General features: G+C 42.2%; 4 protein-coding genes across 8 annotated transcripts; 3 read left to right on the top strand and 1 right to left on the bottom strand.

The window, feature by feature from the left end:
- Window positions 1–5,880: 5,880 nt before the first annotated feature.
- mospd2 (motile sperm domain containing 2) lies at window positions 5,881–20,653 on the top strand. Its single transcript, XM_049026457.1, has 15 exons — window positions 5,881–6,013; window positions 6,094–6,151; window positions 6,817–6,972; window positions 9,087–9,173; window positions 9,555–9,709; window positions 11,448–11,508; window positions 11,730–11,768; window positions 12,616–12,740; window positions 13,053–13,220; window positions 15,547–15,665; window positions 17,474–17,567; window positions 18,100–18,196; window positions 18,646–18,775; window positions 19,952–20,057; window positions 20,177–20,653. Exons 1-15 carry the CDS (start codon window positions 5,975–5,977, stop codon window positions 20,327–20,329), a joined length of 1,587 nt encoding a protein of 528 aa, XP_048882414.1. The 5' UTR covers window positions 5,881–5,974; the 3' UTR covers window positions 20,330–20,653.
- A 6,249-nt stretch (window positions 20,654–26,902) lies between these two features.
- Window positions 26,903–34,635, top strand: gpr143 (G protein-coupled receptor 143). The gene is made up of 9 exons (XM_049027202.1): window positions 26,903–27,158; window positions 28,660–28,769; window positions 29,044–29,138; window positions 29,851–29,943; window positions 30,021–30,130; window positions 30,285–30,393; window positions 31,493–31,610; window positions 31,726–31,972; window positions 34,499–34,635. Exons 1-9 carry the CDS (start codon window positions 26,903–26,905, stop codon window positions 34,543–34,545), a joined length of 1,185 nt encoding a protein of 394 aa, XP_048883159.1. The 3' UTR covers window positions 34,546–34,635.
- A 2,853-nt stretch (window positions 34,636–37,488) lies between these two features.
- tbl1x (transducin beta like 1 X-linked) lies at window positions 37,489–66,101 on the bottom strand. Of its 4 annotated transcripts, none has more exons than XM_049026581.1 (16): window positions 65,787–66,101; window positions 65,036–65,183; window positions 45,140–45,244; window positions 43,727–43,872; window positions 43,130–43,370; window positions 42,682–42,814; window positions 42,462–42,603; window positions 42,309–42,372; window positions 42,072–42,169; window positions 41,505–41,565; window positions 39,493–39,614; window positions 39,228–39,302; window positions 38,835–38,962; window positions 38,281–38,446; window positions 37,776–37,877; window positions 37,489–37,651 (listed from the first exon to the last, which is right to left on the bottom strand). In XM_049026581.1, the coding sequence occupies exons 3-16, from the start codon at window positions 45,195–45,197 to the stop codon at window positions 37,625–37,627; spliced, it is 1,563 nt and encodes a 520-aa protein (XP_048882538.1). In that variant the 5' UTR covers window positions 45,198–45,244; window positions 65,036–65,183; window positions 65,787–66,101; the 3' UTR covers window positions 37,489–37,624. The 4 variants fall into 4 exon arrangements, with proteins under 4 accessions (XP_048882538.1, XP_048882689.1, XP_048882769.1 ...); XM_049026732.1 differs by having other exon boundaries at window positions 65,875–66,101; XM_049026812.1 differs by lacking the exon at window positions 65,787–66,101 and adding an exon at window positions 65,539–65,553.
- A 19,903-nt stretch (window positions 66,102–86,004) lies between these two features.
- LOC125748642 (anosmin-1) lies at window positions 86,005–119,423 on the top strand. 2 transcript variants are annotated; one of them, XM_049025184.1, is made up of 14 exons: window positions 86,005–86,282; window positions 92,946–92,993; window positions 106,925–106,987; window positions 107,166–107,388; window positions 109,921–110,105; window positions 110,452–110,581; window positions 112,570–112,775; window positions 113,576–113,720; window positions 114,234–114,374; window positions 116,327–116,415; window positions 116,766–116,937; window positions 117,059–117,279; window positions 117,766–117,907; window positions 118,299–119,423. In XM_049025184.1, the coding sequence occupies exons 1-14, from the start codon at window positions 86,088–86,090 to the stop codon at window positions 118,355–118,357; spliced, it is 2,019 nt and encodes a 672-aa protein (XP_048881141.1). In that variant the 5' UTR covers window positions 86,005–86,087; the 3' UTR covers window positions 118,358–119,423. The 2 variants fall into 2 exon arrangements, with proteins under 2 accessions (XP_048881141.1, XP_048881061.1); XM_049025104.1 differs by having other exon boundaries at window positions 114,231–114,374.
- Window positions 119,424–125,110: the final 5,687 nt, after the last annotated feature.

Below are 125,110 nucleotides of genomic sequence, written 5' to 3'. Positions count from 1 at the left end.
ATAGGTGTGAATGTGTGCGTGAATGGTGTGTGTGTGCCCTGAAATAGGCTGGCCCCCCATGCTGGGTTGTTCCCCACCATGTGCCTGTAGCTTCCAGGATAGGCTCCAGACCCCCTGTGACCCTGAAGGATAAATGGATGTGAAGGAGAGATCCATAAAAAGGACAAATGTATTACAGCTCTACATACAGATGTTGTGAGTATCTGAGGACATTTTTCCTATATGTGACACTATTCAAAATTTTTAGACAAGGTAAATGTAAAAAACAGACCGAGCTCCCTGAATTGATGCTGCCTTTACATTTCTGAGGATTTCTCTGGCTAAGAAATTCAGTGACTGATTTTTCAGCTACTTTACAGAAAGAAAGTTTCATACAAAAGACGATAAAATATATTTGATTTCTGCAAAAATGTAACAATTCCTAACCGTGGACTACCATTTTATTATTAAATTAACCAACTAGGGAGATTCACATGTGCAAAATTGCTGTATTTGTTTGTGGGCTAAATACAGTTCGGGCATGAAGTGTATACATTTGTATCTGCAGTCTAAATGCCTTATAGTACAGACAGTCAGAATGCTGGCAGTTTGATTTAACTTTCACTCTTGTACAGCCTTTTTAACTGCTATATTCAGTTGATACATACATGTATACTTGTTTCTGTTTCTTAGGAAATCTATTTCATATGCTCTTTGTATTCCTGAACGCAGTTCAGTCCTCTGACCATGTAGAAATACGTTACATTATGTCAGCTAAGCTTGTGACTCTTCCAGTGATCATCATCACCAGCTTCTCCCCCTGCAGATCTTCCTGCTCCGCACTCATTGTTTTGGTCTCTCGGCTGCTCATTGTGGAATTGCAAACATTCCTTTCAAGCGTCTGACAAACACTTGAGCGCACAAAGTGAGTGACTTTGGCTATGATAGCACGAGAACTGGAAACCATATTTAGACTTTGAATGTCATCCGATCTGCACCTTTAACTGAAAAAAGATATACCATACTGGAACTAGAAAGTTTTATTTAAAAAGTTTTCTGTATTAAAACTAAATCATTTTAGGGTTACTTGACATTTAAACATGGACAGTGGCTAAATTTAAATCAATACTAGTGCAGGCATTATTCTGGAGCTGTTTTAAAGGAACCCTTCACTGAATCTGAAATGTATGCTTTGCAGAACCCACAGGCCTGTCCATCCAGTGGGCACGATCTTGAGGCGCTCATTTCATTCTGCACCAGTAATGTGATCCATAGCTACAGAACACCTTCCTCCAGAGTCACCTGCTGGCCCTTGAAAATGATCAGCTCATTAAGAAGCAGTGTGATGAATGTGCACAGATAGCACTGGGCAGGCCTGCTACCCAACCCTGCATAATCTGGAAATTCACTGAATGTTACGGTGTGCCAATTAGTGATCACTGAATGTTACGGTGTGCCAATTGGTGATCACTGAATGTAATGGTGTGCCAATTAGTGATCACTGAATGACCATGGAAACTATGAATGACTAACTGTATAAATAACTGCATAACAGAGCAGCCAAAGGGAGTCGACATTACACCGAAGGGAAAGCAGGGTAAGGAAAAGGAACAGACAGGTGTATATACAGTATAGAAACACAAACAGGAAGTGGCGGTGAATTTCGATACCCGACAGAGCAGGATGCACTAAATCAGAGCTGGAAATCGCCAGCGGGTAGCCTCCTGAGTACAGGTGCCAGGGACTCAGGGGGGGAAAAGAGGCAAACCTGAAGACCTGCAACATGCAGCCATTAAGCCAGTCCAGACAAATCCCTACAGATCATCTGTACAGCTCACCCTCCTCCCCGGAGTTACCACTCACAAACAAATAAATAATAATGAAGAAAAAGGTTTCCAGAGATTATGTGGCCTGATACTGGCCAATGTCAATGACTCCGCTTTGGCACTGAAATAAAGAGGCACTTAACAAACTGTCCCTTTTGTTTACTTCTGCAATAGATCAGCGTGGCTGCTCCTATGGTCACTTACGAAGGTACAGCTGAGAATGGACACTGCGTCTCGGGTAATGCCTGGATGTGTTACTCTCTCTTCAACACTGTCACAATGGGTCAGCTTAGAGAAGAAGCATAAAATCGAGCCAGCTTGCTATGATGGCACTATAACCCAGAAAATCTTATCATACTTTAAAAAGGTGGGACTTATTCTGTAGATAACATTGAAGTTTGCAGAACAACCATTGCATCTGAAATATCAGTGCTGACACGACTGAAATGGTCTGGTGTGGGTGGAACAGATGGACAGTTGCTTCGGAAAGCATAACATGAGGCTTGATGTGTCCCTGTGTTGGACGTTGCAGGATAACAGGCCTGACATCTGCTCCATAAGGATGGCCATAGCACCACCGGTCTCACGCAAATATGGACATGAACACATCCCACAGTACATCTGAAGCAGTCATTAAGGCCATCGCTGGGGCGATATACACTCGATTTGTATCCAAAGCTACCCTGTTGACGCTGTCAGGACAATATTGTATCTCACAGCAAAACTAGAAATTTGCGGCACAAGAATGCAAGGCCTTTATAGCTTGGAGTTTTTTTTGCAAAATGTGGCTCTGTAATTCACGGCTCGCTTGCCAAAATAGACCATTTAGTGTGTTACTATGGACTAACACAGAATCTGTCTGCCACGGAGATAACCCTAACAGCAAAAAAGACCTGAAATTGCTCATTTCAAAAATAAGCTTTTTGGCAATTTAAAACACATGCTCTTCTAATGAACACCTTGAAAATCACATAAAAAATCTGTGTTTTTATGCAGACTCGCAAACCCTATTGTTCTTATTTTGAGAGAGGGTAATACTGGTTAAAATTATAAAGAGCTTAGAAACATTAATCTTGCGCTCTTTTATAAAATATTGCTTTATTGAACAGAAAAATTCAAGATTAACACAAATACGAACAGACAAAATGCAAAATATAGATTTTAAATTTCCATTATTGTGGAAAGAAATTATGCAATCAGGGATTAGTAGGATTATACTGTGTTTCTGAAAACACAATGCATGCGTTATCTTCTTAAGCCTTGGATGCTAATTAAGTCATTTGCTTTATCAGTAAATGGAAACAGATTTAATCAGCCTCAAAATGGCTGTAACTCCTGCTTCTGTGTAACTCATTTTCATTGATTCTTTGGTTTTAGAAAGATTGGGGTAAATCCTACAGCCCTTTTTACATGGCGCGTTAAAATTCAGGGCAAAATGCAGGAAGCCGCATCTGTTCGCAATTTCTGAGGTTCTGAAGACAAGATACGTAGCCACCATAAATCCCCAGTTCACAAAGAAAAGGCCTTAATCAAACTTGCCATTTCCTCTACCCAAAAGATTTTTAATGAAAAACCCAAAAGTTTACTCCTGAATTTCATTAGGATATGTATGTGCTATAAGCGCCTATCCATTTCAGGGTCTTGGTCAACCTGGAACTTATCTTAGGCAGCACAGGGCAGGGGACACAGAGGGTGGGATTCTGGTCAGTTGCAGGGGGCATATCTACACACATGGAACAACCTAGAGTGACTAAATCACCTAATCACATTATCTGAAGGTCTTTTACTCAGTTCAGACAATACTGTGATTATGCACATGACACATAGATAATGAGTTGGGCATGTTGATATCTGGGTGTTGCAACAGCTAGGAGGGATGGCCTAAGTGTGTTTAAAGTGGCTTTGGGGGACACTGAAAAATTACAAAAGGCAGCTGGTATTAAACAGCAGACCAGAGATTCTGGAAGATTGTTATTGACCCATATGTGAACAACAAAGAGAAGATTATGTTCCCTCAATCGTCATCAACATACAAATAACTCTTATCAAAATGATAAAGCGTCACATGATACTCAATCCCTGTCTGAGTTTGTTGTTTGTTTTCCATGGTACAGCAAAGGCAACCTCAGTGGGAAGGAACAGCAGGGGTGGGGGTAGGACGGGAAGGAGCTCACCTCCAATCAGATTGCATCTCATGGACAGATGTAAAATACTGCCTCTGCTGGAATCTGAAAGGCTTAAAGAAAGCAGTCATGTGGTCTGCTGTGGTTGGATAGATTTCACAAGCGGGGGTCCAAACAGAAAACACTATCCAAGACATCAGCTTTAACTGGACCTTGTACCTGACACAGCCCAACATTTACGACGGGAATGCTGGTGTAGGCAAATTAACACCCGATATTTGACATAAACATTTATTTTTGTTAGCTTGGTCTTAGAGGTAGTGACAATCTTCAAATTTGAAGTCAAACTTGTGGTTAATAAATCATTACACAAGTCGTATACTATGACTGCTTTGGGATAATACTGTAATAACACTTCATGACCACTAGGGGGCTAAGCACCCCACTCCCTCCTGCTACTTTAGCAGTGTTTTACCATGACAATTACCCGACTTTCTCTTTGAAGAGGACAACAACACCTAAATAATTTCCTCACTCCTGCTGTTCTGAATTGCTGGGCCTCTTGGGATGGACAGAAGAGGTCAAATGGAAGAAAAAAAAATCTGGCCATATGGCCATAAGAAAACATGCGTGTCAGCTGAACAAATTTAAGCAAAAGTTAAATCACAGTTTTCTGATTTATTCCAGAGAAGGTAAATTTTAGTGCTGAGGTAAAATATGCTTGCTTGTACTTTGTAATTTGTTGTACTGAAGATTTATTTCAGGCATTCTGAGGTAATATGAGGTAATGCAGCAACACAGATGCTAATGTTATGGGCATGAAAATGTAAGATATTCAGATTGTATAACTTCACTTTATAGCATTAAATGTAACAATATATCTAGTGAGACAATTGGTATGACCAATAATTTTAGAGTAATAGCAGAATGGACACACAATTATATCTACATTATATCTATACTTCCAATGACTATAAGCTTCAAAGGAATCCGGCTCATCCCTGTATTAGGTTAGATAAATTTGTGGATTTTGGCTGTAGATAATAAATGATTGGTTGTGTGTATTGAGGGTGTTTTGAGTGACCAGGTTCTGGCCCATAGATATCAGCTCTGAAAAAAATCACTGCGGATCAGGAAAATGCACAGTTTACCTATAGATACACAGCAGATGCTCTTATCCAGAAAAAAGGAGTTATTATAACAATTTTACTCAAAAAATACTTTGAAGTGAGGGCTTCTGGTGTCAGCAGCTTTATATAAATATTAGCTAACATGGGAGTCTTCGAGTCGTCCACTGCCTTTCACATAAGGTCCACCTGTCCTCCTGCTGTGGCTGGGGGGTGGCATGGTGCGTGGCTGGGAGCACCTAAGAGTACAGCTCAGCTCTGGCCCTGGACACTCACGAAGGAGCTTGCTGAGATAGTTGTCCGTTGCTATGGTAACCAGAGCTGTTTCTCCATAACAACAACAATTCAAATGAGACTGATGCTTCTCTACAAGTGAAGTAAAATGGCACCGACTATGGAAAGAAACTAAATTTAAGAGAATAAACCCACACAACATGAGGAGAACATGCAGATTCCACACATACAGAGCAGAGATAAGGTTCAATCCATGAACGTTTCAAGTATACAGTATAGTAATTATATTAACCATTATATTGAATAATATAAAAAGTAATAAGGTAATCATCCTGCAGTTACATTATCACTGATATTGTTCCTTTTTTTGTCATTTAAGCAAAATTAGCCTCTATCTGAAGTTGAAGAGTGAATATTTCCATTAAGTTCTTATATTGATGTTATAATGATGAGACGGGGGATCAGTGAAGAAATGAATGAGAACTTTCTCTTTGACCCCTGGAGCCGAGTCGTCATTTACTGTGCCTTTCGGTAACGCTCATGCTAACTGCGGTTTCTCCATATCGGTGATGTGTGAGGAATGCGAGTCACGGGATGAGGTTTCGCTTTCGCGGAGCCACAATGGCGCCCTGGGCGGCGCAGTTTCATATGGAAGCGGTTTCATTGCGCTTCAGCCCATTTCGGCATGAACATGGCGGATGGCGGACTGCCGGACTCAGAGCAGGTAGCTAACCAGAACATTAACGGCGAATCCGTCAGCCACCATGGCCGCCTTTTTATTTTATACCCGTTTTACTTCTTCAGCAGGAAACTGAGAAGATAGAAGAGACAAGACAACGATTCAAGAACGAATATGTCGAAGGTACTGGATTAATACAGTGACTGGGTGACTTTTTAAAATGCTGTTGATATTGTTAACCGGGCAGAATTGATATAACATTAATTCAACAATACAGCTGTGGCACCGACACTACAGGTGCTTGCGACATAGGCATTAAAGAACAGTATCAAAATATAAACGGTTCGAACTTCATGGCTCACATATAATACATTTCCGTATCTTTTATCTGCAATTTTAAATATAGAAATAGAGGCCAGCAACGGGAAGTCTGCTTTAATTTTCTTTAAATGTCAGCCTAAATAAAATAGATTCTTACAGGATTGCTGTATTGTGAGAGAACTGCAGCTGTGCCGTGACAGATGCCTTGCGCATGATCCAGAGCTGCGATGGGGGCCCTTTCTTTTTTCCTGCTGTTTAAAATGTGTCCATTGTTTTAACAAAGGGCTACTGTATAATTCTCCCCGCTTTGTGTTAAGACGAACTGCTTTAGACCGCTGTCTCTGGGTATACGTGTGTACACATGATTGAAGTACATCTTACTGAAGATCTTGGGAAGACGTTTGTTCCAAAAAATGCGATGTTTATTTGATGTCGAAGCCTCTGGTTTCCTTCATGCGAAGTAAACAGTCAACAGCCTAAATTGCAAAACATGGGCAAGCTTTTGTTTGCTGTTTTAATTTATACAGAGTCCGCAGAAAAATATGACCCCAGGGACGTGGAAAGGCTGGAGAAGGATGATTCCTATGCCAAAAGCTTCCTCACCTGGCGACATTTTATCGTGGAAGACACCTTGAAAATGATTGATGAAAGTTTTCAATGGAGGAAAGAGCTTGGAGTGAATGGTAGGATGATGGTCTTCAGCCAGAAAGCTCTGCATATATATATATATCTTCTGAGGTCTAGGATTTTCCCCCTTAGAGTAATAAAATTAATCTTATCTGAAACATATCATTATAAAGTATTGTAATGCCTTTTTTAAAAAACACATTTTCATGAGCATATATTCCATTTGTGGGTAAGTTTTTAAAATAGCATGTTTTGATGCCATTTAAGGAACATACTGCACATTTGGCATGATGAAAGATCTGTTAGCATTCTACTCCAAAGTAGACTGTCCACCTAATCCTTGTCAGGAGGGATGCCATGAGCTAGAATAAGATTTGTAAACTACCATTTCAATTAAAAGGACGTAAATTTCACTTATTCACTAAGTTATTGTTGTGTGCTGATTGGGCAGTCTCCTATAATCATGCATGTGTCACTAATGCTAATTAATGTTAGACAGCAAGATAAGTCTTTCAATCAAGGAAACAAGCCAGTAAAAGCACAAGAAGAATTGAACTAATTAATCAAGCACAGAAGCCTTTCAGTTTTAAAGTAGTTTGTAAAACCTGAAGTTCATGTTGCTCCTGACGTGCATTAGGTGGTCACCCTACTTAACAACACAACACAAAGTCAGTTAGTAGCTCTTAGCTCTTTCTTGCTTTAAAATAAAGATGGATTGTGGGCAGTTTATTGAATTTCCTCTCTTGTTCCTATGCTGTACAAAACAAAAATGTATTTTTCTCTGTAAGATACTTTGAGATAAGCATACTATTTGGCATATTTTCTGCATAAATGGTGTATTTATTCTCAAGAAAAATACCTTTTTATCACCTAAATACTTCATTACAGCCTTTGTAAACTGCATAATTGATTTTATGTTGTCATTTTTGCTAAGACAACGTGTAACGGTCTCTTCAGCTATGAATCTAAACTACCCATACCGGGGCTTTTACAGATTTGAGTGTTTTCGGTTTTCCCTATTTAGGGGACGTTTCCCGAACAACGACGGAAGTCAGCGTTAATAATAACGCTGATAATAAATATTAAAAACTCAAATATCAATAGCACCATGATAATATGATACTTGTGTGATGCTTCTTGTAGAAGAAAAACAAATTACGAACTATTAGGTATTAGGTTACAATGCATTTACTGACATCGGCTGTATCTGTGATTATGTTTATTTTCATTTGTTTAATCACACAATAAACACGTATAAATCCTGATCCGGTACTGTTCATACAGCTAGTTAGTGGCTCAATGGGATGGGTACACATAACATCCTTCCTTGTTTGTATCCAAGCACCAGTTTGTGTGTGTGTGTGTGTGTGTGTGTGTGTGTGATATGGAATATGCTGTCAGTGCTGATTGTGTCTGTTGTCACAATTCGTAACATCACCAATTTATTAGGCACACTCTATTGTTAGATAAGTTTCATTTGGCAGTCGTTTATTTCAACTAATTTAGTCTCCTTTTTGGTTTGATTAATATTGCAATATTACTCGATGTGTCATAATCATGCAGCTCTAAATATACATTTATCTATGTAATTCATATAGCACTAACAAGTTGGATAAACATCCTCTCCAATCATGCCATACTCACGAACAGAGAAGTTTATAAAAAGTACTCTTAGGACTACATTTTCAAAGCACTGGACATTATAAATGTTTGTACAGCAAGATTATTTAATATTTTCACCTTACTTAGATGGTGTCTACTATCCTTTGACTGCATTTTCCAAGCTGTACAGCCCGAGAGCTGTAGTTCGAACTACACAGTCTTTCCGAACGTTCGTTCGAACTGTGGTTTGGGGAAACACCTGTGTAGTTTAACGATGCATCATAATATGTAAATTCACAGCGTCGTCACCTCAATAGTTCGAACTATGGTTTGGGGAAACACCTGTATCGTGCTTGCATAGTTTGAACTACGTAAGTTCAACGTAGTTTGCTATTACGCTTTTTGGAAAAGCACCACAGTGACTGAACACTGCAAGTGGGCAGTTCTGTTTTTGTGGTGTGGTTTGCAGTTCATATGACAGTCACTTCTCTGTTCTTCTTGACTTTTATGGTGGCTGGGGTTTTGCTTCTCTGTGCTCAAGCCTGAGCTCCTTTGATTTATTTTACAGACCTCGATGAGAGCTGTGTGCCAAAATGGACATTCGAGACTGGGGCAGTTTACCTACATGGCTACGATAAAGAAGAAAATAAGCTGTGTACGTTTGTCATGTGGCTGCAGTGAAGTAACATTTCTTTCTAGTAAATTAAAGAGGGGGGGGGGGGTTCTCCTGTTTTGTGCAACTTTTACATGGGTGTATTGCAGTATAAATTCATCACCAGTAATAATTTTCCCATATTAATCTTGTCCCTATCCATGTCCTGATTTCTGTAAATTCAGCTTTGCAGTATTTCTCTATGAGGTTGACATTTGCCTAGACATTAAGGGCCACTAAAGTGCAACCCATTTGAATCATTGTGGGTTGTTTTCAGTAGTACATAGCAATAATCGCTATGTGTTATTTATTGAACAGCAGATGCCAGCTTCTTTCAGTCTTTAGCTCCCATTTTTCACGCTCATTCTCGCCTTTTGCTCCAAGTTTGGTTCAAGGTAAAGCTTCATGTGAAAGATGCCAAGACCTTCCTGGACAAGAAGAAGTATGTGGCTTTCTGGCTGGAGCGCTACGCCAGGCGGGAACCCGGCAAGCTCTTGACAGTAGTCTTCGACATGTCTGACTCCGGGATCAGCAACATTGTAAGCACACTGCCTCCCCTCCATCTTGGGCTCAGCTGTGCTAGTTGGGTTCAAATGGAAGTTACAGTAAAATATTAAAATTTTCCCTTATTTTTGGGCCTGGCATAAAACAAGTTATTTGCATTCATTATACTCAGACTTATACAGGTCAACACCTTTGTTGCCTGTATTTTAGCTTTATAGAAGTCATAATTTTAAAGATGGTTTTTAAAAATACATATGATGCAGCCTGTCATTAATATGAACTTCTTAACCAAAGTTGAGTGGATGTTCAGATGCAAAGTATGGTTTGTGCGGCTAGCGTAGGGGATTGACCTTGGATTCTTGGGTTTGTATTTGAGGATTAGTAAGTCCTGTAAGTCTTCTCGGTCGGTCCCACTGCATTATCCTGTCCCTAACTTCTGTTGTGCCTCCCTACTGTAGGTCACCCATTTCTTTACTGTTTTCCCATAGAAGAAAGTGCTCTAGTTACACTGAAAGGCCATCGGCCATCTGAAGTGTGGTGAAAAGATGGCTGTATTTTTATTTAGAAAAGGGGGCTGTTTGAGAATATCAGAGTCTTTCATCGCATTGCACAACTTTCCAGAAAGGCCATTCACTCCAGCCAATGGTGTCCTAACCAAAGGTTCTTTTGCACCTACCATTCAGGATATTGTACTGGCTTTGCATGGTTTTGCAAGGCATTTTTTAGGTGCATGTTTTCGGTTTGGGGATCATATGCATGTTCCAAGCCTGTGTCAGTAATTATTAGATCGCCTTCTGTGCTTCCAGATGTGTGGATCTTTAATCAGAATTACCTGATGAAAGATGGCTGAGCTACTTAGCTCTCCAGGGTTATGCACGTGAACGCCTTCACTCATCCTAGACAAGAGTTTGCCAGCACAGTAAAAATCAGGCTTCATCACTTCTTGCAGGAGAGAAACACATGTGGTGATGGTTTGGTCAAAGACCAGCTTTTGGTTAGTCATGTGTTCTAGAAGCAAAGACTAAAGCATTAGTTTGAAGGGTTAGTAAAGCTTTTAAACTCGCAGTATGGTTTAGCAGCCGCTCAGAATGCTTTTGTAACGGTATCACTTTTTGAGAGTGGTCTTCGGATGGTGGCAAGTTTAATATTTGATTTATTGATTTTGTTTAAACTTGCATCAGTGGCACATGTGAAGGTAAATATTTCATAATTGTATGTTCTCTTCTGCGTGCAGCACATTCCACATCTCGTCTATGCTCATACTCTTGGAAGTATGGAAAAAATATCATGCTTGTTGCTGTGAACTGTGTGCAGTGTGTGGTGGTGGTGGGGGGGGGGGTTCTCTCATTTTACCCTATGCAGGTGGTTTCTTCCAGATCTGTTGATCACCAGTGCTGATAATGGCTCTTTTGATTTGACTTTCTCGTCATGATAGAGATCAAGGCTCTGTGATGAACGAGAATTTATTCCAGGAAACACAGACCCTGAGCCTGATTTTAGCTGATGGATGGTGTTTGCAGAAAAAAAGTCTTCTCCTCTGTTTGCCCTTAATGAAAATATGTGCACGTATCTTCTATTAAAAGGTTGCTAGAATTAGAAAATAATTAACTAAAGCGGCATGAGAACTGCGTGACTTTGACACTCCTTATTGGGGTCGCTTCAGTTGTTTACTCTTAAAGGGTCTATGTAATACTTTTAACCAGATCTGATATTTGTTTCTTTAAGGGTCTTTTCCTTTTGTTCTAAAATGACTTTTTTCATTTTTTTATTCAGGACATGGAGTTTGTGAAGTACATTATTAATTGCTTCAAAATATATTATCCAAAGTTTTTATGTAAGTATGTGAGTTATGTTTCCTTGTTATGCACTTATTTCCCTTACAATACTTTGTGTTTGCATTTGACACACTGAAATGTATATAGGGATTTCCATCTTGGCGACTTGATTCTGACTGTAAAAAAGTAGAGTTTGACTGAGTGCCCCGGAATGTAAATCTGGAGTGTGGTTCCTTGATAGGTGAAGGTTTATGATGGATGGAATTCTCTTTTTCTTTAGCTAAGATGATCATGTACGAGATGCCGTGGATCATGAATGGTGAGTAATTCTGTGAATTCTGTGGAGGTGGGGAGCGCGGGTTTCTTATCCGTCCTTATCTAGAGCATTATGGCCACTCACGGACACTATCCGGTTATAATAAAATCGAAAGCTTATTTTAAAACTGTGGAAGCTAAATTAGGAGTGAAGACCCCTCAAAAAAAATTTAAAATATAACACAGCCAGTATTTCCAGTAAACCCTAACCTAGTTTTAATTATGCCCTCTAGCTGGTCATAAGCCACAGCTTAAGGACATGAACAGTTTGACACATAAACACACCACTGTTATGATTGTAACTGTGTGTCTTTCGCCTATGGCAAGAAGTACAGGGTACAGAGGAGCGCACACAGGTCACTATTATGATCCTTATCTGCTGATGTGCATGTTGGGTAAAACTACACTAGAACTACTCAGCTAGGCTTCTAGAGGGCTGGCTGTAGGAGGCTTTTTTCTAGGTGGATTCTGTACTGATTTCTTCCAGTATTCCTTCATGAACATAAACAATCTCTGCTCTAGATGAAATCTTTCCATCTGCACGTTGGACACAAAACTCTGTTTACAACAGAATATTATTCCTCTCCACCCCCACTAGTGTCTGTCTACTTAACTGCTCAGCTGATTCATTTTATGCCTTAGATTCATTGATTGAGCCAATCAGTGCTAGACAACATTTTGACATGGGAAAATCTGCATTACTCTCTAGATTTAAATTCTTCCAGTACAGCCCAGCCTCTCACTGGCTTGCGGTATGAAGTTGTATCAGGGGTAAGTGGTGATAACGGTGCTGGGTTTATGGTTTGACCGCCCTTTCCCTTGAGTAACTGTACAATCTCTTTTGGTCTCAGCGGCATGGAAGATCGTGAAGACGTGGCTGGGTCCAGATGCCATCAACAAGCTAAAGTTTGTGACCAAGAATGATGTCCAGACTTACATCGATGCCGAATACCTTCCTCCACATATGGGAGGAACTGTACGTCATTATTTTTTTTGATTATTATCTTCCTGAATTGATATGCTGTGTCATGTTGTTTTGAAATCTCCCATATCAATGTGCTCACTCAGACCTCTTGTATAGCTGACCCATATACTGGTAACTGGCCTTCAAGTTAAAATAGGTCCCTTTGTAGGTAACTAATCAGGTGACTCCTTTTTCACAAGGTGTACCTCTCGGTACAGACAGTACTTGTATTAATGCATGTCAGTAAATTCTTTGATGGATTTAACTGTCATGTTTCATTATAGACTTAGTCTCCATCCTCAGGATGTTCTTGATGTTTTCCAGGACCCCTTCAAATACAGTTATCCACCACTCCCTGATGATGATTTCCAAAGCCCTCTCTGTGAGAATGGCGGACCGATCATTGGCGACGATGAAAAAGAAAGCAGGGATGGAGACGTGGACCAGCTGGAGCTGAGCTTCAGCTCTGATCAGTCACACAAGCCCAGGAAGGTACCAGGACCCATCCTGTGTTTTTGTGTGACCTCATACCATCATTCGCTTGCAGGTTGAGTTAGTAAGGATGATCTTAAATCTGAATTTCACGTGCCAAGAGTCCACACGATTCTTTCGTTTTGCAAAGTTTAGACCACAATTTGCAGTGTAAAACTTGATTCTTTAGGTGAATTACTGCCTGCATGTATGTGACTCTCAACGGTTCTTTTTTTTTCTCTAGACCAGTGAAAATGTAGCCTCTCATCGCCGTGTTACTGTATTGCCCTAACTTGTATGCAGCACAGTGAGAACTCATGGAGCTTGAGCAACTTTAACGATATCTTGCTTCGGTTATATTTTTCTTTCATTTCAAAGCCTTAAGGGCAGCTAAGAATATGCTTGAATTGGAATGAAAGCTGTTAGCCCTCATTGGGTAGCATGTGTTTTGATAATGCTTTAAACTGTCCATGACATCCGTCTGCTGTTCACCATGTTGCAAATAGGTCTGTCTACTTCACCGAATCCTGGCTGAATTACTACAGCTAAGAATATCTGCTTTTGGGCTGGTCATTGGCCCCTTGACCTCCAGACATGGACCCTGAGATTATTTATATCTAATGAGATGTTCTACTGCATTTATGGAGCAGCTTTGTTATGCCTGGGAGCTTTCTGGAAGGATCGGTTCGTGTTTGCTGGGAGAAAGTGTTTTTAGGAGCTGGGAGGAGAGGTTAGGCTTCTGTAACGAAGGCATCAGAACTTACCTAGGGGTGCTGGTGCTGGTGCTGTCAGCATTGTAACCCTTCATTACATCATCTTTCTGAACTGACTTCACGTTTGATCCGGCTTGAATAAACTCATTGGTAGTTTCATCTTGGATTCTTAGTGCATGATTGCTGTCTGCTTCCCCCCCTGTGGAGATTGCCGGTCCTCCCATGGTGCCTGAGCATGTTGGATGCCAACCAACAGGGAATTTAATCAGTGCGTGTGTCCCAGCTTTGCCTGATGCTGTTTATCGTGGGTATTTTTATCCACTGGTGGATAATTCGCTCATCTTTAAATGGGGGGCAGAAGAGATTACAACAGAAGAATGTGTAGGATGGAAATATTTGTTATTTAATCTCAAACAACAAGAGATGGATTTTAGCCAGTGCTGAAGCACAGTGATTAGTGGTTAAATCTGGACAGCTGCCGTTTCCATGCAGGTTATATAAGCTGATTGTAATTGACGAATTCACATGTGTCCTGTGCTAAAAGACTTAATGTTCCTAGTCCTTGAGATAATGAGACCCAATTAATAAGGAGATGAGGAGGATGAAATTCGCAGTGTGATCTGTCACGTCTCCCCGGGATCCCACTGTCCGTAACCATTCTGTTTTCTGTTGCATATCCCACACGTTATCCTGTGTGCGCTGTACTTAAAAAAAAAAATTTGTTATGCTTGTAAACAATAGAGTTCATGTTTAATACAAAGTGCTCATTTTAAGTTCTAAAGTATGTTCAAGTGCTTGTCTTGGCTCTGCCTTTTTCTGGGAATAAATCACGTGCCATTTAGACTTCCCTTTGTGCTTTTGTATTAAGAGTTCAGTTGATATATTTTTACAGTAAATTAGTATCTGAAGCTGCTGATTTTAAGGGCAGTTGCTCTCAGTAACTGAGACTGTTACTCGTCGACCATTCTGTAGTATTCCGTGGATTAAGAGCCCTGGGTTTCCTAATTACTTCCTCACTGTATGGCAGGAGACGCTGTAGAGTACATTCTCTGTGCAGTGATACCAGTCTGACAGCAGTCACTGGGCTCACTGATTTGTCAGCTGCGTATGCCTAAGCTGGGACCTTCTTCAGCCATGTGCTCCTGATACAAGCTCCAAGTTCCTGTTTTATAGCAGTATGGCCTACAGGAGGTGTCGGCTACTTGCTGAGCCTGTTAACCTGGCAGTTTAGGTTTGTGAGCTGAGGGCTGACTCGCCCTGTGACACGCCCCTTAATATGCTTGGTAAAAGGTGGGAGATGGGAGATGACGCCTTGTCCCGGCCTATCACATGACATTGCTGGGTATTGAGGTCTGACCCCGGGTCAGTTTGGTCTTGTGGTGCAGGACAGCCGAGATGGGCCGTATGTCAGCAATTCTCAAAGTTTGCTTATGCTGATTTCTGCCTGTTTTTGGAACAAGTTCATTCCTCCTGTCTGTGCTGAGTAGGCTTTTCTGGTTAATCCAATTCCCTTCTCTTCAGTTACAAGGCAGTATTCCTGGCATCCGGCACAGTCACATGACACGTATGGAGATATTGCACATGGCCGCCCAGTGAGTAGTGTTGTGTCGTCACACACCATTTCATGTTTCCAGGTGAATTTTGCGGAAGATGGTCTCAAAGTGGAGGAGGCCGAAAGAGCGGACACGCCAGGTCGGACTAAGGGGCCTCGGAGGCCATCGACTACTTTCAAAGGACAGTTGCTTCACATCAGGTATTCAGGGTGATTATGTTTGTGTTTATATGGTATGAAAATGGTGTTTAATATGATGTGAATATGACCTATCATGCAAGAACTTCTTTGAATGTTTTATATGGCACCAACAGGTTGGTTTGGTGTAATTCCGTCTATGTGAAAACGGCACACGCTTTTTGGGAAATGAATCATCTCTTGCTTTATTTAGTGACCTTCAAGCAAACGCGTGTGATCTATTTGCTACCGAACACCAGGAACTGTAAAGCTATCTAAGGATGATCAGATATGAGGCGTGTGAGGAAACGCAAGGCACAGCGTGTACCTTTACATGACAGCATGGCTGGGGAATGAATGCTGTAGGCCGGGGGGGGGGGGGGGACAAACTCAGCCACAGAGGGTGTCAAAATTAACGACTGGGTTGAATTCAAGGGCCAAATCAGGTCAGTATCTTTTGGAAAATATTGACCAAGTTTAGTATGATGCACTATGACAAATTATTTAAACAGGAATTATTTACAGGGGGAGATATTGTGGATGAAGAAGATAAAAAATATATGCCGGTGATGTGGCAATACTTTTTGTAATTTAAATTGCCACACTTTTATTAAACATAAGGATATGCAGAATTTATATAAATTACTAATATTTTAGTACTGAAAACCCAGCATCCAGACAAATGTTTCACCCATCAATGATTATTTTGCATGTGCCATATAATTGCGGGTACATCGCGATATGATATCATGCAGCCCTACCTTGATTGATGTGCCTGTGCTCCAGCTATCGCTGTGCAGTCTGGGATTTGTAGTGCCAGTGATGTGCATGCTATATACCAAAGGAAGCCAGTTCTGGTAGACATAAGATGTTATCGCACGGACTGGATACAATTGTACTCTGGGTCATATGTGACCCATGAACCTTGAGTTTCACAACCCGGGTCTAGGTTGTCTACATACTGAATGTGATAATAAGCACATATCCGAGTGTGTTTTAGGACTGGCGGCAAAATGCGTATCATCCCATCCACTACACTATCTGTGGGTCGTATTATTTTCAAGAATAAATGGAAGTACTATATGTGTGTTTGTTTTAATGTATAATTAAGGAAGTACAGCTATGTTCTGCCCCGCCTTGTCTAATTTGAGCCTTTCCAGAAGATATGTGATTATAAGGCCTTGGTTTTATTTTCACTTTGAACTGATTTTGCTTTGAACTGAGCTGGTTGACTGAGCGTCAAACACATATGTTTTTTTTTTCTGATGCTTGAAAAATCAACAATAAATGGGCTCAGTGAGGTTTAGGAGTCTTGTTTCAGTACAGATCAGTGCTCCTCAACCAAGGCCTTGAGTTCCCATTTTTGCTTTTTGCCGGTTCCCAGCACCCATCTACCAGGTATTCAGTGTTCTTGATTGCTTGATTGTTTGGGTCATGTTGGTAGGGAGCAAAAATGCAGACTGTCTGGGGCATCCAGAGGGCTGGGTTGAGAACCACTGTTATAGATGAATGTGGGTGAAAGGTTTTCTTGAGGGGAATCTCTTAACAGCTTCTTTCTGAAGCCACTGCCCCTTGGTTATAAAGCCTATTGTGCTCTGGAAGGAATGAAAATCTTAATTTATCCTTCCTGGGCTGTTACAATAGTTGACTAATTTTTTAGCCATGTTTGTAACTACTGGTTGGCTAATCAAAGATGTTTATGACGAATGACCTCTGAAAGGAATAATGTGTTACTATTTTTAGGGACATTTTCATAGTTATTAAAGCATTCTGGAAGTTTAATTAATCATCCAGATCAAGGTTGTGTAATACTCTGATTTTTGAATCCTCAGTCCAGCAGAAGAGCTCTGCTTTGGATCGAAGGACAGTGAGAAGAAATGTCTGATCATCCTCAACAATGTGACCAGAAATCCAGTGGCTTTCAAGGTGTCTGTCTGTCTGTCCGCCTGTGTTCTGCCTGCAGAGTTCCATGTGTTTTTCTGTCATGTATACCAATGACAACTAGCTAAGCAAGTCATACCAATATCAAAATGTGAGGTATTGAATTATACTGTACTGCAAATATGCATCTGTGGTCTGTGTCTCACATACACACACACACACACACACACACACACACACACACACACACACACCCCGTGAAGAGCTCTATCAGTTAGAAACATTAGAGTGACCAATGAGACGCACCATTTGCACATGTATCTCACACCAGTGGTTTCAATACATATCGTCCATTTTGGCTGAAAGCTGGTTATTGACCCTCCTACCAAATATATTAGGCTTGCAGATATTCATGTACCTGTCAAGTTGCTTTTTGGAGCTAGAGTCCAAGCTGCTAACTCCTGATCCGAAAATATTATCCGTGTTTATTCTGAGAAATCTGCCCCCGAGTGTGACTCCTGTCATGTTTTCCAAAACAATTTCACAGACTCGTAAATTCTTATTTCCATTCCTGAAGGTGCGGACAACGGCGCCAGAAAAATACCGAGTGAAGCCCAGTAACTCCTCCTGTGAGCCAGGAGCCTCTGTGGACATCATAGTATCTCTACATGGAGGTAGGAGGCAGCAGTGAGCCTTGTGCTCTCATCTGTGAGCTATGCTGTTTCACAACAGAATTTACCGGCAGAAAGAGGAACCTTTGTGGAAAGTCCCACTTCCTCTTTTCTGACATGCATATTTTAAGGGTGACAATATAATCGTCCCTCATCCGCCACAGAGTTGTCTTTTGAAACATTAATAAATGGCCTAACCACAGTAAAGTTTTTTTCTGAAGGTTGAAGCTGCTTTTGACCATTTGAGATCAGCATCGTTTAGATGAGCATCAGCAGATGATCGTTTAGCATGTGGTTTTGAACATCATTTCACTTGTATCGCAGGTCCGTTTCCCTCCTTTCATTAGTTGTTTTATTGCGCCCTGATGTTTTCTGTGGGCCATTCCTCGCCGTGACGTCTGCTGGCTCTGTGAGTCTGCCACACTGTGATTGGCCTCACTGTCACCCTGCAGGCTACCAGGCATCTCCCCAGGACCGCTTCTTGGTCATGGCTGCAGAGATGGAGCTCAGCTCCGGAGTTACTTCTCCAGAACTTTCTCAGTTCTGGAAAGAAGTTCCAAGAAGCAAGATAATGGAACATAGGTAAACTAGGGATCTTACAGTCAACTTTATCTGTCTATCCTCTTATCTTGGTTGGGGTGTTGGGGCAGGGTTGCTTAGAGCTACTCCATGCAGGATATGTCACACATGCAGAACACACACTCACACACTACAGGTCATTTAGAGACATCAGTTAGCAGGACTGCATATCTTTGGCCAGTGGTGTTCCCACCTGCATGACCTGGGGAGGACATTCAAACACCACACACACAGCAGAAGTGGGATTCAAACCCCAGCCCCAGATGAGTGAGGCTGCAGTGCTACCAACTGATTGACCATCCCACCCCATATTAAAAACAGACTTTACTGAAGAACCTTTTCAGTATTTTTTTCAATTTTCATTAGGGCTCTACAATGAGTAACATTGTGAATATTTCTCAAACGAAAAAGGAGATGAAATTGCCTAAATTAAACTATATATAAATAGAACTTATCTACCAATAGTGTGTGAAGTTGGTGGCGTTGCTGCGCGTTGTCCACAGACACAAATGCAATGTGATTGTTGTGCATGCACACGATATATCGTGCAGCCACCATTTTCATAAATAATCTATCACGAGGTATCCCCTGCCTCATGCTTCTGGGCTAGACTGCAGGCTGACTGTGACTTTGTGCTGGATAAGGGAGAGATGGATGGATGAAGAGTTGGATGAATATAGCCTGTTTCCCAGTTATAGCGCCATTAAAGACTCTTGACGTTGAAACACTTGGGAAAGCTTTTTGGAGGGTTTCCCTTTAGAATGACCTCCTGACGATGGTCTGAAATCTGGAGTCACAGACTCAAAAGGTGCTGGTACTCCCTGGAGACGCCCAGAGTCTGCTGCAGGCAGCTTGCCTGGGGCGGACCTTAGACGTCAGTCATTCGTTGACGTTTGAGCGTGTCGTCCTTTGTCAGCGTGACGGCTCACACCGCAGCCTTGGTGACAATCCCATGTCCGGCTGTCATTTCTCAGGTCTCCATCGGTTCCAAGTGCTTTCCTCTAACGTCCTGCCTCCTTCCCCATTGGTGGTTTCTGTGTAGGGGCTTGATCAGAAACGCACTGCACTGTTTGTGAAACGCTTGTTCCACTGACAGCGAGGGCCTTTGCTTTCACTATAAATAGGCCTACTTCGCTTTTCAGGTTTCCCCCCTCTAATGAAAATACTATTTTGTCTTAGGTTACGATGCCACACTTTTGAGAAAAACAATCCTGTTCTGGGCATTTTAAGCGACAGCACTCCCCTTGGTTCTGGGACTAATGGGCAGCCGGACCTGCACAGCACGGTGAGTTATCGATTAAATCTGCTTTTGTTTCTGCATCAACCCAACGTTAAAGAAGAGTACTGACAGTGTGGCGAATTGACCTCAATGACTGAAGTGATTTAACTGTGATTTCTACCCAGCTCATGCGGGCCATTGCCAGTAATTCCAGGCTGGAGCAGAAGCTTGACCAGTGCCTGTGGCTCCAGAAGGTTCTGATGATTCTGGTGTCCTTCTTGACGGCCGTCTGCTTCTCTACCTTTTACATGTTGTACACTGGAGAAAGGACACCTTGACCAGCATCCCCTTCTAGAATTCTCTCCTCCAGGCTTTCTCCTAGCCAGAAAAGATCCTCTCGTGAGACATAGAGAGTAACTTGTAGCAGCCAACTGCTGTTTCCTGCGGTGAAGGCAAAGAAAAGACGTACGTTCATGTGGAGCCCCATCTCGGTCTCAGAGTCTGACACTCAGGACTTAAAAGAGAACAATGTATTTTTATTAATCACCATAAAATCATGCCATTATTTATTGCCATAAAACGTAATCATTTAGCCTGTCATTTACTCTGAAATGATGTACAGTATTTCCTCCAAATTCGAGAAATAAATACATTTTTATTTACGTGTGGCTTAGATGAAAAAGGGTTTGATTTTACATATGATTATTTTGCACTTAATTATGCCCATATGTTATCTAGTCAAAATCATACTAATGTGACTGGGGATTTTCAGCCATATGGGGCTTTAGATTCAGTGTTGGGAATGAAAAATGTTTCACAGGTTATTTTGAATTTGACTGCTGAACAAGGCCGGAAGAAATCGCAGGAGTGCGAATTCCTATTCTCCTATTCCTATTCTCCGTAAGCCGAGGGAACTTTTAAGGGTTGACTTTCTAGGTAGTGATGTGCATTTGTGGCAATTATCTTATGCACGTATCTAAAATTACCAAAGCAATTACCTATGCTGCTTTCTAGGGTAAAAGGGCCATTTTCCCATTCTGGGACCTTGAAGGTGCATGTCAGGATGGCCAGTATCTGACACATGCAGACCCTGCCGTGGTCACTCTGCTGCACTTAGGATTATGCTACACTATTTATTTGCTTGCCAACGCTTTCATCCAAAGCAGCTTACATGGTTTAGGGGTCTATGCAGTTCTATGGCTGTCAGAGGAAGTCAGGCTTCTAGCTATTGGGTTGGGCTTTTAAGGTAAGAATGACGTTGCACTTGCAGCCCTGAAATGGCGGAGTGTTCCGTCATGTCAAGCTGCTAGTTTTCATCTTATCTTAGATAGTCAAACTGAGACTGCGGATGCTTTTTATTTGTTTGTTGGGTTTCTGTTGGATCTTCCTCAGAGTTCTGTAGTGCTTAACTGACCCCTGCTTTTCAGAGAAAATATGTGATCTGTGCTTGACATTTGTTTAATGTCATTTTTTAATGCCTGACTTCTGCACAGGGTGCCATAGTCAGGTGCCTTAGGAGAGCTGCTTAGGAGAGCTGCTTTCCAGTAGCTTGTCCTGAGTGCACGTTGGAGGTGGGCTGAGTAAGATAAGAGGCTTCTTGACTTAAGAGATTAAATTCCTGACAACTCCCTGGACTAAGGTAACATTTTGGGATGGTGTGTCACTGATTTGCCTCTCGCTTGCTGGGACAACTTGCATAAGTCTTACTTAGAGCTTGTCTTCTCTGGCCACCTTCTCCCAACATCCAGCATGGAACCTTCAGAATCAGATGTATTGGCCAAATATGTTAAGTCACACAAGGAATTTGGTTCCAGTCGATGTCCTCTCTCAAGTTTGACAGACAATATGCAGAGAGTACACAAAATACAAGCCATAAACAGATTAAATACAAGACAAGTTTTATACATAAAGTGCCAACTGCAAAATGATCATTACATATGGGAGTTTGATTGTATAATACAGTATATGTAGATGTGAAACTGTAAAGAGCATGTCAATCTAGCACTAATATGTACCAGCAAACCGCAGAAGAGATAATATTAGCACTCTGATAATACTAGCACTCAACTGGAAACTCTTGGTTTTTATATCATGCACTTGAATTATGCCTTGTGAAGGACTGGGATTGGAGTGGTAATTTAAGGAAAGGTTTAGTGTTGGGTGTCACAAGGACTTCCGTACCTTCAAGATTGCTCATGAATGTCATAGTTTAATATTAAACTACATTCTTAAAACCTCCTCAGTTTCAATATGTTACGTTACTGGAGTCTCACTCTGCCTTGCGGCGATCAGAACCCGACGGCATCATGGCCAGGCAAACTACACGGCTGGTTGCCAAGGTGATGTTCCTGAGCACAGCAGCCTTTGTGATGGAGGTCTCTGCCCATCTTAATCCACCTTTTTCCATGTAACTTTATCACTCAGAGGGCTCAGTCCAAACCCACCCTATAGCACAGCCTACATTCTGATTTCCCTTGGCGTAGCATAAGTGGGAGTAATTGCAGGATTACCAGCTGTTCTGTATGCAAAAAGCCCAATGAAATTACAGGACTGCTATAGTCTTGCAAATGAGAAATTTTAATTGCTGTTTTTGAAGATATTTAGCATCTTCTCATCACATTGATTGGTTTTTACTTGCCTAAGCCAAAAATGCAAGCTTTACTACACTAATATCTCTGCTGTGAACACTTACTGAACATTCTGTGGCTTCAATACCTCTTTCACATTCGATCATGTTTAAATAAACATTTATAACATATTCATCTTCTAAAAATGAGCCCATTAGTAGTTTTCAAATTGATACAGAAGTGCCATTGTATTAGGCATATGTATCTGATTATTAAAATGGTGTGGTGTTTTGCAGTGTTGTTTTTATGCCCCCTTGTGGCTCCCAGATGAAATGCCACTCAGAATTAGTGGAATTCCTGAGGGAACCCATGCTTTGTAAACACTGCCTGGCTTATGATACATCTGAGCTGTAGCATAAGCTGGAAAATGAGCCCCAGCCAGCTCTTCCTTGCAGGTTTGTGTGCCATTTAGATTTGAATAGAGAATGGCCCTGAAATTCCAATTCAAATTGTGAAATTGAACTGAATTTGAATTACGGCTGAAAACAGGATGTAGAATTACTATTCCAATTTGAATGTAAGGAAGTAGAATTAAAATGGAATTAAATTCAAACAAATTGATGCACATAATATAGATGCAGTGTTCAACAATACAGCTGAATATTCCCATGTGAATTATGTGTTATTTTTTCTGATTGCTTAGAAACACCAAACTAGCTAAATGTTACGCATCTCTTGAAAAAAGCAATCGGTTCTTGCAAAACTCTTCAAACTCTTTTTAAAAACTGTGTTTTTGGGTCAAACCGTCACAAAAACCATCATTTAAATTTGTACACGAAACAGCATAAATGAAAAACACTTGTGGCTTCAGCTTTTGCGATGCACGAGGCATAGCGGTTAGCAGAAAGTGCTGTCATCCACGTAGGAAACATACAGTACATCATATATCATCGTGTGAAGTATAGATGCGTATTTTAAACGTCACATACTATCAATACAAGTAAGGGGATAAAGGTACTTATTTTTTTCAAAATGTTCCAATGCCAAAGAACAATAATTACAGTAGATGAAAACAAAAACATTTGTGTTATGGAAAAAAACAGAAATAAACTAGGGTAAGTCTTGCTTTCTTTTTGGGTCTGACCATAAGACTCCATCCACATCACATGCGATGTTGTCTTCAGCTAAGCAGTGAGGAGAGTATCGCCTGGAGTGCTGTAACCAGGTCTGGTGTGACCACGGCTGCCCCTGGCCAAATTGGGGCCCTAAGCAGAATTTTATTTTGAGCCCCCCCATTACAAAATGACAGTATCACTAAATGCCATTTAGGTTTACAACCTTCATTAGTAGAAACAAATCAAATGAACAGCCTCTTTCAACAATGGAACAAGCCTTTTACAGATGCACACGTCTGCCAGAGATGGCGACATCTTACCTCCATTAAAATAACCCGAAACTTCTATTGATAGCATAGATTGATAGGCTATAAACCTGAGACAACATACGACCACCAACTGGTCAATTAACCACTCCTTTTTCAACAGAGGTGAATGTATATGCAGTTAACAAGACATTCAATAAATGATAATCAGGGTCCCTGGAAAATTTAATCTCTAGTCCACATCTGGACAGAATTATCCTCTCTTCTGTCTCAAGATTAGCAGGGTAGCAGCTGGGGTGTTTACGCCAGAAAGTTTATCTTTTTTATTTCAACGACATACCCACCTTCAAGTGAAGCACGAACCTCCTCTTGCTTTGACTTTTTCTTTCTTTTGCTTGCTCCCGATTCATATTGCCGTTTGGAGGCCATCTCTCCACCTGCATGGATCCAACTGCCTGTCGACGCATTTGACCGCTGATTGGTCAGATGCTGCCTGCTATCAATCACTACGGCAACGCGTGTCGTGTTAGATTTCTCCTGTCTTTTTTTCCTCTGCTGCCTTGGGCTGACTTGGTGCTCTACGCGCGCCTCACAGCAGCGATGTACATCCTTTGCGCATTTGCAGAGAATGCGTCCCCTTGCGGAAAATGGCCCCCCCCCATGAATTGTGGGGCCCTATGCACAGCGCGTGTTCTGCGTGTAGGGAGGGGCGGCGCTGGGTGTGACCCTTGATCGATGCCTCCACAAGTCTCCTCTATTGCCTGTAGAAGGGATATGCATTGATGGGGCTGGTGATCATACACCCTCCTCAATGGGATTCAGGAACGGAGAATATGGGGGAGACTGAAAAGTAGGTGACCTGTGAACCAACTGTTGACCACAGCAGTCTAGTGGAAACTAGCATTGCCCCAGATTATAATGCATTATTTGGTCCTGCAGTTCTCTGAGTCTGCTGCAGGTATTTGCGATGACCACATTTATAATGTGGGTCTCCTGCTGTGGGGTAAACAGTGGACCTCTTCCACCAGATGCTGATTTTCTTCATTTCAACCACCACCACTGTGTAACACCTACCTAGGTGAGCCATTCTGTGCCAGCATGCTCACCACATAGTAGGTAAAGTGGTGAAGGGGCAAGAGAGAATTTGCCAATTACATATAGGGAATGATTAGGATGCCTGATTTGAAAGCATTACAATTAGCAATTTTAGCCAGGAGATCAGGGTATTACTCTTAATCTGTGAAAAGATGCTCAGGGATCCTGATTATGGCCTTGAAGAGTCAGGACACTCGGTTTTACATCTCAGCCAAATGATGGCACCCTTTTTTACAGTGCAGTGTCCCGTCACTGCGCTGGGGCATTAGCATCCACACAGGCCACAGGATGGGCTCCCCCGTTGGCCATAGTGCCCCCATCACAGCACTGGGGCATCGCGATGCACATCTCCCTGTTGATCCAATTCAAATTACTTGCCAATATAAAAGTGACTGCAGGCCAATGAGTGCATTATGCTTAAGAGAACTTCCTGACAGTGATAAGGTCCGGACATCGGCATGTTTTACTGACTGCATGCTGTGCACGTATGTGACTGATCGCATAAATCACATTTCTACACGTGCACATTTATCAGTAAAAAGGAATGACATTGTCTCCACTAAACTGAATGACTGCTTGTCAAAAGCAACACGATCAAGCGGGGTCTGATTTTTAAAACTACACGTAGACAGAATGTGTTACTGAAGCATTAAGCCCCAACAGTTCTGATCTGGCCCATCAGAGTGAGAAACAGCTTCTCTTCCATGGTGATTGTGCTCTTATTCTGTTTTCTTAATCTATCAGCAAGAACTTCAGTGCCTTGCTATTTAAGGGCCTGTTAGCGCCCTCTCTGACACGAAGTCGATGGTAACCCTGGTTACCACTAATTCCAGCTCTATGGAGGTGCCCTCAGTCGTTGCACTAGCACCAATCAAATCAAGGAAAGATTTAGAAGCAAATTTTCATAAAGTAACTCATCCCATGAATTTCCCCGAAGGATCAAAAATGCCGAATAATGGCTCAGAGTGTGAAACAGAATGAGTAAATATTTTGTTGTTAAATTGTTTGGTTTGGGAGTTGAGAAATTAGCTACAGGATAACACTGCTGAACTGTAAGGCAACATAACGAGGATGGTTCTGCACTAAATCAATTCGTCTGGCACTGTGTGGATTCACCTTGTGTCTGTTTACATGATGCGCTGTCAAAGTGTGTCTACCATACAGGCGACTGTCTGCCTGTTATAAACACAAAACTCACCTGAAACACCCAACGTACTGTGGAATCCAGGTAGCAAAGAGACAACAAGGCAAATATGTATATGTAATATTCATTTGTAGTAATTAATACGAGCAAAGCAAATAAAGACGAAATACTACATCTTGTTATATTTGAACATATGCCTGTTTACGTTGACAGACGAACGTAAGTCTCTGCAGTTTCTTCTGGGTAATTATTGTTTGTTTGTTTTTGTATATATGAATAAATTTGAACCAGTGCGTCATGGTAACAGTGTAAATATAATGATTTATAAACATTACCATTTTCATTTTTAAATGTCATGTAGTATTTTATCTGTACCACCAGATGGCAGAATACTAAAGGAAACTGTTAAAGAAGTTCATGCTTCTGATACCAAGTTACTGTTCCTCTGAACTGTCAAGGTGGACTGTCAAGATGTTTACCACTGCATTGAACGCTAATGTGGTTGTATTTACCGTATGTGTAGAATTAGACAGTTATGGGTAATATTTTATTTCCTGCAGTGTTGGGAGTTTTTCGCTGGGGTCCCTGCAAATGTAGGGCAGTTGAGCCTGGACGAAGGAGATTAAAAAGAATCACATGGTGATTTGTCCCGTGATTTCACTAGGAACCCCGGCTATAGGTTTAACGAATGGATCCCCATTCGGTTACTCAGACACTCTTGGTAATGGCATCTCCGCGGCTGGAGGACTTCTGCTGCCCTAACAGGGATTCCTCCACCGAATTTATAATCAATTTCCAGTCTATGCTTTTCAGCGGCATTTGCATTGGTAGCTCTGTCATCAGCCTTGTTTTGTCCATACTGCAGATTTTGCCCAAACGAAGAGGCTATAGGCGGTATAATCAATATTCTCTATCTAAGCCGGCCTCATCGTCGCGGATAATTTTCATGATCAGTGTGTGCGATATCTTGGGATGCGCAGGTAAGAGACCTTCCGTCATAGTGAGAATATGAGCCAGTACATAAAGAAATAATTATAGTTTTTCAATGCTTCTAACATTATCAGAATTAATTACATATCTCTGCCATTAACTGGTTTCAGCCTGGATTCTTGGACATTTAAATTTAACAACTCTGTTAAAGAGTTCATCAAATAAGTAGAATTATGGTCTTACAGAAAATATCTGAAGCATAATAACTTTCAGTGAAGTTCAGTTAGTTCAGTACTATTATCATTAATAATAATAAAACTGAATACTGTAGAAACTAAAATGTTATATTTCTCACTATTAAATTCTTGCCTGATAAGTATTCATGATCTTGGAGCTGTCATATTGCATTCTGTGTGACCTGCAGCCGGGAACATCATGGCTGTCTGGGGCTCTTCCAGATGTGCTTCAGACAAATGTCAGGGGGTTCTTCTCCGTCTGCTACGCGGTGAATCTGGGTGCATGGGCAGGTTTGCGGTCGGCTCTCAGAGAGGCCCAGCTGCAAAGTCCTTGGGCGTAGCACTAAGTCTGACCTCCTTCAAGTAAATATCAGGCTCTGCAAATGGATGCCTGCAACCCGTCCTGAAGATGTCTGTAAAGCAATGCATTCATGCCTGTCTACGTTACATGTTTATTTTTGTTAGGTTTTTTTTTTTTTTTTTATTATTTTTAAAAACTCGAAATGTGGACCGTTTAGCCACAACTGTGGAAGTATATTTTGAATGTCAAACCTCAGCTTTTAAAAAACAAGGCATTTGTGGCAAACTTTGGTATCTGTAAGAAGGTATCATGTTTAAAGCGGCAGGGGTGCTCTCATTCCTCAGGGTTTATCCCAATGAATCACGTGCCGAAAAAAATATGTCACCCATTCTTACTTGCAAAGGATTTTCATATTCTAGAATCATTCTAAAGTGGTGTCTATTTTGCCTCTTTTATATCTGTTTTGGCTTGAAGGTAAAGCATGTCGTTAAGTACTGTCCTTGGGGAACCGGAGACTTCAATAGTTTTCCAAGAACCCGGTAACTGCGGGCATAAAATTCATGCGGATCTGGAGCACATTAAAACAAAGGGGATTCCTGTAAAAAGTTAATAGCTGCCCATTTTATATTTCCATTGCATATCAAAAGCCAATAAAGAGGCTTCCTTGGCATAATTATGGCATTCCTGAAGTATCACAGAGGCTTAATTTAGTTTTTTTGTACATTCTTTAAGTTATTACAGCTGCAGTTTCCTGAATGGCTGCAGTTTTCAGTGTGGTGTTGAGAGACCTCAGATCAATTCAGTATTATGTTGCTGCAGCTAAGATCTGTTTTGTTTATTATTTTACTTGTTGCTAGATTAAGAATAACCGAGGGATGTCGTTTCAGACGTTGTGCTTTGGATTGCCAATAGAGATGTATTGATGCTAACCTGAAGATATGTGTTGCTTGATGATAGATGCGTCCAGGATGAACAGGTTTGCTGTGTGATTTCCTTGTTGTCTCCTCTCTGCAGGTATCATCTTCAGGTCGTCTGTTTGGATAGGCATGCCTACGCTCATAAGCAGGATCTCTGTGCCAGAAAACACTGACATTTGGCCGAAGGTGTTCTGTGTTGGGAGTGCGGTACGTCCTAGTCTTATTTCAATCCTCGACTTAGTTCTTGGCTATGTTTCAGTATTAGCCTTGTCATAACCTGTGCCTGAGTCTCAGTCCTTGTTAGTCTTAGTCCAAGTCCTACTGCCTTTAGCCTTGTCATTGTCCTATTCTTGTCTGAGTTCCTGTCTTAGCCCTAATCCTTAATCCAAGTCTTAGCCCTTGCCCTAGTCTGAATCTTAGTCTTCATTTCAATATATTCAATAATGGGGCAGTTAAAATGTATATTTTCTGTTATTGGAAGATTTGGATCCAGCTATTCTATAGTGCCTCCTTCTGGTGGACCTTCTGTTATGCTGTGGATGTCTACTTAGTTGTCAAACGGTCAGCTGGAATCAGGTACGTCTGTCTGTGGTTCAGCTTCAGTCAGTGTTAGTTTTCCTCAGTAGAATAACTTCCACACTTTTTTGGCGGGGCCAAATATCTCAGATCTATCTCTGTCAGTCAGCCAAACTTCTCTGTGTATTGACATCGCTGTCTAAGTAATTGATTTCTCAGTTAATGAGTTTGAATCAAGCTGATGCCTGCTGAAATACCATAATCATTATAGCATTATGTCTGCCATTGAATTTTTATGCCCCCACTTTGTGCTGTTCTCTCATATCATGAATGAATATTTTACCTATAACTTCAGCCAGCATCTAGGTTTGGGCAACATGACGGCATACCCTGGTATTTAGAAATCCCAAAGGTATTGTTTTTTATACCAGAAAAAATACACACGCTCCTTTTTCTATGAAACTGACACAGAGATGCTGTATTGCGACAGTATATTGCAGTTTTAGAAATGATTGAAGACAAATAAAAAGCCAAAGAATAACATGCTAATGCCTCAAAAACAAACTGCGCCATGTATGTGCTGTAAACTGTTGCATATGTGAAACCTAGTCCGCATGTGGAGGTCTTATGAATTTATGTACTGTGTAGGATGTATGGGCTGACTTGGTAGCCATACTACCTCATGCATACTGTGAACAGTAGTTTTTGCCTGTACTTGACTGTAAGCAGTGTACCTTTCCTGATGCCTGCTGTCCTATGCTCTCTGCGGCAGCACCATCGTGCTGTATCACATGATCACCTGGGGCTTGGCGGTATTGCTGTGCATCGAAGGAGTTGCCATGCTGTACTACCCGTCTGTCTCCAGGTAGGATGCCTATACATATCTATCCCTGCATGGATGTAGAGCTGCTCTGCATTGCTTTCACTTTTCTCTCACTGCAGTTGTGAGGATCGCCTGCTCCACGCCGTCCCCCATTACATCACAACCTACGCGCCGCTGCTGTTGGTGCTCCTCGTCAACCCTGTGCTGTTCAGCCGAACTGTGGCAGCGGGTATACGTTGCCCCAGCAAAACTTTCCCACACCCCCAACCCCAAACCAAAAAACTGTTTTTTTGTTTTGTTTTTTTCCTGCACTCTTTAGAGTGCAATATCATGGAGCTCACATTGTTAAAATGTATCTTCATGCATTTACTCTGTGAATGCAGTTACCTCATTACTGAAAGGTGGGCAAGGTATCTACACCGAGAATGAGAGGCGACTGGGAGGAGAGATCCAAACGCGCTTCTTTAAGATCATGCTGGTTTTCTGCATTTGGTAAGTTAGTCTTTCATTAAAAGAAAATTAAGATCACATTACACAAAGTCCCATTGGGCCCTGAATTCTTCAATTCTTAAAATAGTCATACCCCTATACTGGGCAAGAATGTTTTATGAATTTAATCATACTGCTTAATAATTTATTTAAATGTGACATTTTAAACTGATAGATTATCAAGAATGACGGAATGTTATAGAAGAGCTGGTCCCTACTGAAATAATGTAATAACTGCAATAAGAATATCTGGTCTGAATATATGACATTTCAAATTTTTTAAAGATATCACTCTCTAACAAATATTGAGATCAGCCACAAGAATGTAACATTTCAATAAATAAATGGACTCAGCTGTAGAATTGGCAGTGTAATTTCTACAGAAGCAACTATGAAAATTAGTTTCTGTCCTTTGGATATAATGTAAATGCATTACATAAATGTAAACGCAAGGTTTGAAAAGAGAGCAATTGGAAAAATGAGCTTTCAGTCATGTAATTATTGTTATGGGTCAGCATGGTCCTGCATCATCATCCCACATAACCTATTAGGTCGCCAAACCCTCGGAGCAGTTCAAGTACAGCACAGGTCTAGATGCATTACGCAGCTCGGCTCAAAACATCTCGTAGGACGTTGTAGTTCAGCATGTCACCGTGCAGGCGTTCGGTCTACTCAGCTTATTAATTAAAGCAATTTTGACACTAGTTTCGTATCAGTCAACTAGCAAGATGCAGATTATATAAAAAGCGTCACTAGTACGATTCAGAATAAAAATGGGTAACCATCTGCTTCTTTCAATTAAGCAATTATGCGTAGTCGGGATATTAATCAGTTTTTATGATGTACTGTGCAAGATTTCTAACAATTTTAGGACCCCCAAAAATGTGCTTACCAGAACAAGCAAAACTCAAAAACCTCTCAAAATAATTAGGATAAGACAAATCAGAAGTATCAGTGTCAGATAAATTGACAAGCCTAATTAAAAGTTCATCTGGAGCAACAGAAAGGCTCTGGATGAACTGGGTTTACAAGCCACCACCCTAGGTAGTTATGCCCTGGGTTGATTGATGACGTAATAACACAGATTCCTACTTCCCATCAGCTGGCTGCCCAACATTGTCAACGACAGCCTGCTCTTTTACCTGGAGATGCAGACAGACATGACAGCCAGCAGCCTGAAGAACATCAGGAATGCCACTCTGATCACATGGTTCATCATGGTGAGAATATGCAGTGTACTTCAGCACCTTTATGGACATAAATCGTGAAGTTTTTAAAAACTCTTCATCTTGATTCTGCATTACAAATGCTGATGCAACATTCCATGTTTTCTAGGGAATCCTTAACCCCATGCATGGCTTCCTAAACACTCTCGCCTTCCACGGCTGGACGGGCTTCAACGCGCATTTCAGGTTCTGGCCTTGCAGGGGGGCTCCTTGGGATTCAGCCTCAACATCAGGGCTTTGTGGGGACACCTACAACCCCGTCCCAGTGCTGTACCAGAGCCACGTGCAGGAGACCAAGAAGAGCATTGCCAGCAATGGCCGTCGGCTCTCTGAAAGCATCAACTTCCTTTCAGAAGGTAACTGGAGCCAGGGGATCGGCGCATTTTGCCCATTTTACCAGGGACTGTGAGACTTGCTATAGCTGGTCCTGGACAGCCTTGGTCAAATGATCTCTCATTGGCAGTCTGGTTTTTAATTATGAACATATGAGACTTATATAAGCATATCCATCATAATACCTGTTCATTTATCCATCAGTCATAATATTCAATAACAAGAATGAGATACACGATGAATACATCATATGCAATAAGACTAACTTTGTAGGGAAATACTGCACACGATTTATTTTTATCCCCCGTGTACCAATACTTACAAACATGAATTACAGAAAGTGTTGCTCCTGTGAATGTTGTGACGCCTGAAAAGGTCTGCCATTGTAACATTCATACTTAAAATTACGTAACCTGGAGCATGATTACCGCAAGAAATCTGAAATCTCTCCAGAGAGACAAGAGTCGTTAAAATGAGCAGCCAGATATTTATTATTGCAGCTGAAGCAAACATTAGCGTTGCCTATGCTATGCGTGAACAGGCGGTGGACCAATGAGGGCTGGTCTGGCGATACCTGCTCATTCTAACTGGACAAGGGAAGCAAGGACAACAACCTGTAGCTCAGCCAATTAGTGATCCAATCTGGTCTGGTCATCTACTGACCCAGGCCCCTGGTTCCAGTTCTCAGTCCCATAACGACTTGTGTGGGTCTCCAGTTCTTCACCTTTACCCATCAGAACACATTTATTCATGTGGTAGAGGATCTCTTATGCATCCCACTCCCCAGATTGGCCCGTAAGGAATTATGCTGCATACAGTATCATCTTCAGTACAAACACTGAGATACCTTTCCCAACCTATTTCGGTTATTCCATCTGCACAAGTTACATGCAAAATATGTACCGATCAGCCATAACATTAAAGCCACTGACAGGTTAAGCAAATAACATTGATTATCTTGTTACAATAGCACCTATAAAGGGTGCCTTTACATATTAAGTGAACAGTAGGTTCTTGAAGTTTATCTAAGTGACTCTGACAAGAGCTGAACTGTGATGGTTAGATAAATGGGTTAAGGCATCTCCAAGATGGCAGGTCTTGTGGGGTGCAGAGGTCAGTACCTACGACAAGTGGTCCAGGGAAGGTGAACTGATGACAGGATCATAGGTACCCAAGGGTCAATGACGCGTGTGGGGAGTGAAAGCTAAACCCATTTAGTTTGATCCCACAGGAGAGCTACTGTAACACAAATTATTCAAATGCTGGCTATGAGGGAAAGGTGTCAGAACACACGGTGCATTACACATTGATGCGGATGGGGCTGCATAGTCAAGATGCCCATGCTATCCACCGCCAAACGTACCTTCGATGGGCACCTGAGCATCAGAACTAGACCATGGAGCAATGAAAAGGAGGTGGCCTGGTCTGATGAGTCACGTTTTCTGTTACATCATGAGGACGGCTGGGTGTGTACGCATCGTTTACCTGGGGAAGAGATGGTTCCAGGATGCACTATGGGAAAAAGGCAAGCCAGCAGAAGCAGTGTGATGTTCTGGGCAATGTTTTGGTGGGAAACCTTGGGTTCTTGGCATTCATGCGGATGTCACTTTGATATGTACCACCTACCACCTTCATGGCAACTGTATTCCCTGATGGCAGTGCCCTCTTTCAGGAGGATTATACACCCTGCCAAACTGCAAAAAATTCAGGAATGGGTTGAGAACATGAAAAAAAACTTCAAGGTGTTGAGTTGGCCTCAAAGTTCTTCAGATTTTAATCCAGTGAGCATATGTGGGATGTGATGGACAAATGCAATCCATGGAGGCCCCACTTTGCAACATACGGAACTTAAAGGATCTGCTGCTAATGTCTTGGTGCCAGATACCACAGGACACCTTCAGAGGTCTTGTGGAGGCCATGCCTCAATTGCTCAAAGCTGTTTTGGTGGCATTAAGTGGATTAACACAGGCCAGCAAGTTTTAATGTTACGGCTGATCAGTGTAAAGTGCAGCATTGTCACTGACGTACCTTTAAAGGTTGACAGTGGGAAAAGGCAGAACACAGGAGCTTCTGGTACGTTTTCTGAGCCCCAGTTGCAGCAGAGATCATGGGAAGTACGGTATAAATGTACAGTACACCCTTCAGCCGCCGTGAGAAATCAGGACAAATATTACTGGGGCACACATGGCAGTCCACAGCACAAGAGCCTGGAATTTAATCATCAGTCTATTAGTTCATGTTCTCAAGTACAGTGCAGTTTTCAGAAGCGAGAATTTCCCCATTTTGGATGTCTGCAGTAAAGCCCTTGAAATAATGTAACAAGATCTCTCTCATTATTGACATTCAAAACATTCAGTGCAATAGAGGTCCACACTGGTCAGAAATAAAATTTCCTTGCAACGGCATTTAGAGTCCAACCAAAACAGCAGAATTAATAACATTTAAGAGTATAAAATCAAAGGATGAGTACTATAAATGCTACAAAAGAGTGATTGGAGGACTAACGCAATTCACCTTGTTAAATGGAGTTGCCCCCTTTATCTCATTAGGTTCAGAGTCTAGTACTATTGAGATCCACATTTCCAGTGAGCTGTGAGGCTGTACGGACTGCTGGGGAGCCCTACGAAATGCTAATGGGGGGAGAGAAGCGGCCCAGTCCTTCAGCAGCCTCCCCCTCCCTTCCTGGCCTGGTCATCAGCCACCCTTCCTTTCATCTCTATGTGGCCCTCATTGTTTCCACACAAATCAGACCCAGAGCCCTAAACTTGTGCCAGATTCCTTCAACGGAATCCTGTTGTACAGAAACTGTAGTATATTTACGTTGCTACCAGACTGCAATCAAGACCAGCACATACTTTCACATAAAGCAGTTGTACTGAAATGTCCCTTAGTGATCACCTTCCATACACTCTTTACAGGTTTTGTCCAATGGGTTCAGTTATGCCTGGTTTGACGTGAAATAAACCCTGTGTCTTTAGATTTAGAACTGAAAATTGTATAAAGTAATCAAGGGTGCAGAGATGCAGGAGATTCTACCAACCATTTTTTATGATGGCACCATTTTGTCTTTGTAGATAAAGGATGAAAATGTGACCAGAATATTCCCATGGTTGGAGTGTTTCCCCTTAATATGGGGACTGTGAAGTAATTTTTATTTAGATTTTATATAAACTATGTGGTTCTACCTGCTTTTCTCCAAGTTTGATAAGGAGGTTTGCAACCAACTTCTTTTAACAAAAGACAATTTACCGTATCACACTAGAGTTTACTTAAGAGGTGTGATGAAATAAAGCAAGATCTCTTCTCCAGTAATGAATTTAGCATTAATCCCAATGTGGAACAACTAACAATCATCAAGGTCAGCCATCCGTGGGCATACCATCTCTTAGGAGGGGCTTCCCAGGTTTGGAAGGTCAGGGGATTTCCCTAAAATCGGTCATGGTTACACCCCCCGAAAAAAAAAAAAAAAATTCAAAAAACGACTTCAGACTAAGATGAGGCGGGAAGACAAAAAGGACAAGATGCAATGTTTTCTAATATCAAAATAGAGCGATTTATTCAAGACATGGAGCATGACTTAAATGGTTTTGTCCCGGAAACCAATGACCTAACCCCGTATGTTAAGGCGAGACAGGAAGCCAGCACAGCGCGCCCAGTGGCCCTGGCCTCCCGGATCCAAACCCCCGCGGCTTCTTACAGCAGAAGCCAGACAGCTGTCAGTGAAGGATGAATTAGCCAGACAAGGCAAACCTTTGACCAGCCAGCATGATGGAGAAGAAAAAAAAAAGAAAGCGGACCTCATGACAGACCAAAGTGCACTTCACATCTCTCTAAAAAACAGGTTTGGTACAAAAAAAAAAAAAAAATGGGTCATAAGTCTGGTCGATAGAGGTCCTGCTTTAAGTGTTTAATTCTGCAGTTTCTGCTGTTTGCGTTACAGCTCAGTGAGTAGACGGCGTACAGAACAAAAAAAATCCACCCACAATATGAAGCGGCACAAAGCAAATGACACAACTAGGCGTCAAAGCAACACAAGCCAATCAACAGCTGAAAGAGGAAAGGGGAAGATGTCCAGTTAGCCAATCACAGCGCGTCAAGGCTAACCTGCGTCTTCCACATGACTGGCTGCAGTTGGCTTAAAATCAGTCAAGAGCATATAGCTAGTAGGTTTTCCCTAAGCCATCTGCTGCTAAGGGAGAACACTGCAGAAGTGGTTATGCCTTCAAGCATTTTCAAAATAAGAGAGAGACCATGTTGTGCCTCTTATGGGAACCATGGGTGCACAATATTTATAAGATATTCACTAGGTCATGGATCTTTGATTAGCTAGTTGGCAATGGCACACAGGCAGAGGCCAACACACACTGAACATCGCGTGTAAAACCACAGAGCACGACAGGACCCCTCTCAAAGATCACCGTCTCACTTTGTCTGGCAGCAGGGTCCTTCTTAAGCAGCATAACAGCACATATTCTCATATTAATCTCTGCCAGTAAATTTCAACCGTCACCCAGCTGAGGTGTCGGAGCTCTGCCTCCGTGCCACACAAAGCTGATGACCAATGACAATGAATTAAATCAGGGATCTCAAATTTTGGGGGAGGAAAGGCTGTTCCTTAGTCGTTTCTTGTGAGAGGACAAAAGAAAGAGAAAAAAAACCCCTAAAGTGTATAGTACCTTCAAAGGACAGCAATTACTCATACTGCATATAAACACATATACACAGTATATAAACAGGTATCCGATTTACAAACCTGTACATTCATCAATTTTACATCCCAGGAGAAAAATACAGAAATATTAACCAGGGTAAGTACTGATTTTGGTATGAAGTTTGTCATTCATATGAACGGGGTGGGGATTTTAAAATTAGAAATAAAAATCCTGGCAGTTTTTTTTTTTTTTTTTTTACATTGACTTTGACGTAAGACTCCACTGAAGGAACCTTGTAACTTCCGAAGTTCAGCTTAAAACTGCATTGAGATCTATGCTTGGGACTAGACCCCTTCTCCACAAAGAAGATGTTGAGCGGCGCCATCACAGTCACGGCAGAAGATGCCACAATTGTGTAAGAAACGTCACATGAGTCCATCTTCAGTCATTTGCTCTCAGAAGTTGCAAGTACAAAAAACTAGACATTTGTTAAAGCCGCCTCCCACATACACACACGCTGGCCTTCTGATCTTCTGCTTGGTGGCTTTTTGCTGTGCAAAGCTTCTTGTCCACCCGCTGATGTCAAACCACCCCTCAGAAAACTACAGGATCAGCTGCCAGGTCAGAGAGAGAAATCCTCCCTCTTCAGTTCCCTTCGGCCAGATTCTGACCACATCCAGCTTTACGGTGGCCATCCCGACGCTGAATGACCCAAGTAGTTTCAGGTGACAAGTGCCCACATCTTCAAAGGGCGGCTTCTTTAATGTTAATTTTGGTTTTCACAACTTTGATTTACATTGGCACTTCCTTGCTGTTCTGAAACTTCTGCCCTGTGGGGGAGGGCTGTATTCGGCTTCACTTTTTTTTTTTTTTGGGGGGGGGGGGGGGGGGGGTTGAGGGATGGGGTGGGTTGCCAGAGTCCCTGCACATTTGCAACAGCAAAGACTTCTGATGTCAAGATGCCATGACGGGATGTCAGTGTCTTGCCGCAAATTCCAAGTCGCACCTTCTGCAGCCAGAAGGCTATTTCCGAAGGTCGAGGACACACACCTGTGGAAGGAATCAAGCGACACAGTATAATTCGCAAATTGCTTACGCAGACTCTCAACCCACTGAAATCAAACCAAAAACCCCACAAGACGGGGGGTAAGCAGACACCCCAGCATTGACTTACAGATCCATCAGAGGCACTGGCTCCAACTTTGTCCCCTGTGCTGTTCCAGCAAACCTCGAAGATGCCACCAGTGCCCCGGTAGCTATGAACTAAAGCTCCACTCTGAAGATAGCAAAACAGCAGAGAGATGCTGGTTAGATAGCAGACATGGTCCTTTAACCTGACTAACACCTTTTTACAGGGTATCAAAAGAAATAGTTAAGTACATCATCGACCTTGAAAACTAACAGTATCAGAGATTCAAAGCATGTGGCTGCAACTCAATATATACAAAATCACAGACGGTGAAGAGATTCAGTCAGAGTTTGGCTAAACTAAAACAGAACTAAGACATGATCTAAGCCATTATGAATGTGTGGAGATCCGTCAGTGCCAGACATGGTGGTTCCTGCATTTCAGAAACAGCCACCCTCCTGGGATTTACACACATTACAGTTTCTAGACTTTACAGAATAGTGTGATGAACAGTGGTCTCAGTAAGCACAGGCGAGGACCGGCCACTTACCGCGGTGTTCCAAATGTGGACACACTTGTCGAAGGAGCCACTGGCCAGGAACTTGCCGTCAGGGCTGAACGCCACGCTGTAGACCGGCTCCTGGTGCTTGGTGAGCGTGTGGATGCAGACACCACGCTCCACATCCCACAGACGCACCGTGGAGTCAAAAGAGGCACTGGGGGTGTGAAAGACATGCACACAGTAGGTGAAAGCCCACCCCCCACCTCAACATTTAATATAATTTGACACACTAATATTTCTTCACTTGTTCCGTTGACACAACACACATACACACAAATATATATAATATTTTCAAGAATCCAGGGCAAGCTTTTTGAACATCTACCATTTCTAGGGAAGGTCATTTATTAATTAAAGTAACGATCGGCGCTAATGCACTGACATTTCAATTCAAATGGCCGTTATTGCCGTTTGGGGTATTTCTGACAAACCTTGGATTGCATCACAAACCTGGATAGTTACATTGGAATCTAACATGAACTTCTAGTCAAAGCTCATTTAGCAGCATGACAACCCCACCCCGGCATGATGTTTGTGTCTACCTGGCGAGCATGATGTTAGAGTTTGGATTGCTGGTCCCAGGGCCTGTGGGACTCCACTTAATGGTGTAGATTTCCTTACTGTGTGCTTGTAGGTCATGTACACACAAATCGTGCTTCATGTTCCAGATCTGGCAGGAGAGGCACACATTTAAAAAAACACTAATTGCTGGCACAGTTTGCTAAGTAGACCGAAGCGTGCCTGATAATACAATTCACTACCCGCCGTTTAGGATAAATGGAGAAGCCAGCCCTTCAGAGAGAGCTGCGATGGAGCCGATTTAATCGTTACTACTGGGAACCTGCTAAGACACGTCAAAACAGGAAGTCTAAAATAAGAAACAGTCCCCAGTGAGCTAAACCAAGAAACGAGGGCGTCCCTGACGGCCGCCTTACCTTCAGAGTCATGTCATCGGAGCAGGAGGCGAGCAGCATGCCAGATGGGTCCCACTTGATGGCATTGACTTCATTCTAAAAAGAGATCAATCAGCTGAGCAAGACCCCGCCTCCTGGCCCCACTGCGTCCCGCCCATGGTTACCGCCTGGCATCTCCGTCACCTGCAGCCACGTGTCAGGGCTAATAATAACAGACTTCCAGGGAAATACCGTGGCAACAGGGAAACGATATCTGCAGGGGTGTGTGATGGCGGGAGGGGCTCACTGTGTGTCCCTGGAAGGTCTTGAGCGGCCGGTCGCTGCCTAGCCGGCACACATGGATGCACATGTCAGTGCTGCAGGAGGCGAAGGTGCTGTTGTTCTGCCAGTCCACATCGAGGGCGGGGGCTGCAGAGGCACACACACCCGGCGGGTTGGAACGCGGCTGATTCCATACCTCGTAACTTCGCTCCAACAGAGATCATCTAGAAGGGCTGCACCTCAGCCTTAGTCCTGCATTTCTGTAGCGCCCTGGCACATTATTCAGAAACACTACACACGCTTAACAACTTCCGGGGGGGATCAGGACGACACCAAATGACTAACTTTGGCAGAGACAGGCGACTATTTCAACACGGCCAATAAGAGGGAAAGCCATGTGCTGGCATCACATGACCTCGCTTATCAGTGAGCCCTTGCAGTCATGTGATATGTATTTATACTGGTGCCATAATAGACACAGCACCCTAAGGCAGGAGCGGCCAATCATATCCACAAAGGGTACGTGTGTATGCAGGTTTTTGGGATAAGCTTTAAGTAAGCTGTTCAAACCCAGGTGTGAGGACTCTTTAACCAGTCCAATACTTAGTAACCTAATTAGGGAGTCACAGCGTAGACCCATATACCCAAGAGCCCTTTCCGGATAAGACTGCCCAGCCCTGCCGTAAGGGATCCGGCGTGTCGGAGAAGAATCCCTGCCGGCAGCGGTGTGGCACCAGCGGTGCCCCTGCTTCCATGTGCCACTGTGCCCAAAATACCAGTCAAGTCAAAAATTTATTTATAGAGCACATTTAAAAGCAACGCTTGCTGCACCAAAGTGCTGTTCAATGCATATAGACAAATACACGATGAAAATAAGAGATTGAAAACAAAAATATATATACAGTCAGACAGGTCTTCAGTGACATAGCATCAAGGTGCTGCAAAAGCCAGAGAGCAACAATGAGTCTTTAAAAGTGGGAATATGAGGACGGCCTAATGTAAAACGGCAGTGCATTCCAAAGCTCCTACGCAGCTACTGAAAAAGCCTGATCGCCGTTACATTCTAATGATGATCCTTCCAATGAGGAATTGTGGGGGCCGAACGTGTAGTGCCTTAAAAGCAAACCCTAACGATTGAGAACAATCGTATGGTTGCGTTTCGATTACCCTGTTGTCATCCCTTTTTTCTCTGGAAGCAACTGCCCCCCCCCCCCCCCCCCAGCCCTTCACATTGTTACGGCCCATTCACCTGAAAATCTGCCCCTACATAAAGCTCTTATGCTGCAGGAAAAGTTTCTTTCCCAAAAAATGCAGATATCTCCCGGGAGACAGGGCAGACACACTGGGCAGACACACTGGGCAGACACACTGGGCAGACACACTGGGCAGACACACTGGGGAGACACACTGGGGAGACACACTGGGGAGACACACTGGGGAGACACACTGGGGAGACACACTGGGGAGACACACTGGGGAGACACACTGGGGAGACACACTGGGGAGACACACTGGGGAGACACACTGGGGAGACACACTGGGGAGACACACTGGGGAGACACACTGGGGAGACACACTGGGGAGACACACTGGGGAGACACACTGGGGAGACACACTGGGGAGACACACTGGGGAGACAGGGCAGACACACTGGGGAGACAGGGCAGACACACTGGGGAGACAGGGCAGACACACTGGGGAGACAGGGCAGACACACTGGGGAGACAGGGCAGACACACTGGGGAGACAGGGCAGACACACTGGGGAGACAGCCACCACTCCCGAAGACTCCCTTCAGTCCCCACAACTTTCTATTATGTTCCCCATTGAAACTATACTGCTCAGAATTTACGCACATTTTTCAATTCCCTTGCTTTGATGAATCTTCCAGTAAGTCTATAAATTGACATACGACTATCGCCCCACTGCACAATATGCGGACAGCATAGCAAATTATGGCCTTTGGGATGCAACATGGCGGCAACACCCATCATGACGTCATGAAAGCATGGAGACACGGAGTGTCCCGCAACCCACCTGAGTGGAAGGGGAACTGCTGCTTGGCCTCACCGGTGTGGGCGTCCCAGATAATGGTGGTCTGGAGGGGTAGACGGGGGGGGGGGGGGGGGGGGGGGTGGGTTACTCGTTTATTACCCGCTGGAACCTCAGGACTTTGTTGTCCTACCTGTATGTTACAAGGTACATGGTATCTTCTTGTATATTGTGAACATATCGTATATGATTTGTATGTATTTATGCTGTATATATTGCTTGTATATCATGTCCTCACCATTTTGTTATCTGCTACTCAATATTCTTTATCATTGTATGTTGACGTCTGAAGGGATGTATGTAAGCAAATATTTCATTGTACTTGTACAAGTGACAAAGCTTTTGAATCCTTGAATCCTCAACTACACAGGCTCAAGAACTCTGTCCACACCAGCTTACTCTGCCAACAGCCTGTTCTAGGAAGTCAGCCATTGATTAAGAGACGTGGCAGAGGTGCTTCTCTGGTCAGACAGCTTCCCAAGGTCCAGAAGGCCTTAAAAGGAGCTTCCTCTGGCTCACAGAGGACGACGTGCCTGCAGAGGCCCAACACACCTTGTCCACACCGGCACTCAAAATGCTGTTTCCTTTCTTGTTCCACTTCAGTGCAAATATAGGGCCTTTGTGTTGTCCCAAAGTACTGGCCAGATTACCTGCAAGCAAGCAGAAATAATTAGTTTCCATGTCTGCCTTTCAATACATAGGGATGTCATTCACATAATGCGCTAGTTACTTAAAGGGATTCGGTAAAAGCAGCTGTAAATGCATTAAAGGCGTTTTTTTAAAAGGTACCATCTTTTGTCCATATCCTGGCAAAGCCGTCGTAAGACCCAGTAGCCAGTAGCGTTCCATCACTCTGTGGGGGACAGGACACAGATGACCGGTTATGAGCAGACTGCCATCGCCTCACCGTCACTGCGAGCGCATGGCCGTGGCGAGGCTCACGTTCCAGTCCAGGGAGGTGACGTCCTTGTTGCTGGGGACATCCTGGCCGCCTTCTCTGATGCAGTGTCTGAGCACCAGCTGGGTGGAGCCTCCACAGCTGCTCTCGCTCAGGTTCCATATCCGTGCTGTGGAGTCACCAGATCTGGGGGGGTTGGGGGCTGGGGTGAGTGATCACGCCCCACTCGGGGATGAGGCCGGCTGTCAGGTCAGGAGAGCTCACCCAGAGGCCAGGTGGTCGCTGACGGGGTTCCAGGCGCAGATGAAGACCTCGGACTCGTGCCCCCGCAGTACCGTGGCCTTGCTGGCGGGGATCTCCACCTCACCGTCGATCTCCATGGGCTCAGCGTGATTGTCTGCAACATGAAAGATCCCATCACCATGCACGGCGTAACGGAACTGTGTACCTGCCCCACGGTCTGCTTTCCGGTGCTGCTACCCAAAATGAGAGTGCGGTTTCTTCGCAGGAGGCGACAGCTTCTGAGGCTGATGGCCTTTTCACACCATCGTTACTCCACCATCTCACACAACTGACACACTCTACCTCATGAGTAACTGTATTACACTGATTGCATAGATATCTTTGAACAGAAAACACAGCACAACGCAGAGCCATGGGTCATGTTCCCATTCCCCCCCCCCCCCCCCAAACAGACTAAAGGGGCTCTTACTCAGAAAGTGTCCTCCGTTCTCGTCCCCATTAAGCGCGGCCTCGCCGTTATTCGGCGCGGTCGGCTGGCTAGCGGCCATGGCGGGCATGGAGGGCATGGCGGGCATGGTTACTGTGCTGGCAGCCTGCTGCTGGGCTAGCTTCTCCCGAAAGGCCTGCTGACGTGACTGCACCACGTCGGGCATGACAGCGTCGATGAGTGACAGCGACTCGATGGGGCGGCCGTCAAAGACAGTGCCATCCTGTGACAGACACACGATGTGCTACGTTTGTCAGCAGGGGGGATGGGGGGGGGATGTGTAAAGGCAAGGCAGTGTACAGGGGAATATGTAACAGCACCAGCAAATGTTGCATCCAAATATACTTGACAACATTTTACTCATCTGCTCAACTGAGTATCTTAAATGTCAGGAACAGTTTATTAGACATTTTCAAAACCTCCAAGACAATTTGCAGGTTGGATATCATCAACATGCAATCTGCTTTAGTAGCACAGTCATCTCACTGTTAGAAGTTCCGTCTAAGATCATAAATCTCTTTGCACATTTCTTGAAATTTTTCTATGAAATATCATGACCAAAAAAGCTGGGTCAGTCACCTCGTTGATGCTAATCTCTGCCTCCACGTACTGAAGGCCCTTCTGCAGGATGGATATAAGGGCAGCAGGGGGCACTAGCGTTCCGTTGATGTTGGACTGGCTAATGTGGCTTTCAATGCCAAAGGTGAACGCAGAGTGTGAGAAACCTGAAATACACGTGTGAGGGAGTTTGAACAGACAGAAGCCTATTAGTCTCTCTCTCTCTCTCTCTCTCCCCCCCCCACCTAAAATACAGGCACACGCATCATAGTTTCATTCATTCCTCCAAAATTAGCACATGTGACTTCCTCGTGGACACAGCATGATTGAAGCATCTTATTGGTTTAATGTTGGTTAAAATGTTCTGTTGGGTTTCTGAATGATCCTTATCACTGCGTTACTAATCTGCCGGGGAAATTTTCTGGAAAGAGGCCCAAAGCCAGTTTGTGATCATTATTGTTCCATATTCAAGGACTTAAAAACCAGAATAATAAAGAAGTGTCACAGGTATGCCACTGAGAAAGCTTTCACCAAAAGCTTGAGTCCACCAAAATTACAGGGTCAAGGAATCCCATCATCACTCACCGACTTTTTGGGTCAAGATGAACACAAAAGAGTAAAAAACAAGTGAATTGTAAAGGCAAAAATAAAATCTAGTTTTTAAGTACTCTCTTCTAGAGAGCTCTAAATTACGAAAACGCATATAAATAACCCACTGATAACCGTTTAATATTCTTTGTAAGACAAAGACTGGTGTTTATTTGTCACAGAGCAGAATACATGGACTCTTCGCATTCTATACATTTAAGTCGGCGTTTAACATTCTCTGCTGAACCGCCAAGCAGCTGCAGATGGTGGACAGCAATGTCCCCTCCATCCAGCAACTGATTTATAGCCAGCTGTGAATAGCAGAGGGGAAAATCGGCAGAAAGGGGGCGCTGCAGAGGATGGGGTCCATGAGGGGAAGGGTTCGCTCAAGCCACTAGCCCAGATAACCCAGTTAGGGTTATGATACCCTGGGGCTGATACCGGAAAGTAACCCAGCACTCATCACACCCCCATGCTGACAGTGACACAAACAGGGAACCAATCAGAGTCACTGACTCCACTGAATGAGGGCATCTCTGAAGCTTTACAGAGAACGGGGCAGTGGGAAGTAAACTCAGCTCCATGGCCAGGGGTCTCACTTTTAGAAGGACTTCCCTGGAAACTAGGGATCAGAAGTGACCTTATAAAAATGCCAGAACCCCCCCATACCAGTGATGTCCTCAGCCACCACATTCATCTGGGCAGGAAAACTTAATTAGGGGGTACGCAGGTATTGACAAGCCACAGAAATCTTTAAAAAAAAAAAATAATAATAATGAAAGAAAACTAACATGAAATAAGCTGACAAACATAACAGTGGAGAGGGAGGGGGGAAGCTGATCATACCTGATTCCTGGAGATACCGATAAACCAAGAAGTTGACTTCATCGCTGGTTATACTCATCTTAGCCCACCTCACTGTATGAGGTCAGGATGACAGGTGGGCCCACTCTGGCAAGACAGAAAAGGGGAAGCTGAACGGACGAGAGCGGCACTCTGGGGCTCGGAAGGGTCATCATTAGATCATTGTGCAAGATTTTTCAGTCCTAGATGCTTATGCTCCAGTGAAGTAAAACACTTCATTTATTGTGTAAAAAAAATGGACAAAGATGCATAACTTAAAAATCATTGTAGTGTCTAATTTAAAGAAACCCGCTGAAAAGGCACAGGTGGTCTCCCTTTCTATGCAGAAACCAGGAAGAAAAAAATTCAAATCTTCAACAACTACACAGCTACATGAAACCTTTTAGCACACAAGGCCTTCGCACTTCAGACATACAAAATTACACGACGAAATGGTAAACAATGGATTGCTCAGCCAATGAATCGTTGGCCCACTTTGGCACCGCTAGATAATGGCAAATTGAGGGCAGCATTGCATCTAAGCCCTTCTCATCAGACCAGCGTATCACGAAGTGATGCGATGGTGCCTGTTAGCGAACCCTAACTGAAATGGGGCCGTTTCTGTTGAGGAATTCGGGAAACTGCAAAGTTAGTTCATGTTTGACAGTATTTTACTAAATTATATTTTCTAAAAATAGTCAGTGAGACAAAGACGTATTTTTACTAGAAAAACTTTCATCGGGTTGATGGGTGATAACGGACAAGCTTGCAGGCCATTGGAACAGGGAGGAGTGGTTTTCCCCGAATTCAGCCATCAGATGTGTCCTGTTATACAATGTTATTTTGTGCTTTGAATGTTTACTTCGAAACCTGGGCTGCTGGAAACACATGTGATGCATTTTTAGTACCAGATGACGATGCTGGGTTTGATGCGGATTCAGTCTCTTAACCGGAGTCGAGCATTTAGTGGAGCTGGCTAGTAGCACTGGCTAGGAGTAGAGTCAAAGCAGAATTGTGGACTGGTCCAGACCAGGGTGAGAGACTTCTGCAAGAAACCAGCACACATAACAGGGCTGGAAAGGTCGTCTCACTCGTCTTGGTACAACAAGTTAACACATCCACAAATGATGGATAACAGGCACATCTCCCCTTACAGAGATGCAGTCTAATTCTCAGACCTTCCTTTAGACAGCCATTTTGTTTTGGGTTCATGTCATGATCTCTTTTAGGAAGCCATGCGAGAGCCTCAGGAAGAAGTCAAGCATGCCTTGATGAATAAGTACATGAAAAGAATACAAAAGTAACGCTTCACTCTAATAACTTTCCGCCGCTAGAAAGTGTAAATCGACCATCAAACCACTGGGGCAGAAGCTAATGTATTAAAATTCTGTAGAACATTCACAGCTATAGCTTTGGGCTGATGCTCCTCCCAGACCAGCCCCTGCTGCCAAGAAGCCAAATACGGCTTCCTGTACCTGTGAACAGAACAAACTCTGCATCCCGGCAGAGTCAATGATCCATTTTCTGAAATAAAGTCTTCTAGATCACAACAAGCCTACAATCCAAATATGAACAGGGTTGCACTCCATGCTTTGGGGCCCGGAAGTAAGATGGGATGTAGCTACCTACAGTGTATGTCTGGTTTCACGTCTTACATGTTAAGGGCTGCTTTAAGAATTTCATTGTTGGCACAACAAAGATCGCTTTGAGGTTTAGCGACTTCTGCAAGGCTTATAGTGAGCAACATGCTGCAGACTGGAAACTGTATGGGGGAGGGGGGGTGCAGAACCATTACATTTGTAATATGTATAAAAGTATATTGCATTTAATATGTATTTATGCACAACTAATCATCAGTTTTACCTTTGAGTCACACCTTTATACAACTGCTATAAAATACTACTGACTTCTGAATGAGCCAATATTTTAAAAAATGTTTCTGTATGAGCAGTGTTCCTTCAGATCCATCTGGTTATGCATAGAAGCAACTGCAACCTTATTTTCCCAGAAAACAGCAAAGAAAGGGCAATGTTTGTAAATCACTTGGATAAATATATAGTTTGATGTGGGGAAAAACACAGGATACATAAAGAGAGAGGACTGCCAGGCTCGCCTATCCCAAGCCAAGGAGAACAATGACTGGACCTTTGATGATAACAGAGCCCCATTTAAGACTTAAATTATTAGTTTCACAAGCTAAATGAAAAAAAAAATGCTTACAACTCTTTGTCCATCGAGCACCTCGAAGTAAGCAAAACCAAAGGCTCGGTTTGTTTAGAAGTGAAATACGTGTTTAACTGACCTGACGTTTAAGTTTGATTTACTCCACGATGGTCATTTTCCTGCTGACTGCCACAGAACACGTATATTATACGTCTTAGGGGTACAAGCCAAGAGACAGACAGAAAGGGCAAGTTGGGGTAATAGAGATATGTGCAGAAACAGCTGTCATATCATATCAGCACATGTAGGCTTAACACACTAGATGAACCGCGTGCGTAATAGTTCTGTGTGATGAATATTTGATGGGGCAGAGTTTCAGCACTCAGCTTCAAAAGAACAAGCCCCGAAGCATGAGCCGTTTTCGGTTTCAGTGGAAAAACCATCTGTAACGCTAACGAACACACCTCTATCACTTAGCTAACACGTATAGCTCTCTGAAAACAACAAACAATAGCTACACATGAACATTTCAGCAATAACATATCACAAGCACAGACTGCAGATTTTTGGCCCATTCTATACGGCTGCTATGGAAGAGCAGACCATTTGTCGTCTTATTCTTATCACTGTGGGGGAGCCCAAGCTGGGATCTCTCTGTACAAAACCACCACCTTCCCCCTGGGTAATTAGCTAATGAGGTGGTATTGGCTGGGCTCTGAACATCAAAAGCCGGGAGCAGTCACCGCTAAGCAACATCCAATTATTTGGGTGCTTGGAGGAAGGGGCACATGGGCGTATGCTCTACTAATCCACACATGTGACTGAACTAAGAGGTTCTTGTCCAGGGATCAACAAATGGCCCAAGGGGAACATTTAATCTTATCTGGTTGGGGAGTTAAGCTCTGAGGGACATGTGGGCGTTTTCAGAATATGACCCACCTCTGCAGAGAGCAAGGTGTAGGTTCCAGCATCTAACAATAAAACTCAAAGAGGTTAGTCTGAAGAGGGCAGAAGCCACAAGCATCCATTTCCTGGCATCTTCCAAGGCAGAGCCTTCCCTGGAAGTTCTCCAGGCTTAAAATACTCTGCCTTTGGGGTCCGTATGCAAACTGCTTTGGTGTAGCCACATCCATTACTCAGAGAGCCTACATTTAAAAACACGCAGTGACAAATCCTTCTCTTTTTGGTTTATGCATTAATGGAACTGAATGCATTAATAAATATGATTAAATAGTGTAACGCAGTTCTGAGAACAAATCAGTGTTTTACAAGAAATGTCGAATTTTAGCACCCGAAATTCGGAAGAGGAATCTACACAGTGCCATAGAACGTGTTCAATCATCTTCAAAGTTTCCATTTGAAAAAGATCTCCCAGGCAATGTAAATATTAATGCCTTGATGGGAAATAAAGCCGGGTCATATTTCAGTAACTTATCATTACTGCCAGGCATGAGGGGGCATATACCGTAAATGAGAATGGGCTTTACTCAAGCAGCCTCTCAGTGCAGCACATTTGACCCAATTCCATACAGCAAATCTAGCTTTTCTATGCGCATACCCAAGGTGCAAACAGGGGCTGAATCTAAACCATTCAGTGCTTTGCAAGCTACGCTCTCACCGGGTGTTTAGTCAATGGAAGCAGCAGGAAGAGTGACTAACAAGCTGTCAGCCAATTATTCGAGGAAAGTCTGCTAAAATAATCTCGGCTAGATGCTCACAGGCGCGGCGATGATTCGGGAGAGACGACTCAAAACTAGAAGACAAACAGGCCACTGATAAGGCAGCCGAGAAGTCACCGCGACAAGGGGGCCCCGGCCTTTAATATCACGGATCATACTTGCCGCCTTAAAGTATGTCGCATGAAGAAGTGCGGGGAATTCCCAGGGGGGGCTTGCAGTCTTCCAATTAAACACACTTAATTTATAGAAAATCTCGAACAAGAGTGTTTCCTGTGGGTATTGTGGAGCAAATCAATCCTCCCCCATCTCAGTAACTTAACACCCTCTGAACTCAGTGGTACATGGCCTACCATCTCCCCAGAAATCCCCCCCTGGAGGCCTAAAAGGTGAATAAAGACCATAACCCACAATTAGCTACAGATGCATGCACTCTCTTAGGCTTCCCATGCCACTGACAAAAATAGAAACAGAACCAAGTCTACCAAAACAGAGAGGTTTCACCATGTTGGTCGGGGTAATTTTAAGTATACAAGTCACTCGGATTAGAGATGACATGTTTTTCATGAACAGTGCAATTGTGTCAAAGCACAAATCCTGTATTCTGAAGAAAGTATAGAGTTGAGAAAGCAATCTTGCACAGATAATGACAAAATACATTTCAATGTTGACTCTTCTCTATGTTAGAAAGCACGTTTCATGACACTCAATGTTGTACTAGGATTGCTGCAATTAGCCGACGCAGTCGATGACATCGATGCTGAAAATGCATCGACATCAATATTTTTTAAATTTTAATTGTTTGTTTCAATTAAATTACCTTTATAATTTATGAAATGCTTCAAGTCACTTTCCGTTACCTCAGAATCTCCATTGAATAAGCATTTGAAAAATGTTTTAGGCTAGAAACTGGGTGTCTTCTGTATTAATTGATGGCACCAGTGTGCCTTTGTGCACGTTGGGTTGGATGCGACCCATGTTACCACCATAAAACAAAACTGAAACAAAAATAAATAAATAAATAAATAAAAAATAATTTTTTTAAAAATCCGCTAACTGAAAAATGAAAATGATATTTACCAAAAAAAATGGCGGATCTTAATCGGCAAACAGCACCACCACCCCACCAACGTATTTTTACTTAGTTTAAGCCGCAATATCTCCTCTTTTAAAATATGTTGTAGTTGTTTAGCTGTCCCTTTCTTCTCCACGGCATTAGTACTTGCTTCCATGATTTACCAAACCGTAGCATGTGGCGCTCCGCTAACCGAATTTAACAAGCATAAAGATACGCAGAATTTACACAGATTACTGATTTTGGGCATTACAGTACGCATGTTATTAATATTGCAGGCATACTACTAACCTACTTAAATCGTGGCCGAAAACGCCCATATAGTGCAAAAAAAAAAAAAAACAGGTGCTCATTGACTAAAGCCCTGCAATAACATACAGTTTACTGTCAAAATAAAAACAGACAACCTGATTTTCTAAAGGAAAATGAAACGGTTAAATCGACCAATCGATAAAACAGTCGATAGATTAATCCATATAAAACAGTCATTAGTGGCAACCCTACATTGTACTAAGGTGTCTAACCACTGAAAGACATATGTATTCATATATTTTGGCTTTTTATTATTCTTTATTCTGCACAACTAATTGATTCCCAACCCATAAAACTGATGTTTTATTTTGTTTGGTCTGTGTGATTTACACTTCACATCTTTATGCAGTGGGCGGCTTCAAAAATTGGCCAGAAGCTCCCCTTTTGGATAAATGGATCATAGCCTGGATTCCTTCCCAGGAAGCACATGGAAAGAGGCAAAGGACACCTTGGACAGGATGCCAGTTCATGGCAGTGGACACATTTACCCACCCACCCAGCCACCCACCCATCCACCTGCATGCACACACAAAACGCTAAAGCTGCATGATATCACACTGTGATTCTATGGCGTATGAGCAATAATCACCTGGGCTTTAGATGGACATACATATGTCTGGACATTGGCTTTTCAGTACTATATCCGGATGTTTACTTATGCGGACAATTTAGTAAGCAGATTCGTAGGCCTAAAATATTAATGACAGGTGCATTGATGATCAAAATTTAGTAATCTATAAATTTGGCTGATAAATGTGTCGGACATAAAACTGCAAAAAGTATCACCAAACCGGCAACATCTTTTACCTTATCCACAATATCTCCTCTTTCAAAAGATGTTGTGACTGCTGAGCTGTCCCTTTCTTCACTGCTATTTCAGTGCATATCACTTCCATGATACACAAAGACAGTTGTATATGGTGTGCTCTCCTAAACGATAAACATAAGGAGATGCCAAATTTATACAGATTACTAATGTCTGGGAATCAAAATACGCCTCTTTGATATTTTAGGAGTATTACTAATTTACTTACCCAATTATGGGCATAAGCAAAACATCCCTACAGTTCCAAAAAGCTGGCATCCAGACAAATGCCTTGCCCGTCATCAAAAGTCCGGGTGATTATTGTGCATGTACTACATAATCGTGATTCTCTCAATGTGATATGGCTCGGCCCTAACAAACACAAACACACACACACACACACACACACACACACACAAAAACACACACACACACACACACACACACAAAGCGTAGGGGAATCAAACACCATGGACAATTTAAAACACTATTTCAACTAAACTGCCTGTCTTGGGACTGTGGGAGGAAGACCGGAAAGAACAGTTATATAAAATGTCCTTCACTGTGTGCAATACTTCTCTTGAATGCAAGAGTTTCAAATTTATGGATTGATAAACACTTTACACCACGGAGTCCATGTACTCGCACCCTTTGCAGTACGTACAATGCCACTGCTGAATACATGCACTCTCAGCTCTGAGGACCACCTGCACTGACCCGTCATGTCCGCAATTATAGAGGATGAAGCCCTATACAGGCCTTCTCCCCGGGGTCTCTATACGAGGTGCCCAGTTGCTTCAGACAGGAGCATTATCCTGCTGCGTTAGCGCATGGATGCCAGCCTCGTTACACTCATAATCAGGATTGTTTTGTGCTGCGTATGTATTACACAGCCGACACGTTGGACTCCTGCTCCCTAACCGCACCACTCGCCTGCTCACTCTCGCCCACCCGCCTGCCACCAGCTTGTCATTCCAGCGAGTTCCTCACTGTGGGCCATTAATAAGACACAATACAACTTCATTAAAGCCACAATTAACACACAGGCACTGATCACAGGGAAAACCACACTTATTCAGGACCACAGCAACTGCCACTTTGGAAACCACATATAGGCTAATGCATGTGTCTGTGTACACGCACACACGCACGCACGCACACACACACACACACCCCAAATGCAATTTATTGATCAATAAGTCTGGAGTTAAATTTCCAGTCAGTACATTTACATGCACAGCTAAGTCGAGCTATGGTTAAAGCTCGACTATGCCATTTAAAATCGGATTACTGTCCTTGTCCCAGTATACATGCACAGGAGGGGAATCGATTTATTGACCGAAGTATGTGCGACTCCCCTACAGCAGGTGGCGATATGGCTCCGTTCAGCTTGTTAGTATTGGACTTTTTCTGGTTCAAATATTGCAATGTGATTGATATATAATAAATATTGGGGTATTTATGAAATAGATTTTTTTTTTAATCACAAACCCATCTAGGACTGATTTAAAAACCAAGGATGAAAATGATTATGATTGTCTAGGAGAATGTATGCAGCGCTCATGCATAAGCAGTGGAGATACTTTAATCAGATTTTTTAAACATATGCTATAGAATCTTGAAAAGGAATAATTATTAAAACTGCAAATCTTACTAAGTTTTTTTCCTGGCAGAGTAAAAATATTTTAGCAAGACAAACTACATGCACTGTAATATCCATACCAAACTGAAAGCAAGAAGAAGCCTGATCTTAATATAGCTAACCAGCAATGTAAGAATTGGATGTGCATAACATGTGATGTCGCTATTAATATCGAACGCCATCCAGACCTACAATATACTACAACCATTTTTCCAGTTCAGTACAAAATATCCAGGCTCCTGTTATGATGTCATTTGGTGCTGATACCAGTTTTTACACCAGAGGAAAACCAACACCTTGGAGTACCATATTTTTGGTACCTTCTTGAAGTACCAAAAGTACGGTACAGTAAAATCCCGTTATAGTGGACTCGCTTATAACAGAATGCCGTCTATAATGGATGAGGTCCGCTGGTCACGGTCGTGCACCTTTACAAACATGCAGAAAAATCATTGGATATAGCAGACTCCCATACAATGGAATTTTGCTTATAACAGACAAATAATTTGGTCTCCAGGGCCGCTTTTAGCTGTAGTTTTGTTCGGCTATAACAGACATGCAGCTCCGCCCTACAAGGCACGTGGCGTGCCGGTGATATCCTGCGCAGATATGTAGTCGGGACTATTAACCGTCATGCATCTGGTGAGGTAAAGTTGGATTACTACATGTATAATATAATAATCTGTACCACAAGTGTGTCTGCTAGGGTGTGGCATGAGTAAATAATATCCTATAGTTGTGTTGTGGGCATACAGCATCTATGGATATAACGGACTGTTTTGCCAGGTCCCTTGAAGTCCATTATAACGGGAATTTACTGTACCTGGTGCAGTGGAAAAACGCGCTTTAGTTGAGCAGTGAATTGGACAGCTTTACAGCACTGTACATTTCATATGTGCTGTACGTCCTCTGCTATGCTCCAAGCGTCGTCAGACTTCCAGGTCACAGCCCAGGGGGAGAAACTGTAGAGCATGCGCAGAGCACCTACATCGGTTTGAGTCCGATTGAATGTATACATGCAGGAATAATTTGATTCCCAATCCCATTATCTGGGTGTCTTAGCTGGACTTCAAGAAATTTGATTTAAGACGGTTTCAGTTGGACTAACATGTCTACATGTAATTTAAAAGTCTTGTCGAACTACCACAATAATCCAGTTCTCTTAGTGTGCATGTAAACGTACTGAATGTTTACACTGCTCTGGACCTCTGACCATACGCTATCTGTACATTCTTAGACTTTTTGCATATTTGTTGCTACTGTGTATGTGTATCTGTACAACACTATCTGGGAACCTGGTTTTAATAAGTACTTAAAACTTCTCCATTCTCAAATTCATTCTTAACTCATGTTCCATGTTTTCTTTGAATGTATGCACCTATACTAATAAAACACCACTTCCATGTGAATTTAATCAATTGGAATTTTTCTTGTTCTGTTAATGAAGATGAAGCCACACAGTTAAGCAGGTCTGTTATACTCAATGACTAACTGAATTTTGCAAGAAGATTAAAAGTAGTGTTTCCGTGGCGAGCATCACGATTGGGTAGCTGTGGACACGATGCTGCTACCTCCGCAGGGAGTGTTACCCTGCCATGACAGTTTATGCCCAACAATGACGGGGGTCAGACATGGGTAACATTGCATGTGTAGCTGGACATTCTTTAGGGTCACACTGCAATGCAGCAGAAACAAGGGAGAATGGTCAGACCAAGTACAAGATACAGCCCACCCGAAGATCTAAGCACTGGGGCTGTGCAGAATGTCAGCCTGACCCAGCAACCTGAAACTATTCTGCAGGGGACAGAATTCAAGCCAGTAGCCTTTCCAGTCAGAGAACCCCCCCGTTCTGCTGATTTTGTGATTTGTGACTTGAGTGCTGGCAATTTGTTGAGCGATTAAAGGCAGGGGGATGAAAAATGACAGTCCTGAAGCTGCGAGTTCAGCTTCTCATAAAGACAAACATGAAGCAGCCATCACACCAGGCCTCGGGTGTCACCCCATGAGGGCAGACGCGAATTCAAACATGCCAACATGTGCCCTACAGCGCGTTTCTTGCAATGCGTGTAGAGCACATACTAGCAAAAGGTGCTCACCCTCGATGATAATCAAAGGGCGGCAGGATCTTGACAGCGATGCTTAGCAGAGATCGCAAGCAGAATGTGGAGCATCTAGCAATGCTGGGCCCGGAGGCAGGTGAGTTTCCGTGGGCTGATTGAGAGGGGTTTCACCACACACCATGGTGCCATTACAAAAAGAGCACGCAAAGGACACATCAGTACTAGCACAGTATGGCGTGGTTCTTAGTGCTTGACTAAAGGAATTACGTATAAAAACAAAGAATAAAAACCGATAAACTGAATACGGCCAGGCATCTAAAAACCCGAAAAAGTGTTTCTGAAAATAACCAAGAACAAAAAAAAAAAAAAAACAAGACACTAGACAAAAAGGCAAGGAAGGCAGAAGCGAGGGGGAGAGAGAGTGAGAAAGAACATTCCGGCCAAACACACCAAAGGCCCCATTTTCTCCTGGCCAGTCACCTCTCGGCAGATGTGCAAACAAGGGTTGGAAACAGCAACCATTTTCTCCTGAAGGGCTCCACTGAGTAAAACCCGCCTTTGAAGCCCTGGAATGGGCTGCAGTCTCGTTGGGGGAGGGTGCCGAGGAAAAGACGTGGGGGAGGGGATAACTAATGAACCACAAACAGGTAGCCCCCACCACAGGACCGCCTCAACATTCTTCTGTCACTTCCGATAGCACGAGCGGATTGGGGAGGTGGTGGAGAGGGGAGGAGGTTATGCTGAAATTCATGACAAAGTGCAAGTAACCGTCATGTTCCCCCAGCGCGCCCCGTGGGCTGTCCTACACACATGCCTCATTCTGCTCTTCTTGCACAAAACCATTTGTTTAAGGTTGCCCTCTTCCTTGAAGAGCCCCCAGGCAATGGGGCTCTAAACAAAAACAAAACAGAAAAACACAGGAATGAAATAAAGGATGATAAAGTCAGGGTGCAGTAGTAGTTTGTGGAATAACCACATCATCTCAGGTCGCTGCATCACAACTCAGAGACAACGGACAGGGTTCCAGCCCATTCGGGCAACACTAGATCAGAACTTACTTTGACATCTTCACTGGCAGCACCAGAGACCCGTGCATTTTAATATGCTCTCGCTGAAAGACGCCATACCAGCGCACCCCCGCATGAGAGCCATGCTGGTAATCGGGGCTGCAGTGAAGCAGTGAATCCGGCATTTCGTGCGCGGGAAGATGAAGCGGACAGGAGAAAAATCGGAAGATATTGTTTGGGAGAACAGTATTTTTTTCACCGCAGGTCTTACAGCATAATACACAAAATGTTGCTCGAGTCATTCAGGGCTCTGAAAATATTCAAAATTCCTTTTGAAGAAACATTGTGAATATTCAACATTCAAGGCAGCATAATGTTTTGCCTACAGGCTATTAAGAACATTATTTCACAGCGTAAGCTAATGTATGGTCCTCCAGGGAGAGGACATTCAAGGTCCAACTGAAAACGTCTCGATAAATGGGAGAGAGTTCTCTTATTGGTGTAATGTGTCTTCTTGGATCTCATTAGTTCCAGAAGAAGCACAGCAGCTGAGCCTGCGAAAGACATTTTTCTGTTTCTATGTGGTATGCAGGTCATCGCTAGAGCTGCCCCAGCTCAGAGCAGCAGAGTGGCCCAGTTTAATCTCCTGCCTCAGGTCCCATTGAGAATCAGGGAAAGGGCTTAAAAATGACCATAGCAAAGCTGAGAAGATCTGGCAAGGACGACGGAATGAAACAGTCCACCTAAAACTGCCAAAACCGCTTCTGAAAAGGCATGGTGGAAAGCAGCAGCATCAATCATGCGATGAGCTTTCGCCGCCTAAAATCCCAGAGGGATGAACCAGTCTGAGGTCTCGAGTCGGGGTTGAGGAAATATTCTACATCTCATTCTGTAAATGTAGGGAGACGAGGCAGAATGGGTCTGACTCAAGGAGCTGCGGTGAGGCTACTTCCCATTCTGTGGCACAAATTACTGCACCTATTATCTTAAGAAATCAAGCTGATAGTACATGCAGAGAGTGTAAAAGACTCCTTCACACAATATGCTATTGTAGCTGCCTGGAAGAGAGAGCAGAGCTGGCAGGAAAACCAGCAGCAACCACAGCAAACAACCGGCATCTCGTCAGCTGTCACATGACTTCAAAGTATCTTAGTAAGAAGAAAGAAAAAAAAAAGCAGCATAAATTAAAAACAGACTTCATACATTCAGCTGCATGGAGGACATTTGAGGAGACGGCTGATTAAATAGCTAAACGTTACAGATCCGGGGATAAATGTAGGGCACATTTTGATAGGAGACGAGCGTACAGAAGGCGGTATTATACCAGAGCTCACAATGAACAAAGGACACAATGGCCTTCGCTCGGCGGATCCCCTTACATGTCTTACAGGAAGTCGCTTCCCAGCTGACAGGAGCAGCAGGTCAATGACGCGCCCCAGATTAGACCCTGGCTGTATCCCTGAACTCAAATCCACAGTGCATTCCTATTCAGCCAAGGGGGGGGGGTGACAACAATATCAATAATTAGCAAGGATATATTTATTCAGAATGTTTACAACTTTTATACCACTGCAGATGGGGAAGTAGCCCAGGCTGGCACTGGAAACCAGATGGAAAAAGCACGTTAAGAACTTCACCTGAAATCCGTCTGTGACGAGCCAGCTGTTAACTTCTATGCTTTTTAATTAGCTAGGTAAGAAAACATAACAGATGATAATACTTAGGCCATCGCCAGTAGGAATAGCCGTGGTAACCATTGATATCCTGAGCCAAAATCAATGATCCAAATCGGGGCCGATCCAAACATTAACTAAATGGTATCACCACGTCCTAAAGTAAGCCGGAGGTGCACGGCTTGAAACTACAAACTACTGAGATGTCAGCCATGTAGAAATTCCTCAAACTGTAAACGTGAAGCAGACCAACAGCTACCTGCAATGTTTGCAATGCCATCCTTTAGAAGGGGGCAGCAAGAGAGTGTCGTTCAATACAACAAATCTAATTAGGCATTTACAGAAACACAAGAAAAATACTGCAAAATCGCAAGGCTTACTTAGACAAAGAATGCACCGACGCCTACTGTATGCGTATTTAAATATTTATTGAAAGATTGGATCAGGACTCAGAATCGGCAGATATAAATATTTAATGGATCGAATCAGGATGCCAAAAAGTGGAGCAGGACATTCCTAATGATAACTTTGCTACCCCCCCTCCCCCCCCAGTCATCATAACAAAAGGCTGGTTTTTCCAAGGCTTCCATGGTATCTCTGTTAAACAAAAACAGACAAGATTGCAATGGATGGGTGCCTCCTCTAAGGATTATTCTGCATTGTGCTGCGTGGGACAGAATTGAGCACCACTGCAGCCGGAAAAAATGTGGGTAGTCAGAATAGCCAAATTCAGATTGCTAATGGAATTACTACAAACAAGAATCAATGTACACCTATAAAATGTGCTGGGTATGATAAAGTAAGATTGGTTGATATTATCAAACACAGAAGATTGTACTGCTGCATTCAGTACATTTTTAAACAAGCAGGCGAAGCTGCTGCTCAGTGAAGGCCGGCGGAATCAGTTCCAATAAAGGAATCCCAACGACAATCAGAGGTGTAGCCATGAGTACTGTACTTATAGTCAAACAAACAGGAGGCAAGCAGACAGAGCATTAAGAGAATGTGTTCAGACAAGCAGGGCCATCATAAGCCCCTTCCACAGAAGTGCAGTCGACGTGAATTTCTTACGTCTACGAACGCTACCAATGTTTCACACAGTGATCCGGGCTTTTCTATTTAAGGTCATGGCCACAAAGACTGTTGGGGTTGGCCTTCAAGGTTTTGTATACTATTGGTAACCAGCACTGATTTGTAAAGCTGACCAGTTTTAGTTCAAGGAAAGTTGGTCACTTCTTTCCACCGTAATGTGCGGAAGAGAAGAATGCAGCATATAAAGTGAATGGCGCTGACAGGTGAAAACGGCGAACAAAACAGACGAAGACATTCGCATAGTTCTCCACAGAACCAGTGAAGTAATTAGTATGTCTTTGCACAAAGCGCTGCAAGTCAACGAGCGCCTGAGGGTTATGTCAGCAAACGAACGAATCACGATGAAGTGCATCTTAACATACGTCTGAAATGTATGCCAGGGATGTTAAGACTTAAGGGTTCGGGAAAAAATGAAATACTAACTGAATTATGACATGATGGCTACAGTGGTTTTGAGTGATAAATGACAGCTAGACAATAGGTTAACATTTCTAAAATGATAAAAAAAAAGGCATGAGAGGGGCAAGAAAATGTGTTTTCAAAGGGGCTAAAACTCACAGCTGGACAGACAGAAAAGGCACAAGACGCGGCTAAAAATCCACATAGTGAGGCTAAATGAAGTCACCTTGCAGGAGGAAGCAGCAATCAGGGGCACAGTGCAGCATGAAACACCAGTGTTTCATTGAGAAGAGACCTCGCATAAAATCAGGAGTCACTATCTCAGCTACTCAAGAACTCCACACAGAACAGAACAGCACTTGAGTCTTGACAAATTCAGTAATAAGAGCAATAATGTCTCTATGACAAGATCTGGGCGGCTGACCAATTTCAAACTGTCCGCAAATGTTGTTCACTTTCAGTGAGTAATAAACATACTTCCAAAAATAATATATTTTTTTCGGCCTAACCCACAAACCGATTTACTGTTAGATGTAGCAGTAACATTTCATACACCAATTTGGTTGAGTAATAGAGCTCCTAAAATCCCAAACTATAAACATGACCAGTTGGTTATACTTCATGATTTCATATATAGAAAAAATTTGACCAAGCATAAACAAAAGGACACCACCACACCACAGGATTTTGGCCAGACCTAACTTTAGAAGATGTGATTACTGATAGCTCACCTTCGTTATCATTAAATATGTACAGCTCCAATCCAATCATCTATGATGAACTGAATAAACTACAAGTTTATGATATCGGCACTGTAATTCCAAGCATTTCGGCTGCCGAGTCACTCAGATTTTCAGCAGCAGGGACATTGGGTCTTTAGTATGGGAAACTCAGTGCCAAAAAGCTAAAGCCCTGCAAGGAAAAGCAGATCACAGGTCTCTGCATATAGTCTTTACAGCTTGTTTACTGGGCAGCTAGTAAGCCTACAGAGACCTTTAAAATGCTTCCCCTGGTTGTTTAAGGTTATTGACATAAGTGTTTATAGCATCCTTCAGAGTACACAGCCATTGTAGAGATGGTAAAATTCTGCAATGATAGGTGAGGACTGAGGAGCCTGTGGAAGACTCGCCTCCCACTAAAATGACAAGAAAATATTGGACTTCATCAGGATACCTTTATCAATCCCATTCTTTATAACAAAAGTTTGAAGCAGCTGAAGAGGGAGCTTCAAGCTGCATGAAGCATGTCTAAATGCCACTCATGTAAAGTGCTTAAGGGCTGTCATATTAAATGGCCGGTTCTGAACCGCTATCGCAGATAAACTGATCTTATAAACCCAGTGCATGCGCCTCAAGGCTGTCCAATTAAAAATTGCATTTAATGCCCCCTACAGTCTTATGAAAACAATCAATTTCCAACTACCATTTGGGCAAGACTTCAAAATATACCCAAAACATTGATTTTAAAAGTGCTTTGAAAAATGTAGTTGCCTGGCAGTGGCTAAGAACTGAGGAATATTTACTGATCTCCTCTGAAAACGAGTTATGCCATGTATAGTATTCTCTGGGTGACGAGTAATGATTTAGCGAGCGAGACTAAACATACTTACCCTGGATATTAATGGGCCTGTATATGGATATTTATATTTGCTCTGAGTGTTACATGAAAAAGCCTACATGAAATAAAGGGTTGCAGGTGTCAAAAGTTAACCTAGAACAAAAATCTACCTACAGATGATGCAGTCAACACTGCAACACTACAACTGGGGTCTGATCTGCAACAAATAATACAAAGCATTCATAAACAAAACATAACTCGAAGCTTTCCTAAAATTATGTTCTCTACAACATTCCATGTGTCATTGAAAGAGGAAAAGGACTAACATTTATATGCTGACTGACCATTGTGTAAATCGCAGTCACATTACTGAGGCTATAAGAGCTTGTATGCACTGGCCAAATTCTGAATCCAAATAAAACATGAGAACCTTCTTGCGCCGTTGCCTTACAGCAATATTATTGCTCTAAGGTTTTCCTTTGTCAAACTACACTTTATGTTCCAAGCACCCTGCCAGGCTAATGGAATCTGTTCTGAAGAGTTTGCTACTCGGAATAATACCAGAATACCTAGACAGTGAAGTCTTCATGTGCAAGAGAAAGCACCCAACACACCGACCCAAACAAATAAAGCACATAGATATGCATCTTCCCCTTTCGATCATTTAACAAGCTCTTAAATTTGTACATATGCATGCATGCATGCATGCATGCATGAACAACAAGACTCGTTTCATACATGCCATGGTAACTAATCAGAATCAGAACCTTTATTTGAGAAGTACAGAGACGTACAAGGAATTTCTTTTGGTGTGGGTGGTGTTATGACAAGTAATTTAAACATACAACTAAACATCTAAAAGTAAAAATACATGAATGATAAGGAGAATAAGGTAAAGGAGATGTGCAATGATAAGGCAAGTATGTAAAAAATAAATAGATAAATGGAATGTGCAAACAGCTTGAGTATGGTGCAAACGAGTTCTTTAAGTTTACGAAACTTGTACAGTGGGTGGATAGATTGTCACCAGAGTTAGCCAGGATTCATTTTTATACTAAATAAACTGATTACTTCCAGCTTTCCCAGACTCAATAGCATAAAGTCAGGGAAAGCGGAAGTCAAAAATATTTTAAACCTGTAAAACCATTTTCATTCCACTTTAGTAGCTTAATGAGAGGCCTGTTGGATCAGTGTCCCTGTAGCAACCTGGGGATACCTTGGGTTTGTCAGACACCTACATCTGGACTGGTATCAGAAGCCAGACCACGTGACACTCAGGCTTTCTCCCAACTGACATGTTCGGGCAAAAAAAAAAAATGGATCCAAATCGAATAGCTCATCATAAATATTACAAAAGAGAACAAATCACCCAACAGTAAGGAGGGAAGAGTTGGGACAGACATGCAAGGCACAAGTAACCCAGATGATTTGCCCTAAAACAGAGGCGGGGGAGAGAAATACGAGGCCATGATAGAACCAAAACAAGGGAAATAATGCAAGCAGACTTGGTCCACTGCATTGCATATCTATCCAGTTTCACTCATTTTAGTCCTAAAATGCTCACACCAAAGATAATGTCAGTCATCGAGGCTGCCAGTTGGCCAAAGAATCACGAAAACTGTAAAATACCCCCAGGTGAAAAACTGGTACACCTTGAGGGCAAACAAACATTTGCCTGACAGACAACCGCTCCTAAGGAAACACACTGAGCATGCTTGAGATCATTGAATCCATGTTGCTGCCGAGTTACTCAAACACACAATAAAATTAAACACTAACTTAGCCCCTGGAGCAGAAAGGTAAGCTAATGAGAGATCAGTAACTAGATCATACAAAGATCATGACCTGCCAGCTTCAGCTATCATGCCAAGCAGCTCCAGTCAGTTTATATTTGTCAATAGAAAAGCATTATAAAGGTAACACCAGGGGAACCAAAAACAGATAGAGGAAAATCACTAGTTTACGATGTATGAGTTGTTGGCTGCTAAACAGAAGGCTAATATTAGATCACTGACACTGCAAGAAGGTCTTCAGAAAAAGAAATTAAGAAGAGTCTCCCTTAACATTGTAAAGCCACAGCTTTGGTCAAGGGGTGGGGTGAGGGGTGAGGTTAGAGTCCAAAAAAACAAGCATCTAAAGTGTACTTCTTCATCTGAACTAGAGGGTGCCGACTGAGCTCACTCCAAAATCAAACCAGTGGCCTGAAGAGAAAATATAGCTAAGCATTTTTTAAATAATTGGGATCAACATTTCAAATAATTTAGCAATAAAGACTGCAATTTGGATAATACCTGTGGTTAGGGCTTACGATTGGATAACTGCAACTTAAAATACCGAGCTTCACATAGGCCAGTCAAAGGCAGTAACTTTCTACTTAGCCCTGCAAGGCCAGTTCCTGAACTGTAAACTGTTAACATATTTAAAAAGCCAAGAGTTGCCCCTCACAAACTGACACACTGGCATATTTCAAGTGTAAACACAGACACATACCACCATAGGTTATGGTATATATCCCCCAAAGTCAACATGGCTCCAAAAGGAGACCTTCCAAAGGTATACAGACATGTTCAAACCTAAGCAAGTGTAGCAGCCCCCAGCCATGCTGCCCCATTCCCCTGGTGCCAATGCAATGGAGATTAGTCATCTACATATTCTTAAAATAACTGTCCCTGTAGGTCAAAGACCCTTTTTGTTTTATAGTTATAATTTTGTGAAAGAAGCGATAAAGAAATGTGCCAGCCAACTGCATCCAATCTTTGCAAGTCTTTTAAAATACATATTTTATATATATTACATCCTACAAACAAGGATAGTCAGAGCCACAAGCACCACCAAATAAAGATGGATAACAACTGCAAACGGCACATTGCTGGTCAGATCAAAACAATCAATTCCCTTAACCCACTTTTAAATGCATTTTAACTTGATAAATTTGTGTGGTTTGTGGTCCCCCCAGGGAACAAATTCAGCAAAAATATTAAGCTGGCATTCAGATTTATAATTCAACTTAATATACAGCTCTTTCATGACAACTTGGAGCCTCAGCAAAGTGAATTACTTGGAGATAAAATGTATACAACTCTCTAAAATGTCAATAAGGCAACATGACACTGACAACACATGGCAGATGTGGCATGTTAAAGGTATGTGCACTACCTCAAAGGGGAAATTCGCTACTGGTTTGAGCTCGCTCTCTTTCCCCCCCGCCAATGGTATTTTTTTTTTCTAGAAAGGTTGCCTGAGGACACTTAAAAAAAAAAAAAAACAGGATATATTGTGTGTCGAAATGTTCAGTGTGCCAGGGGAAACGGTGTAGGCCAAAGTGCAAAATTATAGCCCCCACTAATTCACATCTGATCACAAGGTGTCCATAGGCTAGCAGTTTTAGTAGGCTATGTATTTTTCCGAACATTTTCGTATCATAATAAACCAGCTTACCCCTAAGCTTTAACTTGATTTTGATATTATTAATGATGTTAATTGATTTTAAACAAACGTGCAGCAATACGCTAATAATATCATTTTTCATGGAGTTTATCAATCAGGTTATACAGCTACGTCTTGGCAACAGGTTACAAAACGTCACCTGCCCGTGAGATAGAAGGGGAAGCATAAAAAATATATATATATATATATATATATATATATATATATATATAACCATCAAAAAATATAACTCGACAAGAAACCACAACAAATAACCTGCCATTGTGTTTGTAATGGAGGGCAGTACATTGTGCAGAACAGAATAACTCATGATTGCACTAAAATCACCGGTAAACTTTTCGTGGAAGGAATCATCCACTATTTTAAAAATTGCCGTTTTTGGAGGGCAATTCTCATTTATCCAGAAAGAAATGTTTACGCCAATGACACATCATTACCCTGCCGAATTGCACTCGAAGAACTGAGTAGTTTAATACAAACTAGTCAGTTAAGGAAAACAGTAGTGCAGTTTTAAGCTGCTCCCCACCCCCACCCCGGCACTTCCGAGTTGTCGGTAATGGACAACGTGTTTAAGATGTCTGTTATTTACAACTACACCAGTAGCAGTAATTATTATAATTAATATTACAAAAGAAACGTAACAAAACACAAATGTAACACCAATAATCAGCTGTATTTATGCGAATGTAGCAAAGCTTAAATATCATACGTGAAAAGGAAACGCGGCTACAATTACACAAGCGTTTGCACGGGTATAACCCTCCAAGAGCCGTATAACAAGAAACAAGGTCAAAAACGAGTGCAAAGCCTCTTGATAACGTGGATCCCCAAGCAGATATATAGGTGATAGTATGCGGAGAAATGAACCAAACCACCAAATAATTCAGGTCGGCTTTGTATATAACCTTTGTACCTTACAAAAATTTAGTACAATTAAATTAAGAATTAACGTACGGCGAGTGGAAACTTGCATGATGAGGAGTTGACTTACCTAAATCAGAGAGTGTGCTCGGGCGTGCTTCCCCGCCGCTTTCACTTCCACAAGGAAAGACCTTCCAACTTCAGAGCGCAAATGCACACTTCACTCCCATATTATTCGTTACGACTCAATTTTCTCCACTCCGGGAGCCTTGCACAGCCTGTAATCCACAAAACAGCGATCAGAAAGCTTACAGGAGCCGCCGTTTTCCGAGGCGGGCGCAAAAGTTAAGAAGGGGTGAGTGAAGTCGGCGGCCGCCGGCGTTATTAGTGGAGTTTCTACATGAGACGGCGGCAGACACTTAGAGCCTGGAAAAGAGGGAGACACTTCGAGATAGGAAGCTCGGTCAGTGACCCACAATGGAAAAATCAGCAAATCACCTCAAATCTCTCCATTCATATCGTATCAAGAGAGACTCCATGTACAAACTGCATGGAAATCACGTCGAATGGAAATAATAATCAGACAGCGCGTTAAACGACGCAAGACGCAGTGCGAGCGAGCCTGAGACACACCGTGCTGCTGTGTTTAATGCCAACTCCAGCATCAAAGAGGAGAGGGTCGTTTAACTATAATGTTGTTATTCTTTCATAGCATATCTCCTGGTGAGGACATACACATAGCTGTTACATTTATTTTACACGAATATAATGGTGTTCCTAAGCTAAATCTAAAGATGGCATAGTACAGGGTGATTAATAGTAATAATCATAATAACAACGACTATTAAATTGTGCTTGGATTCTTATGCCTAATCCTTCACCTTCTAAGGCCCGGGATGGGGAAAAAGCACATTCAGATTTGCTTCTGAATATATAGCCCAGTGTAGTTTCACCACGAGGCAGCGTTACCCTGTATCTAGCGAGAGCAGATTACCCTCCCCCACCACGATCCCCGGATGCCTGGGCCTTCTTATTTTCGCCTGCGCGGTCACATTGTGGCTGATTAATTCTCCTTTCGCCTTGCTCAGTCATTCAGATTTGGAAAGTAAATAAAAAGTTGACATCATTGCAGCTCTGCATTAGTGTGAAACATTCCTTCGGTTACCGTATGTTCTCGTATACTCGCGCTTGTGTTATTCTGAAGTTTTTTTTTTTGGTAATCGTAATTAAAATGTGTATGACTGACGAATGTTTTGCATCAATCTGCGTTTATATATCTCTTGATATATCTAGTCAAATAAACTCCTACGATTTGTGTGTATAATGCAATGGACATAACAGAAATATTTAAGTATTTAAAAATGGATTTAACAAAGAACATTTATAAATATCCCCTGACATTCCCCCTAAAACAAATGTTTGATACATTTAAAATCAATAAAGACCTTCTAATGGCATTGTTTATCTAATATAGTAAAGTGTTTCCTTAAATGTTACTGTATGGTTTCTATGCCTGTGTCAATTTCCAGCCTCGCACTATTGAAACTTCTATTAACCTCTGTATTTATCACCTACCTTGCATTTATTGTTGTGTATCTTGTGTCTTGTATCTGTTCTCTGTTCACATTGTGTCTAATTGTTAATTGTCTATTGTCATGGTGTCTCCAACTGTAGCAAGCTGTGCCACCTCAAATTTACACCAGCCTTGGCTGTGTAGCAATAAATATTCTGATTCTGGAATATCTATTGTTATGACAGGGCTGCAGTGAACCCAGAGCATATCCCAGGAAGGTAATACACACTATTGGGTGGGATGGCAGTCCATCACAGTTTGCAAGGCCGGGACACCCTAGATTGGGTGCTAGTCTATTGCAGGACACACTCATAAGTATATGTGCACGTTGGCAGTTTATAGGCATTATGTAGGAGTACCTGAAAGAAAGCTCTGATCTTCTATAGTTGTCACTCAATAGCATCTACTAAGAAATAAAACACAGTAAGCTGAGATTGACTGTCTTTTACTCAACCCCACAGTATATACTGAATACCCAACATGCACATTACAGGGATATAGCTGATATACAAAGTAGTACCATACACATCTGACCAGAACATATGATACAACCCACACAGACAAGGGATGAAAATCTTCACAGCCAGAGCTGGAGGTGGAAAATGAACCTCTGACCCTGGAGGTTTGTAATTATGTGTAACTGTAGTATTTTCTGGGGGTGGCATGGTGGTGCAGTGGTTAGCACTGTTGCCTCGCGCCTCTTGGTCTTGGGTTCTAGTCTCTGCCAGGATTCCATGTGTGTGGCGTTTGCATGTTCTCCCTCTGTCATGGGGTTTTCTCTGGGTACTCCAGTTTCCCCCCGCAGACCAAAAACATGCTGAGGCTAATTGGCATTGCCAAATTGCCCATAGGTGTGAATGGTGTGTGAGTGACTGGTGTGTGAGTGTGCCCTGTGATGGATTGGCTCCCCATATGGGGTTGTTCTCTGCCTTGTGCCCATGGCCACCAACATAGGCTCCAGACTCCCCACAACCCTAAACAGGATCAACATTTTATAAAACAGATGAATGGATGTAATATCCTCCCCCAGAATACAGGGCAGATGCTTCCCATCATGTCCTTCATCACTATTGAGCTCCTTTCATTTGCTTTAAATATAGTTTTTCATTCTGACTTTTATTCCTGTCATCTCTCTTAAAAACAGGCTAGAAAGGCAGTTTGCGGATATAGCTTGGGATGCCCTAGTGGAGAGCAATGTGATGTCCCATTATTCAGCCACACTATGAGCTTGAAAAAAATCTAGTAGTACACAAATTTTAGAGAGTATGTGGTAAGAGTGCTTCCTGCCAGGGAGCTGGCTCTGACCTCTTAACAAAGAACAGGTTCAATCTGCTTTCCCTCCCCCACCCTGGGATACTGATGAGGGTCACATGACCTTTCTAGACAGCACAGAGCAGGAGTGGTAATATGTAGCTGTGGGGGAGGGTAGCTGCGAGTCACAAGGCTCTTGTAGGGTTGTTATTAAAGCCCGGGAAGGACACGCTCAGTTATGCCACTTGCAGGGAAATGCAAGGGCTCTGGGGCTCCCGCCGAGAGACCTGTGTGAAAACAGCCAGTAGTATATTAGTATATTAGAAATGGATCTTGTTTGCTTTTTTCAAAATGAATAGAACAGAGTGTCTAGCATACAGACATACAGATTTATATACGTAAACAGAGACAAGTTTTCCAGAGTCACATGTGATCTTCAGGGACTTTAAAATTATACATCCATCCATCCATTTTCCAAACCGCTTATCCTATTGGGTCGCGGGGGGTCCGGAGCCTATCCCGGAAGCTATGGGCACTATATATGTATATATACTGTTATATAATGTACTGTTATGAAAATTTATTCTCTCTACATTTTACATCATTGTTTTGATAAAAGCCAAATACAGGCAAATACAATAATCAGAATCACAGTGATGCCAGTGCAAATTTGATGTTCATTACCTGCTCCTTGCTTTATAAAGAGCAAATGATTATCATACAACAGTCCTCTGAACTGGCATTTTCAGTCCAGAGGCACTGTTGAATTTTGACATTGAGATGTTCTTTTTTTAGTTCTATGTAGGAATAATAATGTAAATGCGATTCTTAGAATTTTGCATTGGTTTCCCTAAAAATAATATTTTCTTTTGTAAACATATTTTTTTTTCTTCCATGTTAGGCAGGAACAGTTTAATGAGGCCATTTCCATTACGAATTCGGGAACCCATCTTCGTAAGTAAAAGTGGAGCATTTGCAGAATTAATTCATATTCTTGTTTTAGATATAAATATCACAGTGCAGAACAATTTGTAAAGGACTCTTGTTAACTATAAGACACTAGTGTTCCACTGAGTCACAGAACGCTGTGTTATATGTAACCAGGGACAGAGCTTATTCTGGTACAACCAGACAGTGTAATAAACCACAGGAGTGTGTCTTCATGGCCTGGAAGGAAACCATGGCTTCAGGCTAGTGTCCAAACTGTTCTTGTAATTGTGACAGATATGAAAGCTCGACAGATGTCTTACTCTCAGGTGCAAAACACCATCAACCATCAAGCCTCTGGTTCACTTCTTATATCTCTATGATGCTCATGACTGTATTTTCAATTCCATCTGGACCATAAATAATTATCATCGACTTTGCTGTTTAGAATTGATACAATATTGTGTAGGTCCCCCTTGTGCCACCAAAACGGATCTGATAACAAGAACTTTATCACAGACAGCATGAACTTTTTCAGCAATTTCAACTATGGTACTTCTCTTGTGGGATCGGACCAGACAGGCTAGCCTTACATGACCCTCTTGCTGGATCACTGACCTTCCTTGGACCACTTATGGTAGGTAATGACCACTGCATACTGGAAACACCCCACAAGACCTGTTGTGTCCGGAATGGTCGGAGTTCTCGTATAGCCATCATAATTTGATCAGTGTAAAAGTAGCTCAGATCCATACGCTTGCCCATTTTCCTGCTTTCGACGTGTAAACTTGCAATGAGATAATCAATGTGATTCACGCCTCCTTCACGAAATGCTGGATAATGAAGTTCGAATCTTTTTGTACCCTTTGACATTTCATGACCAATTATATTGTTGACATTTCAATACCATTATCTGAGAAGAATTTACATTTCGTACCCTCTTTTTCTAACGTTAAAATCTTGAATTGACCTTCACTCTTTTAAGTAGGGATGTAATGATAAACATAATATCGCGATATCGCGATGAAAAAATACCTGGAAATCGTTGTCGGTCTGTTCCGATATCAACCAAGATACCACGTGGTTATTTCGCTCGTATAAGCTCCGTCTTAAAAAATACGTGCTACATTAACGAATGCCTTTCGCTTTATTGGCCCTGTGTAACCCACATTAAATCCATTACAAAACAACTATTACAACAATAATTTATAAATTGGTCAAAAAGAAAGAAAAACACATTTACAGTATATTAACAAAAGGATAATTTGTCTCTAAGAAAAAAGACCATTGTATGCAGATTGTGAAGCGGCTAAGGCTGCTGGCTGCAGCGAATGCTGCCATCGGGTTTAGAATACGGTAAAAAAAAAAAAAAACTTGCTAAACTTGATTTTACAGCTTATGCGGTGTAATAAGATTTTTTTAAATTAACTAAAGGAAAATGGAAGGAATGTTTTAAACCACGATAAATTGTTTTTTTTTCTGCGCTACATTGACACTTCTGAAGATTGGGAACGGAAATTCCTGCATGTGTTTCGCTGCACTGGGACTCACCGAATGGAGTTCATAGCATGATGGCGAGCTGGACCAATGGAGCGACTGTGAAGGATGAGTAAAAGGAAATTTGAATTGCTTACAACGTGTGCAGTTAGGATATAATGGATTGAATTGAACCGTAAATTAACCTTTGGACATTGCTATGCCTGAATGGTATATGATGTGAATTTTCTTTTTTATCTTTATACGTGTTGAATTTTGTGTTTGATATGTAGGGGGAGGTTACTGATTTAAAGGAAAGATGAATAGGTGCTGAAGATCCTGGATAGAGAATTTAAGTAAGGACTTATTATGTGATTATAAATAGATACAATATAATTATTTTATACCATCTGTGCTCAGTCAAAAATGAGCAAAACTGAACTAGGATATAACTAGATTTCGATTTAGGATTAACTAGGAATAACTGATTTAACCACTGAACTCAGAACCTACAATAAACAATATTTAAATCCTTACTTTATAAAGAGGTATATTTATTTATTTTCCTTTTAAATGTAAATGTATGTAAATGTGTTCATGATTCTTCATGTTCTACAATTAATATTTACTAAAGATTGCTGCCCTAAATATTGAGGTGTCATTATCTTTTCCCCGACCACTCCCATTGAACCTACAACTGGCCAGTAGCACTACTAAGTGGACCCAAGATAGGGTCAGAAGTCTCAGGGCACACTCACACACCATTCCCTCACACACCATTCACTCACACATGCACACCTATGGAAAATTTAGTAACTCCAATTAGCCTCAGCATGTCTTTGGACTGTGGGGGGAAACCAGAGTACCCGGAGGAAACCCCACGACGATATGGGGAGAACATGCAAACTCCACACACACGTGACCCAGGCGGAGACTTGAACCCGGGTCCCAGAGGTGTGAGGCAACAGTGCTAACCACTGCACCACCATGCCGCCCCCAAGGAAGAACTAATTTGATATAAACAAACATCCATCCATCCATCCATCCATTTTCCAAACCGCTTATCCTACTGGGTCGCGGGGGGTCCGGAGCCTATCCCGGAAGCAATGGGCACGAGGCAGGGAACAACCCAGGATGGGGGGCCAGCCCATCGCAGGGCACACTCACACACCAGTCACTCACACATGCACACCTATGGGCAATTTAGCGACTCCAATTAGCCTCAGCATGTTTTTGGACTGTGGGGGGAAACCGGAGTACCCGGAGGAAACCCCACGACGACATGGGGAGAACATGCAAACTCCACACACACGTGACCCAGGCGGAGACTTGAACCCGGGTCCCAGAGGTGTGAGGCAACAGTGCTAACCACTGCACCACCATGCCGCCCCCAAGGAAGAACTAATTTGATATAAACAAACATGTTGATTATTAATTATTAAAAATGCTTTCTTTTTTTATTGTGATAATTATCGTGTTGTGGGCCTTTTAGTAAAAGGTGAGTGTTTGGTATCCTTACATTCCTACTTTTAATTAATACTTAAGTCCTTTGTTGTCAGAGATGACAAGAGATTGATGTGGTGTTATTATTGAATAAAACTGTAAAAATGACACAGAAACGGCTAAGGGATCCTTATTTCTTCATGCCACCTATTTCTCCTTGTGGATCTCTTTGGCCTTGTTACACAATGTCTACAGCACATATAATCACCAATAATTGTTATCTATATTCATATTACTTCCATTAAGGCTGCTAACACTGAAGCAAAACACTTCAAATCAACAAAATTCCACTATTAAACAGATAAATATCAACCATGGCCTTTACAATTATCTTTTATTAGTGCTTCGATATAACCATAAATGCAGTTCTATCACTTTGAGCTTTAAGAAGGCTTACCATTATCTTTACCATTATTGTGAAATATTCTAGTCCCAAAAGGTTGAATGCCCTTAAATGGGCAACTTTCATTGCTCACACACTGATCTTTAAAAGATGCAGGACAGATCTGTTGACCAATGTTACATTATTAGCTGAAGGTCACTCACTGAGAGTTTAGGACCTGCCTGCCAAAACATGTTAATGACATTAATGGGCACTTTACTCCCACTATACTCAGACTGGTATACTCGGATACTCCCTAAGCATAACACTGACAACATTGGTTCCAGAGGAAGGGATTTTTTTTTTTTATCCATAAGAATAAAACTTCAATTTAAAGTTCACTGAGAAGGCTCCAGAAAGTCACTTGCTTTTTCATATAGAATCAAAATTATCTTATCAAATTAAAAAGTTACCATCTTCTTTAAAAAAAAGTTGTTATTTTAAATCTTAAAAGTCTAGGTGACTACAGATCACTATATTTAAATCTCGGGTTAGGGAGATGAAAATTCTCAAGTCAAGTCAAAGTCTTTTATTATTAATTCTGCCATATGTACAGGACACACAGAGGACTGTAACTGTGTTCCTCTCAGACCCACTGTGAATGCACGAACAACCGACAAGCGAGAAAACACAAATTTCAAAATTAAAATTAAACACTAAATACTATGTACAAAAGACCAATAGGCAGTACAAATATGATAGATTCACAGTACAAAGGTGGGTAGTGGCGGTTTGTAGTTTTTATAGTCTTTACAGTCCACACTTTTTTTGGCTGTGGGGGAGAAGGGGGAGAGAGGGGAAAGTGTTCAGCATCCTGACAGTCTGGTGAATGAAACCATTCTTCAGTCGGGTGGAGCAGGTGCTGAGGTGCTGGTCCCTTCTTCCAGATGGCAGGAGACTGAAGAGGCTGTAAGAGGGGTGAGTGGGGTCTCCCACAATATTTTTTGCAGGTTTGCAGGTTGGGAGGGTGTTGTAGACATTCAGGAAGGAGAGGAATGAGGCCCCAGTGATCTTTCCTGCTGCGTTGACGATGCACTGCAGTGTTTTCCGATCGTTTGCAGTGCAGCTTCCAAACCTCACAGCGATGGAGTTGGTCAGGACACTTTCAGTGGTACCTCGATGGAAGGAGGCCATGATTGGTACTAGGGCACCAGCTCTCTTTAATTTTTGGAAGAAGTCAAGACACCGTTGGGCTTTCTTTGCAGTGATGCAGTGTCCTTTGACCATTAAAGGTCCTCTGTGATGTGCACTTCCAAGAATTTGGTGCTGCTTACCCTCTCCACAGCAGTATCATTGGTCACTGGGGGGGGTGTTGAGTGGGTGATCTCCTGAAGTCAGTGGTAATCCCCTTTGTTTTGTCCACATTTAAGAGGAGATTGTTGTTGCTGCATCATTTGCTATTGAGGAGACCCACCACAGTCTGCAGTTCCTACTGTAGTTTGGTGCACAGTCATGGGTCTGCAAGGTGAAGAGCAGGAGACTGAGCACATATCCTTGGGGAGGGCAGGGGGGCGGGCCCTGTGCTCCGTCTAATGGTGGCAGATGTATTGTTGTCAGTATATAAAATTTATGTTTTCTATGGCATCAATATACACAAATAGATTAAATCAACATGAAGTAGTAAGTAGCTGAAAGCATGAATGAATAGACCTGTGTATTTATAATGCTTCTCCGATACAAACTGTGTGAGCAACCTGGGTAAGTGATTTCTAGGGTGCTCTCCAGTTATGAACAGGTTAATGGAAAATCTCTGCGTCTGCTGGTTGAAATGTCAGCGATTACACGTTTCCATGGAGACCCGAGCAGCTGGGTGCAAGTCTGCGCCATCACTTCACCCACTCGCCACTATGGGTAAACGCCTGCTCCCCCAGTATCGCCCGCATTAACGTTTACCTCTGCACATGGCTTGTCAAAAATGACACTCTGTCTTAATACTGAAATTGGCTTCCATCAAGTGCAATTAGGGACTACATTTAGAGGAGTTCACTATCACTAAATGTTTGCCTCTTCAGACAAGAAGCTTTCTGACAGTCTGACAATGACAGAGTTTCTGACAAAGTTCATGCTTTATCTAAGTAGATACTTCCTCTTCCAAGTCTGGCTTTTAGCAACAGCCCCCCTCCCAAAAAAAGAACATTTTGAAGGGCTAGTTAAAGATCAACTATTACAGCTATTTAAATAGAGGATCCTCTCAGATGGTTTAATAAACTGTCTCCTTGCACAAACAACTTTATATAAATGTGAATCATCTTATCACTGCAATGACTTGGAGAAATACTGGAAATAGACTGAATTATCCATCCATGTTCCATCACTGCTCATCCAATACAGGGTCACATCTGGGTCATTCCATGTCAAATCATCACACTTTCGGACCTCATCGTCATGGATTTTAACGGAACTTGGAATGCTGATTTGGTCACATGAGTAACTAATTGGCCGTGTGTCAGATTAATATTGAGGAAGATGTAAGCGAACAAAGTTTTATTTTTATTTTTTTGGTGGGGGGGGGGGGGCTATGGCTTTGACTGGCTATATTTACTTTAATGTAAGCTGCACAGAGGTGGTTCTTATATTGTTTTAAAGCTATTGTCCAGCTCTATAAAATGAACAAATAATGCCATCCCCATATGAGTAATTACTATGTAATAACCGATTAAATAATAAAAATTCAATAATAAAAAAACCTATATTTCAAAATTGATAATTTTTTTACTAAAGCTAGATCATAATGTCTTGAACATCTCCACAAAATTTGGTCTTTGGTTTTTGAGTTGTTGCTGAGATATCATTACTTATCTGAAGTGTATATCGAAACCACAATTCCTTACAATTCTGTTAGCAGTAGCAGAATAGCAGTTAGTGATTAATGCATGGTACAGGGTTATTTTTCATGACGACTACTATTGCCAGAACTAGCTGTGGAAATATCATTTTAATTGAAAATTTTTAAAATACTATTAAAAATGAATAAAAAGACAATATTGCCAAAGTAACTGAAAAAATGAGAATTAGGCCTACAATAAAGTCCCATTATAACGAATTCAAGGGACCTGGCAAAACAGTCCATTATATCCAAAGTCCGTTATACCCATAGTTGCTGTATGCCCAGAACAGAACTACTGGACACCATTTACTCATGCCGCAACCCAGCAGACACACTTGTGGTATAGATTATTATATTGTACATGTAGTAATCCAACTTTACCTGACCAGATGTGTGACTATTAATAATCCCGACTACGTATCTGCACTGGATATCACCGGCATGCCATGCGCCTTGTAGGCGGAGCCTGCATGTCCGTTATAGCAGAACAAAACTACAGCTAAAAGTGGCCCTGGGGACCAAATTGTTTGTCCGTTATAAGGGAAATTCAGTTATAAGCGAGTCCACTATAATGGGATTTTACTGTAATAGTACAATCAGAATAGTTTATTTTCCTCTTCAGTTTACACTTTTAACTAGATGATCAAAACCACTTGAAAAACTAAGAAAAATAAACAAACTAGACAGGCTTTTAGGCTACTAGGGCTAGGAAAGAATTTCAATGTAATAATGCATGCAATAGGGGGCGGCATGGTGGTGCAGTGGTTAGCAGTAGCACCTCTGGGACCCGGGTTTGAGTCTCCGCCTGGGTTACATGTGTGTGGAGTTTGCATGTTCTCCCCATGTCGTCGTGGGGTTTCGTCCGGGTACTCCGGTTTCCCCCCACAGTCCAAAAACATGCTGAGGCTAATTGGAGTTAACTAAATTGCCCGTAGATGTGCATGTGTGAGTGAATGGTGTGTGAGTGTGCCCTGTGATGGGCTGGCCCCCCATCCTGGGTTCTTCCCTGCCTCATGCCCATTGCTTCCGGGATAGGCTCCGGACCCCCCGCGACCCAGTAGGATGAGCGGTTTGGAAAATGGATGGATGGATGGATGGATGGATGGATGGATGGATAATGCAAGCAACACAAGCACATACAATCATACAAGTAGTACTGTTTAAAGGGAAGGTGGGAATGTAAGAACATAAACAATTGCAATACTTTCAATATATAGTCTATCAGAGCCTTTGATGCAGCTATTGTGTCTTTAGTCAAAATCGTGTATGTCTGCCCTGTTGCTGTCACAGGTTCAGCTACTAAAAGCACATCCTGATGATCCATAACAAGTCTATCAGGATGGCCTGGGAATGAATAGGGTGGAGATGGTCCAGCTCAGTCTCAACTCTCCAGTGCTGGGCATAGTTTCTTCAACACATCCTAGACACCAATTATCATCGGATGCAGCCACGACATAACCTTGGGTGCTTGCAAAGTCGAGTGATTCCCTCAGTGTGCACTTACACTGGACCGATTAGCATACCTCACTCACCTCTGAATGCAGGGCATTTATTAGCCATATTTACTAGCCATGTGGGCCTTTTCAATAGCACGGCAAGTACAGGTGTCTGCAGTGACATTAATGAAACTTCCATTAAATTTCATTGTAGCATATTTGTAACCTTGATTAATGTTACTTACACCTGAGCTTGTTATACTATTTCATGTCAGTTTGGCTGCCATTAAAAAGGCCCATTAGTGATATGAAAACATGTGACACTACCTTTAAGTCAAGATATCTCAGCAAAACCTTAAAAACCAAATACCAAACTTTCTGGAGATGTTCATGACATTATGATCTAGCTTTAGTAAAAAAGTGATCAATTTTGAAATACAGTTTTTTATTATTGATTTTTTTATAATTTAACCAGTTATTACATAGTAATTATTCACATGGGGATGGCATATTATTTGTTCAATCTCTAAAACTGGGCAGTAGCTTTAAAACAATATAAGGACCACTTCTGTGCAGCTTACATTAAGGTAAATATAGCCAGTCAAAGCCATAGCCCCCCCACCAAAAAAATTTTAAAACTTTGTTTGCTTAAATCTCTCTCAATATTGATCCCAAACATGCCAAATTTCAGTTTCATGAGTTACTCATGTGACCAAATCAGCTGCCAAGTTTCGTTAAAATCCGTGACAGTGAGGTCCGAAAGTGTGATGATTTGACATTCCGTTATGTTTTGACATTCCATGTACTTCTTGGGAAGTACAGAGACAAGGTATGAGATACCCTGGATGGGATGCCAGTCTGTCACAAGAAACACACTATAGGCAATATGGAGACACAAGTAATCACACGTTTTTGGACTGCAGTGCCTGTCATTGTATCATATAATAGTATCTTTTACTAAGACGTGCATAGGTGCTATACATGCTTAGTCACTTTTCCCTATCTGATGATTTCTTGTGATGCTCTTCTTACCATGAAGCAGTCATTTACACTTTATATTAGAAGTGCAACAAAATGGTGTTCAGAAAAAATGTATTTGATTAGTCTTCGCATTTGTAGAAACACACACTGCGTGAGCTGAAGATCTTTATGCAAAATAACAGTGCCATCTGCTGGCCAAAATCTTTTACTACAGCTGTTAAATTTGGTTTACACCCGTCCCCCACCCCCTCCATTCCCATCATCAGACTCACAAACGCAGAACCATCACAGTGTCAAAAAACAATAAAGAGTGTCAGATCAGAGGTGTAAGTCAGGAACGTAACCCCTTCCTGAAAAGATAAGCTGTCTTCTGATCTTCAGAGGACACGTCAGTCGGGGATCAAACTGAAACTCCAGGCTCTGACATTTCAGAAAAATAACGTGGTTGTTCGTGGTTTTAGTCATGTGTGTTAATCTGTAGTGTCCATGAAGGTATTATCTGAAACTGCTTATAATGTTCAGGGTTGCGGTGGAGGGGGGGTCGGGGGGGGATACTCCCTGTCCCAGGCAGCATAGGGTTCAAGGCAGGGGTGCAATTGGCTATCATACAATCCTCAAATGAGCATTTACTGAAGCAGGCAAATGGTTCGGGTCCCTTAAACCAGTGTTACCCAACCCACTCCTCATTTCTGCTTCCTCCCAGCTCCCAGCCAATCAAGGACTCTGAATCTGGTTCAGGTATGCTGGGAGCTGGGAGAGAGCAAAACAGTGGACTTTCTGGGGGTCCCTGAGGACTGGGCGAGAAACACTGCATTAAACAACTCCTGTTCTGTCTATAACAAAAATAAATATATTTAATAAATGACACTTCGGCAGGGGGCAGCATGGTGGTGCAGTGGTTAGCACTGTTGCCTCACACCTCTGGGACCCGCGTTCGAGTCTCCGCCTGGGACACATGTGTGTGAAGTTTGCATGTTCTCCCCATGTCGTCGTGGGGTTTCCTCCGCGTACTCCGGTTTCCCCCCACAGTCCAAAAACATGCTGAGGCTAATTGGGGTTGCTGAATTGCCCGTAGGTGTGCATGTGTGAGTGAATGGTATGTGAGTGTGCCCTGCGATGGGCTGGCCCCCCATCCTGGGTTGTTCCCAGCCTCGTGCCCATTGCTTCCGGGATAGGCTCCGGACCCCCCGCGACCCAATAGGATAAGCGGTTTGGAAAATGGATGGATGGATGGACACTTCGGCATTACTTTCAGGATGGAAGTTTTATTTCTTCCTTGCACTAATACACATCTGTGAAAACTGCGAAAAGCTGCGATTCAGAACAAGATGACATGGCCTCAACGTGGACTTCTTCTGTGTCGGCCTCTAGCTATGGACATCGTTCGCACAGCAGCCCTGAGGTGGGAATGTGCTGCCGCGACCCGAAAGATCCTTTCCCATGCAGAATAAACGCATCCAGGAGCACAAAGGGAGGCTTTTTTTGTTTGGCTCTGTTTTTCTGAGTCATGTGTATACAGAAAAAAAACCTTTCCCTCATACACTTATGCACTTAGGTAACATCTGATAAATGGAGCAGATAGGGCCAGAGTGGAAAGCACTCAGACAGTGGCCTTTAATCCAGTATGCAGGGCATATCAAAGTTGTGTCCCTGCACCATAAATGCTCATTCATAGACAATGTAAAGGCTATGACTTTTTGTACCTGCCCTGCATCTATTGAAAAGACATGACTGTCATTAGTGAGAAGATTCAGCATGAAACAAGTCCTTTGTGTGTGCCTTTGCCTCTGGCCATGCTCATTCAGTATCTATAATGCAGGATAGAACCTAAGCGAGGGTAGGGTTGAGGCATGAGAATGTTCACGTGGCTTAATGGTTTAGATGTAATAATGTTGGCTTGCCATGACTACCACCGGGTACAGAGACATCTGGTTGTTAGGGTTATAGACATCACGAAGGAAATGCACACATACAAATGTTTGTATCCATGCACGAGGTGTAAGTAAACCTAACAACAGTTAGCACTATGCTTTATTGAGGGGAATGCTATGTGTGTTAGCGCTTCAGTCTGTGTACTGTCCCTTTTTCCTGGGAGGGTTAAGGTATAAGAGCCCTATACAGCAAGGTTTAGATATACCTGTAAGCTCCTGATCCTAGAATTAGCCACTCTGCATGCCTATTCCGCTGTGCTGTCAAAGGGTTTGGTTTAACGTTCCAAGTGGTTCTTCAAGGTTTACGTTCATGTTTGTGCATAAAGGTAATGTTTTCCGACTTCATCTGTAGAATGACTACTGCTGGAACAGTGACAGAAAAGGCTGAGAATAAATGGATGGAAAGTCAAATTCAGTAGCAGTCTAATAACAACGGGATTTGAGTCAGGTCAGCGGACCCGGAGTATGACAGGATTGGCTCAGGCCAGAAAAGACAATGTTTCTATTGACCAATATAGAATGTGTGTGCTTGCTGATGCAACTAGTGCTGCGGTCATCATGTTTTCCACTGGCTTGGAGAAGAGGAAAGTCTGCTGTGATTAACAACCCCGAGACAGCCACCATGGAATTCCGCTCAAAAAGGAACTCTGATTTCAAGGACTACAAAATGTCAAGCCTTATATTAGAGCAGCTGGTAAATATCAAAATCCTAAAAGCTTATAAGCTACATATATCAACAATGTTCTCATTCAATATTGCCCATATAATAGGAGGCCGATGTTAGGGTTTAAGGTGTTCTTCAAAGCATTAATCTGACAAGCTGCATGCACAACCGATTTATTATGTAGAATTAAGATTTACATTGCACCTTCATTTTAATGTTAATGTGGTAGTTGTTACTCTGCTAAGCTCTCATTTTCCTGTCAGTAAAATGCACCTGTCACAGATCTAGTCCATCCAGGTAGCTGAGCAGCTGGGAAGGTCTCAGAAATAGCACATTGAAATGTGCATCCTTACCTGGCTGCACAGTAAAAGGTGCATGAATATACAGGGTCTCTGAAATTACTGCAGACACACGTTTTAAATGTTGTGCCAGAAGTGCTGGATGTGTGAATCTATGGTTTTTTTTTTATTTTTATACGCAGCTTCTGAAACACCCCATGTGACAGTGATTAAAATTCCCAAATATTTATTCAAACGTAGGAGTTTATTTACAGCTGAGCTACGTAATCGCCGCTGTACTTAGTGGTCCTGGCTGCCGCGGAAACCGACACGGAGCTCTTACCTCTCGCATTCACAGACCACAGAAACCACATTAAAGGAATTAAAGGTGGTTTGCTGTTTGTCCCCACATTTCCCAAAGAACGCTTAGTGGCTACTTTGTTGTGTTTTAGCAAAAACAAACTGCTGAAAAGGGAATTTCTTAATGAAATAAAGAATAAACTGTATCGTCTATAACAAATCTCCCAGGTGTTTTTGTTTTTAAACCAAAAAGCAGTATCATGTGCAAAAATTGAGCTTTGATTCAACTCCAACAAAAATTGAGATGTTTCTTCGGTGTGAAAATACATAGAGAATGCTGCATAAACAATGATGAATCTGTTTCAACGGTTTCAGACAGCTAATATATTTCCATTACCCAAAGATGTGTTTTTTCTGATGCATTGTAACTACGCATCCTGACTGAGGAGCTTACACACGTAGCAGTTGTTGTGTTATGGATGCCAGTTAAAACATGTTTGCTTGAACATTGTACTGCATATATTCCCTTGAGGTGCTTAACATTATCCCATATTCTTGTGAGGTAGGTCAGTGGTTAACACTGCGGTCTCCCCAGATTCCTACCCTGGCTGTGAGAGTCGGCAAATTAGGTATACTTGGTGAGTGTGCCCTATGGTTGACTGGCATCCCGTCCAGAGTTTGCCCTGCCTCATGCCCTGCTCTTCTGGGAGAAGCTTCAGCCTCACTCTGACCCTGTTCTGGGTAAGTGGTTTATGCTGTCAGAATTACCCCTGAATCCTTTGTTGTCAAGAATGAATGAGATGATGTGATTTCCTTAAGCATCCAACCCGTGGAAAGGGCATTCTGGACAGTGCAGCCCTTCATTTCCTGTACTGCTGAGCTGGGGGAACTGTCCCGAGAATCACTACATTTGCATTTATTCATTTAACAGGTTCTTTTGTGCAAAGCCAGGTAGACAATGTATCACAAACAGACTGCTGTGGCACTCCACGGACACAGTAATGAGCACAACCAGTCCCTGAGGACAATTTAGAGAGTCCAGTTTGCCAAAATTGTATGTGTTTGGAGGGAACTGGGAAAGATCATTAAAACTCCAAAGAAGTTCACTCTGCAACCCCAGAGATCTTCTTAGTGACTGTAGCACTTTGAATTAACAAGGTAGGAAAATAAACTCTCTACATTTTCAAGAAAACAGGCCAAACATTCATGCTTTTTGGAAGGAGCTGCATGACATCAGAGGCAGGGGTGTGGCTAACACTGGGCAGGTACATGGCTACAGGCGGGCAGGGACATGACTACTGGTGGGCAGTGACATGGCTATTGATGGGCATTGACATGGCTACAGGTGGGCAGGGACATGGCTACTGATGGGCATTGACATGGCTACAGGTGGGCAGGGACATGGCTACAGGTGGGCAGGGACATGGCTACAGGTGGGCAGGGACATGGCTACAGGTGGGCAGTGACATGGCTACAGGTGGGCAGGGACGTGGCTACAGGTGGGCAGGGACATGGCTACAGGTGGGCAGTGACATGGCTACAGGTGGGCAGAAGCTGCAAATGACCCTAAACAGATGGTCTCTGCCCACCCAACAAAGACTTTATGCTTGCTACATTACAGCCCCCCCGTACCACCCTCAGGTCGAAAACATCTATTCACTAAGGGATCAACTTGAACACTGGTGCCCACCCAACATCCCCACATGCCCACCTCAAAGTGGCATTCTGGTGACGCCACTGCCCCCATAAACAGCGGTAATTTGTGGACCGGTTTATGAGGCTGCGTTTGCTGGGGGCCGCCACCCCATCCGGTCAGTGGGGCCCTACGAAGACGTGCCTCTGCATGGCCTGCGGGAGACAGCAGGACCCCACACAGGCAGCATGTTTCCCTGGCCGTAAACAGAGCCCCAACACACATGGCCCTAATAAGGCCACAGATTGGGCCGCTATACACCTCTGTGCATGCGTGTGCTGTTAAGGTACACAGACATCCGTCTGTAAAGCATTTAAAGGGTGGCTTGGGACCTCTCGCCCAGTGACATGTGGGCTGGGGGCACCACCTGGGAATCTAGATATAGAGGGGAATAAAAAAAACAACAGTGCCCTGTCCAGGCCGCCCCCATGAAATACAGTTATGCTCACCAGTGAGGCAGTTTAATATGTGCTTCATACACAGTGCCTCAAACATATGAAAATTTCAAATAAAAAGGAATTGTGCATAGAATTCTATTTCAATTTGTCTTAAAACAAAGCAGCAAACCTCTTCACCTCGAGTCATAATCTGGCAAAGTGAAATTTATATAAATATCTAACTGCCATGCTGCTCCCCATCCCTGGAAGTACTTCTCGTTTTCCAAGATATTCTCTCTGTTTTAAGGGATTACTTTCAATGGAGATATCACCGCTGAAGCATTTGGCACAGAGCTCCATGGGCCCTAGGCGATCTGGCACCGTCGGCGAAACGGAGTGATTAAACGGGTCCCGGCTCCTGTCCCTCTGTGTAAGCTACGCATATAAAAACTCATTAGGTCGTAACGTGTCCGCTGTTATAGCAGGCTGCAAAGCACTCAATAATCTGCGGAAAGTGAAGTCAGATCCTCTCATAAAACCCCCGGGGAACTTTCTGATTAGATCCGAACTTTTCTGCAGAAAAAAAGTGGGGATTTCGTTAATCGTTTTTAGCATGTCAAATTTTCTCCATTCCTAGGGCTACAAAATAACACAGGGGTTAGGGGGGAATTATTGTATAGGATTTGTTTGTAATTATTTTTATTGTCCTATGATGGAAACTCGTGGTGTTTCCTAGCTATGGGTTAATGATGGTTGGTGGGCTTTTGCTCCTAGCTGTGGGGTTCCCTATGAAATTGGACAGTTTCCTGCTGCCCAGATGTGGCCTAGGATCTGGCCGTCTGGACTGGCTCCCAGATGCACTGTGCCATCAGTGAGTGGTTAACATCTCCCACTGGGTGAGGATTGGACGAGGGAGTAGGAAGGGACGTGCTCTGTCAGAAGGCCTCCTTTCAGCAAGTCTTCAAATGCATACAGAATGCAGGTATCAGCACATCCTTGGCTATAAATGCGTGTCAGTCATTCGGTGCCAGCTTGCCTGCTAAATATGAAATAAATAATAATTGAGTGAGCTGTTCATGTACATCCTGTCCCAAAGAGATCACTGACCTGAATTATTCAAGCAAGCAGATGCCTACTTTTTCCTCATTCTCTTCATTTCTGTTTCCCAAAATCCACACCAGGATATTCAGTCTCTCTATATACAGTATATGGACAAAAGTATCGGGACCCCTGGGCATTACGTCTACAGGATCTTTTATGACATCCCATTCTAAACTCATAGGCATCAATATGAAGTTGACCCCCCCCCCCCCCTTGCAGCTATGTAGAAGAGTTGCCGCTCTTCTGGGTAGGCTTTTCACATGATCTTGGTGTATGTCTGCGGGACTTTTTGCCCATTCACCCAGAAGAGTATTTCTGAGGTCAGGCGCTGATGCTGGGCGTGAAGGCCTGGTTTGCAGTCTCCGTTCTAGTTCATCCCAAAGGTGTTCACACCAAACTCACCCAAACATGTCTTTATGGACCTTGCTTTGTGCACTGGGGCACAGTCATGCTGACAGAAATGGACCTTTCCAAACTGCTCCCATAAAGTTGGGACCATAGAATTATCCAAAATGTCTTGATAAGTTGAAGCACTATGAGACCCCTTCACTGGAACTAAGTGGTGTAGCCCATCTCCAGAAAAACAACCCAAACCATCATGCCTCCTCCACCAAACTTTACAGTTTGGCACAATGCAGTCAGGCAGGTATCATTCACCTGGCATCTGTCAAACCCAGACTCATTCATCAGACTGCCAGACAGAGAGACATGATTCATCACTCCACAGAACACGTTTCCACTGCTCGAGAGTCCAGTGGTGCTGTGTTTTACACCACTCCATCCCATGCTTGACATCATGCTTAGTAATTTGTTAATGCATGACGCTTCTAGACCATGGAAGTCCATTCCGTACAGCTCATGGCACTGGGGTTAATGCCAGAGGACGTATGGAATTAGTTATGGACTCAAAAGAGCACTGGAGACTCTTACGCATCATGCACCACAGCACCCTGCGACAGTGTCGCCGAGTTTCTGCTCTTCCTAAACGCTTCCACTTTGTGATAACACCACTTACAGTTAACTGTGAATATCTAGCGAGGAGGACATTTCACAGAGTAACTTATAACAAAGGTGGCATCCTGTGACCATATTTGAATTCACTGATCTCTTTAAAGTAGGGGTGTCCAATCTTATCCACAAAGGGCCGGTGTGTATGCAGGTTTCTGGGGTAACCTGTAGGTCAGCTGTTCACACCCCGGTGTGAGGACTCTTCAGCCCTTTGCGGGTAAGACTGGACACCCCTGCTTTAGAACAACCCATTCTTTTAAAAAAGTTTGTAAACCTGACTGCATGACTAGGTGCTTGATTTTACACCTGTGGCAATGGGTCTGTGGCAATGATTAAAAGGTGTGTCCCAATACTTTTGTCCATATATAGTGCACATATAAAGAGTGTTCAGATAAAAGCTAGCTATTTGTACTTCAAAACTACCCTTTTAGTGCACAAGTGATCTATTTTATTTTGGATGATTATGTCATATTTTTCCTGCTTTCCGTTTACACGTTTTCTACCACAGAATGAGTGGCACGCATATTTTAAGAATACAGCTAGGCATGGTTACAAGAAAAGAACAACTTCCTATGCCATGTCATGCCGTATTTGTTCGTATATTTCCCGGACTAAATCCATGTCCATGTCTTATTCAATTACAGACAAGCTGGAGTAAATATATCACATTTGCGAGGGTTAGGGGCGGAAGATCTCCGCGTTTGTGACAGCGAGAAACGCTTAATTACTACATGGTCTGAGACAGCGAACACGTGAGTCTCATTGCCAAGATGAAGTTGCGCGGCGTACTCAAGAAAAGATGCGTAGATTGCGCAGTTTTCTTTTCTTTGTAATAACTTTCAATATTAAAGATATAGTCTGCACTTACTGTAAAATATTAAACAACACTAATAATTAAAACCTTGTGTGATTTTATGCTATCGAAATCATTTGCAGTACTGTTTATATATATTTCGCTTACTTGTCCTCCAAAAATATTCCCATTTTATTGTTGACGGCCAACTCGCAAATAAGCGAAACCACGAATGTCAACTTCGCGATTATGGAGAGGCGACTGCATTTAGAGATATAATTTTGAGCTACCAGAACTATGAACATTCAAGGCATTAGCCTTGAACAAGCATTTTATAAGAATGAATACAATTATCAGAAAGTTCTTGGGGAAATTATGCCGAACCTTAATAAAATCTTTGTAGATGTGCAGGGCTCGGTTTTCCGGCTCAGTGAACACTTCTTGGTAATTCCTCAACTGAAGTGACCGCTGAATGTTGCAGCACAAAGACTTGATGCCCTACCTGCATGCGAGCGCCGGAGGTGTCCGTCACTCAGCGCTCGGCGCGTCCAATAGGGCGGCGCACGCTGGTGGTGGCTCCTCCCTAGTGCATTATTGAAGTTTCTTTAGTTTCTCCAGCCTGAGCAGCACGCAGTGTGTCTTGCTCGCAGTGTGAAGATAAAAAGCACAACAGCTGAGAGAATGTTTTCTAGGAATGTCGGTGTATGTCTGACCTTGTGTCTGTGGATTACAGCCCCCTGGAAGCTCAGCACCGTCGGTGCAAAGAAACAGGACGAGTCCTCCTTGAGCAGCAGCAGCATTTATCGAGCGAGATGCGCTTCCAGATGCCTGAGCCTGCACATCACACGCATATCTGCATTTTTCAAGCATTTTCAGGTAAAAGCACATGGACTTTGTAGCTCAGCGAGTCGGAGGAAGGATGTCACGCACACTATACTGTATAAACTGTACTATACTATACTGTATAAACTGTAATTTGTTCTGATGCCTTGATGATCATACTTTTACGTGGTCTCGTTTTTTCAGTTCTTTGTGAACTTTAAACTGTCTTGAGGCACCTAATTTACATATCTGGAGTTAATATAATTTTTTAAAATAGAAAAACAGAATAGGAATATTGATTATCCTATAACATTGCTATTTATCACGTAATAATTACTTAATCCAACTTTTGTTATAGCGTTAAGATATAGTTATCAAAGTTACTGACCGGGTAAAGTTTGCGAGTGCTGCGCGTAATTTAGTTATCTGTGAAGTAATAGCTGTCGGCAATTTAGAATTTCATCATTTTTTTTCTCAGTTTAGGTACCTTAACATCCTTGTACGCAAATTATTAAATTGATCCTTTATAGTTAATGTCATTATGGTCAGTGGAGTAATGGTTATCAGGCCTTTAAGAATCGAAGATTTGTACACATGTTGACAGTACAATCAATTCTTTAAAAATACACTCCGTTATACAGGTTACCAAAGCCACCCTTTTACCACTTTATTACATCTACCATACCCAGCCTTTGTGAATGGGGAGGGTTGATATAGAATTATAACAGTACGTTTTACTGGCGTATACCTACACAGCAGTCTCAGCATTAATCGGCGTTGGCATGTAACCAAATATGTACTAGGCCTATTTATTAACTTGGACGGGTATCAATGTAATTATAAAACACGAAGTGCTTCTGTTTACTTTTAGAGTTAAATATATTAAAATTACATTTCTACTCCATCCCCGAATTCTCATGTCATTAATTTGATTTAAAAAAAATAATAATAAAAAAGATGGATTTTACACGGGGGGTTAATATCCTTTTGGCATTCTGCATTAATATTCTGTTAATCTACTGGTAATCTGATTTTCCGGCCCGAAAATTGTAACCTGGGCGTTTCATAACTGCTCGCTATTTGCAAGGCATTAGAGTACGATCCTCCGGGCGATGTCTGAAGTTGTTTTCACACTTCATTGGAGGCACTGTTTTATGTAGAGCTTCCGAGAAGGGAGCGCCGTATATCTGTCTTTCACTGTGTTGTAAAGCCGATTTAAAGTCTTTTGAATTCTTTAAAGGCTTTTCATAGGCAAATGCAGTTGGACAGAAATTACAGTATGTAACCGTGGAAAAAACATTTCAGACATAAATCGTATTGTCTTTGTAGCAAGTGTTACTAATTTCAGCATGGTCGACTATTATAAACATTAGAAATCGATTGTTCTGGAAACACTTTCTTTTTAATGACGATGTTATGGCAAATAGGCAAGTTTCAGTCAAACGCACACTCTAATGGAAAATAATATAATCCATTGAGTTTAATCATAAAATGATTAACTCAGTTATGCACTGCATGGATTATCGAACAGTGGACGAGCACTGTGGGCTTTCCAACACTAGGCACTTAAGATGAAATGAGAATCTGATTTTTTGATTTGTGATTTTGTGTCTTATGACCTGACTCCTTTGCAGGCACAATCTCATTAAAGATCTTGACGTATGAGCCAATGCAGATACTTCAGCTTTACTAATAATGTTCTGTCTATAAGGATAAAGACATATTTCATATAATTTAGCCACTAACGTAGTAGCCATCTGCTCATTTTAACAACAGAGAGATTCTGACAGAAAACTCAAAGCATAACGAACCTTTGATAGAGAGAAGAGGTTCAACAGGTTTGCCAGTCTCAAAATAACTTGCTATTGCTGCATAAGCGCATTAAGTGGAAGGTACTGTGATCTCAGCAGGACGTCCATGTGGAAACAGGAGGTCTGGTCAGCTGCAACAACACACTCCACCTCCCTGTGTCCTGCCACCAAACGTCACAGTCACACCTCGTAGACTGCACCCTCTCTGTGGATGCTGGCCTAGGGAGATCACAACGTTACTATTTAAAGAGCTCTCTGTTTTCTTTTGGCAAGGGTTGACCTCAACAAATTTCTCAGCATGTTCCATCTGTGGTTGTGAGGTGCATCATTACTGGGACTCTCCTGTCTTAAATGAGTAGACGTTGCTGCAGGCCCACTCATATGAAGACGTCTGTTGCCATTTGGAGGATGACGCTTTAGATTCAGAGGGTCATTTTTGTCGTGCGTAGTTGCCTGAAATAATACGTTTTGTCCCGGCCTTCCAATTTACCTCTCATAAAAATAATAATCTTCCACACATCCACCCTTTTTGCAGTATCCACTTGTCCAAACTACCAATCCCGTGATTCCAAAACAGCCATATATCCTTGTGATATGAAGCTCTGTTATGAAAAAACACCCTACAAACTCTTACCTTTATACTTCTTAAAACAGCTGGAAATCAGGAAATAGGTTTGTACATTTTTCAGCACAGATCAGAGTCCACTGCTGCAGAGCACATCCTGTAAATGCCCGGCATATTCTTTGGTAACAGTTATTGGGGTGGACGTGTTATTGGGGTGGACTCTGCATATGCCTGTCAATGCTGAGCGGTAAAATGAAAACGCAAGTAACTATTGCAGTGGAGCATTTGAAGTGGATCCATAAAATGCTTTTATCATTTTCTTAATTCTTGCCATTGACTATACAGGATTTTCTTAGAAGCTTTAAAAGTAAATAAAATAATGTGACATTTCATCTTTTATGCTGTAAATATTATTATCCAGCTATTTCATATGAGGATACCTATAGTTTGTTTTCTGTGCATTCTAGCAGTACCAGTATTTGGGGCAGAGTGCAGTCTTCTCTAGCATGTGAAGTCTCTTAATGTCTGATCATATTCAAGTACAGATTTCGTTCATATGTAGGTGTGAATTTGAACACATTCTCAAGTATTTAAACGATCTCTCTGTTCTCCAACAACAGCGAAAGCATCTACCTCATGTGAGATTATTTTTAGGAGGAAGTTTTATAAGTCTAAAAATAAAGGTGTGTCAATGTAGTTTTGCTGGGCCACCAAGAGCCAATAAATGTTGCATCTTAAATTTAGTGACTCATTCCTAATGTCTAGGCTATTAGAGTTTATGTCTTACATGTGAGATTTGCGGAAAGAAAAACATTGGAAAGTGGATTTGCTCTATTCCCTTGTTTTCCTCTGATATAAAATCACTCTGGGTAGATTCCAGGCCCAGCCACTGCTTGTCTCATGTGTAGCCGTTTTCATTAGTTAAGACAGGATGAATAGAGGCCTATGTTGCCTGGTTTCACCTCCCAGTGAAAGCATTTTAACCATGACAGGCTTGTCAGTAAATCTCTTGTCTTCTGAGGTACCACATGTCCGAGAGTTTGGACCAATGGTGCTCCACAGACCTCAGTCTATGTATGTTTCAACAAGTTGCCTTCATAAAGTAGGTCTCACTGAGAACCTAAGTTGTTTTAAATTTATTGACTTTGCATATTGAGATATTTCCAAATGCAATAAACAATAAACAGAGGAGTCTGGATTAAAGTATAAAATTTAACGTACACTTCCAATGTAGAAGTTTATTCTGCTATTGTTGAATATAATGCTAGGTTTACAAAATAATGAATAAATAAAGTGAAAAGATATAGTGTAACAAAATGCTATGTTATACATCCATCCATCCATCCATTTTCCAAACCAATTATCCTACCGGGTCGCGGGTATATTATACATATTCCAGAAATTAACCTGAATCTCAGATAAGTAAAATATAAAGTTTTACATGTAAAATCTAGAAAAGAGCTGAATCTGCTGGGACAGAAACAGTGTCCCATTTAAACTCTGTATTGATACATAAGCAGCCTGTCATGTCAGCAAAATTTCATGATGCAATCCATTCATTTTGCTTTTTAATCCAGCTCTCACACAATGATGTAATACACACACGCACACAGACACACACAAACGCACACAGACAGGCAAAATAAGACAAAGAATTTTCCCTCAACTTGAAGGTGGTTCTTCTTGATGGTATCATATCATATGAGAGTGTGTGAACTTAATGAAACAACACCAGCCTTGCGATTTATCTCTGTATGCAGGATCCATAATGAACTCCTCTGTTTTGTGCTCTTCTTGATCTTCTCAATGACATAATACTAAGCATTGAATCCTGTGTCTGTAACTGTGGGTTTTGCATGTGTTTCACAGAATTTCTGAATGTTTCATTTCTACAAAATGTGGATTAACACAAGAACAGCGAGTATCTAGCACTGCATTGTGATAAATTGGCTTGGAATGTGGTCTGGGTTTTAAAGGATCACAATCTGCCCTATAATTATCCGTACTTTGTGTGACATGGATGGGTCATCCTGGGACAGCTGGCACCTCAACCTCCTGATCCTCTTTATTACAGTGACAGGGACATGGATCAGAACTAGATGCCAGACTATGAATATCACCAGAGCCCTGTCAAAGGCATTGGTACTATTAAGCAGAACATATATATAGATCCATGGCAATTTATATACCAATGAGTGAAGTTCAGTGATTAGTATAACCATGAGCTTTACTCAATAAACATGGCCATTGATTATTTAGAGATTGTAAAGAAATTCATCAGTGTTAATACATTTTCATCACAGTTAATCAAGCAATGATTTTAAGCATGTTTTAACATTCATTAAAATTATAATGTATAGTAATATCTGACATGAGAGCAAATCGTTTTTGGTTTTATAAAACCATGCAATCGGTTGCATGTCATGAAACAAAATGGAAAATATAATGTAAATTAACGTGACAGCCTATTTTTGAATATGAAAATGGTGAATTACATCAGATGTTCCAGTATTTGTCATTGACTATGGCTTTCTTTGAAGATGGACACGCCCCTACCCTTGACACTGTGTTTGAAGGTTCACTAGTACCACACTGCAAATTAAGTCTTTTTCTTTCCAAAATCTCACTGGGAATTTCCAGTAGATTACATTATGTGAAGTGGCTTTGAACTTGACATTGAACTTAAACAGACTCCTAGTCAGCAATGTTATAGTCATCCAGTTCTTCAATTCCCTGTTGTCGTCTGTAACTTGCAGCACAGTGCAGGTATATGGGGCATGCAGTGACCTCTTGCTTGAAAAGAACACAGTATTAAAAGTATGATGTTGTTTTAGGTATTCTGTGGAATACCTAGAATGTTTAGCTGAGGTAAATTAGGGCAAGATCTCCCAAGAGAAGACCTAATCCAGCAGGTTACAAGTCTCTGTTCAGCTGTTGTGGTACCTACTACCAATCCAGTTAGCACCAGTGGAATACATCACAGTAACACATCGTAGGCACAGTATCTTGTCAACTGTGATGTTTTAAGGTCTCCTAGAATTATTAATTATTGCGACAGCCTAAACCATGTTTCAAGCATCCAGGCTTATTGTATTAAAGCTCACATCGTGCTGCATTAACCACTGTGTTACAATTATATAAGAAAATCTAGTGATATTTCATTATTGAACACTGTAAATCAGTCAGTAAGATGTGATTTGGCTATTTACTAAATATATTAAAATATGTTCTTCTTTAAGTAAGTTGTCAGTTGTCAGCAGAGTGAACTGCATTGCATTTCCCTACAAACTCAAGGCTACATCCGCACTGTTGCGTTTTAGTTTAAATTGCATCCTTGTCTCCAGCTTTGGTCCTCATTACCTCGGAGTTCTCAGCCCCCAATACAGAGACTTTTCATAACCCTCTCAAAACTGTGTACTTCTGAAAATTCAGCGTTGCACTGTGGAGGAGTGAAAACGAAGACTTATGAAAATGCAGGCTCTGAAGATGCCCTGATTGGACCTTACTTATCACATGGCCCTTCCCTGATTTGATCGTACTAGTTACAATGTCTGATTGGTCACCTGATCTCCCTGCATGGAAGTAAAAGGTACTTCACTATGGCAGGTATAGAGGAGCTGGTTTCAGTGGCGTTTTCCCTGTTGCTTACCTGTATGCAGCTAAATAGTGTGTTACACAGTGTGACTGCTGCATATTTGTGTACAGAGAAATTAATTTACTGGTGACTGTGTCGATGCACAGTGGAGATTGTTTCCATTTGAAACAGCTGAAAAAGTGTTTACACAAAAATATAGCAGTGTGGACATGAGCAAACCACTCCTTCCGTGAAGTGCTGAGAAACTACTTATACTGAAAGACAAGAAACTGCTTCTTTGCTCAGACACACTTAACACTGAGGTCTGAGTCCCAGCACCCAGCAGCTTGGCCCTTCCCTACACATTAGTCTGAGTAGCGCTCCCTGTCTCTGAGGGAGGATTGGCTGAAGTTGCTGTTTGGGTTACCTTTGCTAAATGTCAGTGAACAAAATGCGAGAGCAGGAGCTGAGGTCACAGTCTTCTGCTAAACAAGGCTGGCTGGGGAAATGGCTTCTCAGTTTGGCTCACTGACCACACTGTAAAACCTCAGAAATTATATCCCATTGTTGAATGTGTCTGCAAAAGTGGGGCATTTGTTTAACTTTGGACTAGGAGATGACTATCATTCTAAAACGTATCGGATGGTTTTTCTATGTTGATTTTGTTGTACTGTTGAAAGTATTTGATTATTTAAACAGTATGCGTGGTGAAACACCGCAGTGTGAAAATGAGGTGTTGATGTGCTCTTCTTTGTTCTGTGTTCTAGGGAAATGGATCTCTGGGCTGGTGTCAGAGCCATAAAGAGTGCTCAAAGGTAATGTCACAGGAGAGCATGTGTTACATGTGCTGAGAGTAACATTCAGTTACTTCCGATGAAACTGAGAACGGAGCCCGTATACATTGAGGGAAATCTCCACACATACAGTCTGGCATGTAGCTAATGGTAATCAAGCACATAATTAACTTGTAGAGAATGGAAATCTTATATAAGTGGAAGCTAATTAAGAGACTTTTAGCCATAATGGTTTATTGAGCATTAAGTGTCTGCGAATCAGATTGCAGTCGTCCCCCTCCATTATATCTTTCTGAGTACTTCCCAGCTAATAAGGTTTATGTGCCTTGAATGATGAACTGGGTTACAGACTCACAATACCTACTTATAAAATGCTATAACATTCATAAATGTATAAAAGACCAGTGGGTGGAATTAACATTATTGTTATTAATGCAGATTTAATAGTACCTTATAATTTTATCATATTTATTCCTATGAGTTTAAGTACCTGTTTTGTTATGCAATTTCCACTAAATTGACAATGTGTTATAAGACACATTTGATGTTGAATTTTCAAAGGGTCAGTGTGTTGAAAACGAACTGGCCTGTTTCACTCTGTTGGTATATATAGGTATATATATGGAGGTTGCAGGAACGTCTGCTTTTCCAAAATAGCTGCATTGCCATTGGTTTCCCTGGTGACTGGATTTCTTCCATTGTGACAGCATCTCATCCTGAAAGCTGGGTCCAGGGTGTCCTCTCACTCTGTCCCGGGTGTTGATGATGCTCAGCTGGTTGTCCTGGCTTCAGTAAGCTGTGCTGCAGGACTATGGCTGTTTGGAGTCAGGATGACATCAGAGCATGTGGTGTCCTGCCTTCACAATATTTAGATTTGGACCCATGTCAACACACACTGTCTGAGTACAAGGCAGGAAAGCAGGACCCAGTGTCTCTACTGGTACTAAGTCAGGAGAAAAAACTACATGCTGTCATCATTTGAGTAGAAAACGGAGAGACGAGAGGAGTAAGTGATAGAACGGCAGAGGTATGTACATTGTCAGGGTGATGACAAATAGCATGTGTCTGTGATTTCATCTGAGTCTGTGTTTACTGGAAAGAAGGGAGAGTCACAATATGAGAGCTCCTCACCTAGTCTTATTGTAAGCCACATTATAAATCATGTCCCAAAGGTAAAAAAAAATGTTCCTGGAACATATTGCTTGCTTATGAAAGCTGTCCACTATGCAAAATTCATCACTGCACCTCTTACGCAGAAATATTTTGTCCACACACGCCTAAACAAACAGTGTTCAGTGCTGAAACAGAGTCTGCCAAGGAGTCCTTGTTTTCAAGCTACACCTCATTACTTCTGAAAGGTCACAAAAAAAAAAGATGTTTCATCAACCGTACAGTAACAGCATATTCTTTCTGTCACTTCTCAGTCTTTGAGTCTTGTGGAGAGTGCAATGAAATCCTCATTTGAATGGTTATGGACAGTGAAATCTACCCAATGAGGTTAAATACATCTTTGGGTGCATCGTGTGCAGAAAATGGACTCTGACTTAGGTTATGGTGAAGTTGGAAACAGAATATTCTGCTACAGAGGTGTGTCATCACTCATTTATTTAAGTTGTTAGAAAATATATTTATTATCGTTTACTAACATATATTTACATTTGAAGGTATAGAACAGGACATCTTGAAAATGTAAGCAGTAAATAAGGCGATTAAATAATGGGTGTTTTTTCTGTCTCATGCCAATAAATGCAAAAAATACGAATATAAAACGAATATGATTAACTGAGATTGTTAAATAGACATGAAAATGAGAACGAGATGCACGTTTGGCTAGAGAGGAGGAAGCCTTTCGCTCTCGTTTGCTCTTCTTACAGCACCTGCAGCCTTCCCTTTCTGTAACAGTGGCGGGTAGCACCTTGCTACAGCTGATCATAGTGCATGTTTTAAGTTGGGGAGAATATATGGCCAATCACACGCTCACACACAGCTGCACAGCCAGGCTGTTAAAACGTCTGGGAGTGTTTTCAGCTTAAACAAGCATGACATTTATCAGCTGTACCTTAAGATGGAAGTCATTCCTATTTTTTATTTTAAAGTCAGTCTAAGAAAGTGATATGATGATTAAATTGACAGTAATATAGGAAGGCAATGGTTGTTTTTTCGATTTGGAGGGATTTTCATTTTTTGGCAAATGAATATAATTTATTTATCTACTGTAGAGTAATGTTATGTAAATATACACATTAACTCCTTGCGTTTGTTTGTACTGCTTCACTAGTGACTAGACACAGCTTTTTCAAGTTTACTTCAAGGGTCAAAACAAAAACAACAGAGGGACTTTGGCTGCTGGAACTTTATTAGCGCCACTCAGCCGAATAATAGACTAAAGTGTTTACCGAGGCACTCTGTCAAGATCACAATTGCCCCATGCTCGTTTGAACAATTTGTTCACTGGGCTACGTTTCGCATGGTCCAGGGCCTGATTGACTCGGGGGTGCCTGATTAGTCTCCTCTGGAAAATGAGCAGGAAAGTGTGAATCTGAAAGTCAAAGGGGGGAAGAGAATGTAGCGGAGTTTTGAGCTCTGCGGTGTGGCTCTGTGGGGTTTGTGGGGGCTCCTCTTGGGGTCCTTCCACAGACAATGGACTCGGAAAGATTAGTTAATGACTCCAACAAAGGGGGGCCTGACCTCTTCCATCTGTCAGCCCTGGAGGAAATCAAAGCTTCCCAGTTTAATCTGGGACTGCAGTGGTGATCTCGCCCATCTCGTACACCCTGTCTAAGGCTGACCCTTCTGCCAGCAACCCCATTGTCATTGTAATTAAACTCTGCTGCCCTCTTGCTATGGTGGACAGAGGGGGCACTTGGAAGTGCCAAGGAGTCATTAGCATGCCGTTTCAAAGTCCTGCCCTTGCTCAGCATGGAGACTCCAGAAGACGAGGAATGCAAACCTTTGTGTGAGCTATTGTACCTCTCTGTCATACTTTGGCTTGGAAAAAAAAAGATGAAACATATATCGTCAGTGTTGCCAATAATATAAGCAATGCGGAGTTTATTCATTGCTTCTGGCTGAATATTTGGATTATGAAGGGCAGAAAGAGCACAAACTTTTTTCTCCAATGAGTGCTTCGTGCGCAGAATCAAAAACTGGCATTGATTTCAAATTATCCAGGCTCCCAGCGTAAACAGGAAGTAAGCCTTTAGCTTCTTTTCAGCAATTTTTCACAGGAAAATGGGGTGAGCCAATGAACTTGATGATCCCGTTAGCTGGTATCCAACATATTGAAAACATCTTTAATGGAAAAACATCTTCTGCATAAAAAAACTGTTTTATCGACTTATGGTTTGCAGACATTTAATTGCATCAGACTGAGATTCTCATAAGCAGAGGTGATATACCCGGGTTTCTTAATCTGTGAAATGTGGCTCGCATGAAATGCCTGAGTAAAGAGGAACAATTTCTGTTCACTTAAAGTATGTCAGCATTGAAAACGGATCTTACTTAAATTGATCATCATGGGAAAACGGCCTCCAGTTCAGTTACGCCTTTCAAAGCCCCTCTCCCTCCCTTTCTCATGCTAAAAAACGCCTGACTCCCTTAACAATAGTCAATTTTCTAGGTCAATCAGTCCAATGAAAGTCAGGCTGGAAGCAGAGGAGCTGCCTTGAGTGAGCATTAATCTTCATCAGAAAGGAGTGCACATTTCAGCATAAGACAGCACTCCTTCCGGCTTGCTCTGTCAATGTGTCAGCATCAGCACTGGGTCTTTCTGTGGGACCTTTATGTTTCACCTCACAATGTGCGCCAAAATTCATCTGTCCTCTGAAAGAAGTGCAAAGATGAGTGCTTGTGGGCTGTTTTGTTGTTGAGTGAGGCTGAACCTGTTTGTCTACTAGGATGTGCTCTACAGCACCTTTTGTTCATGCCAATACAGTCCAAACAGGATGTGGTTGACACCCTGCCTTACCCCTGCAAGGCAAAGGACGATAACACAAAATCCCCAGTTCATTGCATTAGCGTCACAAAGCTGTGAGATACCTCAATACACAGTCCTGGGCTTTTTTATGCTGAGAAACTGACTCTCTGATCTAGAGGGATTCAAACTCCCACCATCACACTGCAGGGAAGGTTTACAAGGAATATATTAAAATCTTTGCATCCTGTATCAGGATAATATCTGCATCAGGATAAAATTTGTTATATAGGTGTCTTTAATTCTGCTAGTCGTTCCTTATGTATCTCCAGTACACATGAGCTTGTGAATTGTGGCTGTAGTCCGAGCATACAGTACATATATCTACATGTGTTACGGTTTGGCCGGTGTGACACCCCCGTTCAGCGCCTAGCGTGTGGGTGGCACTGGAAGAATGAGAAGGGCATGTCAGCCCCCAGCAGGAGGGGTCTGCTTCGGTCACAGTTGTTAAGTTTCCTCTGGTGGAGGGAGGGGGCTACACTATTGCTTGAAATTGTGTAGCTTGTTACTTGCATTTTGGGTGGCACAGGAAGGCTGCGGAATCAAGAGGAGGACCACAGATTGTCAGCTAGCTCAACGCTTGCTTCATTGATATATCCATATATCTATTTCTCAAAGTTTGAAGGTCTAAATGAGGCTAATGTATCTTTGACTCTGTGAATGCTGAAGCCAAGGTCAATGTCTCAAGATTTATTCCTCACAGTTTAGCTAGTTGCAAGCCATCGGTTGAGTTATATATTTGGAGTATAGTGACACATGGTTTTTAATGAATACAAAGAGAAAATGCCCTCAAACATTCCCAATATTCTGCTCGATCACCAAATCTGTAGCATTTATTGTATTTAGTTTCTATACTTCCTTCTCAGAAGAGACTATGTCCAGCAGGAAAGTTTACAAAAACCCTATTGGATGGGAAACACATCCTCTGTCACAGAGTGGTAGATAGCGATAGTGTCTTTTTCCTTTTCGTCTTGTCTGATCTGGCAGGACCTGATAAATGCATATGCGTTGGAACAGCCTGGATCTCCTCCTTCGCCTGCTGAGAAAGGCGTGCAGAGATGAGGGAGATCCCCTTTGTGCTTTCCATGATTTAAAGTGAGATCGGCGAGCCCCCTGATGTTTGGCAGTAATGTAAGGATTTGTCATTGTAATATTCCCGTCTGGCACGATGTCCACTCTCTGTTGGCTCAGTGAATAAATGCACTTCAACTGAATATCAACTTTAGGGTAATCAATGTCTTGTCACTGGCCTCCTATCAAAATATTATGTCCCTTCTGTAAGTTGTTCAAATTGCATCAGTCTCCATTAATTGTTAATGTGCTCTTATTATGTTTCAATGATTAGTAAAATAAAGAAGGGATTCATTTTGCAGATCTCATGGAATGGAAGTTTTGCACATTTCTGCTCCTTGTTGTCTGACTAAAATGATTGTGGAGCCTAAAATATGCAGCTGATTCTTCAATGTAGTGATGTCATAAGGGCTCGCAGTGGCCGCAGATGCCAAGTTCTCCGTTGGTAGATGGGGGTGGATCCCTGGGGCCATTGTCAGGACATTCCAAAGGGAAGTCAGCCCAACAGCACACATCCTCCCCAAGCATGCAGACAAATGGGCCGTTTGTGGCATGTGAGTTTACCCACAGACACACCAACCCCCCCGCTGGAGGTTGGCCTAAAATCACATTGGCTATGCTCCTGTCAAACCCAGTTACATTTATTTTGGGTTAACAGAGTTCTTGTGCACTCACTGATAGATCAATAGAGTTGTGTGAATGAATGAATGGATGGATGAGTAAGTATGGATACACAGACACAGTGCATCATGAAGTGCCACTCGGGTGCCTGCTCCAGAGTTTTAATGATAATGATGATGGTTTTTTTTTTGGATCCATATCAACCGAACAGGTTTCTGTGGTGCTAAGAACATTTACTAAGGACCAGTGGGTCAGCTTGGACAGTACAATCAATGTTGCAACTGCAGCTGCTGAAATCCCTAACCACCGCTTATCTGTAGGCTTAAATGTCTAATCATTCCTCATTTATTCAGATCTCTCAGTTTTCTTTTTAATCCTGACCGTAATCCCTACCCTGCCTGTAGGCTACACTTAACATGCACGGCACAGACTGAAAGAGCTCGCCCTGAGGTTGGTTGTTTAAACACATGTTGATATAGCCAGAAAATTTCTGCTGCTGAGTGGGATGGAAATTGAGAGACACTGAAAGCTTGGAAAGACTCCAGTCTCTTCTGACTGTCGTGAGCTTTAAGGACAATGATAGAGCATGTTTTTAATTTAGAATGTTTTGTGAAAATGGCTTGTTATTCTTCTTCTTCTCCTTCATATTGGCATTTCCCTGTGGTCACAATGAGTGGGTTTAAGACACGAAAACCTTAACCACTTCGCCACCTGCTGTCTATGAAGAGTATGTCAGAAATCAGTCAGCGTGTGACAGGCTCAGACGTCTCTGCTGAGACGATCCACCATCCGTGGGCTGACTGTGGACTCCACGGCTGTCACAGCAGGAATCAGAGCTCGTTAGTGTACAAACCTTGTCATGTGTCTTTGTTTCTCGTCTCGGCTCAGGATACACCCAGCAGGGGCCACTCAACACGGTCCAATTGAATTTAATTGCCTGTAATCCCTTCAATCCCAAAGTGTGCATGAGTGCTACTTATCTTTAAACACAACTGCCAGCTAGCAACGCACCGCTTTCCTTCTAGTGGCAGAATGAATTAGATCACGAGATGTGGGCACAGGGGGCCGATACCTTTTTCGGTTGGAGGACAGCCATGGTGAAGGTATCATGGTCTTAATACCATCGCATTAAATGAGATGAAATGTCAGCAATCGGATTCTCGGATATGCTTATCATTTCAAATTTCTGTAATTGAAAATTCTGTTCAAGTCATAATAATCAAGCCTAAACGGTGGTTTAAATTTTCTCCAGCATCTGGCTATTTATTTTTAAAAGAATATAATAGTAAGTTGTGATTTTCCATTTAAAATCAATTTAGGGTACAACGATAACATTTGCTACTTTTTTATTAAATGCCCCAAGAAGACACCCCTTTAAATACGTGACTGTGTCTTTTTCAATAAAAGCATAAAAATGGAAAAAAAGAAAAAAAGTTCAAATGTCTGGGGAAAAATAAATGGTACAACAGACTGCATGCATGACGAGTAGGGGTAGTGCTCTTCCCAGGGTTGCCCAATGGTAGAACAACAGCTAACAGCCAGCAGGAAGCATGGATCTGAACAGGAACTGAATTAGAAAGTCTACAGCTATGAAAATGCAGAAGGCCAGCAAACTCACATATATTCAGCCAGCGGCAGTTTTGCTGCTTCTTTCGCATATGTTAAGATGAGGGCCCAAAGCGTGTCTACAGTGGCATTGCTACCTTGGTGTGATGCGGTGGCTCAGTGCCGTGTCATTATGGCGATAGACATGTTTCATTCCTTAGCGGAATGAGCTCAAGCAGCCGCCCGCAGTGAAACCTTTTTTTAAAAGCTCATAAATAAGGCAACCCCCCCCCCCCCGATTGTGTGGACCCATGCATAATTCATGATCCCGCCTCCCACCCCCCAGCCCCCTCTGCTGAGATATTTCTCTGAGCTTCTTTGTTGTGTTTTCCTCTAACTGCGCTCAGATAAATAATTAAATTCTCTTTGTGTAATACCACCTGCTGCGCCCCCAACTGGGCATCATTCCTATTGCGTGGCACAGAAGACGGCAGCTAGGCGTTTACAGCACGACACGAAAAGTACACACAGCATGTCTCTCCCATTCACTCAGCCAAACAGCCCGTGTCACATGCCCTCCTATCTGCTATCGCTTGTGCATTGTCTCCAAATCACAAATCCTGTAAATACAAAAGCACAAAGGAGCCGATGTAACCAAAAAACTCAAACAGAGAACCTGTTTTGAATTTTCTCCCACAGGAAGTCAGCTTCTTTTAAAGGCTATTTACTTTTATTGTCATGAAACCATAAAACTATTTGTACCAATCATTTGGACTGTGTCAAATTCATATCCTTTACATACTGAAAAATGTGGGAGGTCTTAGCCATTAAACATGGAGTTACATGTCAGGGCCCTTTAAAGAATCTGCCTTTTACTTCTCAGCTTCCAAATACTATGGTGACAAATGGAAATACATCCATGTAATCAGAAGAATAAGGGGAAGTAATGAGGATTTATATGCTTGTTTGTTTGTTTGTTTGTTTACTTGGGACCAAACACACCTCCAAAGACCCTGTTCCCTAATGAACGTGGAGCCTGTTTCATACCTTTCAGGCATGTGAAATAACAGGTCAATAAAAATTAACCATTAATGAATTGGCAGTCGATTAATGGCTACCTGCCTACAGGTGATCCCTGCACTTCACCCCTCCCTGACAGATGCCCTCCCTGTCCGCTCCTTACATTGACCCAGCATCTATTGCTATAGTGGTCTTGGTTGTTTAGAAATGGAGTTGCTGCTTAGCGTGCCATGGATTTCAGTTTTATATCTGACGTGCGTATTGTTGACATTTATACTCTGCCAGCATATCCCTGCATCTGTCAAACAGAGGAAAATGTTGAGAAAAAGACCTATTTCCTCATAAATATTTATGCACAGATGCATGGGAAATATTTTACATACTGGTGTCTCAAAAAAAAAAAAAACAATATTTCTGGATGGAGACAAGAGATTTTGTACTTATGTATGAAGAAGACAGAGTCTTTCCCAGAGAATATTCCTTATGAAGAGCATTGAAAAGTGAACTTAAGTCTGATTTGTTATTCCCTCAGGCCACTGAAGTCAAAGCAGCGCTTTCATCCTCCTCTATTGCAGCTGCACAACTTATAGTTCTGAAATCTCAAGGCATCCGCTTGCTTTGTTTTCTCTAAACCAATTTTTACTGCCTTACCGGATGGGGGGCGAATTGAAAAGCTCTATTTTATTGTTCAGCTGGATGGAGAGGAGCGACACTTTGAATGTGATAATAATGAGATGTGAGGGAGCAGCTCCATAAAGGAAAATAAGCTCTTGTAGCGGCTGTATGTGTGTTTGGGAGTATATGGGGCCGACAGGAGCCTGGTCATGAGTGTTGGGGATGAGAAGAGAAGCGCTGGCAGGAGTGGGTGGGGCGCCACAGGGTGTGCACTGGGACCTGTCTTAGGAGCCAAGTGGGTGCGGGTGTCCATAAATATGACCACACTCAGAAATCGGGTGTAATTGAGAGGGCCCATACATTTTTACTGGCAGTTGTGAGTGCAGCAAAGCCGAGGCATGATTGAGATTCTGGGTGGTTTCAAGCCGCAGTTTGTGATCGCCGTGAGATTATGCTATATTCTGTCTCCTGCAGGGGTGGGGTGATTGCCCCCTCCCATCAAATGCATCTGATTTAAATAAGAATAATAATAAAAAACAACCTGGCACAGAAATTTGATTATCTTGGTCATAGAATGAAACATTAAGTGCAGAAGTCTTGTTTTGCTTGGAAACAATGAGGAGAGTGATGAGGTGATGAGATGGGATGTATCACTCTGGTGACCAGGAAGGCTGCTGGCTTCATAGACATTTAGGAATCAGTGTAATTCGGTCATGTCTTCAGTCATACAGCAGAGTCCATGTTCTTGCAATACAATGCTGATGAAAGACAGAGATCATATTAACCCTAACTCACAATTGACCTGTCAACAGAAGCCTTGTGGGAGAGTGGATGGGAAAAAGTCATGAACCCATATTTCTATACACTGTGGGGTCCGCGAGATGACAAAAGGGAAGGTAACTGACGTATCATAAACGCCTTTTGGTTGGGCATTATTCATTCATCCATCTTCCACCATTTATCTACAATTGAGTCATTATTTTTGAATTTGTACAAACAGTTTACATTTTAGTGATACCTTTATCAGTTACTTAAATTTCATGCTCATTGCAGCACTAACCATATCAGCCAGAAAAGTTATGCATGCTTTATGCGTGTCATGCATGCCTTATGCACTCCTCATGCATGCCCTATGCACGCCTCATGCACCTGTTATGCTCGGCCCATGCACGCCTCATGCATACCTCATCATGCCCCATACATGCCTCATGCGCGCCTCATGCATGTCCCATGCATGCCTCATGCACCTCTTATGTACGCCTCATGCATACCTCATCATGCCCGATACATGCATCATGCGTGCCTCATGCATGCCTCATGCACCCCTTATGCACTCCTCATGCATACCTCATCACGCCTCATGCACGCCTCATGCATACCTCATCACGCCTCATGCACGCCTCATGCATACCTCATCACGCCCCATACATGCCCCATGCACCCCTTATGCCCGCCTCATGCACGCCTCATGCGTGCCTCATGCATACCTCATGCACACCCCATGCTTGCCTGATGCACACCTCATGCATACCTCATGCCCGCCCCATGCACACTTCATGCGCACTTCATGCACGCCCTGTGCACGCCTCATGCATACCTCGTGCACGCCCCGTGCACGCCTCATGCATACCTCGTGCACGCCCCGTGCACGCCTCATGCATACCTCATGCACGCCTCATGCACGCCCCTTCTCTATCATCTGTGTTCCATGTTTACAGGTATAGGTCCGGTATGCATGGGAAAGCATTTCTTCCAAATTACATCAGGCATGTGTGTTTCCCTCCCTTATTTGTGTTATGTCGCCCGTGGCGATCTCCACCGGTAGCGCCTCACGCTTCATAAACCGAAGGGAAACACTTGGGCACCATTCATCCATATGTATTTGTTTACTCTGTCTCATTCCCATTATTCATAGTTTCCGTTGTTCCAGTTATTCCTTCTTGCAAATGTGGGCTTTTATGATGGCTGGATAATGATGGCGCCCCATTCTCGTGGGCAAATTTACTCCAGGAACCACCCTCCCCACATCTTCCATTGGCCCCCAAGTACCCACCCCATGCTGATAATTATGTGAAGGCCAACAGGCATTGCCTAAAGCAGCTAGTTAACTAGACCTATGTTCACAACTTTCCACACAAAGGGATTCCCCAGTGCAGGCTTTCACCTTTGTGATTTAAACAAATGTGAAATCTGGAGGTGGGACCAGACCTGAAGTGAAACATTATTGGCGTGATCTTTTGCAGATGATTCCCCAATAGATCCAAAAAAGTTTGAAAATAATGATGGATTGTCTTCTGTCACTTGTGGTGGGGCCTTCTCACATACATGATGTATTCACACCCTTAAATGAAAGATTTCCATCACATTTTTGCTGTGTGTCTGCAGTAGATGGATCATGAGAAATGGAAGAGCTATGTTAATTTTGCATATAACAATAAATGTTAGACTGTAAGTCATTTTTAATAATGTAGTACATATGGAGTCCCATAAATATTTAGGGTGTTACCTCTTTGCCTTTAATTCCATAAGAATTATCTGCAATGCTGCCAAAAGGTGGACCCAAGCCTCTTGACTTGTGGTATAAGGGGCCCATGAGTATTGTAGGAATTTGCTCTAGCTGGAGACCTAAGGCTCTTCAGTAGAGCTCTCGGGCTTCTTACATGTGTATGTATAGTGATTTGTGTAGGGAATCCACCAGGCTTGTAGCTTCTATATGGGTTCTGAGGGAGGGAGAGGCATTTTGCATCTGGAACAGTTTCATTAGAGGTCATCTGTGTCTATAAGCTACTTGGGAGGGACTTGTGAGCAGAAAGCAGGCTTATTAGTGCAATAAAATGAAGCAGATTTTCTGGATTTCAGCACACAAGGTGGCAGATTACCACATTGGATCAGAGAGATTCACTGCTACCCAAGGGTCTGTTTCCTTATCATACCAAAGTCATTTTGCGCTGTGCTGCAGAACAGGGTGGATGGTGGTTTCTGGTTGACCATTTTCTTAAACAACATTCTTACTCCCTTCTTGCTCAAAATCTTATACGACGTCATACCTTATTAATACTTCACAAGTGAATTTCAGTGAGGAACAACGGAAGAGAAAATTCCTAAGACTAACTCTGCCCATTTCTGTGGAGTTTTTGAAATTTGATTTAAGGTCTTCGTTGGATGAACTGAGTGAGCTTTGGTTCCCAGTTCTGTAGCATATGATGAGGAAGCCTGACTTTAGGTCTTTGGTGGTCTCCTCTAAAAAACAACAACAACAACAAAAAAATTGTGGAATTGTGGAAATTTACTCTTCAATGACACCTTTGTCACGTATTCCTGAAGATCATTTGCCTCATGTTACTTTATTACATTTGCAAATAAAATTCAAGTCTTTCCATCAATTGCAAGTAATACTCTGTTACTCTTATGAAGCCATCAGCATCACAAAGCCATTTGTGGCATTGAGGTGGGTCAAACAATAATGGAGCGACCAGAATCGCTGCACTGAGAGGCTGGCAGGCGAGCACAGGGACCATGACTGGCTGGCTGGAGGTGGGCTCTTTCCCACACACTCCATAAAAAGGAGTACACCTTTCACTGAGTGCTGTGGAACGACCATGACTCACTTTAATGAGGAAATGAAAGCATCATAACGAGAGCCACCTCTCTTGGCGGCTGTGTGAAATTCTTTTTAGGCATTTGTGTTTTTGCAGGGGAGGGTTTCTACTGCTCTTATTATACGTATCATAAAAAGATGGTTACACTTCACTAGTTAATTACATTATGGTAACCTAGAGTGCAAAGCAGTTCAGTAGAAAAAGAAGTCGAGCCATATGTCAACGATAATGGGAAGTATTTATGACTGGAAATTAGCTGTAATATTGCTGATTGCCTTTCAAATTAAATCAGTTTATCTTGCATTCACCACAAGGACCTGCGAGGATCGGCGACCCTGGGTAATTAATGTGACTGTTTAGTTTCGGAAAGAAGGTTAAGAAGAGCTGGTTTTAAGGTCAAGTGATGGTGGTTAAAGCTGGCATTTATTTTACTAGCTAGAGTGAGAAATTTATCTCTTCAGACAGCTTTGGGAGAACAGCTCCGCAGATGGCCGGGTGAGATGTACGATTTCCAAAGCATTCCCAGATGACATCAGTTACACCAAATAATAAAATTACAGACGTATTTACCAGCCTTGTCATTCTCTGCAGGTTAGAGCCCATGATGTGAGAGGCACTTCATTTATCTGTAAAAGGCAAAGCGACCACAACACGTGCATGTTGTTATGAGGACATTTTCTGAAGGAGGTTCACCCTAAAATGTGTAATTATGCAGCTTGCCCTGGTGGCCCTGTGTTTATCTTCATTTCTGAAGGCAGTGTTTTCTTATCCTTTTCAGACTGAAATGTCAGTAGGACGAATCTTTTTCTTAAAGCCACCTGTGGTCCTGATTATTTGCCAGGTTTCACAGGGAGCGATATTATTTGCTACTTTAAGTCCTATGTACAAGAAGAAGTCACATTTGGCTCTTTGTAGACCCATTTCAGGATCGTGTCTGTGTTTAAATATGATATGTTTCATTAAATAATCCAAAGTACACTTAAGTTATTAATTTTGTGGCACGGTTGTATTATTAAGCCCCACTTTCATCCGCTGCCCATGCAACAAATTGAGTAAATATGTTCCATGTGCTCTGAGAGGGAATCCCAGAAATTCACAGGGAGCATCATTCATCAGCGAGGCTGTTTGTGCATGACGCAAGTGTGTGAAACTGGAGAGCAGATGTTGATGTTCGTGCCAGGTAGGTGCCCTGTCCAGATGTGACGGTGAGCTCTATAAAAGGGGCACTGGAATGGAAAACCTGTAGGCTGTGGTTTGTGGTACCTGCGTCTAACCCTTCCTCAATAATTCTTTCACTTCTCCCAGGGCCACAGTGCACTTTCGTGGGGGGGTGGGTGGGTTGTATGTTCTGGATTGGCATCCCAGAATAGTGAAACTCCTCTGGACGTGGGTCTTGGCTGTGAGGTGGACCGGGTGGACGAGATGGCGGTCTCTGCTCCAGTGAGGATCGGCTCTTTCATGTGGTTTGGCCTCTGAACTAACAACACTGCTCTCGTGTCTTTTTTCAGTGCCTGGAGCCCTGCAAGGAATCCTGGGATCTGAAGGAGAACCAGTGCCAGGACTTGTGCGAGGTACGTCACCGTGCCGACGATAAGCACTGGGATTCCATGAAGGAAAGTATGGCAGACGGAGCGTCAAGTAACAACCACCCAAACTGAGGACAGTTTGAATATGGGCTTTTAAAGGTAATCACCTACTTCATTAAGGGTAAACAACTGACTAGCTTTCCTTCATCCTGTCTATCCACAGCCCTTGTTCCCTAAAAAGCATTATGAGTGTTTGACCAGCTGCGAGTTCCTGAAGTCAGTAGAGGCTCTGAAGCAGGGTGACTGTCCTGCTCCAGAGAGGGCCAGTGGTTTTGCGGCTGCATGCGTGGAGAGCTGTGAGGAGGACAAGGAGTGCTCCACAGTGAAGAAGTGCTGCTCCAACGGCTGCGGACATACATGTCAGCTGCCCAGGAACCTGTACAAAGGTAAAAAGACCTTTAAGCTTCACTGCTAGGGAGCGTTCCTTCAAATGTTCAAAATTCATAACATCATTATGTACTACTTTACCTGAGGGGGCACAGATAACTTAGTTACTCAGTCACTATTCAAGAACAAATCATGAACTAATGTAGTTCCTGCATGAAATACAGAAACCATTGTGATTGATTAATGATGAATGGACATAGGTAACTTACACTTAGTTTCTGCTTAATTAATGCATTAAGTAAGAGTGTACTACTACATTATTAGTGCCCCCACAAGTAAAGTGTTACCCATTATTATATACTAATGTACACATATGAGCCTATTTCACTTCTTAGACTCATTCAAGGGTAGCTTCTTATTCTGAAATGATAATATCATACTGTTTTTTGCTTAGAAATAAAGCCCAGAAATGTTTTCAATTGAGTATATTCCTGCTTTTTAACAGGCTTGCATTTCAGTTGCGTTTGAGCCAAAGTTTTCAGCAGCGTTATTTGTCTAATTACATCTTCAGCTTAATCACTGTAATTGTTTCTGTGTGGAGTTTTGACATGTGAGTTTGGGATGATCTTCTGCACTTAATGCTGGAAGCGATTAGTGGGAGCAGCTACAGCTGAGCCGGGCATGTGGCTTGGTGAGATCAGCGACACATGTGTTTGCCGGTACCTGGCAAACAGCTGGCCAGTGGATGACACTTTGTAAAAAGGGCTCTAATGTTTGGAACTCACACTAATTTGGAAAATGATGTCGTGACATATTTGTATACCAGAGCAAGTTAAGTTTCCAGGTTCTTTTGTGTATATTTAAGCTTGGAATCATATACAGCATGCACTTCACCATTCATAAATATCTGCTTATTTATTGCATGGCTTTAAATTCACATGTGGAAGCAGTATTTTCTTCTTACCATTAGCCTAATGTCAAACAAGATATGAAACCTCAGAAAAGTCGACATTGGAATGTAATTCCTTGCATGGAATTGCAGATTGCTGCTTTTTTTTTCGTTCTAGCTCCTTGGAGATGCTATGTTAAATTAAGCAGCATTTCCAACAGACATGGTCAGCGTTTGAGTTATGTCTGTCATGGTAGTACTACTCGAAAAGACGTGTTGCCATAAATCTTTGATGTGCAGTAATTTAATCAGGTATCCCTAGACTATTGTGGCATCACAGCGATTTGGAAGTATTCCCAGTTTCCCATTTGAGCTTTGCAGAGCTCCGTTGCTCTTTCCATAGTAACAAGAAGTCATGTTCTGTAGCACCAGTGGGAGTGGCACCACCTGCATGTGGGGATTTCGTGCTAGGATGAGTCTTACCTATATGGGAAGATAAACGGCTTATAGAACAGGGCCCTGTTTTTCTAACGTTGTACAGTCTTGTTCCTGTTGCACACAGATGCATCAGATTTAACTAACTACTTTGAATACCAAAACTGAACTGCCTTTGACTAAAGGATTTAGCCCCTGGATGGTTTAGCCCCAAACATGAATTCTGAGACTTAAGCTGATACAGGTGGGGAGGAGGGAGTTGTGACAAACACCTTTGAAAAGAATTTTCCCTTGGGAGTCATGCATATAGTCACAGAAGAAAGATTCACCCATAATTATGGGGATGGGAGAAAGTTTATTACTGAACGTTGCTTTTCTTGGAAGGTAAAAACGTTAAGTAAACAGTGCAGTCGTGATAGCAGCGATGCGGGTGCTGCAGAGTGACTTAGACAGCCAAGCGGGTGGCCATGGGGAAGAGGCTTGACTGTGATTCTTGGAAGGAAAGAAATATGACTGTGATCATTGGAAGCTGAGAGGGGGATTATTACTGACGGGGATGGAGACGGCAGAGATCGACTGAGAGGGGCTACGTGTGTGTGCATCTGGGCCTAGCTGTACATCAGCCCTCAGCAGCGGGGGCCGGCTTTGCGAGAGACACGAGTGCCGCAGGAGGTCTGAGAGCCGTGCCGGAGGTGTGGCAACCCTAACCGCAGGGAAACCGCAAAGAGTTGGCTGAGCGTGGGCTCCGGGGGTAGCCGTGGTCTGAGTGAGAAGGCGGGCTGAGCAGGGCGTGCAGAAAACCCCTGAACGGGTCGACTTCCATTAGCAGTCAGACTTCTTGGTGAGTGCGGCTTAGAGTGACATGCTGCGTGGGTCATATGAGGACACACACTCTCACAATCAAATGAGCTCCTGAGGCTCACATACTGTAATATGGGTAGCACCTAGTTTGTTTGTATGAATGCTTTACTCAAAATCTGTTTTATGAGTGCAGTGAGTTTGATGCAAGATCATAACAATGTCTGTGAATGGGCTCATCATTCTTGTTCAGAGGTGTATACAAGGGCGGGGCCACTGGGGATCTGGCCCTAGCTCGAAGCTGATTGGTCCTCAGAGTGCTCCCTCCACTATCACTCACCGATTCAAAATATATCATTGGCTAATGATAAGGTTACACCACTGTATGATTTATGGCTCCTCTATATGCCCCCCCCCCCCCCCCCACAATAAAAAAAAATATCTAGAATCTCCCCTGTTCTGCATATAGGTGCTCCTCTGAAGCCCAGAAAGGAGCTAAGCTTCTCAGAACTCCCGTCGGGTCAACTGGAGATTCGCTGGTCCTCCAAGTTCAATATCTCAGTGGAGCCGGTTCTATATGTGGTCCAGCGAAGGTGGAACTACGGCATACATCCCAGCGAGGACGATGCTACCGAGTGGCGGACTGTGGTGCAGGTACACTGACTGTGAGGCATGCAGAGGACAAGCGGTCAGATATACCTGTGCTGCTTTCATCAAGTGTGTTTTGGGATCTCAGCTAAAGGCTGCTTTTTAGTTTTGTGGCTTGGTAGTGTTAACAGCATTTGGAATACATCATTTGAATTATCTGGTTTTTGCTTCAATGTTTTGTGCCTATAAAACTTGGCAGGAAAATTATTATTTTCTCTGGTTATTACATCAAGAATCATGATTGAAGACCAGAGTACCATTGGAGCTGTACACACGCATGGACTGTGATTGTGGGTATGAACCCTAACCCCCACTCCCCAGGACTAATTCTCTGTGTATCTGTCTCTGTCAGACCGCTGAGGAGCGGGTCCGAATGGCCGACATCCGAGCCAGCAGGTGGTACCAGTTCCGAGTGGCCGCCGTCAACGTTCATGGAACCCGTGGCTTCACTGCACCGAGCAAGCACTTCCGCTCCTCTAGAGGTCTGTCTGCCCTAGTGAGGGTGCCGATGGTGTCCCCCATAGTGTGCGGATATTGAATCCCTCCTGTTTACTGAAGTTCACACCCATCGCATGACATCTAGACCGATTACCCAGGTACAGAGGTCTATAGACGGGAGAAGAGACATAACATATATCTGGGTCTGTGTTTGTTCACTCTGGGTTAGTCAATCTCTGATGGAGAGGTTTAGACAGCATAAGCATCAGAGAAGCGCAAATTCAAGGTAGGACAGAATGGCAGATATGGCTGTTCCTCAGGTTGCCTCAAAAAAGCCACGAGAAGCTACCCTACTTACCATGCTTACTAAAAGTCAGTCTTTGTCCTTCCTTCTGAATCTCACAAACATGAAAGGCCTTCTGAACATCTTCAAACCGTTGACTTGCTGGAGAAAGACCAAGTCACACTGATGTTTTTGGGAACTTGTAACCAAACATTTAACCTCACAATGGACTCGCTATCCCTTCTATACTTCTGCAAGATGCTGTACGTTCAAATTAGATTACAATTACAGGTTATAAATGCCCATGAGTACTGACCTGTTCCTAGGAGGCAGTGGCTGTTATGTGTGATTTCCAAATCTGGTGTAATGAACTCAAGGTGCACTGGGTCTGTTTTATTGTTACTAATAAATAACATGTATGCACTACAATGCACATGGGCATTATAAAAATAAGAGAAGACAGGTCAGCTCTACTTCTGAGTCTGCTCTACTCTTCCTGTTAGTGAAGTGATTCAATTAATATTCATGCAAGGCTTTAGCATGCAAGGACTCTGTAGAATTACTCTGTAGAATATATTAGTATGAGAGGGCATAGTGCTATTAATCACACTAAAGACCGAAGCTTTATAAACTTCTGTAATAAATCAACAAATCTTGATACATGTCTGGCATTGTGTTCACTGCCATAAAACGGATATGTCAAAATAATGAACTAGCTGTTCTAGAAAGCTGAGGTACATCCCCTGCCTGTAATTCCCTATCTCTGCAGTCTGTGTGAAATAGTTTGTGAGAGGAGGCGAATGCTGGTTTACAGCATTCGGTATAACGGTTAACCACCATGATTGCCCCCTGGTTCGATGCATTGCTGGCAGGTGGATGCCTTTCAGGTAGAGCAAACAGAGAGAGCCCTGTCTCCTCTACTGGTCGTTGGTAAGCCCAGTTGATGTCACTTGAAAACAAAGCAAAAAAGAAATGAAGGCAATGTATCGGTTCCCACATCAACCCCCATGCATCACTGTCTGGCTGTAATGAGCAGTCTGTCTTGGAAAATCATTCTACCTCAGAGATGTACAAAATGGTCTAATACACTAAGCAGAGGGAGGTACAAGGGTGGGATTTGTAGTTTTGGTTCACCCTGGAATTAAGCTTTGTTTTCTAAAGCACACAAAAATTACCATTTTCATTTATAAATAGAAGACTTTTTGTTTGTTTTTTAACATTGAAAGTAATTATGAAAAATACCATATTGAAGAGCAAATTTCCAGAACTCACTCAGTAGGTTTTTTTTTTGTTGCTTTTGAGATGATACCACCAGTCAGACTTCCGCATCAGAGGTTACGGTACTGGAAGTCAAAACTCACTCCACATGCAGCATGGAATCCAACTAAGAACTTTAGTCAAATTCTAAAACTCCACAGAAATATTCTCAAAAACCTATCCTGCTTTGGAAATGAGCTCTTCAAATATGGAATGGCATTTCTTTCCATTCAGCAAGTGCTTCCTGGTGCAGCATGCAGTTATTGAAATTTCTTTTGGGATGGTGAACAGATATGTTGCCTCACTTGGCCGGCTTTACTGTAAATGTGGTCCTGTTTTCGAAACAGGGTGCTAGATGCAGAGGAATAGTTTACAGATTGGTCACAGTGCTGATTTAATTCTCAGTGATCCATGCTGGTTTAAAAAGGATTTAATCTTTGGTGTGCTCTGGCACAGTCCACACTGACGTTCACTTTGGGGACCCATCTCCAGATCCCTCTGCCCCCTCCATGCCTACGAACATGAGGATCACAAACGTGACCGCCACGTCGGACAGAGCCGTAGTGGTGCGACTCAGCTGGAACCTCCCGGAGGAGCCCGACATCCCCGTGCACCACTACAAGGTTTTCTGTAGCTGGACAGCCAGCGGCAAGGCTCCGGAGCCTTCCAGAATGAGGAGGAGGAAGACAGCCAATGGGGTAATTATGTGCTTGCCTTGCCAGTGTGCTGGCAGGCAAGAAGATGCTGGAGGGCTGGGTGATGCTGTTTAGAGTAAACGCATTTCAGTCCAGTGTTGTAAGCCACAACACTGTAAATAAAACTCAGAGCGAGGGAGGCGAAAGACGAGGCAGTGACTGCTGCAGCTCTGATTGCGCAAATGAACAGATCGATTGCTTAAGAGCTGATGTAGTGCCAAAGTGCCTTGTAATTACCATGGACAAATAAAGCCTTTTAAAGCACTTAGCTAAAAGATCTATCTATCTATCTATCTATCTATCTATCTATCTATCTATCTATCTATCTATCTATCTATCTATCTATCTATCTATCTATGTGCCCACATGTGTTGATAGATAGATAGATAGATAGATAGATAGATAGATAGATAGATAGATAGATAGATAGATAGATAGATAGATAGATAGATAGATAGATAGATAGATAGATAGATAGATGTGGACACATAGATAGATCTCCTTGTAAAGGATGTCGTCTTGACATTGGTGGTTGCGTTCGCATTGTAGTCCGGCAAACTTCTTTATGCTCAGGCTGAACCTGTTCATATCGGATAGTAGGCTTCTCTCACAACACCATAAAAAGGCGACCATACCGAGCGAGCCTTAACAAGGTTCACACCATCCATATGTGCTTTTAATAACAGTGAGCTTTCTGTCTCAAGATCCTGCTTTGACATTCAAAGGTTGCCTAAAAGACCTTGGTTTGCTGGCTGGACACAGATTGGCAAGTTAGTTATCGGTGTGCATTGTTGCTATTTCAGGCCCAGAGTTATGTGGAGCTGGAAGACCTGCAGGCTAACAGCAGCTACACAGTGGAGTTACAGGCTGTGACGTACTGGGGTCAGGTGCGACTGAAAAGCCCCAAAGCCACACTCCAGTTCAGCACAGCCCACGTCAATCACACAAGTACGTCCTTCAGAGACACTGCAAAGCCTTGGTTTCTGTGTTTTATAGGCATGATTGTTTTGACATTAGCTGATTGTTTTTCACTGTGAGCAGCATTGTTGAATGCTTGCTTTACTTCTTGGTGAATATAGTGAGAACTTCCTCCCCAATTTGCCTTTTTATTTGGATTATTTATATACATTTTGGTTTATCTTGTTGATGTATAGTTCAATAATGCAACAGAATATATTTTATGATTGCCACCTGCATGTTGTTTACTAAATCACTAAATTATCATAAGATGTATATCAAACTGCTTACAGTGCAATACACATGATATTGATTATAGTGATTGTAACTAGCACAATCATGCCAAATGAAATATGTTGTAGTATCGTGTTCTCAACCCAGTCCTTGGGGGTTGAGAACTCCTTGATGGGAGCAAAAAAATGTTTGGGTGTCCACAAGGACTGGGTTGAGAAACACTGACGTAATAGTGATATTCTGCTTATCTTTTTTTTTTAAACCAAGAAGACTCATTATTCAAGTCAAAAAAAGCAGAAATGCTGGTTGGTGGCAGAAACACAGGAAAACGAGCCCCAGCCGCTCTGGAGGTGGGAACCCCCTTCTACCAGGATGGGCAGCTGCAGGTCAGAGTCTACTGGAAGAAAACAGGTATGAAGGATTTCAGGCAAAAGCCCAGTGAGCTGCACCTGAGCCCAGTTTGAACGCCCTTAGATTTAGTAGTAATATGTTACATATTGTCCCTCTGGCTATGCAGATCCAAACTCATTTTTTAGTACAGATTTAAACAAACTTAAAATGCACTTAAAACAAATTTTGATGAGTTCCATGAAATATGCAGTCAGCGATTCGATGAGTGTAAACCTTCACATAGTGAATCATAAGCTCTGTTTCTGCAAGAATAATAAACATAGTGTGGACGTGGTGTGTGACGTCTTTCGGTGACAGATGTGTTCAATAGCTCCCTCTGCAGAATAGCACACTGCTGCAAAAGCAGTCAATTTGGTTTGACAAGATTTGACATCATTCTTCTCTAAGAAACGGGTGGACATTCAAAGTGTGGACATGATTGTGTAGGTATCTCAGTCAACAATCTGTACCAGAGTGGAAACTCTGAAAGCCAAAGCTGAAGAGTAGCCTGTCACATCTCATTCGGTGGTTTATGTTATGTTACTAATATACATCACCACCATAGCCAAACTCTACATAACCAGCAGAGGAATGTCCAGGCTTTAAGAAGCCCACTTCTCGTGATCAAGATGGCTTCCGCTGTATCATTAAAAAAAAAACGAATTCTTCCATGTCCAGAGCGCTCATGGTAACCATCTTTACTGATCTTTAGTGGTTAACGAATCCAGTCCTGTTTGGGTATGATTTTAAGGGTTAAAATATTACAGACCTAAACCTTCATCTAATCAATCTCAAAACAATTCAAGGATTGTGTGATGAACCATCACCTGTAAATGACTTGTATTATGTTTTTACTAGCAGTGCCAGTGTGAACAATGTATGCACAAGCCCAGTTATGTGTGTTTGATGAGGAGGACATTCATACATGAAATAAATGATATAAAAGTGAGCTGCACCTTAAATGTCACTGGTTCTATATCTGGAGGTAAAATGCACCATAACAATGAAACATTGGCAATGACAATCCAGTGACTGCAGGTCTGCAGACTACTGCAGTCTATGGCTGAGAAGCACTTTGAAATATTACACTGAATAAAAGTGATTTATGTGTCGTTGGCATCCCACTGATAAAAGATCAGCTAAGCAGGAGAATGTAATAAACAGATTACGGTGGAAAAATCAATTGGGGCTTTTGAATGCCCATGCCAGGGTTTTAGAGCCGTCTCACGGAGACTGTAAATCTGTGTCAGCAGAAGGTATTGTTTTCAGTCTCGCCTTTTCAGTTTCTCCAGCCCTTATCCACCATTACAAACCCCCCATTGCTGGCATTTTCACAAATCACTTTCCTGCTCTGTCAGCTCACCTTCTTACACCTTGTTGAAGGTCCCTATTTTGCTTTCTTTACCTTATCCGCTTGTCATTTCTCTTCTGGGTCCGAGATGCTGCCCCCTTCCGAGCATCAGATCTCTGCCAAAGCCTCCAAAGAACTTTTACTTCCTGACTGTAATTGAGGATGTTGCCAGGGGCAGACAGAGTGTCGCTTAATTATTAATGAACTAGAACTTCTTAATACAAATGACATTCTGATGACTAGCAGGACCTGAGCGTACCATGACATGATTTAAACACCACTGATTATCTACATCGAAGGCTTCTGGGTAGTAATCAGCACAGCTTTGAAGACCCAAGTCAGTGTAATTTGACTCTTTTCTGCTTACAAGCTTTCAGAGTAGCAGATTATATGGAAAAACGACATGTAGAGATATTAACCAGATTGGGATCCTTTCCCATTGAACGGTGCTTCTGTAAAAACGATTGACACTAACTAACCTTAACCTTTGGAATAACATGGCAAATCAGGGTCTCTATAATTATATTGCTCACTGTCTGATCCCAACACCATTTTAACAGTGTGTGGACTGGATACATGCATTAACCAATGACGTAACTGTCTTCCGTTTCTCTGGATCCAGACCAGCCCGCAAGCCGACACCATGTCCAATGGAGCCCTGAATCCTGCAGCAACAATGAGACGGCAGCACCAGGGAAATCCAGCACGCAGGTACTCGCTTCTCTCACATGTGCATGTGTGGAAATGATCCTTTGTTAGCAAACACATTCATATGAAAATGTTGCTCTTCCTATTTGTTTACTGAAAATTTTCAAGGTTCTTGAGTTTGAATTGTTGGCATATTGCTTTGAGAAGAGACACAATGAGCAGTTTTAATCCAAACCATTTCAATGTAAACCATGATAAATTAATCTTCTGCAGCATATTTTAGGCCTTTTGATCTAAAAGTATATAACTTGTTGTCAGAACATCAAATTCACAAAAATCAACAAGAAGATATATGTTGGGCTCCTCGGATCTCGAAATGTGAGCCTGTTCTAATAAAAGATGTCCTGGTTTAGGAGAACTACATAAACCTCCCTGGCCTGATGTTCTCCTGCAAATACAAAGTCACCGTCCACATGATGACCTCCAAGGGTCGCTCCAAGACAGAGAGCACCACTTTCCTTACTCCACCCTGTTCTGTTGTCCAGGGCAAGAGCCACAAACCCATCCATTGCCCTGGAGAAGGAGGTGAGCTGAAATTGGCAGACATTCCCATATGCTCTGTCATTGTCAGTTCATCAAGATAAATCATTTTGCTGTCATATGACATCATGCTGAGTACTAACATTCTCCATGTCTCACTTTTCAGGAACAGTTCATCCAAACATACTGCTAAAGCCAGAGAACCTGACCGCATCTTTTTCCATCAATGAGGGAAATATCACAGGGAGCTTCTTCTGGAGAGTGCCCAGACCCCTCCCAAATGAGCAAATCACAGGGTTCCAGGTCACCTGGGCCGAGGTCACCACAGAGAGCCGACAGAACAGCTTGCCGAATAGCATCATCTCCCAGTCTCAGATACTTCCTGCCGTATGTTGCCTGACGTTGAATTATTCATTTCCATGGATGTTACATGAAACATATACGGTATAATGTTATCCTCTATGTGTGTGGGGGGGGTTTCAACTCCCACTGCTGCTTTTTAATTTTTATTTCCCACACATCATATTTTATCTTCTCTGATATGTCTGAAAAAACTACAGTTTATACAATATCGTCCTGTGATGCTAGGGTACTTCCTTCCCATGGTAGAACTCACTCATGACAATACCAGGTGTCATTTTTTTTTTTAAATAGAGCTTTGCATTTTATAATAATTTGCTAAGAGCTATAAAAATCTATTTGAATTTCAAGCAAATTGAAAAGTTCTGTAAACATCCTCCATGGAATCACAGACCTTAAGGCAAACTGTATAATATTTATTTAAAATTATAAAAAAATCTATAGAGAGAGGTAAGGCAGACAGTATAAGGTAAGGTAATTGTAAACCATAACTTAATCCATTTTCTCTTTTAGGACCGTAATCTTCTAGTAGTTACCAACCTGCAGCAGGCAACCACCTACAGGCTGGAGGTTCAGATAATAACTACCGGTGGTGAAGGACCAGCCACTATGAAGACATTCCAGACTCCTGTTGTGTCTCCCACACACCAGCACCGTAAGCAAATGCACCCGACAGCAGAACACCCTCACACGTATGACTGTGAATGTCTGCTAGAGCTGTACCGCAGAGTGAAAACACATGTCTGGCATCTATGTTCACTGTGTATACTATGGAACAAACATATTTTGATACAGAGTGCATGAGTAATGTGCAAGTCAAGCATTACACCATCATCAAAAAGGCTTTTTTCTTTTGGAAAAATAATGTTCAGGAGTACATTTTTACAATGGAACATCAATTAAGGATTACCAAGTTACATTATCTAATTTTCCGGAATGTGTCTCCAATGCAAACTTCTTTTTTTTAAAATATATTTTTATGATTTCTTACTGGAGAGCATTTAAATGGGATAACTGACACTATTATTCTTTTGGGTGGTTCTTAGGGTCTAAAATCAGGCAGCATCACCCACACCACCGGAGACCATCGGTGGAAAAGCAATGAGGGTCTGTTTTGGTCAAACCTGGGCCGGAACCGGTGCCACTGCCCCCAGCAGTGATGCGGTGCTGAAGTGAATCTGAGTCAGACAGGGGCTCAGTTCCTGTGACAACATCAGCGACAGGTTCTCAGTCCTGTGTTTCGCCCGATTCTGCTCATCACGCTCAGGTCAGCCCAAAACTCCTAACTTCACGACAGTCCATCAACCTGGGTAACAAAGGGATGATACCTTTACATTGTCCATCATTGTCACAGTTTGCAGGTAAACAAATATCAAAGGTTCTCTGTAATTGTACACATAGGAAATGCCTCTTTTAAAGTTTAATACTATTGAGATCAGGATAAAAATGGTTTTTGAAGACATTTTTACGCAAAAAACATTTTTCTCAATTTGAAAATAACATCTAATAAAAGGAATGGAATGAAAGCCTTGAAAATTTAAAATCAGAATTAATGAAAGCATAACCTGTGATCGCAAAGAACTATTGATTCTACTATTTATGATATTACATCAGTTATTGACATGATGTTTGTACACTGATGGTTTACATAAGCAAAGGAATTGCTGTTTTGCAGGTAATCAGCATTGCATGTACAAATTAAGTCCATTTGTTTTAGGGAAGGTCTGTGTCCCCACAGAGTCGCTCTTGAAGGTTTTGCATGACAAAACATATTGTTCTGTCTTAGGCATGGAATGCATCTATGTTACCTCTTTAAAATATTTTAGCAAAATTTATCAGAAAAAAATAATAGAGAACTTTATGGAAAATAAGTATGTACCGTTTAATAATAGAATGGTAATTTAGTGTGGAAATATGTATGTGCTTATTTTTTCTAGAAAAATCCTTGTGGTACAGTAAGTAAATGTCTTATTTATTTATGTATGTATTACAAAGTGTGTTGCGTGTGTGTGCTTGCGTGTTATTGTCACTCTTTAAACTGACAAGACTTATTGTAAAGGCATTTTGTAAAAAGTGAATTGTAAATACAGTCCTGTTTTTGTTAACATCTGTCCCGACCCCCCAAGTGAGAACTTGTACATATTGTCAACTAATAAAGAACCCTTATGTAAGCCCCGTGTTTCCTTTCTCAGTCTAGTTTGGTTACAAAGTTACTGCTAATAGTCAAGGTGACTTAAATAGTTTAGTAAAAGGTCATCAGCAGAGATATTTAAGAATGAAATATTTCCTGTGAGCTACTAGGGGTGGGGGGAAATAATCTCTCACAATTCTTCAAGGTGGTAATTTTAATATTGCAGTGAGAATTAAAAAAAAAATTCTAAACATAAAGTTAAAGATGGGTTACTGAAATGTTGCTGTTCACATTTGGCATGCTAATATATTTGCCCAGTTGCACACAGCTTGATTTTGTTAAGGGACTGACAGTCGCTAGTTTGGCACAATGCTTTCATGAATGAGTAAGTGAGTGCAGAGTTTTTCCTTGCACCATCTCAGTTTAAAGCCACAACTAACTGCAAGTGGGTGAAATATAAACTTTCACTGAATACCTCTATACCACTTCCCTTAAAACTAACAGTTTTGAAACAAATTGAACTATTTATACCTTTTTTAAACTCCTCGGTTGGGTTTCACCTGACCACGTGTCTTGCAGTTTCATTGGCTGTAGCTCGTCGTCGCACTCACTCACAACATTTTTCACGCTACAGGATATGGAGTTGCCGACAGGTCCAGATATTTAGGCTGCTAGATATCTGATGGGCGTCTACAACCCATCGATCATGCCTTTGAACTAATAGTGATCAAGTGCCGATTTGCCAGCATCCAGCAAACAACGATTTGCCTCTTATTTCAGGCGTAAACTGTCAGCACGCAGAAAATTAGGTGTGTAGTGTGAATTTAACATTAGTTATTTTTTTAGCCAGGTCTGAATTTCCTGGCAAAAGCATACACTTGGATCGTGTCATCTAAACTGAGTTCACGTTAGAATGCGTTTCTCAAAAAATATTTAAGTTGAGGATAACAGAGCTAACAGGCATTTCTCAGTCTTATCAACTACTTCCCCTCTCTGGTGTTAGCGTGATTTATTGGCAAACCATAATGTTCCCAAACTACTGATTTAAGTGATGTGGGAGGGTCTTTGAGCTCTCCGGCACTAGCTGAAACCAATTCAAAGCCACAATTAGCATGTTTTCCATGTTGATCACTTACTTGTAAATTTAGGTTTCTCCCGTGTCAAGAAATGTATCAATTTGTTTCATTGTGTGTTTCAAACTGAATATACTGTAACCGAAAGGCACAGTTACTGCCCTTGTCTTTACTTTAAATGTAGAGCTGATATGCCCTTCAGCAAAATTTGTTTAAAAATTGCAATACATATTGAATCAGCTGTCAAATATCATGGGCAGTGGTGGGATAATGGTTTGGGAAGTGCACTTGTAGTCACATAGTTGCTGGTTTGAATCCCTAGCCAGTAAGGTACCCTGAGCACCATTGACCCCCCCCCCCCCCCCCCCTCCATCAAGCACCGCTCCCTGTGTCTTGAATTAGCTGCCCCTGCTATGTCATGATGGTACTCATGGGTTGCCATATAACAGCCGAGCACATATTTTCTTCACTAGTATAACATGCATGGAAGTTTTGATCTGAGCCTAGCAGATGGTGATTGGGTCGCTTGGATTGCTGATCACCAACATAAGAGCCTGGGACTTGTGTGATTACAGTCCCCAACTAAAGGAGTGGATGACTAAGCAATTAAGAAGTCATTTGGTATGAAAACTGGAAATCATCAGGAGTGGAGTTTAGTGCCGTGTTATTACTTTTCCATTTACCGTAGAGTACAAATACAGCATAATGTTTTCAGCTGGTCATTAAACTGATGGTTTTCTGCTTGGCTGTGTTTGTCTGTCAGTTGGCACATGAGGCAAGATACACAGCTAATTTTATTATTATTATTTTCTAGCAGCATTGCTTTGGCAGGTCACATGCCTTGTCATCAGAGGTTCCCTCTCATTCCTCTCCGTTCCCCCTTGATGCCCCTCTATTTCATGTCAAACCAGCAAAATATGTGCTAGTGCTGAACCGTTATGGCTACATGCTGCTGACCTAAGACAGGAGCTTCCTCTCACTGAATGTAGCCAGCACACTGTTAGCCTCACACTTTCTGCCAAACGTCATGTGAGCCTCAGAGGAAACCCAGCAAAAGAATCAAGCAGAAAATGGTAAACGATTTGTAAAGGATGTAGAATAAGGAGGTTGGACCAGGTGAAGGTATGTTGTCACTCCAGCGCTACATATTGTTCTCAGTAAACTTAGGTATTTTGGATGTGTCTATGAAGAATAAAAATGAAAAATACAGTAGGGGATGCATGATCTGTTAATATGCTCACATACTTGGACACTGAGATCTTCTGTCTGGCTGTGTGTATTTTTCTGCAGATATCAGGTCTTGCCTCCTGCATGCTCCAGCATGCTGCTGAGGGCAGCTAAAGACTCATTGTCCAGAGTCCCCAGGATGGTGAAATACAGCTCCGTTATGCTGCTTACGTTCAACTTCCCTCAGTCCCTGCCAGGATAATCCTCTCATCTGGGCAGTTTGTGGGCTGGTGTCATGACAAGGTGGCTCTTCTCAGAACCACTTCACATATACTGCACTTTAGATCTTTAAGTTGTTTTGTCAACTCTATCTATCTATCTATCTATCTATCTATCTATCTATCTATCTATCTATCTATCTATCTATCTATCTATCTATCTATCTGTCTGTCTGTCTGTCTGTCTGTCTGTCTCTGTCTGTCTATCTATCTTTGCATTCCGCATTACTGAAATGTGCCTCATTTGTGCTCTTGAAAACCAATTCCATTTAAGCCACGACTCGCATACGAAGGCACAACACCAAAGACCATGACTGATGCCTAAAGGCAGAAGGGCCCTTTTCCATTCCCAGCATCATCTACAACAGCAGACTGTCTCACTGTGTAACTAAAACCCATGGTTTATGCCCTGGTCCAGGTCCAGAATGAGGGAATCTGTCACACAAATCAGACAGAAGCACACAGAGGCTTCCTCTTCGGATACCATACCAAATCCATTGGATCTGCTCGGTTTTCTAGGTTATCGGAGACTTCTGACGCAGGCTCTCTTGGGGCAGCAATGAGCCAAGCTGACATTAAAATACTGCTTTCCTGGGAGATATGATTCTTTTGCTGAAGAAACATGGGGGGGGAGGGGGGTTAAATTTTTATTAAAGCCTGCTGTGATGACAACAAACCCCTAGACAATACTGAAGGGATTCAAAAACAGGAAGTGTGGGGACTGCCCTTTTATTTTTAATATCACATGTAAGTTAATAACACGGGTGTCGATTGACTTCAGGAGGACCGCTTCATCTTCCTGACGCAGTCTGGCATTTCATTAGTCTTCAATATGGCTGTCCCACCCAATGTATGCCCGAACTTATCAAGAATGATTTATTGCACAATGTAAACAAAAGGAAAATTACACATATTTTTTTCATGAGGACATTTTGTCTTTAAAATACTATGTCCATGCAATATAGATCTTGTACAAACCAAGAAAAAAACCTTATCTGTCTCTTATTTTAACAGAAGACCAAACACTTCTTCTGCCAAAAGTTTCAGAGCCCCTGTAAGTAGCTTTTCGAGTGCAATACATGACACACAAACCCAAAAGGGGATGCCGAGAAGCATAAAATCCCTTCAACGGGAAGCGTCCGAAAGATCCTGGCAAGCTGTCTTTCAGAAACTACTCAGGTGCTGTCATATTGTAATGGTCCAAGATCTTAAATCCTGGGCAGCGCTGAGATCAAAGCTCACACCTCCAGGCAAAGTCCATGCTTCAAATACAGCCACATGTGACTGATTAGAAAAGGTCACGCCAGGCACAGTCTGTTAAGCTCGAGAAGCAGCAAAAGAAATCAACGTCTAGATACATATTTTATACAATGTTAGGAAGTAGTATTTTAATGATTGATAGAATATTTTTCAAACACAACCCAATTTCAGTACCATTGCATTTAACATGCTTCACATTAACAAGGACTGAATGGCTAATATGTTTTATTTAATATTACATTTGCATTGATCAAACTAGGGGCACATATTTCAAGTTGTCTGGACAGTAGTGTTAATAAAAATATATCCAGTTATTATATGAAGCGTCATTTCATCACACATTTCAGTGAGAAAACTAACATTAGAAATTAAAATTAATGATCACTGCTGTATCAGCATATAGATGCAAACAGATATAAGGACCAAATAAAGGAAATAATCATAAACAAGAAAGTAAAATCTTGGAAATCAACTCCAAAAAAGTGAGAAATCTGTGCAAAGTTTAGCTTCAGTATCTATCTATCTATCTATCTATCTATCTATCTATCTATCTATCTATCTATCTATCTATCTATCTATCTATCTATCTATCTATCTATCTATCTATCTATCTATCTATCTATCTATCTATATATATATGTATATATGTATACATATACATATATACAGAGTTTAAAGTAAACTGATTTAGCGTCATTCTTTATTTGGATTCCAATTTCAATCACATCAAAGCATAAACAGACATCCAGACATGAGTAATGCACATACATACGAAGACTGGCTCTATGGCACGTTTCCTTGCCTGTCCTGAATGCGGCGATTTGATCAGGCTGTCTGCTTCTCTTGTGTTCTTCATAGTCACTGTTCATTACAAATGCTTTCTTAGTGAGACTCAAAGCAGATCCTTAATGAAAGAACCATATCATGGTTAAATTGCCACATGTACCATGCTCTACACACTGACAAAGTACAGGGATGGGAAATATAATACAAAGAAAATCAAGGAATAAGATTCTAAGCTGCAACCAAACCTGTTCACTTCAAATGTATCGGCTCAATCAAGTTAAAGCCAATTAACTTTAAATAAGACTAGCAGAACTGGAGAATGTCTCACTCTCTGGGCCGAAATATGCACATTTCATCACACATCAGGACATCAGAGTTACTAAGACTGATCATCAAAGACGTCTTGCCCATGATGCCAGTAACACATGTTTGACACAACAAACTACCTATTCTATAAGCTACCTATTATGACATACTATTTGGTTTTTATATTATATGATGTCACAGTGCTGCCCTTTCCACTCTGACGATTATAATCCCAATAAAATGGCTCCTACATCGTACTGAGGACTCATGTTTAACATGTGCCCATTCTGATATACTTAAAGATAGATACGTTCTAATAGTTTGAGCAGATGGCTATAATTACATAAATAATATTAATGTCAATAAGGAGGCTGCCTGATGAAGACCAACTGCTTTTATTTTCCGCTCCATGCTGTGTGATTGATGCCTTCTATATCTCTGTGAAGTACGCACTTTAACAGAAGTGCTTTGTATTATCTTTTCATTACCATTGCTGTGACTACCTAGTTCATGTACATGTGCATCTACTCAGGTACTGTTTCAAAATTGTGTCTCACCTGTAGACAAGTTCTGAAGGTAAGTTCAAACGATAAACAAATAAATGAATGATAAATGAATGGTTCGATGAGTGAATGATCGAATGGATGGATGAATGGATGGATGAATGGATGGATGAATGAACGAATGAATGAAGTGCTTCCTTTTGAAGCCAGCAGCTGGCTTCGCTGACATAGCCGGTGTGTTTCTCCAGCCATTCTGTCATCACTAAGGTTGTCTCATATGGAGCTCTGTATAGCCGAAACTGATGAATCCTAGCTCCCTGATGGACCGTCTCTTCTCCATGTCTCTCAGTAGAC

Source organism: Brienomyrus brachyistius, chromosome 1 (genome assembly GCF_023856365.1).
Source record: "Brienomyrus brachyistius isolate T26 chromosome 1, BBRACH_0.4, whole genome shotgun sequence".
NCBI classification, from domain to species: domain Eukaryota; kingdom Metazoa; phylum Chordata; class Actinopteri; order Osteoglossiformes; family Mormyridae; genus Brienomyrus; species Brienomyrus brachyistius.
This window is presented reverse-complemented; position numbering and strand designations above follow the sequence as displayed.

Coding starts and splice junctions, on each gene's coding strand:
- mospd2 (XM_049026457.1), top strand. CDS start 5,975: ATGAACATGGCGGATGGCGGACTGCCGGACTCAGAGCAG. Junction 11,509..11,729: donor ATATTATCCAAAGTTTTTAT/GTAAGTATGTGA, acceptor CTTTTTCTTTAG/CTAAGATGATCATGTACGAG. Junction 18,776..19,951: donor AGCAAGATAATGGAACATAG/GTAAACTAGGGA, acceptor ATTTTGTCTTAG/GTTACGATGCCACACTTTTG.
- LOC125748642 (XM_049025104.1), top strand. CDS start 86,088: ATGTTTTCTAGGAATGTCGGTGTATGTCTGACCTTGTGTCTGTGGATT. Junction 110,582..112,569: donor GCACTTCCGCTCCTCTAGAG/GTCTGTCTGCCC, acceptor ACCCATCTCCAG/ATCCCTCTGCCCCCTCCATG. Junction 112,776..113,575: donor GGAGGAAGACAGCCAATGGG/GTAATTATGTGC, acceptor TTGCTATTTCAG/GCCCAGAGTTATGTGGAGCT.
- tbl1x (XM_049026581.1), bottom strand. CDS start 45,197: ATGAGTATAACCAGCGATGAAGTCAACTTCTTGGTTTATCGGTATCTC. Junction 43,873..45,139: donor TCGGTATCTCCAGGAATCAG/GTATGATCAGCT, acceptor CGTGTATTTCAG/GTTTCTCACACTCTGCGTTC. Junction 42,815..43,129: donor GAACGGAGGACACTTTCTGA/GTAAGAGCCCCT, acceptor TTCATGTTGCAG/ACAATCACGCTGAGCCCATG.
- gpr143 (XM_049027202.1), top strand. CDS start 26,903: ATGGCATCTCCGCGGCTGGAGGACTTCTGCTGCCCTAACAGGGATTCC. Junction 29,139..29,850: donor AAACGGTCAGCTGGAATCAG/GTACGTCTGTCT, acceptor TCTCTGCGGCAG/CACCATCGTGCTGTATCACA. Junction 30,394..31,492: donor ATGCTGGTTTTCTGCATTTG/GTAAGTTAGTCT, acceptor ACTTCCCATCAG/CTGGCTGCCCAACATTGTCA.